We start from the raw sequence: 144,179 nt of genomic DNA, 5'->3' as shown, positions 1-144,179 counted from the left end.
TGTGGCCTATCTGCACCAGCTATTGCTCACTTCTGACGCCCTGCTTACAAGCTGAACAGGGCTGCAAATTATTGGCTTTTGGATTTTTTTTTATTGGAGTGCACCGAACTCCCTTGAGACACGTCTGAATATGACATTATGAACAAGATCTGGCTGCCTATGGCCCAGGGGAAGATGAAGACTATTATTATGATGAAAGGATGGAGTCCATGATTGACAAGACAGTGGGAAGGAAGTTGGACAAGGCTTTGTCCTCAGCCCTGCGCCCATTTCCCAGGGGTGCGACAAGCTGGTAGGACGTGCCCCTGCGCCCACCCCTTCCCTTCCCGCACAGCCCCACTAACTTTCCCTTCTGCCCCGACTTGGCCACTTGTTAAAATAATTACAAGAGTTACTGAAGGAGACGAGGACCATGATTACAGTGTGGACCCTCTGGCCCCTCCGCCACGCTCTTATCCCCTGGCAACAATTACTATTACGGATACAGACACAGATACCTCCTCTTCTCAAGAGTCGCAACCCTAAACGTTAAAAAACATCGCAAACACTCCTTTTCTCCATCACTTACATATCCCTTCTCTTTCGAACCTGCAAGCATTATTCACCCCAGGTAATCAGAATGGTCCCCTGCACAAGCAGTCGCAGTTTCGACAAAGAAGTCCGTTTACGACTTCGCCTTGAATGTCCCCGCCCTGACCTCCCTCACAAGACTGCCCTCACACCGGATATTGACAAATTTTTTGGAAGAAGTACAGCAAAGACCCAAAAAAGGTATAGATTACGCCCTGAGAACCTGCCAGGACAAACTCCTTGACGTGTCCGGGCCCGTAGCTAAGATTCTAGAATTGGCCCTTCAGGCACAGGAAGCAAAATCGGCAATCCACCCAGACGTTCTAGTAGGCTGGACTCTAAGGACGATCTGCTTCCTTGGCAACGCTAATTGCGCCCTTTTGTCAAAAAGACGCAAATCTGTCCTTTTACGCATAGATCCACAGCTAGCTGAATTGGCCTCAGCGGAACCCGGCCCACTGGCAGAAGGTCAGTTGTTTAGACATCGCTTTGTGATGGACATAGCGAAATTTGAGAATACCTTCGCTTCATTAGATAAATCTCATACCTCACTCAAGTGAGTGTTCAACCCCCTTTCTGGCAGGGCCGTCGTGGCAGAGGACTCTCGACCGGCCGCTTCAACCAGCAAGGTCCTCACCGTGGATACAACCCCAGACGCAGGGGTTATTCCCAAGACCGAGCCCAAGCAGGTTTCTATCCTACATGATCCAGGGGCTTCAAAGGGCGTTTCAACTGAGGTATCAACAGGGGCTTCCGAAACAACAACACACAGTCCACAGGTAATGTCTTACCCTATTCTTCCGACGCTTCCTTTGGGGGACAGGTTGAAATATTTTGTGATGAACTGGGCAACAATTACCTCAGATGCATGGGTTCTAAATTCTGTTCAAGGCTATCAGATAGAATTTGCCCAAGTCCCCGTCCAAGACTCCTCCCCCTCTCCATTTTTCCCAACAAGAAGTGTTTTTTAACAACTCCGATTTGCAAGAACTTTTGACAAAACAGGCTATGGCTGCAGTGGCTTCTCACCCCGAGGGTTTCTGCAGCAATGTCTTTTTGGTTAAAAAGAAAGGGGGAGGTCAGAGATTAGTCCTGAACCTCAGAATGTTCAACCCCTTATGATTTACCGTCATTTTAGGATGGAGGGCATCCATCTTTTGAGAGATCTGCTTCAAGAACGGGACTGGATGGTCCGACTAGATCTCAAAGACGCCTATTTGACTGACCCCATTTTTCACCCTCATCAATGGTATCTGCACTTTGAATGGAGAGGCCAGTGGTATCAATATCAATCCCTGCCATTCGGCCTATCGTCAGCCCCGTGGGTATTCACCAAACTCTTAAAACCTCTAGTCACTCGTCTAAGAGAGATGGGAGTTCGTATGATCATCTACCTAGACGACATGCTTCTGTTTGTGCAAGATCGCTCATTATTATTATTACATCTGAGTTAGACAGTGTCACTCCTTCAGAATCTGGGTTTTGTCATAAACTCCAAGAAATCCATGATGACACCTTTCCAACTGGTAGAATTCTTGGGATTTCACATAAACTCCGTAACAGCACAACTTATTTTCTTTGTCAAAACAGATAGTATTTCTGAGATCTCTGGCCAGTATTGTAGGATTCTTGGCATCCTCGATTCAAGCGATTTTCCCAGGCCCTCTGCATGACAGAGCTCTACAACGCCTAAAGGTTCAGGGCCTCATTTATGAGGTTTTTCCGTAGGACAGCGCAGCAGGCCTTCCTGCTGCACTTCCCTACAGCAACAGAAAAGGGCAGGAATGTGGGGTATCTATAAGATACAGCGCATTCCTGTCCTTTTCCCTGTGCCGGCGCACAATGGGCTGCCGTGCGCCAAAGCAGGCACCTTTGCACCATAGTGCAAGGGGGCCTGCGTTGAGGGGATGATTACTTTTGTACAGGAAGGGAAACCTTTCTCTACAAAAATAATCACAAGAGGCTTTTCCTCTTTCTATGTGTGCTGCAGAATGCAGCACACCGAGAAAAGGAAAAACGAGGAGAAATAAAGATATTTCTCCTCATTGTGCCTCCCTTACGCCTCCCCTGTAAGCTTTTGGCACTGCCTCAGATTTACGATTTCTCATAAATCAGGGGCAGTGTCAAAAGGCCATGGATGTTGCTGTGAACGCCCCCAGCAACACCCATTGTACGCCCCTTTAAGGCAGAACACTGCCTTAAAGGGGCTGATATTTATCAGGCAGCATTAAGCCACAAAAAGTGGCTCAGGGCTGCCTGATAAATATCACGCAGGCTTCTGCGCCACGGAACGTCACAAAAAGTGAGGTTCCGGAGGCGCAAGGAGTCTCATCTATGAGGCCCCCGTTACTTACAAAGGAATTTTAGCTACAATCACTTGATCCCTCTGACAGGCGAGGCACAGGAGGCGCTTCTATGATGGCTCAGACATAGGGAAGCATGGAATGGCAAGGCCATTTTCAGAGTCTCTCCAGATGTGGTCATCGAGTCAGATGCCAGCCGCTGGGGTTGGGGCGCAACAGGCGATCGGTGGTCAACCGAAGAATTAAAGCTACATATCTATTGCCTGGAGCTTCTGGTGGGCTCTTTTGCTATCGAGTCAATCTCACCCATAAAGAGCACTTGTTGCATCCTCCTTCGGAAGAACAATGTGTCAGCGGTCGAGTATATCAACCGCACGGGAGGTACGGGATCCCGTCTTCTATCCAACATTGCCCGGGACTTTTGCCACTTTTGCTTCTCGCAGAGGATCACTGTCATGGCAGAATATATTCCGGGCAAAGACAACCGGGTAGCGGATTAGAATTCCAGGTTTCTGAGGGATTTCAGTAACTGAAAGCTCCATCTCTTCCTCTTCCAAGAGATCATGAATATGCGAGGCCCATGCCAGATGGATCTGTTGATAATTATCGCTGGTCGTTATGTGCGTGAGAATTGCTATCGCAGGCTATCGCAGATAATTATCGCCATGCTAGCGCTATATTAACTACGCATAGCGCAATGGTGATAATTTTTCCTGCGATAGCGTTGTTTTCCATGGAACATCCCTGGAAAACCAGGGATGTTCCATGGAAAACGGCGATAACCTTGCTGATACAATCCTATGGTCGTATCAGTATAATCCTCCCCCTATTTTAGGGATGGGTAAGTCAGCATTTTTGCAGACGTTAGTTTTTGGCGAAAACCGCGGTTTTCGCCAAAAACTAACATCTTCAAAGATGCCTGGGCCGCCTTCTAAATATCACGATGTCCACATCAGCAGTATTTACAAGGTTGTTCTGCCCAGTGCTGCCCACTTTGCATCTCATTAGAGATGCAAAGGAAGGCGTCGGGTAAAAGGGTGCTAACATGCACTAATGCATGTTATCACCCTCTTGTTAATAGGGTGAAAACATTATCTCTGCTTTTTTGGCTTTTAAAGCCAAAAAAGCGGAGATAAGGCACTTGATAATATGCCCGTGTATGGTGAGACTAGTGAATGCATCGTGTGTATGCAGATATAGAGCCAAGGATTGTGGGAATGATGCTTTTCAGAATACTAACAAAAGGCCTGTGTGTATGACGAAAGATACAGGACGTGGCTGAGCGTAGTGCGCATGCTCCATAGAGGCTGTTTGAACTCAGCTGGTAACATGACATAGGCTCAAGTACGGTTTCTGTTCCCGCTCTAGAGTAGAACGGATCCTGCTCTTTCTTAGGGGTGAGATGGAAGCTTCAAGCCGGGATTTAGAGGAGATGAGAAATCCTCATTTATTTTCCAGAGAGAGTAGGGCCGAGCACGGATAGTTAGGTGGCTCAAAGGAGTGCTGGGAGGGGGGGGCGGGGGTTTTGGGGTGCAGGAGTAAAAGGTGGGGATAGATGGTGATTGAGAGGGGTTGCTGGTGAATCTGAGGTGGAAAGAGAGTTATCATTGCTGATGTTAAACAGAGATGAAGATTTGAGATCATATTTAGGCGGAGACAGGTGAGGAGGGAGGGTGGATGCGGAGAGAGGAAAGAGGGTAGTCAAAGGGGCAGATTTACTATAACTGGCGCATCCCTGCATATCAGCAGGGATGCGCCAGTTATTGTGCGCCACAGCTCCGCCACCATGGATGCGCCGCATTGTATGCGCACCATGGGGCAAAAACGGCACAGATGCGTGACGCATCTGTGCCGTAAAAGTGGCGCATTGCTGGAGTTGCGTCGCAAGCGCGACGCAACTCCAGCAATGGTCTGGGAGCCCTATCTTGTTAATACTGCGTTAATCCTTACGCCTGCTTAAAAGTGACTGAGTCAAATCTTGTAGATTTCACTCAGCCACTTTTAGGAGGCGTTCCTGTGCCGGAACGCACCACCCCCCCCCCTGCACAGGAACGCCTACTTCTGGCACAGGGCTTTACAACGTGACACATCTCCCAGATGCGTCAGGTTGTAAGTGCCTGTGTCTTCCGGAAGAGTGGCCTTTTGGAAGTATAGGGGGATCATCAGAGACCCTACACTTGATCTTAGCCACAAGGCACCTAAATATATACAGCAGGGGTGCTGTGCCAGAGCCCCTAGGAGACAGTAGATTCCAACAGGGAGGACTCTAATCGCTACGCCCCATAAACATCTGTTTGTAATGATTTCACATGCCATGCAGCAGTGTTTGGAGGAGCATAGGATTCTGGGTATGCAGATTGCCGGTGACGCGATGTCTGTTTGCTTTGGAGGAGCCTGACCTCTGGCGGCAAGAAGGAGCATTGCACCTCCTGCTCCTTCACCGAGGCCCTCTCAGTCCTCACCTATAGCGCCTCGAGCTGCATTGCGCCTCTCGCTCCTTCAACGAGGCGCATCTAGGTTTCCTCAGCTTCACAAGTTCATCCTCCTGTCTAATCTTATCCAAAACTGATGCTGGCAGCTTCCGGAACAAAGTTGATTTAAACCAACCGCATCAAAGCTCCCATCACTTCTGCTTCCCAAGAAATTAGAGATGGGATCAAGCTGTTCATAGCGCCAAACTTCATAGCGCCAAGATTCGGACCATATTTGTTTAAAATTCATGCAACACAGTGCCACCTTGCAGCGCCGGAACGCACCAGGAATTATTATACCTTTAAATAGCGCATTATAGTTTTTACCGAACACCGCCATAGCATAGAAGTGATTGTTCCAACATTTTAGCAGATAAATAGCAATTTACTGTTTAAAGTTGATTGATAGACTAACGAAACGTCTTCCATAACACTCTTGTATTCATGTGGGATCTTAAGTAATATCAAGACCCCTCAAAAATTAGAGCATATTGACGCTATCATCATTACTCGAAGTCTAATGAACTGCTTCATATGTCAAGTCAACAATGACAGACCAGGAACCTCTGCCTCATAGTATTATAAATATCTCTGATGAAAAGTAGAGTGACTTTACAGATGTTAGTCAGAGTGTCAAATGTAATGCTATCTTACCAAAATGTATATACACATAAGAAGGTTTCTGTTTCTCAGTGCCAAATACGACTACTTTACCAGTCACAATGAAACGGAAAGGATTGTGGCTTCGCAGAGGCTTCTGGGTATGCAAATTACCAAAGAGAGCTTGTTGCTTTCAGGCAGACTTCCCTCTAGTAACAGAGGATGGTACTGCACCTAAAGCTTACTGAACAGGTACTCCCCCCTCCCTCCGGCTCAATCTCTTACTCTCTCTCTCTCTCTCTCTCTCTCTCTCTCTCTCTCTCTCTCTCTCGCACGCACCCACATAAAACAAGCATTGGCATAGCCATTAGGTCTCGCCTTAAGAAACTTTTAAGTGTTTTGCTAGAGCTATTGGCTGTCTTTCCCCATTGTCACTTTGATGTGCACAGCACATGCTTTACGCTTTCAAGGTATATGTCAAGTACTACTTATGATTCATTTCCCATGCCAACTAGGGGCATGTGTAAGACAGCAGGCTTTCCGTTCTTATCTATATTTTTGAATCTGTAAGCGCCATGTTCAAATTAAGGGGCACAACTTGGAAAATCAGCAGGAAAGAAATACACATATTGGAAATGCAATATGTTTTACATTTGCTTGAGTTAGCGCTATTGTAATTGTATTGTAATTGCATTTATATAGCGCTTACTATCCCTGACGAGGCGTCAAAACCCTTTTTCGGCGAGCAGCACGCTACTCCGGGACCCATAGAGGATTAGTGTTGAATTAGTATAGTGAAATATGAAAGTAATTTTAAGTGATGGATAGGTTAGTCAGCTATTTGGATTCGGAAGGATAGCAGAAGGATAGAAGAGGAAAAAAGGTTTGTATTTCTATAGCGCTTCTAACCCCTGATGGGGTGTTGAAGCGTTTTTTTTGGCATGTAGCACGCTTCTCTGAAAACCCATAAAGGATTAGTGATGAATTAGTATGGTGAAATATGAAAGTAATTTGAGTGGTGGATATTAGTCAGTTATTTGGAGTGAGAAGGATAGCGGAGGGATAGAAGGGGAAAGAAAGTTTTACATTCATATAGCTCCTGTTACCCCTGATGGGTGTTCAAGCGCTTCTCTGCCGAGTAGCACGCTACTCCGGAACCCATAAAGGATTAGTGTTGAAAATTAGTTTAGCGAAATAAGAAATATTTTGGGTGGTGGATATGTTATTCAGATAGAGAAGGGTAGGCGTTGGGATAGAAGAGGGAACGAGGTTTGTATTTATATAGCGCTTGCCACCCCTGATGGGGTGTTAAAACGCTTTTTTGGCAAGTAGCACGCTACTCTGGAACCCATAAAGGATAAGTGTTGAATTAGTATGGTGAAACATGAAAGTAATTTGAGTGGTGGTGTTAGTCAGTTATTTGGATTGAGAAGGGTTGGTGAGGGGTAGAAACGGAAAAAAGGTTTGCATTTATATAGCTCTTGTAACCCTGATGGAGTGTTGAAACGCTTCATTGGCGAGTATCACGCTACTCTGGAATCCATAAAGGATTAGTGGTGAATTAGTATAGTGGAATATGGGATTTGGGAAGTGAAAATGTTAGTCTGTTATTTTGATTGAAAATGATAGCGCAGTGATAGAAGAGTGAAGGATTTTGAAAAAAAAATCTCTTTTTTTTTAGGTCATAGCAGTAGGAAGAGGCTTTTGGATGAGTAAAAAGGGGTTTGGAGGGGAAGAGTCAGAGGGAAGAGTTTAGAAGGGTTTGTTTTGGGGCGATCAGTATAGTAAAAGAGGCAAGGAGGAGTAGAGTAGGGGAGAGTCTGGAAAGGGTATTTTAGGGATCTTGGTAGTGGTATGGGGTTTGGGATACATGAGAGAGTGGATGTAGAGGATATGTTGATAGATGTATAGGGTGAGAAATAAGGGAGTGGATTGGAAAGAGTAGTAGAAAGAAGTTTGAGATGAGTCAGAAAGTTGAGCTAGAAGATATATTGAGGGAGGTATAGGCTGAGAAATAGGGTAGTGCATTGGAAATGCTAAATTTGAAGAAAGTGATAGATATATAGACCCATAAGTACATTAAAAGTATATAGATGCATAAAAGAGGTAAATTTATGTAGATTAAAGCTATTACTAGAGGTACAGGATGAGAAATAGGGTAGTGCATTGGCTATGCTTTTTCAGGAGAAAAGTAGCAAATACACAGATCCAAGTACATGGAAGGTACATAGATGCACAATGGTAGCAAGTACATGTAGACCAAGGAGGCATCAGATAAGCTCCGGTTTTCAAGTGTTATTGAACTTTAATCAATTGTTTAACAACATAATTATTCTACATGTTTATATAAAGCAATACACAAAGATAGGTAGATATCTACAGTGAAAATAAATGCTTATATATCGAGGGGTATCCAGTAAATTTCTGTTTGCGTATGGTGCTTATGTGGGGAAGGGCCAATCCGTGAGTAGTTTTCTGACGATAAGGTGGTTGTCGGTGGATCTTATGTTGGGGGTAAAGAGTTCCATATTTTGGCTGCTTGAACAGAGAAGGATGTGCCACCCATGTTTTTTTTCCTGTATCTTGGGATCTTGAGGCGAGGTGCCCCTTTAGAGCGGAGGTTCCTTTGTTGAATGTGTTTGGTGATTTTACTCCTGATGAAGAGCAGTCCCATTCCATGTATTGCTTTGTGATAACTTTTTATTAACATTTTCTATTGTAATACAATGATGCATCATTTCTCATTTTCACTTAAGCATACAATATAGTGTAAGATCATAGTTTCATAGCAGCAGTTTGTTAGGTTCGACAGTACATTTTCAGGGTTTTTCTTTTGCACCCTCTACTTTATGTATGTCTAGATCCATCGTATCATGTAACATTTTAATCTGAATAGCTAGTTAGTCACTTCCCTCGGACTGCGATTCCTCTTAAGGGCTTTTGCAGTCTTATCCGAGATCTGGACATGGTCGGAGGGATCTGTTTGATGTTGGGGGTACTCAGACTTCAGATCCCACTGCAGAGCCTGCATGTGCCACCTGGTGTGCTTCACCAGCAGGATGCAGGAGGCCATCATTCCCAGCAGCCTCAGGGTTGACCTCACTGAAATCCTGGACAGAGGCTGAAAGATTGGAATTTTAGTCTGAATGTCCTGGTCTCTCCTCTCCGGGACAACGGCACAAAATTGGACCTCATCCAGAACGGCTCTGATGGAAGGAAGCATTGGAGAAGCAGTCAGGTGTGACTTTGGTGTGTTGATAGTAAACCCCACTGGCGTCAAGAGGTGAGTGACAACTGCCTGGGGTGAGCCAGCCTTCAGCAGCCAGTCATCGAGGTAGGGGAAGTCTGTGGCCCCTGGCATCTGAAGATGTGCTGCCACTACCGCCATCAAGAGCACTGGTTGGACCAAAGGGGAGCACAGTGACCTCAGTATGCTCATGTCCACCATGAACTGCAGATAGCACCTGGGGGCCCGCAGGACGGAGATGTGAAAATAAGCGTCCTGCATGTCCAACGATACTATCCAGTCTCTGGAGTCAAGGGCAGACAGTTCCTAGGCCAGAATAAGCATCTTGAATTTGTCCTTCAGAAGGAAGACATGAGAAGGCACTGATCTAAAATGGGAAGAAGCCTCCATCATGTGATTGTCCCTCGTGTGGTCTGGTGTAGGGTGGAATCAAGATCTGTCCGTCCCGGTCTCTTGTTTTCTGTCTCAGTCTTGTTGTACTTTTGAGTCTTTTACTTTTATAGGGGCAGATTTACAAGTCTCATGCCCACTTTTGCGCCGCCGTTGCGTCATTTTTGTGACGCAGCAGTGGCGCCCACCCCTTCCCTGCTGCGCTTCCCTACGGCAAAAGAAAAGGGCAGGAATGTGCATATCTATAAGATACAGTGCATTCCTGTCCTTTTCCCTGTGCCGGCGCACAATGGGCTGCTGGGTGCCGACGCAGGCACCTTTGCACCATGATGCAAGGGGGCCTGCGTTGAGGGGATGATTACTTTTTTACAGGAAGGGAAACCTTTCTGTACAAAAATAATCACAAGAGGCTTTTCCTCTTTCTATGTGTGCTGCAGAATGCAGCACATATAGAACAAGCATTTTTAATGCAATAGGTCTCGCATTATTAAAGTTTGAGCTGTTGGCATTGCTAATAATAATGCAACACCAATAGCAGCTCAACGATTCAGTAATGTGAGACCTATTGCATTGCAATTGGTTTTTTTTAATATAGCACGAACCTAAGTGAAAGGTGTGTATTTATGTTGCATTGAGTACAGTGTAATTATGTGTTGTGTTATTATGTGGCACAGAGTGGTATTGTGTGGAGTGTATTTATCTTGCATTAAGTAGAGAGTAATTATGTGACATGAAATTATGTAGTACTGAGTGGTATGTGGAGTGTATTTATGTTGTATTGAATACAGTGTAATTATGTGATGTGTAATCACACACCCAACCACACAACCACACACACACAACCACACCCACAACCACACACACAACCACAACCACACACACAACCACACACACACACACACAACCACACACACAACCACACACACAACCACACACAACCACAAACACAACACACACACACAACCACACACACAACCACACACACAACCACAACCACACACACAACCACAACCACACACAACCACACACAACCACCACAACAACACACACAACCACCACAACCGCACACATAACCACCACAACCACACACACAACCACAACCACACACACAACCACACACACAACCACACATACAACCACACCCACACTGAACCACACACACAACCACACACACAACCACACACAACCACACACACACAATCACACACACACACACAACCACACACACACAACCACACACAACCACACATACAACCACACACACTGAACCACACACACAACCACACACACAACCACACACAACCACACACACACAATCACACACACTCACACAACCACACACACACACAACCACACACACAACCACACACACAACCACAAACACAACACACACACAACCACACACACACACAACCACACACACACAACCATACACAAGCACACACACAACCACACACACACCACACACACACAACCACACACACAACCACACACAACCACACACACACAACCACACACCCACACACAACCACACACACACACACACAACCACACACACAACCACACTCACACACAACCACACACACAACCACACACAACCACACACACAACCACACACACACGGCCACCCACACAACCACACACACACACACACACACACACACAGAACCACACACAACTTAAGGGAATCGGGTAATGGAAAGAGAAAGAACTCTATCCAAAATCACACGTTTTCAGTCCAGTCAGAAAGTATGACTTAGCCCCAACGAGTCCTTGTTTTGTAGCTAAGCAGATACAGTCAATTATTTCAGTAAGCCTGACCCGACATTAGAAAAATAGAAGTATAGTGCAATTATTAGGCACGCATTGTTTACCTTGTAACAGCGTAAATATTTGCCGCGCATTTTCATTTTTTTTACCTTGTAACCACCTTCATTTATTTGACCTTGTAACAAAGTAAATATTTGCGGCGCATTTTCATTTACTTTGCCTTGTAACCGCGTAAAGATTAGCCACGCATTCCTCCCAATTAAGCAACAAACTGTATTGCAGCCGCAAAGCCACAAGTAAAGTGATCGCAAAACTGAAAGCAAAGCCACAAGATGTATTTGTTTTACTTTCAGTTTCTTCTCTGATAGTGTATTCATCTTTCTCTTAGTTTGTGCGTTTCTATCTCTCTCTCAGTCTATCTGTGTGTCTCTGTCTTTGTATGTGCTCCTCTGTGCCCGTCATGCTCCGCTATATGTGTCTACCTATGTGTACACTGTATTTGCGTGTATGTATCAAACTCTATATGTGCCTTTTAATGTTTATAAGTTTCTGTCTTTATCTCTGCCTCTGTTCCTCTTTGTCTATCTGTCTCAGTTTCTAGCTTTGTGTATGTGCCTCTGTTTCTGTAGATCTCTTTGGTTGTTAATCTCCTTTTCTATATGTGTGTACGTCTGTTTTCCTGTACCTAGGTCTAGCTCTGTGTATTTCTGTCTATATGTCTATAACTCTATTTGTAAGCAAGCGCCATTTTAGATTAAGGGAATCGGCTAACGGAAAGAGAAAGAACTCTATCCAAAATCACACGTTTTCAGCCCAGTCAGAAAGTATGACTTAGCCCCAACGAGTCCTTGTTTTGTAGCTAAGCAGATATAGTCAATTATTTCAGTAAGCCTGATGCGACATTAGAATAAGAGAAGTATAGTGCAATTATTAGGCACGCATTGTTTACCTTGTAACCGCGTAAATATTTGCCGTGCATTTTTCATTTTTTTTACCTTGTACCGAAGTAAATATTTGCAGCGCATTTTCATTTACTTTGCCTTGTAACCGCCTTCATTTATTTTACCTTGTATCCGCATAAAGATTAGCCACGCATTCCTCCCAATTACGCAACAAACTGTATTGCAGCCGCAAAGCCACAAGTAAAGTGATCGCAAAACTGAAAGGAAAGCCACAAGTAAAGCGATCGCGAAACCGAAAGCAGTCGCTTTTGGAAGCAGAGACAGCCGCCAATGGTGCGCGCGCGTGCACCACAGACAGCCATATGCTTTCAATTATCGCGCCCGCGTCTGGGTACGATAATTTAAACCAGATAGGCTTTAGTGCACGTAACAGACACCAATAGGCCGTGGGCGGAGCGATGCGCCTGCCTTTGGCCTATTGCGTGCTCTGTCTAAAAAATACAGCCACTAAAAGCCCAATAATAGAAGACAAAACAAAAAACACAAGCACGAGCTTGTACGATTCCAGGGTCCATTTCTGAACCCCGGACAAAAGGACTCTTGCTGCGCGAGCACCGTTGTGCAGTGCAACGCTAGGCGCGAGACCTAAAAAGGGAAAAAGAGGAGAAATAAAGATATTTCTCCTCATTGTGCCTCCCTTACGCCGCCCATGTAAGCTTTTGGCACTGCCTCAGATTTACATTTTTCTCATAAATCTGGGGCAGTTTCAAAAGGCCATGGATGTTGCTGGGAACGCCTCCAGCAACACCCATTGTACGTCCCTTTAATGCAGAACACTGCCTTAAAGGGGCTGATATTTATCAGGCAGCATTAAGCCAAAAAAAGTGGCTTAGTGCTGCCTGATAAATATCACGCAGGCTTCTGCGCCACGGAACGTCACAAAAAGTGAGGTTCCGGAGGCGCAAGGAGTCTCATCTATGAGGCCCCCGTTACTTACAAAGGAATTTTAGCTACAATCACTCGATCCCTCTGACAGGCGAGGCACAGGAGGAGCTTCTATGACGGCTCAGACAAATGGAAGCATGGAATGGCAAGGCCATTTTCTGAGTCTCTCCAGATGTGGTCATCGAGTCAGATGCCAGCGCCGGGGTTGGAGCGCAACAGGCAGTCGGTGGTCAACCGAAGAATTGAAGCTACATATCAATTGCCTGGAGCTTCTGGTGGGCTCTTTTGCTATCGAGTCAATCTCACCCATAAAGAGCACTTGTTGCATCCTCCTTCGGAAGAACAATGTGTCAGCGGTCCAGTATATCAACCGCCTGGGAGGTACGGGATCTCGTCTTCTATCCAACACTGCCCGAGACTTTTGCCACTTTTGCTTCTCGCAGAGCATCACTGTCATGGCAGAAAATATTCCGGGCAAAGACAAGCTGGTAGCGGATTAGGATTCCAGGTTTCTGAGGGATTTCAGTAACTGAAAGCTCCATCCCTTCCTCTTCCAAGAGATCATGAATATGCGAGGCCCATGCCAGATGGATCTGTTGATAATTATCGCTGGTCGTTATGTGCGTGAGAATTGCTATCGCCGGCTATCACAGATAATTATCGCCATGCTAGCGCTATATTAACTATGCATATCGCGATGGCAATAATTTTTCCTGCAATAGCGTTGGTTTCCATGGAACATCACTGGAAAACCAGCAATGTTCCATGGAAAACAGCGATAACCTTGCTGATACGACCCTGTGGTCATATCAGCATAATCCACCCCCTATGTTAGGGATGGGTAAGTCAGCATTTTTGCAGACGTTAGTTTTTGGCGAAAACTGGGCCTCCTTGTAAATATCACGATGTGCACATCAACGATATTTACAAGGTTGTTCTGCCCAGTGACGCCCACTTTGCATCTCATTAGAGATGCAAATGGAGGCGTCGGATAAAAGGGTGCTAACATGCACTAATGCATGTTATCACCCTCTTGTTAATAGGGTGAAAACATTATCTCTGCTTTTTTGGCTTCTAAAGCCAAAAAAGCGGAGATAAGGCCCTTGATAATATGCCCCTGTATGGTGAAACTCTAGTGAATGCATCGTGTGTATGCAGATATAGAGCCAAGGATTGTGGGAATGATGCTTTTCAGAATACTAACAAAAGGCCTGTGTGTATGACAAAAGATACAGGACGTGGCTGAGCGTAATGCGCATGCTCCATAGAGGCTGTTTGAACTCAGCTGGTAACATGACATAGGCTCAAGTACGGTTTCTGTTCCCGCTCTAGAGTAGAACGGATCCTGCTCTTTCTTAGGGGTGAGATGGAAGCTTCAAGCCGGGATTTAGAGGAGATGAGAAATCCTCATTTATTTTCCAGAGAGAGTAGGGCTGAGCACGGAAAGTTAGGTGGCTCAAAGGAGTGCTGGGAGAGGGGGGGTGTGCGGGGGTTTGGGGTGCAGGAGTAAAAGGTGGGGATAGATTGCGATTGAGAGGGGTTGTTGGTGCATCTGAGGTGGAAAGAGAGTTATCATTGCTGATGTTAAACAGAGATGAAGATTTGAGATCATATTTAGGTGGAGACAAGTGAGGAGGGAGGGTGGATGCGGAGAGGGGAAAGAGGGGAGTCATAGAATGGAGGAGGTTTGGGAAGAAGAGAGGAGAGGGGCTGGAAAGGTCCCGTAAGCTAGGTGGGTCCGAGGGAGGGAAAAGGAAGGGATTACCAAGTGGGGATAAAGGGTTGAGCAGCATTACAGGAAGAACGGGGGTAAAGAGAGAATCAAGGAGTTTGTGAAGAGTTTAGGGTACAAGGAGAGGGGGGTGTAGCACGGCAGGGCCTGTGTCGCAGTTACCGGTGACAAGCGCAGTAAAGGACACACAGACACCGGTTAATCGCTCTTGGCCGGAAGACCCCGTGCGTTCCCGCCCACGTTTATTTATCCCCTCGGGACAAGCCCGTCCGAGGGGTGTATGGATGCATGTGAGATCGCAACATTGTTGGAGAGAGTCCGGGTGGCTCTCTACATCCCTCCTTTCTTTTAGTTCAGAGTCATCGAGTTCGTCCCATCATGGGGAAGTATATACAAAGTCCTTTAGTCTCTGACTTGGGACTGGGTTCGCTCGGAGGCCATACCTCTGGCTTCGGGTGCAAGATTCCGGGGAACTGCCCAGCGGGGTACTCCGTGATGTCTCAGCGGCAGGGTCCTGGCAGGTTGGCCTTCCGTGGTCATCGCCGTCCTGATTGATCTGCGGACCGGACACCGGGGAGGAGATTCTTTCACAGAGAGACGCAGGGGAACCACAACCCGGAGGTGAGCCTTGGGGCCTGGACTCCTCCCAATCCGTGCCCACTTCCGAGACCGACTTGAAACTCGATACATTCCTTGTAATGGCCTGTTGGCCTCTTTTTGCCGTGACCATGGTCCCTTGAACCTCGATCACAGTCCATACCTCAGGCTCATAGGGGGTTCGGAACTTCCATCCAGGGTGCCGATCCTTGATGACCACCTGATCTCCGACTTGTATCTGTGGATCTCGGGCCCTTCGGGCCTCACTGGCCTTCCGATTCGTTGCTTCTCTTCTCGCTTGAACGGCCGCTCCGTCTCTCTCGGTAGGTACCCACCCTGGATCTGACGGGATACTGTCCCGTGGGGCTCTCTTAAACATGATGTGGGCCGGAGCACATTTGGTGGTGCTGTGTGGAGTTTGGCGATACGCAGCGAGGAACTGATCCAGAGCTGCTTCCGGATCCTCTCCATTCTCCACGGCAATGCGCAGCGCTCGATTGAGTGTTCTCATTAGTCGTTCCACCTCCCCATTTGCTTGAGGCCATAGAGGGGTGATCTTCCGGTGTCGGACCACTAGGTTTGCAAGGTATTCCTGAAATTCCCGCCTTTTGAAGGGGGGCCCATTGTCCGACTTGACCTTTTCGGGCAGCCCCATCGTTGCAAACACTCGGTCGAGAACCCTCTTGACATGAGGAAAAGCAGTTGACGCTATCACTTCAACGACAGGGAATTTCGAGAATGAATCGACCATGACCAGCATGTGCCGACCATCAGGAAAACTCCTAAAGTCCATGCTAAGATGCGACAACGGCGTCTCACTTGCCTCTTCGGTGATTACTGGGGCTGGTGCAGGGTCCCCTCCGGTGATGGTGCAGGCGTGGCATTGTCGAACCATCTCCTCTACTTTGGAGTCCATCGCCGGGAACCAGACCTTGTCGCGCAGCCTGGCTTTAGTCTTGGCCATCCCCTGGTGACCTACGTGTGCCAGCGCAAGGATTCTTTTCTGTAGGCTTTCAGGGACCACGATGAGGTGTCCCCTCAGAATGACTCCATCTTCCCCCACGCTGAGCTCGCTCCGGACATGCCACAGTTGTTGGTGACTTCTTGTCGCAGGGCGCGGGCCCCATCCATGAAATGGGCCCACCCATTGCTGTCCAGTGCCCTGCGAACGCGAGAGAGTGTGGGGTCTTCCCGCGTGGCTTGACCGATTTCCTCCACCGTCATGGCCTTGGGACACGCCCCTTGCGACACCATGCTGACAAACGCTTCCATGCTGCAGGTATCCTCTGAAGAGGCGGATGGCCGGGCTGACTCCGGGTGATGGGACAGATAGTCCGCAGGGTTGTGGGCCCCAGGACGGTAGATTACCTTGAAATTGTATGCCTGTAGCTGCACTGCCCAGCGTTCGATCCTCGGCGGCGCCAGCCTCGACAGCCCAGCAAACAGCGGGAGCAGCGGCTTGTGGTCCGTTACGACGGTGAAGTCCTGCCCGGGCAGGTACAGATGGACGTGCTGGCATGCCCATTTGATGGCCAGCGCTTCTCTTTCGATCTGGGCATACCTCGTCTCGGTGTCAGTGAGAGCCTTACTGGCATATGCGCCGGGCTTCCACACTTCGTGGCCATGCTCCTGCAGGAGGACAGCACCGAGGTCCACCGGGCTGGCATCCACGACCAGTTCCGTTCTCCTCCGGGGGTGGAAATACGTCATGATCGTCTTGTCTAGGAGCCCTGCTTTGATATCTTGGAACGCCTTGTTGGCCGCGGGTGTCCACTCCCACTTGTGATCGTGGCACGCGAGGGCACTTAACGGCTCTGACATAGCTGCGAGATTGGGGATAAATCGTCCGCAGTAAGTGGCCATCCCAAGAAAACTCCTCACTTCGGTGGGACTTTGAGGCGTGTTGGCGGCCCGGATGGCTTCAGCCTTCTTCGGGTCTACCAGGAGTCCTTCGCGAGTGAACGTGTACCCAAAGAAGTCCACGCTGTCTTGATAGAAGGAGCACTTGGCTTTGTGTAGCGTCAGTCCACATTCCGCCAGCCTCTTGAGCGTGGCCCGGAGGTGGGAGTGATGTTCCTCCAGCGTGTTGGAGAATACCAGGATGTCATCGCTGAGGTTAATTACTCCTTGCAGCCCTGACAGGGTTTCGCGGATCGCGTTTTGGAAGACCTCCACGGCTGAAGAGACTCCGAAACTGAGCCTTTTGTACCTCCTGAGGCCAACATGAGTCGAAAAGGTGGTGATGTATCGGCTCCCCGGGTCTAGCTCCAACTGGTGGTAGCCGGTATTCAGGTCCAACTTCGAGAGCCATTTCGCCCCGTTAAGGTCCGCCACGATGTCGTCTATCGTGGGGGTGATGTGCCGCTCCCTCTTCACCGCTGTATTGGGCAGCCTCATGTCCACACAGAGTCTGATGGCCCCCGGTTGTGTGGGCTTGGGTGCCACGACCAGCGGGGACACCCAGTGGGTGGGGCCAGATACTTTTTCGATGACGTCAAGGTCTTCGAGCTGTCGCAGCTCCTCTTCCACTTGAGGGCGTAGGTTGAACGGCATCTCCGATGCCTGAGGGCCACCAGTCGTACCGACTGATCTATATGCAACTTGAATTTCTTGCCCTTGAGTTTCCCCAGGCCGGTGAAGAGTGTTGGGAACTCCTTCAGTATGTCATCTACATGTTAGTCATGAACCTGGTTTGCAAAGAACATAAGGCCTTGGTCCTCCGCCGTGTGACAGCTGAGCAGGGTCCCTTTCTTGCCTTCCGTGACACGGAACTGCGTCTCGGTCGAGTAGCCCCCGCTTGCGATGGTAGCGCTGATGACGCCCCGGAGGGGAAGAGGGTCCGTTCCTCCATACGTGTATATTCGCGCCTTGGATGGCATCAAGGGGGGTCGCGGCGACAGGCGGTCATACTGATCAGAGTCCATCACATTGACTGACGCCCCAGTGTCAATGAGGGCTTGTACTTCCGTGCCTCCGACTGAGACTGAGCACATGGGCGGCGGCCGTCGCCTGTAGCCTGTCCGGCTGACGTAGGATACCACGAACACATCGTTATCTTCGTCCTCGTATATCGGGGGTCGCACCTGGGGATGGTGTTCTAGGCTTGACGGCGGGTCAGCATGCGAGACCTGGCGAACTTGCTGTGGCCCGAACCTGGGTCTCGACGACAGCTGTCTGAATCGCCCGCCACGGCACACCCTGGCATAATGATTCATCCTTCCGCAGCGGGAGCACGTTTTCCCTTTCGCCCCGCAGACGGCCGTTGCCGGGTGATCTTCGCCGCAGTACCCACACAACCCTCCCGGTGCGGGTTTGGACGCCTGGCGAGGTGTAGCGGGACACCTTTGAATAGCTTCCACCTTTTCTTCCTTGTTGGGCGGGGTCTTGAACACCGATCCCGTGGCCACGGGTGTGTGTAGGGCTGCTTCCATCGCTTCCGCCCGGGCGTCCGACAACCCATGAGAGCGAGCAAGAACCAGGATCTCGTCCAGCGAGATCCCTGGCTGTCGGAGGATCAACTTCCGTAGGAGCTTGGAACGACAGCCTAAGATGATCTGATAACTTATTTCCTCTCTTTGGTATGTGAAGAGGCACGTGCTGGCCAGCCGGCGCAGCCGCGCGTAGAACATGTCAACCGATTCTGTGTCGGTCTGTCACGCCCTCCGGAACTTAAATTTCTCGAAGTCGGGGTTGAGCTGTGGGCCGAAATGTCTGTTTAGCGCAGCGACCCCCGTGTCGTAGTCGTCATCGTTTCCTGTGTTGGGAAGCGTGTCGAACAGGTCATAAATCTCAGCTCCTCCATAATAGATGAGTAGGGATCGCTTTACTGTCCCATCGGTTTCACGAGTCCCTTTGAAATAATGATTTAATCGCCCTACCCATGCTTTCCACCTTGGCGCAGCAGTGGCGGGATCCGAGGTCTCACTGAATGGTGGTAGCGGTGCGACCGCGGTATGGGTGACCACAGGTGGTGGTGGGTTGTTGCCGGCGCCTGGATTGTGCCCACCTGCTTGCGGTGCGCCTGCGCCTGCGGCGGGTACGGTGCTCATTGTGTGGCTTCTTCGTGTATTTTTTTTTCTAGGGTTTTGCCAATGCTTGTTTGTCCAGGCTAACTTCTTCCCTCACTTGGGGGCAGATTTATGACTTGTGGCGCATCTCTGCTAATCAGCAGAGATGCGCCAGACGAGTTGCGACGCATCTGCCCACCCGTGCGCCACCACTGATGTGCCGCATTTACAATGCGCGCACCATGGCACTCGGATGGGCAGATGCGTGACGCATCTCCAGTCGGAAATGCGGCGCATTGCTGGAGTTGCGTCGCAAGCGCGATGCAGCTCCAGCAAGGCTCGGGGGTGCCCCCTCCCTAACATGCTGCGTCAATCCCTACGCCTGCTTCAAGCAGGCGCAGGGATTTGACGTAGCATGGCCGAAAAAGTGACTGAGTGAAATCTTGTAGATTTCACTCAGCCACTTTTCGGAGGCGTTCCTGCGCCGGAACGCCCCCCCCTGTGAAGGTACACCCACATGTGGCGCAAGCTTTACAGCGTGACGCATCTCCCTAGATGCGTCATGTTGTAAATCTGCCGCAGCATGGTGCTGGCTTTGCGCCGCCGCTGCGTCACAAAAGTGACACAACGGCGGCGCAAAAGTGACGCACAGGGCTTATAAATCTGCCCCTTGGTTTCTTCCACAGGGTCACCCTTCCCTTTTGTTTTCTTCTTTCCCTTGGAATTTAGCCAAAAGTCCTGCTTCTCCCTTTTACTTTCACTTTACAGGCAGGCAGGCAGAAGGACAGCCCTGCAGAGGCCCCCTCCAGGAGATTGGCCGAGTCAGACGGGAGCCAGCGTGAGGCAGAGCAACCACGTGGACCCCAGAGCAGGGGGAACCGCTACCAAAGCAGGAAACTGATGCAGCGCTCCAGGCCAGCCACTCACCCTTCTCACAGCGCGCTGGGGCGCCACAGGCTGAACACACTCCCGATGTCAAGGGATGCGCGTGGGCGGGCGCAGCGCTGGCAGGCAAACCGATCAGCGGAGGGCAGCACGCGGGTGGGCTCCGCGATCCTCCGTCATTAATCAGGTACGCAGCGGGAGCGTCAGCATCGCGGGTGGGCTCTGCACACTCCGGATGACCAACAGGGCAGGCAGATACACACGCGAGGGTGCGACTAGCCTCGTCGCCAGTGTAGCGCGGCGGGGCCTGTGTCGCAGTTACCGGTGACAAGCGCAGTAAAGGACACACGGACACCGGTTAATCGCTCTGGGCCGGAAGACCCCGTGCGGTCCCGCCTACGTTTATTTATCCCCTCGGGACGAGCCCGCCCCGAGGGGTGTATGGATGCATGTGAGATCGCAACATTGTTGGAGAGAGTCCGGGTGGCTCTCTACAGGGGGGAGCAGGTAAGGAAGAAGAGAAGGGGGAAACAAGGGAAAGGTATGGAAAGTTAACTGGAAAATCAGGTTGTAGAAAGGTGGACTAAATAAGGGGGTGGAGGGCATGGTTACGTGGGAAGAGGTAATATTAGAGTACCGGGAAGGTGCAGAGTGGAAAAGGAGAGTGCTAGCTAGAGGTATGGTTGGCGTGTTGAGGAGAAGTTCTCAATGGGAGGGGGAGGAAGAATGGGAGAAGAGGGAGTAGGGGAATGGGGGGGACAGAGGGTCGGCCTGTGCCTTCCGGAAGAGCGGCCTATTGGAGTATAGGGGGGGGGGTTCATGAGAGGAGGTAGGGAGTAAATACTACACTTGATCTTAGCCAAAAGGCACCTAAATATATACAGCAGGGGTGCTGTGCCAGAGGCCCTAGGAGACAGTAGATTCCAACAGGGAGTACTCTAATCGCTACGCCCCATAAACATCTGTTTGTAATGATTTCAAATGCCATGCAGCAGTGTTTGGAGGAGCATTGGAATCTGGGTATGCAGATTGCCGGTGACGCGATGTGTGTTTGCTTTGGAGGAGCCTGACCTCTGGCGGCAAGAAGGAGCATTGCACCTCCTGCTCCTTCACCGAAGCGCTCTCAGTCCTCACCTATAGCGCCTCGAGCTGCATTGCACCTCTCGCTCCTTCAACGAGGCGCATCTAGCGTTTCCTCAGCTTCACAAGTTCATCCTCCTGTCTAATCTTATCCAAAACTGATGCTGGCAGCTTCCGGAACAAAGTTGATTTAAACCAACCGCATCAAAGCTCCCATCACTTCTGCTTCCCCAGAAATTAGAGATGGGATCAAACTGTTCATAGCGCCAAGATTCGGACCATATTTGTTTAAAATTCATGCAACACAATGCCACCTTGCAGCGCCAAAACGCACCAGGAATTGTTATACCTTTATAGAGCGCATTGTAGTCTTTACTTAACACTGCCATAGCATAGAAATAATTGTTCTTGCATTTTGGCAGATACATAGCAACTTACCGATGGAAGATCATTGATAGAGTAACGTATAGTCTTCAATAGACGTTATCCAAAATCTTTATTTATCAATGTGAGATCTAGAATAACATCAAGAGCCTTCAAAACTCTTTTTTTAAATTTTTCGCGGATCTACCCGTCTAGCCCTCAGTCGGCCGGTCGAGCCAGTCTGCCACACCGGCCAGCCTAGCCTCACGTCCCGGCCAACTCGCTCGGCGTACTAGCCCAGGGGGTACTAGGCATGGCTTATCTTTTCAGCCTCCCCGCTCTGTCCAGCTCTGCCCTCCCTCCAGCAGCCAACCAGCCCAGCCGAACTGCGGGGAACCAATCCGCAGTCAGCCATTAGCCGGTCAGCCTTGCGCTGGTCGGACCTAGGAGGGGTTTGCCAGACAGGGGGTCGACTTAGCCTTCCAGCCATGCCGTTCGGGCCCGCCATTCCATCGAGGTCGTCAGCCTGGCCGTGAGTCCCGGCTGACCTGCACAGCAATCCAGCCAAACCCACCGACCTACGTAAAAAATGCACAGCAGTCCAGCCAAACCCACCGACCTACGTAAAAAATCACCATCCAGCCAGTCTGCCAGTCTGCCAGTCAGCACACTTCACAGTGAGCCGCCCAGCAGTCCAACAGTACAGCTACTAAAAAACGTTGACGTTACCGTGATCTTTCCTTTACGCTCAGGAGTTTCATTGCCACACAAAGTGCCATGATTACATCCCGACTGACCGAACTCCCCCTAGTGACCACCAAGTGTACTACACTTGATCTTAGCCAAAAGGCTGCCTGATAGTATTATAAATATCTCTGATGAAAAGTAGAGTGACTTTACAGATATTATTCAGAGTGTTAAATGTAATGCTTTCTTACCAAAATGTATATATACATAAGAAGGTTTCTGATTCTCAGTGCCAAATACGACTATTTTACATGTCACAATGAAACGGAAATGATTGTTGCTTCGTAGAGGTTTCTGGGTATGCAAATTACCAAAGAGAGCTTGTTGCTTTCAGGCAGACTTCCCTCTAGTAACAGAGGATGGTACTGCCCTAAAGCTTACTTGACAGGTACTCCCCTTCCCTCCCGCTCGCTCTCTTACTCTCTCTCTCTCTCTCTCTAGCTCTCGCACGCACCCACATAAAACAAGCATTGGCATAGCCAATAGGTCTCGCCTTTGGAAACTTTTAAGTGTTTTGCTAGAGCTATTGGCTATCTTTCCCCATTATCACTTTGATGTGCACAGCACATGCTTTAGGCTTTCAAGGTATATGTCAAGTACTACTTATGATTCATTTCCTATGCCAACTAGGGGCATGTGAAAGACAGCAGGCTTTCTGTTCTTATCTATATTTTTTAATCTGTAAGCGCCATGTTCAAATTAAGGGGCACAACTTGGAAAAACAGCAGGAAAGAAATACACAGATTGGAAATGTAATAGGTTGTACATTTGCTTGAGTTAGCGCTATTGTAATTGTATTGTAATTACATTTATATAGCGCTTACTATCCCTGACGAGGCGTCAAAACCCTTTTTCGGCGAGCAGCACGCTACTCCGGGACCCATAGAGGATTAGTGTTGAATTAGTATAGTGAAATATGAAAGTAATTTTAAGTGATGGATAGGTTAGTCAGCTATTTGGATTCGGAAGGATAGCAGAAGGATAGAAGAGGAAAAAAGGTTTGTATATATATAGCGCTTGTTGGGGTGTTGAAGCGTTTTTTTTTTTTGGCGTGTAGTACGCTTCTCTGGAAACCCATAAAGGATTAGTGGTGAATTAGTATGGTGAAATATGAAAGTAATTTGAGTGGTGGATATTAGTCAGTTATTTGGAGTGAGAAGGATAGCGGAAGGATAGAAGGGGAAAGAAAGTTTTGCATTCGTATAGCACCTGTTACCCCTGAAGGGTGTTGAAGCGCTTTTCTGGCGAGTAGCACGCTACTCCGGAACCCATAAAGGATTAGTGTTGAAAATTAGTTTAGTGAAATATGAAATAATTTGGGTGGTGGATATGTTATTCAGATATTTGGATAGAGAAGGGTAGGCGTTGGGATAGAAGAGGGAACGAGGTTTGTATTTATATAGCGCTTGCCACCCCTGATGGGGTTTTGAAGCGCTTTTTTGGCAAGTAGCACGCTCCTCTGGAACCCATAAGGATTAGTGTTGAATTAGTATGGTGAAACATGAAAGTAATTTGAGTAGTGGATATGTTAGTCAGTTATTTGGATTGAGAAGGGTTGGTGAGGGGTAGAAAGGGAAAAAAGGCTTGCATTTATATAGCTCTTGTAACCCTGATGGAGTGTTGAAACGCTTTATTGGCGAGTAGCACTCTACTCTGGAACCCATAAAGGATTAGTGGTGAATTAGTATAGTGGAATATGGGATTTGGGAAGTGAAAATGTTAGTCTGTTATTTTGATTGAAAAGGATAGTGGAGTGATAGAAGAGTGAAGGATCTTGAAAAAAAAATCATTTTTTTAGGTCATAGCAGTAGGAGGAGTACTGACAATGCACAACCGTCCCTTTCATAAACATACAAGGTAAAGGGCTTACTATAGTCGGGGGTACCCAACACAGGAGCTGAACACAATGCCTTACGTAATTCCACAAAACTTTTCTGACACTCCTCAGACCATGGGACAGGATTTGGTGTATCTTTATATGTTAATGCTAGCAATGGTTTTGCCAATAAAGAAAAACTCGGGATCCAGTGCCTACAGTATGAAGTAATGCCCAAGAAAGCACGCACTTCTCTCTTTGTCCTCGGCACACTTAATTGTGCAATGGCTTGGATTCATTCTGGGGTCAGCTTCCTTCCCTCCTTCGAGAAGAGATGACCTAAATAGGTCACTTCTTGTCGACAATATTGCTGCTTAGAGAGAGACACTTTGTGATGGAAGGTAGACAGATGATGCAACAATGATGATGCAGCTCCTTTACAAATCTCCTCAGTATCTGCGGCGATTAGCAAATCGTCAACATACTGTATAAGGGTAGCTCCTTTAGGTAAAACAAGGGCATCAAGCTGTGCTTTTAAAGCCTGACTGTATATTGATGGGCTTTCACAGTAGCCCTGTGGAGCGCGTTTAAAACGGAAGCTTCGACCTCCTAAACAAAAGCCAAAAATATCCCTGCTCTCCTCTGCAATCGGGATACTAAAGAAAGCATTCTTTAAATCAATCACTGAGAACCAAGCAGCGGAAGCTGGGATCATAGTTAACAAGGCAGTTATATCAGGGACGACTGGAAACTGTGGCACAACTACCTTATTGACCTCTCTAAGATCGATCACAAATCTGTGTCAAAACAGGTGGCTGAGAAGGGTCAGTACGTTTTAAAACAGGCAGAACCGGACTATTGCAAACGTTGCCTCTTGTTTCTTCAATTACATCCTTCTCAATTAAATCATAGATAATTGCTAACAACGCTTTTTCACCTTCCTTAGAGATCTTGTACTGGGGAATGCGGGGCAATTTAACATTGGCTTTTAAAGTAACAACGTAAGGCGGTATTTCCAAAAGGCCCACATCATTAGGGCCAGTGGCCCAAAGGGCATCAGGAAGAGACGACAATTCAGCTGGCAGTTAATTCTTTGACAAATACATGGGAGAAATCACTTCCCTACCCAGTGTAAGTTGTACTCATGTAATCTCTTCAACAGGTCCAATCCTAACAAGTTTTCATTACATCCTGTCGTTAGGATGAGGGGTGCTTTCAGCTCACTAGGTCCAACAGAAAGGGCCATAGGACTTGAGATCGGGTTCCTAACCGGGGCGCCAGAAAAACCTACGGAAACATTCATTTCGCCAGACAAAGGCGCGCCAGGGAGTTTTGAGCGCATAATAGAACTCTTTGCAGCACCAGTATCCAGCAGAAAGGGCTCTGTTATACCCGCTGTAGTCACCTTAACATACGGTCCGCTCTGATCCACTGGCACTGAAACAACTCCCTCTCTCTGTCTATGGCTGTCCTAGTAATCATTCCCTTCCGTATTCTCATCTTCTGCATAGTAGTCATTATTATAGTACTGCGCTGTCTTGCCAGTCGCAGTGGCTTGCTGATCAAAACTATTCATTGTATTTCGAGGCGAAAGAGGACGCGCGTTCTGGGGAACATTTCCACGCCCTCTACCTCTTGGGGCTTGCTGGCCACCTCTACCTCTTGCGCCATAAGCATTATTTGTGCGCTGCAACAATCTAAGACAATTATTTTTAAAGTGACCCTCCTCCTTGCAATATGAACATTGATTGGGACCGATAGGGACACGTGGTTGATAATACCCATACATTTGCTGATTATTCTGGAACTGTTGGGGTTGCTGATAGATACCCTGGGTTTGCCTATAATTATTCTGACCTGCACGTGGCGGATAAGCCTGCTGTAAAAGAACCTTTGTTTTCAACTCTTTTGTTTTCTTCTCTGCTCTATCCTTCTCATCTTTATCCCTATCTTCATAATACTGCGCAGTAGCCAGTATTTGCGCTGAAGAGGAAACGGCCCAAGAACTCTCCGAATCTTTTAATTTCTTACACAACTCTGGAAGCAAATTATGCACAAATTTATCAACAAATAACCGTTGGCCCCTTCTGTACTCATGTCCTGACCACTGTGGTCGATAAATGTTTCTTCAAACCTGGTGAAGAAATCGGACACTGTTTCATCTTTCTTCTGTTTGCATGCGGATCATTTATCCCAATTCACACGTATTGCGGGCATTAAAGTTTTCATATAATTAATTATTCTACCAGGAAGTTCTGCTACCACGGGCTCAGGCTTGGCACCACCGACCTGTCCATTGTCCACATTAATGATATTAGCCCATGTGTCACCTAGTTCTGCAGCATGATCTGCATTACGAATCAATCCCCTCAAAGGCTGTGGAACAACATTTCCGAACAACATATCTATGTCAGCCAGGTTCATGACACACGATTCTGCAGTCTGTGATAACTCCTTATAATATCCTGCAGGGTTCTTACGGGGGTCAGGCAATGTCTGTTTAAGGGCTAATACTTCAGATCATTTCCAGGGAACATGTACCCAAACACGCTGAAAATGTGGCAGAACAGGTGGATTAGCATTCGCATCACCAGGACTCCAAACTGGAGGAACCTCACGCATCGGATATTGTCGCGCTTTTACCTGTTTCCCTTTAGGGAATTCCTGTCCAAACAACGATTGCTGACAATCCCCATTCCTGAAAGACAGCAGTGTCGCAACTGCTTTCTCAACATCAGAACCCACAATCGTACCTTTTCCAAATTCAAATCGCACTTGACACAACTCTTGCGGACTGGAGTCTAAATCATTATCTTCCAATTCCTCACATAGGATTTCACACATTTTCTCAAAAACGTACCGCTGTTGTGGCGCTTCCCACTGATGAAAAACATTAACAACAGATTCTACATCATATCTAGAAGGATAAACAATCCATCTACGTGCCGTGCGGTCCAGTTCTTCTTTCTCTCTAGAACCAGGTATTTGACTACGTAACGCTTACGTTGTGGACCAGGGGTCGTAGTAGATGACCCAAAGAGGGGTGATATAAGACTAGTGACTGCACTAGCTATTCGTTGTCTTGCAGAAGGAGAAGTTGAGGCAAGAACCGGGGGAAAAACAGAGGGAAGGAAAACGGGTGCAGATACAGATACAGGGGTAGCAGCAGGTAGGGCACCAAGAGAGGCAGCTGATGTGCTAGGTAAAGTTGCAGGGGGCGCAGAAGTGGTAGGTAGCAAAATCGGCGGCCCTTGGGAAGGCTGTGCTACCAGGACAGGAGCCGGCTGAGGAGGAGCTGGCGGCTGCGGGAAAGCTTGCTGCGCATTAGCTGGAGGCTGCATATTTACGGGCTGTGGAGGCGCTGTAGCATTTTGCGCATAAGGGGGTGGCGAACTTAGCAAATGCGACATCAGGGAATCTTTCTCTTTCTCTTTTGACTCATCTTGGTGAAGGGGTGGCAAAACTGGGTAGCATTTATCAATGACTAGTTTGCGTTGCCTTTGCGACTGCTCATTCATTTGGTCCTCTTCATTATCTTTAAACTGCACAGCTGCTTGCATTATCGACATACCTCTCTCTCTTTTATTTTTCTTTGCTAATTTAATATCCTTTTGTTTGGCTTCCTTTCGCCATAGGTGGAAAGAATCAAACATCGCCGGCCGGGCTTTCTTCTTGAACAATTTAACTTCTAAATTATCTAGGATTTCTGTGTCGAAACTACCATTTTGGGGCCATTTTAAAACACCATCCTTCCTGGTGTATCGGACCCATACTTCATTATACGTAATGGGGCCCACGCCATGTTTCACATACAGCTCATAAGTTGGAGTTCCAATTGGAGGAACCGGACACGAATCCTCTAATCGGGAATCCCTTTTACAACCAAAACAAAACAAATTTCCAAATATACTAGAACCAGGCATCTTTGCACATTAGTCTAGTTTGAAACTTCAAAGGATTATCGAATACGATAGTCTCGTGAATACACAAGTCCTCTGGCTTTGGCACTTGCAAGACCCAAATCAAAGCGATCCCGAAGGATACCAAAATCCCGAAGGATACCAAACAAACTGGGAGACGCTCCACTTATACTTAACTGAGGTATCGATGACTTCACCAGAAGACTCTCTCAATTGTTTCGCTCTACCAAATCGTCAAGGGTCCAAAACAGGGCGATTAATCAGGGCAGCAGTCCTTCGTAGCCGTCGGGACGCGGAGAACCTCGCAGAAAAGACTTTCGGACCACGTCGACATGCAGGGGTCGATGAAGTGGTGGCCTTCCTCCAGAATTTCCACACGAAGCTCCTCACGAACTTCTGGCTTGGACCGGTACCACTGAAATCGCCCCGAGTTGGGTGCCAACTGAAGTACCGGGTTTTAGAACCCAGCGGTGCAGGGGAACACACCCTAAGACTTCGGATTCTTCCTGTTTCAGACCCACAGAAACACAGAGTCTTCTAGGTGAAATCAAGGATCGTATTTTATTGGCTGCAGACCAATCACAGGTATCCGAGAAGTACACCACGATGTATGTTCTCAGGAGACTGCTCCTGAACCAAAAACCAGTCTTTACTTATATACACAAAATTACGCTTTGGGGGTAACACCGCCCCTGTTTTACAAGTGGTCATTCACATATTTTAGTTTCAAAGAAACAGCAGAGTCATAATGACAATCCCACATTTTAGTTCATCAAGCATACAGTCATTGTACCCAGCAAGGCTCAGAATCCTCATCAGATAACAGCAGACCCCAATAAAACGGGCACCTCCTGCTCGTAAAACAAGCCATAAAGTAGGAAACAGAGTCAGGTGTGAAAACAGTTTAGTCAGGGATCGTCTGCGAACAGGGGCTTTATGATGGGTCGAGCCCTGATGCTAATCACATTAGGCCGCGAGAAAGGAACCGGCCAGACAGGCTCGACCTCGGGCAGCGGAGTCGGCTTGCACAGGTCAGAGAAAAGTCACAGAAGGTGTACGTGTCCTTTAGGCCTAAACATGGCCTTAGAGCGCATCCTATGTGAGGGCAACCACAAAATGGCTACTGTACTAAAATGGAACCCAAAGAGTTCAGTATGTGGTATCGTATGCACAGTGAATTCATTAGAGAAACATGACGAAAACACTCATACATACCGCGTTACTCATTTGCGGTTCGCTGATACCAAAATTGGCATGGTGGGACATGCCACCGACATGGTTCCGAATTTTACAGTACCACAGGTGTACCGCACTGTCGCAGGCAAAGTGGGGTATCCGTCTTGCCCAATTTGTGCAGTAGTGTTCTTGTATAGTAGGTGCGGTGTAGCACCTTCAATTGTATTAGTTTTAGTCTAGAAGGGATCGCCACCTCTTTAGGGGATGCTATTGCTTCCTGCCAATCCGCTTCGTCTAATTCTCCTATGTCATCCTCCCATCTTGTTTTAAGGGCTGCTGTGGGATCTGGCTGGCTGTTTATTATTTTCTTATATGTTAGGAAGATGGCTTTTTTTGTCATGTGGTCTGTGAGTAACCGGTCTTCCAGGGGCGAAGACTCCGGTAGTTGTGTGCCTGGCAGGATCAGTGCCGTGAGTGCATGCTTGATGTGCAGATATGTAAAGGCGTCCGTCGTCGCCAGGCCATAAGTGTTTTGCAGTTTTGTGAATGGGATAACCTCGCCCTTTTTCCACAGGTCACCCACCTTTGAAATGCCTATTAGGTCCCATTGCCTGAATCCTTTGGTATTACGCAACTTACCCAACTTTCGCGTGTCGTATAGTGGTGTTGCCTGTGTCGTGACCCCTTCCCACCCTAGTGCTCGTTGCGCCTCATGCCATATCTTAACCGTATGTGATGTTGGTCCTGTCACGGCCATTGTTCTGGTATTATTGTAGAGCGCCCTCATCATCCTGCCTACTCCCAGGAGATGTCTATCCATGCGATAGGCCTGTTCATCTTGCGTTGCGTGTAGTCATTGATTCAGCACCGCAAGCTGGGATGCCCAGTGGTATGTTTTTACATTAGAAAGGGCGATACCTCCGTCGTACCAGCTCTTTACCAGTTTATGCATGGCTATACGGGTTGATCTGCCATCCCACAGCAACTTATTTACTTCGGTATTGATCGCTATGAAATAGGCCGGGGGGACCGGGAATTTTGCAAGGCATAGAGGAATCTGGGGAGCGCCATCATCTTAAAGAGGGCTGCCCTACCCAGCAATGTGAGTGGTAGGGATCGACAGTGGCTAACATCTCGGCAAAAGCGTGCCAGGGGTTGCATGAGATTTTCTTCTGTAAAAAGCGTGTCCTGATATGTTATAAAGATACCAAGATATTTAAACCCCTTGTCATCTATTTGTACGTCACAGTTTGATGGGAGTCATGGGGGGGGGACCATGCAGTATAAAAAGAAGTGACTTCACCCAGTTTATTGTGTAGCCCGACACTAGTCCGCATGCCGCACAAATGTCTAAGAGGCAGTTGAGTGTGCTTGCGGGTGAAGCCATATATAACAACGCATCATCTGCATAGAGCGATCTTCCCATCCCATAGCCCATTTGAGTCCACGGATTACTGTGTCTTGTCGTATCCATGCCCATGTATTGCTTTGTGGGTGATACAAAGCAGCTTGAAAGTGGATCTTCTGGCAACCGGTAACCAATGCAGGGCTTTCAAGGCAGGTGAGATGTGATCTCGAGGTTTGATATGCAAGAGTAGTCTGGCAGCCGAGTTCTGAATCCGCTGTAGTATTTTCATTGTTGTTAAAGGTGATCCGTGGTAGAGGCTGCTGGCGTAATCGAGTTTGGACAGAACGAGGGAGATGGACCTTGTGTGAAAATCCCAAATGAGGGAAAATTCCTCACAGCGTTTTTATAGCGACAAAGCTTGATCTTGCTAGTTTGTCCACTTGGCCATTCAATGATAGCTTGGAGTCCATGGTAATTCCGAGGTTTCTTACTTCCTTACATACTTTAGGCGGTGATCCCAGTTCATCAGGCCAGGCGACAAGCGGGTCATAATGTTTCCAATCGCCACACATGAGTATTTCCATTGTGGAAGCTTTCAATTTGAGATGGCTCCAAGTCATCCACTAATCCACGGCTCTGAGACAACTGAAAATTAGGGATTTTCCAATGTCTTTGGGGCATTCCAGCTGAAGGAGTATTTGCGTGTCATCTGCATAGTTATAGTATGTGAGGTGAAATTGATTGATCAGTACCGGTAATGACTTCATGTAGTTGTTGAAAAGCATGGGCGAGATGATCGAGCCTTGACGGACCCCTGCTTTTGTGGAGTATGGTTTGGATGAGAAAGGTGGGATATGGATGACATTAGTTCTGTTTCGAAGGTAGGACGCAATTCAGTCTAGAGCAGTTCCATCTATGCCGGCTTTATAGAGTCTTTGTTTCAGAGTGTCATGGTCAACCGTGTCGAAGGCAGCTGAGAAGTCCAAAAGGAGTAGCGCAGCAACCCCGTTGCGGTCTACTGTATTCTTCAGGTCATCGCAGATGGCAAGGAGGGCAGATTCAGGGCCTCTTTCCGGACGGAATCCTGTTTGGAAGTCTGAAAGTTTGTCATTCTCTTCAATGAATTGTGACATCTGGGCGGACGCTGCTCTTTCTATCAGTTAGCCAAGGAAAGGTCCATTTGAAAATGGTCTGCAGTTGTCAGGGTTCAGCGGGTCCAAATTTGTTTTCTTCAGTAAAAGGCATATGTGTGACTTTTTGAGTTCTTCTGGAAATATTCTGGTAGTTAAGGAATCGTTGATGATTCTTCTTACTGGAGTGGCAGCAGAGGTTGTTAAAAGAATTGTCTTGAAAGTTTGTGGTGGACACGGGTCAGAAGGGCTGCCGACAGGCCTGCTTGCTTTGAGCAGGTCCATAAATTCATCGTGTGAGATGTGTTGGAAGGAACGGAGAAGCTGGGTTACAGTATTCTTGGATTGTTGTTTTGTACACGAGTTAGTGCTGGCGCTTTGTTTCTGTTTTAAGTATGAGTCCGATGTGTCTTCTATGTCCTTGTAATGATTTGCCAGTTTGTCTGGGAAATCTTGAGTAACAGGGTGAGTTCCTTCTAGGCAATTTGGTTTGCAAAATTCATTGAGTATTTTATAGAATTCTTTATATGCACATTTAGGGGCAGATTTATGTGGGACTTGCTCCCCTTTTACGCCGCCGTTGCGTCACTTTTGTGACGCAGCGGTGGCGTAAACCCTGCGCCATGTTGCGCCCTATTTACATCGTGACGCATCTATGGAGATGCGTCACGGTGTAAAGCCCTGCGCCACATGAAACCTGCGTCAGGTTTCATGTGTGCGTTTCTACGCAGGGGGGGCGTTCCGTCGCAGGAACGCCCCTGAAAAGTGACTCAGTGAAATCCATAAGATTTCACTGTCACTTTTCCAACGCTAATGCGTCAAAACCCTGCGCCTGCTTGAAGCAGGCGTATGGCTTGACGCACCACGTTACAGATAGGGCAAGTTGGAGGAGTGCTGGAGTTGCGTGTCACACGCAACACTACTCCAGCACTGCGCCACGTTTACGCCCCAGATGCGACACGCATCTGTTTATTCCTGCGCCATGATGCGCCGCATTGTAAATGCGGCGCATCATGGGTGGCGCAAGGGTAAACTTGCGTGCCGCATCTTTCCTGGCGCATCCATGCTGATTTGCAGAGATGCGCCAGGCAACATAAATCTCCCCCTTTGCATTCTGAATTCTGTCTTAATAGTACTTTTATTAGCTTTTTTGATAGCTGACTTGTATAAACTGTTAATTTTCCGTAGGTCTGTCTTGTTAGGCGTTTGTTTTGAGCCAGGTACGTTGCCGCTTTCTAATTTGTTGTTTCATGTCTTTTATCTCTATGTTTCTCCAAGGTGCTTTTTTCTTTTGTTCTTTTGTGTGGATTTGAGTGGTATCAGGATGTCAAAAGCTTCCTGAGCCACTCATCGTTTTTTAACAGAATTTATTGTTCCCAGATTTTTACTGGATGTTAGTTGTGTTTCTAAGTGTTCCAAATTGAGTTTGTTCCACGGTCGATAGGTGGATGTATGTAAGGTACTTTTAGGTGAGTCTCTTAGTGTTGTTTTATGTTGGAAAGCAAGCAAGTGGTGGTCTCCCCATGTAACGGAGTTATAGTTTGAAAGGTAACTAGTTCAGTATTAGCCAAAATGACTGCTAGGATATGTCCAGTGATGTGTGTGGCTTTGTGGACAATCTGATGCAGGTTCAGTGTGTCTAGGCCAGTGATGGGAGTATTGTTTTAGGGTTTAGGGTTTAGGGTAGTGCAGTGGTGTTTGTGTAGTGTAGGGGGTCATGTTGGGAGAAGTGTTTTAGGGTTTAGGGTAGTCTAGTGGTGTTTGGGTTGTGTAGGGGGTCATGCTGGGGATAGTGTTTTAGGATTTAGGGTACTGCAGTGGTGTTTGCGTAGTGTAGGGGGTCCTGCTAGGGGCAGTGTTTTAGGGTTTACGACAATGCAGTGGTGTTTCAGTAGTGTAGGGGGTTGTGCTGGGAGTAGTATTTTAGGGTTTAGGGTAGTGCAGTTGTGTTTGGGTAGGGGGTCGTGCTGGGGGTAGATTTACGGTTTAGGGTAGTGCAGTGGTGTTTGGGTAGTGTAGGGGATCGTGCTGCGGGTAGTGTTTTAGAGTTTACAACAGTGCAGTGGTGTTTGGGTAGTCTTTGGGTAGTGTTGGGGACCGTACCGACAGACTGACTCACAGAGCTCCGAGCCGACGGACGGACTTCTAAAGGCATAGCAGCGACCTGGTGATATGAAGAGAGGCAGCTTGAAAGGCATATCTCACACAGACACAGATGCCAGTGTTGCCTCGCAGTGGTAAAACTACGAACCCAATGGCTTCTACATGGAGAGATGCGAGCTGACGGAGTAAATCACAAAATGGCTGCCAACACTTCCTGGTTTCAACCATTCACAGCCAATAAACCGCAAGCTGGTGCTTGTAACCCCTCAGCCAATCACATGTCAGAATTCTCAAATATCGATATCTGTAAAATTTGATATTTCTCAAAAACGACTGAACGGATTTACACCATTTAAACAAAAGCGTGCTTTCTGGACCATCACCTTTCTCCCTGCCAAATTTGGCGTAATTCCGTTCAGCAGTTTCACCTGTAGTCTTCTGTAAAGTTTCGTATGGAAATTGCATGGAGAAAACACGTTTTAGGACCCTCTTTTTTCTCAGCCCCTCCTACACCATTCACCCCCAAACTTTTAATATAAGAGCTAATCAAAAAAAGAGAAACTTTTTGGATAATTTCATGAAGATTCGTCAAATGACGCCAAAGTTACAAGCACATAGAAGGCTCCAGAAGGGGGGCCGCACAACCCCCCTCCCAACATGAGTCGAGCCCCGGGGCTGCGCGGACCCCAGCACACCCCCGCAACCCCTGCTAGTATTTTTTAAGAAATACCCCCGGAATCTAGCCCACACAAGGGCCTCATTAAAATTAAACGCGAGAACCCACGATCCCAGCGTGAATTTTTGCTGATTTTTTTTTTTAAAGGATTTTTTGGGCCCTGGGGGTCCTTCTGGGACCCGCTGAGCAGTCCTAGGGGGTCAGGGTTTTTATACCCTGCCCCCTTCTCTTGTTTTATACCTTTGTTTCTCCATTTTCAGGTGACTCGCTTCTACCGAGCCACAAGAAGGCTGCCAACACTTCCTGGTTTGGAGTACTAGCAGCCAATCACAGTGAAGCTCGCGCACGCGACTTATGCTCAGCCCAGAAATCGAAACTTTTATTTTTCTAACTTCTCAGCAACTACTGAACGGATTTACACCATTTTTAAAAAGGTCGCTGTGGAGGACTCTGTGAGGGAGGTGCGGAGACCAGTGGGTTCAGGTCGGAACAGCCTCATATTAGTGACAGTGAAGGCATCTGTAGGACACTGTGGGGGTGCAGCGAGCCAGAATACAACTGCGCCACGTCTGGCTAATGGCGACATCTCATGTGCAATGGCGGCGGTACCCTACGGCCGTAACTAGCAAGAGCCAAAGGAATGCAATTGGAGGCATAATATCATCTTTTAAATATCAGTGTGACGCCCAGGACATACGCCATAAGCCAAGTACGGCGGTTTGTTACGCCGTTCCCGCTTACCAGGGATCCAGCCGCAGAGAACGTCGCTTCCTGGAATCTCTCATCCAATCTTCGGTCACGCCCCTTTCACTTCCCTGAAGGTTGTGTTGTCCCATCAATGCTCGTGAATTCAGCGTCGCCTCCGTAATTCATGCTTTGACTCCGGAAGTCTTTCAAAGAAATCCCTGTAAGGAAGAAAAAACAGAATTAAGGTATGTTCCGACACTCGTGTCCTGCAGAGGCCGATTCTACAATTAAAAAGGTACTCTTATATTTCGATAACCACGTCTTGCAGAGCCTGATTGTGCAATATACAGAACTTTTAAGGTACACTAAACAAACTAGAACTTGAGCTCTGACCTTGGACTTTATAACTTTGCGAACTTTGACAAATCTTGTTGCGGATCAACAATCTAAGTTAAAGAAAGTAATATTTATATTCAGTGAGTTACTTATTAATTAAAAGGGATCATTTGAGTAATTTGAGTAGTACGCGGCACTGTCACCACGCCAACACAGGCTCTAAGCTGCTGCCGGGTGAGGACTTGCGTCATGGGTCCCTCTCTCTCAGCGAGCAGCCCCGGGGTCCCTCGCTTTGCTTCCTGCTAACTCTGCGCAGAGACAAGCAGCAGCGGAGGCTGGACTCCGGGATACAACTGAGTAACTCACCTGGGGAAAACGCTGCTCCTTTGCCGTCCACTGCCAGTAGAGTCAGCTGGGTAGCCCTGTAGTCCTGGCTTCGGCTGGGAGTGGAGATCGCCGACCGGGACCACATATCCCAGCACCCTTAGCGGCAGGAAACGCCGCCCATGCCACGATCACTCCAGCAAAGCGCCAGGAGGCACCTAAAATCAATGCAGGGCTCGTCTGAGACTGGATTGGGCTACCCCCCTAACGTCTGAACATTGACATCTGTGGGGTAAGCCCAATTAGTTGTGTTAAACCCAGTTTAGATGGCGTGGGCTTCAGCAGCTGTTAAATAGACTGTTTGCTTGTATATAATTCTTCCTGGCCTTTAATTACTGTGTTTCTCTGCTTTTGTAAGTTGAGAGCTACAGATAAAATTATGAGTAATGGCAAGGGCCCTGCTGCCACATTAGACGCCTTTCTTATAAGAGCAGAATCACTATTGGATCACGAAATTCAACTAGTAGAAAGGCGCTTATCTCTTGACCCTACTAATCCCTCTGTACATAGGTTACTGCTTTCGCCTAAACCTACAGACAACACGCAAACAATCCAGCTGAGCCCTGTGATAACGGTCCATAATGACTCACGACTGTCAATTACTCCTATAATTTCCCCACAAGTATCGTTAGAAGCGAAGAGTAGCTCATCTAGTCCTGGTATAACATCGAGGCTACGGAAGCAAAGTCTGATTGTGGGGAAAGAGGGGCAAGAACAGCGGGCGCAGAAGAAAGATAAACCTTTTGTGAAGAATCCTAAGGGTAAGAAAGGTGGGGGGCCAACTAAAGCGACAAAACTAGATTGTTATGTGGAAGCACGAATATTACCAAAAAATTCTGTTAGCACACAGACCGAACTAGATTACGCTCCACATACCTTACAGATAGAGGAAATAGTGGGAAGGTTAGAGCACACAATAAAAATGTCCTTAGAATCTGAGCTTAAGGCAAGGCTAAGCCAGTTGGAGGAGCGTATGAGTGTGAATTTATGTCTTTTAGAGAATAAAATGGAGAAACTGAATACTATATTAGGGCATTCGAGGTTGACTGACGGCCTTACTTGCATGGATACTCAGGATGGAGGCCCCCAAGTACAAACGTATTTGTAAATGCAACCACAAATGGAGGGTTGGGTCACCAATCATAAGGATGGAACACGCAGGAGGGGTGATGTGCCCAGAGATGCACCTCTCCTTAAATCTAATAATTTGGAACATCGTAAAGAGGGGCAGGTTGCGGGCTATAGCTGGAACAGGAACGAGCCTGATAAATAGACCGCAGGTCCAAATAGCCCCTGATAGACCAAGCAGTCACTCTGTTAATACAGTAATATACAGTCCAAAAGGTACAGATTTAATACCTAATGAGGAGGTTATACAGTTACCCCCAGCATCATGTCCATATGTATTGGTGTTAGCTGGAGTGCCTGCCTTAAGAAGAGAGCAGAAGGAAACCTGGGCTAACCTACGGAACAAAGTAGTGGACTCGTTATCAAAATGTAAACGCTTCCGTCCACTAAACACTGAAGATATTCTTATGGTTCGCAGAGTTGGGTGGCTGTGGGAATCACCGAAGTATATAAAAGGAGATTGCGTGGTGATTAACTTTAGACGCCCCCACCTGGTTAGGAACATATTAAATGTACATGAAGAGAGCTCGCTCAAAAACACTTGTATTTGTTGCCTCCCATTAGGCTATTTTTATAGACCATCGATAGGGAGCAGTACTAATAATGTGAGCACTCCTCTACTCGTAAATAGATTTGAAGGACTGTTGTCTCTAGATGATCAAGACTGCCTACATAAAGCGAATACGTATGCAGTGCCCCGGTTAAATTCCCTTGGAGTACCTGGACAGTGCATAGATGTACAGAGTGTTCCAATGGTTGGGACAAATGAGTCACCAAGGCAGAGTGAAACGGAGCCTGAATTGATGCCACAGGTTTCTAACTTAAAGTCATATCTGGACTATCATATGGATAATAAAAATGTAATACAATCTAATGAAAATATAGGAGTTAGGCGATATTCAGCTATAGAACTGAGTAAGAATTTGCAAGTGCAGCTCATCTCGTGTGCCCAAAGCAAAGCTTTTCCGGGTGGTGAAAGAGCAAAAAACAAAATATCAGATAAGTTGGCCTCAGGGAGTTATTCTAGCAAGTGGTGCACGAGACCACAAATTTGTCCCAACCACAGGCCAGCTCAGGTTACGTTAAGGGACGCCTGCTTTTTACATCTGGCATGGAATAGCCCAATGGTTAGACAGTTCTGGGTGGAGGTGGTGAGCAGGGTTGTCACGGCCACGGGCATTCGAGTGCAGCTGGAACCCTTGTATTGCTTATTGGCAGCTGTCCGGAAGCCCAGGAAAAAGAAGCTCCCGTATAAACTACTACAATTAATGCTCGCTAGGCGCAGGGTAGCTATAACTTGGATGGGCCAGCGAGGCCCGGAAGTGTGCACCTGGATTAAAGATGTCCGCGAGTGGTCCCTAGCCGAAGAAGCCCATATGAAACTCGCCCGAAGGGATGAGTGGCTACAGGATGACCTTACAGCCTGGCGCAAACTGTGCACTACTGGGTTGGTGGAGGGGGAGTCCTCCTCGCAGCATACGGGTTCCAGCGGGGGGAGCAGCTCAGATGAGGATGAGGAACCTCTCCCTCAGCAAGGGAGTGAGGACTAATAACGTTAGGATATCTTGTGTGTGTTGGGCACATGTCTCAGGCTCCTTATTCATTGAATTACGTCTAGAAGTGCATTTGTTTCCCGTTAAGCATTTCTTCCCGGATGCTGCTGCCTGTTCTATGTACCACTGTTGATCCGATGGTATGCCTTAGACACTGTACCAATGCCAATTTGTTTTTGCTTTTGTTCTTTTCATATGTAAAATGAAAAATAAAGTTCTTAAAAAAAAAGGGACGCCTGACACCCAAGATGACATCAAACAACTCAGGAGAAAGGCTCAAAGGTGTTCAGCTGCCGCGGCTCAATCTCTAAAGCATGAAAGTGGAGATCGTGGAGGGCCGAGTGCAAGACTCTGCCCCTCTGTTGCAACAGTAGATCTTCCCGGAGGGGCAGCCTGATCGGAGGACAGATTCTCATGCCCAGGAGCTCTGGATACTGTACTGTCTGTGCCCCATCCGAGGCCACTAGGATGACTTGGGCCTGGTCATTCCTGATCTTTTTCAGAACTCGTGGCAGGAGAGGCATTGACAGGAAGGCATACTTGAGTCCTGAGTTCAATGTAGGTGGAACACTTCTCAGAGAGAGAAACACCTCAGAATCTCTAAAGATCAGAACCTCTGAGATTATGCATTCTTGGCAGTGGTGAAGAGATCGAGCCAAGGTTCACCCCATGCCTGGAAGAGACCTTGCGCCACAAAGAGGTATAACAGCCACTCGTAGTCCGCTAGGTGTCGGCAGGTGAGTTTGTCCGCCCTGACATTCAAAGATCCTACCAGGTGGTTTACCATGATGAAGATACATTGATAGTCCAGCCATTTCCAAAGCTGCAAGACTTCCTGACACAGGGTCTGTGACCTTACCCCGCCCTGTTTATTGCACATGGCTGTGGTATTGTCCATGATCATCTACACCAGTCCCCCTTTGGTGGACGGCAGGAAGGCTTTCAGCGCAAAGCGGATGGCCCTCAGCTCCAGAAGGTTGATGTGGAGCCTGGCCACTGCCAGAGACCAGACACCTCAGATCTCCAGCTCTTCAAGGTGGCTGCCCCAGCCAAGAAGCGGTGCATCGGTCAACATTGTCAGCTCTGGGTGGCATAAGGAGAGGGGTACTGCAGGGCTTTTGCAGTCTTATCCGAGATCCTGACATGGTCGGAGGGATCTGTTTGGTGTTGGGGGTACTCAGACTTCAGATCCCACTGCAGAGCCTGCATGTGCCACCTGGTGTGCTTCACCAGCAGGATGCAGGAGGCCATCATTCCCAGCAGCCTCAGGGTTGACCTCACTCAAATCCTGGACAGAGGCTGAAAGATTGGAATCATAGTCTGAATGTCCCGGTCTCTCCTCTCCGGGACAACGGCACAAAATTGGACCTCATCCAGAACGGTGTGAGAAGTTGGCCTGATGTATGATGTCACTAGTTCTATTGTACACCTTATATCAGTCCAAACAACCCTTATGGTGATTGGTTGTAAAGTCAACCTTATAGACCAGCTATCCTAGTGGTAGCATGGACAAGAGCAGTCTTAGGCTAAACTCTGTATGGCATGTGAAGCCAGCTGTTATACCATTTGTAACCCCTTGAATACCAAATGAAAGGACACCACAACAGATATATATATATATAATAAAGTGTATTTATTCTAGTCAAACCCTCAGCACTCTTTATGAGATTCGAGGTAAGTACAACACAGTCTTATTTAAGGATACATTAAGTCACACAGGTAAGTAATACAGTTAGGCCCTAGGGGCCACGCAAACCATATACTAAAGAAGTGGTATAAGGACCACTGTTGCGGGAATAGGATAGGCCTAGGCCTAGGGAATCGCTGGGGCTACACTGTACTACCAAAGGTTAGGAAGTGGGAGGCCCACGGGATTCAGGTGCAGAGTGGAAACACTCATGAGTAATGCGTATAGTCGATAGAAATACAAATTATTAGAAATTAGCAGTTTTAGGACACTTCTGGGATAGCTAGGAAGTCGAGACTCGGAAACTAGACCCTTGGATAGTCAATACCCTAGTGAGCACCGAAATGCCCAAGTTACCTAGCCCACGGGCTGCGGGTGCATAGGTGTGAACTCGCGTCGGGTTTCGTCGTCAACTCCTATGGATGCCTGAAGGAAAGTTGCTGACAGGCAGTCAGTGAAGAGTGTCCGGTGGATCCCAAGGCTGGGATCAAGAAGGAAGGATACCTGCAAGCAGAAGGGACACTAGCCGGTGACCACGTGGAACCAGGAAGGAACCAGGCGATGTCGTGAAGCTTGCAGTGAAGAGGTGAAGCTTGTCGCAGCAGCCACGGGTACCAGGAGACGTCGAGGATGACCAGGACCAGGAGGCGAGCTGTCCCACAAAGGCTCTTGCTGTCGGCGGTGTCGAAGTCGAAGTAGGACTCACCAACCCTTGGCAAGCGGAACCCACGCAGAATGTAGGACTTGCTTCTGGTGCAGACCAGGAAGGTCTGGGGTGCTTCTCTGTTGCAGAGGAGCAGGGGCCAGTCTGGAGGAACCAAACCAGTGGTGGAAAGTTAAAGGTGTGTCGTCACAAAGGTTACTGGCCAACGGGCAAGTAACCGGACAGACGCGGCAAGCAGGAAAATGCAGAAGGGCCTCACGCAGGACTCGTGGAGTGTGGGGGGCTGATCTTCGGTGCAGATGGTGCTTGGGGTTGGGGCTTCTCAATCCCCAGTGCACAACTTCGAGGGTGCCTCAGAAGCTGCGCTGGAAGATACTCGCCACTTTTCCCAGGTAGCCGGTCCCACGTCTCTCGTCGCCTCCACGAATCTCAGCTCTGCTGTGGATGTGGATCAGGGTCGGAGAAGTCTGGAAGTCACGGCTCTGGTCAGGTTCTGCAGTCAGTCCCTCGTAGAACTTCAGCAAAGCAAAGGGTAAGTCTCTTGATGGTGCCTGTTTGCACAGGGTAGCCACTCCTTGGCCATAAGGGAGATTCTTCAATCTTCTTCTTTCGGCGAATGTCGAAGGTCCTTAACAGCTGGCTTCACATGCCATACAGAGTTTAGCCTAAGACTGCTCTTGTCCATGCTACCACTAGGATAGCTGGTCTATAAGGTTGACTTTACAACCAATCACCATAAGGGTTGTTTGGACTGATATAAGGTGTACACTAGAACTAGTGACATCATACATCAGGCCAACTTCTCACAGAAGGAACCATTGGAGAAGCAGTCAGGTGTGACTTTGGTGTGTTGAGAGTAAACCCCACTGGCGTCAAGAGGTGGGTGACAACTGCCTGGGGTGAGCCAGCCTTCCGCATCCAGTCGAGGGCAGACAGTTCCTAGGCCAGAATAAGCATCTTGAATTTGTCCTTCAGAAGGAAGACATGAGAAGGCACTCATGTGATTGTCCCTCGTGTGGTCTGGTGTAGGGAGGAATCAAGTTCTGTCCGTCCCGGTCTCTTGTTTTCTGTCTCAGTCTTGTTGGACTTTTGAGTCTTTTACTTCTATAGTTGTTATGTAATTAGGATGTTACTAATCTGATAAAAGCAAAGAAAGACTTTCAGGATAGTCCATGCCATGTTCCTCTTAGGCAGGAGGGTGGCACGTTTTCTGCTAGAGCCTTCTAACCGGAGATTCCTCACATTTCAACTATTTCATCAAGTGTCAGGCTGGATCCGGGTGTCGTTAACAAACCAGACAGGTGCTCTGTCTGGTAGGCTTTGACCTAAAAAGGGGACCCTCAATGACAAAGTCAACAGATCTCGCATAGGCTAACCTATTGGCTTTGCCAGTGCTTGTTCTTTTTGGAAAGTAGGAACAGTATTGTAAAATATAAATAGGAACAGATTGCAATTCTAGACACAAGTATGGGAACGCCGATCAGAATAGTTGCACCCCTTCTACCTCTGTATGTAACTGAGATACAACCCTGATTTAATTTCTGATCCCATTCCTTCCCAACAACAAGGAGGAAGCGGGCATTGAGAAGCAGTGTGTAATTGTAAGGAGCAATACTACGGCAAGTGTTTGGAAGCGAGTAGGCTCCAAAAATATTTTGTTTCCAAAAAGAGTATAAGAATTTGATACATTATCCCTTCAATGAGTAACTCTTCCTGCCCCTTTGATTCAAGTATCCCTTTTGCTTTCGCCAGCGCCCCTGCTCCTACGTCCTGGCATGGGCTCGGCGATTCTATGGCAGGATCGGAGGCTCCGAATATGCTTCTCAATCTTAACTACTCAAATACAGCAGCCAATGAATAAACAGTTAAACATTTAAAAAAACTACATTTTCCATGAGGCTTTGAACCACGCCTCCATAAAACACCAATCAACAATGTCCAGCATATACAAAATAGAGAGGCACCAGCTTAACTGCCTTTTCCTTTGCTGCTTCGCAGTCAAGATAAGTGCATTTCTATTTTACATATCAGACTCTGCTCTTATGCTAATACTAGTGCTTGTTGAAGTCACTAAGTTGTGATTATTTCACCTTATTTTGATTGTTTTAGATTGTTTGCTCCCTTGCGATATTTATAGCGCACTCATGATCGGCATCTGTGCTCGGTCGACGCCCGGATCGCAATGCGGTACCCTTGAAGTTTTGTCTAACCTGTAATCAATTTGTTCTTCCCTTTGGTTTTCCCCTCGATAACGGCACGTGTTGCATCTTTCCCACCAACTTTTTCCCTTTTTGATTTGCCCCTTTTTGTGTAATATTGTGAGCCGCGCTGCCGCTGCGGTAAGTGCACTCCTCGCGCTACTGCTTGGGAGTGGCCCGTCCAGGGAGAGAGGATGCGTATATAGCCTAATTGGGCTACATACGCGCTGCCTCTACGGAAGCCTGCACGCGTTCCAGTGTACGCGAGGCAGCTTCCCACAGGCATGCTGGAGCCGCCTTTTCCCAGGGCTGCAAGAATAAGGGGATCTGCAGACTTGTGCCGGTAGAAGGCCTCCGGCTTACTTAATTTGACATTTATCGTATTTTGGCAAATCCTTTTAGGGATAATTTTTGGAAACTCTTATACTGACAGCATTTAATATTGGAGATACTGAAGCTTGTCCTTCAGGCTGTCAGGGGTCTTCTTTCCCCTCGTAAGTCCTTTAGTGACAGCATTTATTTTTGGTACCATTTGAGGTCTATCTGCACCAGCTATTGCTCCCTTCTGACGCCCTGCTTACAAGCTGAACAGGGCTGCAAATTATTGGCTTTTGGATTTTGGATTTTTTTTTATTGGAGTGCACCGAACTCCCTTGAGACTTGTCTGAATATGACATTATGAACAAGATCTGGCTGCCTATGGCCCAGGGGAAGAGGAAGACTATTATTATGATGAAAGGATGGAGTCCATGATTGACAGAACAGTGGAAAAGAAGTTGGACAAGGCTTTGTCCTCAGCCCTGCGCCCATTTCCCAGGGGTGCGACAAGCTGGTAGGACGTGCCCCTGCGCCCACCCCTTCCCGTACCGCCCAGCCCCCCCTAACTTTCCCTTCTGCCTCGACTTGGCCACTTGTTAAAATGATTACAAGAGTTACTGAAGGAGGCACAGACCATGATTACAATGTGGACACTCTGGCCCCTCCGCCACGCTCTCATCCCCCGGCGACAATTACCATTACGGATACAGACACAGATACCTCCTCTTCTCAAGAGTCTTAACCCTAAACATTCTAAAAAATCGCAAACACTCCTTTTCTCCATCACTTACATCTCCCTTCTCTTTCGACCTTGCAAGCATTATTCACCCCTGGTAATTAGACTGCTTCCCTGTCCCTGCAGTTGCAGATAACATGCAAGTCAATCTCCGTAAGAGTTTTGACAAAGAAGCCCGTTCACGACTTCGCCTTGAATATCCTCGCCCTGTCCTCCCTCACAAGACTGCCCTCACACCGGATATTGACACCTCTATGCGCGTTCCTGTCCTTTTCCCTGTGCCAGTGCCCCCAGCAACACCCATTGTACGCCCCTTTAAGGCAGAACACTGCCTTAAAGGGGCTGGTATTTATCAGGCAGCATTAAGCCAAAAAAAGTGGCTCAGGGCTGCCTGATAAATATCACGCAGGCTTCTGCGCCACGGAACGTCACAAAAAGTGACGCCCCGGAGGCGCAAGGAGTCTCATCTATGAGGCCCCCGTTACTTACAAAGGAATTTTAGCTACAATCACTTGATCCGTCTGACAGGCGAGGCACAGGAGGCGCTTCTATGATGGCTCAGACATAGGGAAGCATGGAAAGGCAAGGCCATTTTCTGAGTCTCTCCAGATGTGGTCATCGAGTCAGATGCCAGCCGCTGGGGTTGGGTCGCAACAGGCGGTCGGTGGTCAACCGAAGAATTGAAGCTACATATCAAATGCCTGGAGCTTCTGGTGGGCTCGTTTGCTATCAAGTCAATCTCACCCATAAAGAGCAATTGTTGCATCCTCCTTCGGATGAACAATGTGTCAGCGGAAAACCAGCAATGTTCCATGGAAAACTGCAATAACCTTGCTGATACGAGTATCAACATAATCCACCCCCTATGTTTGGGATGGGTAAATCAGCATTTTGCAGATGTACGTTTTTGGCGAAAACCAACTAACATCTGCAAAAATGCCTGGGCCTCCTTGTAAATATCACGATGTGCACATCAGCAGTATTTCCAAGGTTGTTCTGCCCAGTGACGCCCACTTTGCATCTCATTAGAGATGCAAAAGGAAGCGTCGGATAAAAGGGTGCTAACATGCACTAATGCATGTTATCACCCTCTTGTTAATAGGGTGAAAACATCTGCTTTTTTGGCTTCTAAAGCCAAAAAAGCAGAGATAAGGCCCTTGATAATATGCCCCTGTATGGTGAAACTCTAGTGAATGCATCGTGTGTATGCAGATATAGAGCCAAGGATTGTGGGAATGATGCTTTTCAGAATACTAACAAAAGGCCTGTGTGTATGACGAAAGATACATGACGTGGCTGAGCGTAGTGCGCATGCTCCATAGAGGCTGTTTGAACTCAGCTGATATCATGACATAGGCTCAAGTACGGTTTCTGTTCCCGCTCTAGAGTAGAACGGATCCTGCTCTTTCTTAGGGGTGAGATGGAAGCTTCAAGCTGGGATTTAGAGGAGATGAGAAATCCTCATTTATTTTCAAGAGAGAGTAGGGCCGAGCACGGATAGTTAGGTGGCTCAAAGGAGTGCAGGGAGAGATGGGGTGTGCGGGGGTTTTGGGGTGCAGGAGTAAAAGGTGGGGATAGATGGTGATTGAGAGGGGTTGTTGGTGCATCTGAGGTGGAAAGAGAGTTATCATTGCTGATGTTAAACAGAGAAGAAGATTTGAGATCATATTTAGGCGGAGACAGGTGAGGAGGGAGGGTGGATGCGGAGAGGGGAAAGAGGGGAGTCAAAGGGGCAGATTTACAATAACTGGCGCATCCCTGCATATCAGCAGGGATGCGCCATTTATTGTGTGCTACAGCTCCGCCACCATGGATGCGCCGCATTTACAATGCGGCACACCATGGTGCAAAAACTGCACAGATGCGTGACACATCTGTGCCGTAAAAGTGGCGCATTGCTGGAGTTGCGTCGCAAGCGCGACGCAGCTCCAGCAATGGTCTGGGGGGCCCTATCTTGTTAATGCTGCGTTAATCCTTACGCCTGCTTCAGGCAGGCGCAGGGTTTTAACGCAGCATGGGCCTAAAAGTGACTGAGTCAAATCTTGTAGATTTCACTCAGCCACTTTTAGGAGGCGTTCCTGTGCCGGAACGCCCCCCCCTGCGCAGGAACGCCTACTTCTGGCGCAGGGCTTTACAACGTGACACATCTCTCAGATGCGTCACGTTGTAAGTACCCCGCACCATGGCGCAGGATTTGCGCCGCCGCTGCGTCACAAAAGTGACGCAACGGCGGCGTAAATGAGGCGCAAGGGGCTTATAAATCTGCCCCATAGAATGGAGATGGTTTGGGAAGAAGAGAGGAGAGGGGCTGGAAAGGTCCCGTAAGCTAGGTGGGTCAGAGGGAAGGAAAAGGAAGGGATTACCAAGGGGGGATAAAGGTTTGAGCAGCATTACAGGAGGAACGGGGGTAAAGAGAGAATCAAGGGGTTTTGGAAGAGTTTAGGGTAGAAGGAGAGGGGGGTAGCAGGTAGGGAAGAAGAGAAGGGGAAAACAAGGGGAAGGTATGGAAAGTTAACTGGGAGATCAGGTTGTAGAAAGGTGGACTAAATACGGGGGTGGGGGGGCATGGTTACTTGGTAAGAGGTAATATTGGGGTACCAGGAAGGTGCAGAGTGGAAAAGGAGAGTGCTAGCTAGAGGTATGGCTGGCGTGTTGAGGAGAAGTTCTCAATGGGAGGGGGAGGAAGAATGGGAGAAGAGGGGGTAGGGGAATGGGGGGACAGAGGGTCGGCCTGTGCCTCCGGGAGAGCGGCTTATTGGAGTATAGGGGGAGGATCATGGGAGAAGATAGGGAGTAAATACTGCACTTGATCTTAGCCAAAAGGCACCTAAATATATATACAGCAGGGGTGCTGTGCCAGAGGCCCTGGGAGACAGTAGATTCCAACAGGGAGGACTCTAATCGCTTCGCCCCATAAACATCTGTTTGTAATGATTTCAAATGCCATGCAGCAGTGTTTGGATGAGCATAGGATTCTGGGTATGCAGATTGCCGGTGACGCGACGTGTGTTTGCTTTGGAGGAGCCTGACCTCTGGCGGCAAGAAGGAGCATTGCACCTCCTGCTCCTTCACCGAGGCGCTCTCAGTCCACACCTATAGCGCCTCGAGCTGCATTGCAACTCTCGCTCCTTCAACGAGGCGCATCTAGCGTTTCCTCAGCTTCACAAGTTCATCCTCCTGTCTAATCTTATCCAAAACTGATGCTGGCAGCTTCCGGAACAAAGTTGATTTAAACCAACCGCATCAAAGCTCCCATCACTTCTGCTTCACCAGAAATTAGAGATAGGATCAAACTGTTCATAGCGCCAAACTTCATAGCGCCAAGATTCGGACCATATTTGTTTAAAATTCATGCAACACAGTGCCACCTTGCAGCGCCGGAACGCACCAGGAATTGTTATACCTTTAAATAGCGCATTATAGTTTTTACCGAACACCGCCTTAGCATAGAAATTATTGTTCCAGCATTTTAGCAGATAAATAGCAAATTACTGTTAAAGTTCATTGATAGAATACCGACTCCTCTTTCATAATACTCGTACTTATGTGGGATCTTGAGTAATAACAAGACCCTCCAAAAATTGAAATATGATAACGCTGTCATCATTACTCGAAGTTTAATGAACTGCGTCACACAAGTACCAAAGATAGGAATCCTCTGCCTGATAGTACTATAAATATCTCTGAGGAAAAGTAGAGCGACTTTACAGATGTTATTCAGAGTGTCAAATGTAATCCTATCTTACCAAACTATATATATACATAAGAAGGTTTCTGATTCCGAGTGCCAAATACGACTACTTTACCTGTCACAATGAAACGGAAATGATTGTGGCTTCGTAGAGGCTTCTGGGTATGCAAATTACCAACGAGAGCCTGTTGCTTTCAGGCAGACTTCCCTCTAGTAACAGAGGATGGTACTGCGCCTAAAGCTTACTGGACAGGTACTCTCTCTCTCTCTCTCTCTCTCTCTCTCTCTCTCTCTCTCTCTCTCGCACGCACCCACATAAAACAAGCATTGGCATAGCCAATAGGTCTCGTCTTTAGAAACTTTTCAGTGTTTTGCTAGAGCTATTGGCTGTCTTTCCCCATTGTCTCTTTGATGGGCACAGCACATGCTTTAGGATTTCAAGGTATATGTCAAGTACTACTTATGATTCATTTCCTATGCCAACTAGGGGCATGTGAAAGACAGCAGGCTTTCTGTTCTTATCTATATTTTTTAATCTGTAAGCGCCATGTTCAAATTAAGGGGCACAACTTAGAAAAACAGCAGGAAAGAAATACACACATTGGAAATGCAATAGGTTTTACATTTGCTTGAGTTAGCGCTATTGTAATGGTATTGTAATTGCATTTATATAGCGCTTACTATCCCTGACGAGGCGTCAAAACCCTTTTTCGGCAAGCAGCACGCTACTCCGGGACCCATAGAGGATTAGTGTTGAATTAGTATAGTGAAATATGAAAGTAATTTTAAGTGATGGATAGGTTAGTCAGATATTTGGATTCGGAAGGATAGCAGAAGGATAGAAGAGGAAAAAAGGTTTGTATTTATATAGCGCTTGTTGACCCTGATGGGGTGTTGAAGCGGGTTTTTTTTGGCGTGTAGCACGCTTCTCTGGAAACCCATAAAGGATTAGTGGTGAATTAGTATGGTGAAATATGAAAGTAATTTGAGTGGTGGATATTAGTCAGTTATTTGGAGTGAGAAGGATAGCGGAGGGATAGAAGAGGAAAGAAAGTTTTGCATTCGTATAGCACCTGTTACCCCTGATGGGTGTTGAAGCGCTTTTCTGGCGAGTAGCACGCTACTCCGGAACCCATAAAGGATTAGTGTTGAAAATTAGTTTAGTGAAATATGAAATAATTTGGGTGGTGGATTTGTGATTCAGATATTTGGATAGAGAAGGGTAGGCGTTGGGATAGAAGAGGGAACGAGGTTTGTATTTATATAGCGCTTGCTACCCCTGATGGGGTTTTGAAGCGCTTTTTTGGCAAGTAGCACGCTACTCTGGAACCCATAAGGATTAGTGTTGAATTAGTATGGTGAAACATGAAAGTAATTTGAGTGGTGGATATGTTAGTCAGTTATTTGGATTGAGAAGGGTTGGTGAGGGGTAGAAAGGGAAAAAAGGCTTGCATTTATATAGCTCTTGTAACCCTGATGGAGTGTTGAAACACTTTATTGGCGAATATCATGCTACTCTGGAATCCATAAAGGATTAGTGGTGAATTAGTATAGTGGAATATGGGATTTGGGAAGTGAAAATGTTAGTCTGTTATTTTGATTGAAAAGGATAGTGGAGTGATAGAGGAGTGAAGGATCTTGAAAAAAATATCTTTTTTTTAGGTCATAGCAGTAGGAGGAGGCTTTTGGATGAGTAAAAAGGGGTTTGGAGGGTAAGAGTCAGAGGGAAGAGTTTAGAAGGGTTTGTTTTGGGGGGATCAGTATAGTAAAAGAGGCAAGGAGGAGTAGAGTAGGGGAGAGTCTGGAAAGGGTATTTTAGGGTTCTCAGTAGTGGTATGGGGTTTGGGATACATGAGAGAGTGGATGTAGAGGATATATTGATAGATGTATAGGGTGAGAAATAAGGGAGTGGATTGGAAAGAGTAGTAGAAAGAAGTTTGAGATGAGTCAGAAAGTTGAGCTGGAAGATATATTGAGAGAGGTATAGGCTGAGAAATAGGGTAGTGCATTGGAAATGCTAAATTTGAAGAAAGTGATAGATATATAGACCCATAAGTACATTGAAAGTATATAGATGCATAAAAGAGGTCAGTTTATGTAGATTAAAGATATTGATAGTGGTACAGGATGAGAAATAGGGTAGTGCATTGGCTATGCTTTTTCAGGAGAAAAGTAGCAAACACACAGATCCAAGTACATGGAAGGTACATAGATGCACAATGGTAGCAAGTACATGTAGACCAAGGAGGCATCAGATAAGCTCCGGTTTTCAAGTGTTATTGTACTTTAATTAATTTTTTAACAACATCATTATTCTACATGTTTATACAAAGCAATCCAGAAAGATAGGTAGATATCTAGAGTGAAAATAAATGCTTATATATCGAGGGGTATCCAGTAAATGTCTGTTTGCGTATGGTGCTTATGTGGGGAAGAGCCAATCCTTGAGTAGTTTTCTGAAGATAAGGTGGTTGTCGGTGGATCTTATGTTGGGGGTAAAGAGTTCCATATTTTGGCTGCTTGAACAGAGAAGGATGTGTCACATGTTTTTTTTCCTGTATCTTGGGACCTTGAGTCGAGGTGCCCCTTTAGAGTGGAGGTTCTTTTGTTGAATGTGTTTGGTGATTTTATTCCTGATGAAGAGCTGTCCCATTCCATGTATTGCTTTGTGATAACTTTTTATTAACATTTTCTATTGTAATACAATGATGCATCATTTCTCATTTTCACTTAAGCATACAATATAGTGTAAGACCATAGTTTCATAGCAGCAGTTTGTTAGGTTCGACAGTACATTTTCAGGGTTTTTCTTTTGCACCCTCTACTTTATGTATGTCTAGATCCATCGTATCATGTAACATTTTAATCTGAATAGCTAGTTAGTCACTTCCCTCGGACTGCGATTCCTCTTGTGGGGGTTCGCAGATATTGCCCCGGTATCTATTCCATCCTCCCCATACCCGGGTCCACTTTTTAGGGCATCTCCTATGCATATATACAGATTTTTCTGTTATCATTACAACATCCATGTCCTGGCACCATCGTCTAAGGGTCGGGGTCAATCTGGAGCCCCAGAGCTGCGTTATATTTCTTTTCGCTATTACCATGCCCAATGTTACCCAATCCTGCGCCGCTTGATTAAGATCTGTGGACTCCCAAATATTAAGCAGACACCTTTTAGGTTCTGGTTGAACCGTCACCCCCGTCACCTGTGATACCGTATGCATGATCACTTCCCAGTATGCTGTAATTTCTGTGCAGTGCCAGATTGTATGCCAAAACGTGCCCGGTGCACCGCACTGTCGCAGGCAAAGTGGGGTATCCGTCTTGCCCAATTTGTGCAGTAGTGTTCTTGTATAGTAGGTGCGGTGTAGCACCTTCAATTGTATTAGTTTTAGTCTAGAAGGGATCGCCACCTCTTTAGGAGATGCTATTGCTTCTTGCCAATCCGCTTCGTCTAATTCTCCTATGTCATCCTCCCATCTTGTTTTAAGGGCTGCTGTGGGATCTGGCTGGCTGTTTATTATTTTCTTATATGTTAGGGAGATGGCTTTTTTTGTCATGTGGTCTGTGAGTAACCGGTCTTCCAGGGGCGAAGACTCCGGTAGTTGTGTGCCTGGCAGGATCAGTGCCGTGAGTGCATGCTTGATCTGCAGATATGTAAAGGCGTCCGTCGTCGCCAGGCCATAAGTGTTTTGCAGTTTTGTGAATGGGATAACCTCGCCCTTTTTCCACAGGTCACCCACCTTTGAAATGCCTATTAGGTCCCAATGCCTGAATCCTTTGGTATTACGCAACTTACCGAACTTTTGCGTGTCGTATAGTGGTGTTGCCTGTGTCGTGACCCCTTCCCACCCTAGTGCTCGTTGCGCCTCATGCCATATCTTAACTGTATGTGCTGTTGGTCCTGTCACGGCCATTGTTCTGGTATTATTGTAGAGCGCCCTCATCATCCCGTCTACTCCCAAGAGATGTCTATCCATGCGATAGGCCGGTTCATCTTGCGTTGCGTGTAGCCATTGATTCAGCACCGCAAGCTGGGATGCCCAGTGGTATGTTTTTATATTAGGAAGGGCGATACCTCCATCGTACCAGCTCTTTACCAGTTTATGCATGGCTATACGAGTTAATCTGCCATCCCACAGCAACGTATTTACTTCGGTGTTGATCGCTATGAAATAGGCCGGGGGGACCGGGAATGGTGTGTTTTGTAAGGCATAGAGGAATCTGGAGACCGCCATCATCTTAAAGAGGGCTGCCCTTCCCAGCAATGTGAGTGGTAGGGATCGACAGTGGCTAACATCTCGGCGAAAGCGTGCCAGGGGTTGCATGAGATTTTCTTCTGTAAAAAGCGTGTCCCGATATGTTATATAGATACCAAGATATTTAAACCCCTTGTCAGCTATTTGTGCGTCACAGTTTCGTGGGAGTTGTGGGGGGGACCATGCAGTATGAAAAGAAGTGACTTCGCCCAGTTTACTGTGTAGCCCGACACTAGTCCGCATGCCACACAAATGTCTAAGAGGCAGTTGAGTGAGCTTGCGGGTGAAGCCAAATATAACAACACATCATTCGCATAGAGCGATCTTCCCATCCCATAGCCCATTTGAGTCCACGGATTACTGGGTCCTGTCGTATCCATGCCCATGTATTGCTTTGTGGGTGATACAAAGCAGCTTGAAAGTGGATCTTCTGGCAACCGGTAACCAATGCAGGGCTTTCAAGGCAGGTGAGATGTGATCTCGAGGTTTGATATGCAAGAGTTGTCTGGCAGCCGAGCTCTGAATCCGTTGTAGTATTTTCATGGTTGTTAAAGGTGATCCGTGGTAGAGGCTGCTGGCGTAATTGAGTTTGGACAGAACGAGGGAGATGGACCTTGTGTGAAAATCCCAAATGAGGGAAAATTCCTCACAGCGTTTTTATAGCGACAAAGCTTGATCTTGCTAGTTTGTCCACTTGGCCATTCAATGATAGCTTGGAGTCCATGGTAATTCCGAGGTTTCTTACTTCCTTACATACTTTAGGCGGTGATCCCAGTTCATCAGGCCAGGCGACAAGCGGGTCATAATGTTTCCAATCGCCACACATGAGTATTTCCATTTTGGAAGCTTTCAGTTTGAGATGGCTTCAAGTCATCCACTAATCCACGGCTCTGAGACAACTGAAAATTGGGGATTTTCCAATGTCTTTGGGGCATTCCAGCTGAAGGAGTATTTGCGTGTCATCTGCATAGTTATAGCATGTGAGGTGAAATTGATTGATCAGTACCGGTAATGACTTCATGTAGTTGTTGAAAAGCATGGGCGAGATGATCGAGCCTTGACGGACCCCTGCTTTTGTTGAGCATGGTTTAGATGAGAAAGGTGGGATATGGAAGACATTAGTTCTCTTTCGAAGGTAGGACGCGATCCAGTCTAGAGCAGTTCCCTCTATGCCGGCTTCATAGAGTCTTTGTTTCAGATTGTCATGGTCAACCGTGTCGAAGGCAGCTGAGAAGTCCAAAAGGAGTAGCGCAGCAACCCCGTTGCGGTCTACTGTGTTCTTCAGGTCATCCCAGATGGCAAGGAGGGCAGATTCAGGGCCTCTTCCCGGACGGAATCCTGTTTGGAAGTCTGAAAGTTTGTCATTCTCTTCAATGAATTGTGACATCTGGGCGGACGCTGCTCTTTCTATCAGTTTGCCGAGGAAAGGTCCATTTGAAAATGGTCTGCAGTTGTCAGGGTTCAGCGGGTCCAAATTTGTTTTCTTCAGTAAAAGGCATATGTGTGACTTTTTGAGTTCTTCTGGAAATATTCCGGTAGTTAAGGAATCGTTGATGATTCTTCTTACTGGAGTGGCAGCAGAGGTTGTTAAAAGAATTGTCTTGAAAGTTTGTTGTGGACATGGGTCAGAAGGGCTGCCGGCAGGCCTGCTTGCTTCGAGCAGGTCCATAAATTCATCGTGTGAGATGTGTTGGAAGGAACGGAGAAGCTGGGTTACAGTATTCTTGGATTGTTGTTTTGTACACGAGTTAGTGCTGGCGCTTTGTTTCTGTTTTAAGTATGAGTCCAATGTGTCTTCTATGTCCGTGTAATGATTTGCCAGTTTGTCTGGGAAATCTTGAGTAACAGGGTGAGTTCCTTCTAGGCAATTTGGTTTGCAAAATTCATTGAGTATTTTATAGAATTCTTTATTTGCACATTTAGCATTCTAAATTCTGTCTGAATAGTACTTTTATTAGCTTTTTTGATAGCTGACTTGTATAAACTGTTAATTTTCCGTAGGTCTGTCTTGTTAGGCGTTTGTTTTGAGCCAGGTACGTTGTCGCTTTCTAATTTGTTGTTTTATGTCTTTTATCTCTATGTTTCTCCAAGGTGCTTTTTTCTTTTGTTCTTTTGTGTGGTTTTGAGTGGTATCAGGATGTCAAAAGCTTCCTGAGCCACTCATCGTTTTTTAACAGAATTTATTGTTCCCAGATTTGTACTGGATGTTAGTTGTGTTTCAAAGTGTTCCAAATTGAGTTTGTTCCACGGCCCATAGGTGGATGTATGTAAGGTAGTTTTAGGAGAGTCTCTTAGTGTTGTTTTATGTTGGAAAGCAAGCAAGTGGTGGTTTGACCATGTGACGGAGTTATAGTTTGAAAGGTAACTAGTTCAGTATTAGCCAAAATGACGTCTAGGATATGTCCAGTGATGTGTGTGGGTTTTTGGACAATCTGATGCAGGTTCAGTCTGTCTAGGCCAGTGATTATGGTTTTTGGATGGGTCATATTGGGTTTGTCAAACCAAATGTTGAGGTCACCCAGAACGCAGAGGTTGGACTGTATTGTTATCAGGTTTGAAACTGTGTCTAGAAGTGCGTCTGGGAATGTCGCCTTGCTAGGTGGAGGTCTGTAAAGGAGCAGGAAGTGACAGGAGGAAGATGGTGTAAGATTGCATCTAGTGAGAAGAGCCTCACAATTCTTTAAGGTGACATCATCAACTTTAGTAAAATGTAATGTTTGACTGAAAACAACAGCTAGACCACCACCTCCTTTTTTGCCTATATGATTTTGGGTGATCGTTTGATAGCTTAGAGGATGTTTGGGTAGTGTAAGAATTGTGCTGGAGGTAGTGTTTTAGAGTTTACGAAAATGCAGTGGTGTTTGGGTAGTGTAAGGGGTCATGCTGGGAGCCGTGTTTTAGTGTTTACGGTACTACAGTGGTATTTGTGTACTGTAGGGGGTCGAGCTGGGGATAGTGTTTTAGGATTTAGGGTACTGCAGTGGTGTTTGCGTAGTGTAGGGGGTCCTGCCAGGGGCAGTGTTTTAGGGTTTACGACACTGCAGTGGTGTTTCGGTAGTGTAGGGGGTTGTGCTGGGGTTAGTATTTTAGGGTTTAGGGTAGTGCAGTTGTGTTTGGGTAGGGGTTCGTGCTGGGGGTAGATTTACGGTTTAGGGTAGTGCAGTGGTGTTTGGGTAGGGTAGGGGATCGGGCTGGGGGTAGTGTTTTAGAGTTTACGACAGTGCAGTGGTGTTTGGGTAGTCTTTGGGTAGTGTTGGGCACCGTACCGACAGATTGACTCACAGAGCTCCGAGCCGATGGACGGACTTCTAAAGGCATAGCCGCGACCTGGTGATATGAAGAGAGGCAGCTTGAAAGGCATATCTCACACAGACACAGATGCCAGTGTTGCCTCGCAGTGGTAAAACTACGAACCCAATGGCTACCACACGGAGAGATGCAAGCTGACGGAGTAAATCACAAAATGGCTGCCAACACTTCCTGGTTTCAACCATTCACAGCTGGTGCTTGTACCCCTCAGCCAATCACATGTCAGAATTCTCAAATATCGATATCTGTAAAATTTGATATTTCTCAAAAACGACTGAACGGATTTACACCATTTAAACAAAAGCGTGCTTTCTGGACCATCATCTTTCTCCCTGCCAAATTCCGTTCAGCAGTTTCACCTGTAGTCTTCTATAAAGTTTCGTATGGAAATTGCATAGAGAAAACACGTTTTAGGACCCTCTTTTTTCTTAGCCCCTCCTACACCATTCACCCCCAAACTTTCAATATAAGAGCTAATCAAAAAAAGAGAAACTTTTTGGATAATTTCATAAAGATTCCTCATGACGCCAAAGTTACAAGCACATAGAAGGCTCCAGAAGGGGGGCCGCACAACCCCCCTCCCAACATGAGTCGAGCCCCGGGGCTGCGCGGACCCCAGCGCACCCCCGGAACCCCTGCTAGTATTTTTTAAGAAATACCCCCGGAATCTAGCCCACACAAGGGCCTCATTAAAATTAAACGCGAGAACCCACGATCCCAGCATGAAGTTTTGCTGATTTTTTTTTTAAAGGATTTTTTGGGCCTGGGGGTCCTTCTGGGACCCGCTGAGCAGTCCTAGGGGGTCAGGGTTTTTATACCCTGCCCCCTTCTCTTGTTTTATACCTTTGTTTCTCCATTTTCAGGTGACTCGCTTCTACCGAGCCACAAGATGGCTGCCAACACTTCCTGGTTTGCAGTACTAGCAGCCAATCATAGTGAATCTCGTGCACGCGACTTATGCTCAGCCCAGATATCGAAACTTTTATTTTTTGAATTTCTCAGCAATTACTGAACGGATTTACACCATTTTTAAAAAGTTTGCTGTGGGGGACTCTGTGAGGGAGGTGCGGAGACCAGTGGGTCCAGGTCAAAAGAGCCTTATATTAGTGATAGTGAAGGCATCTGTTGGACACTGTGGGGGTGCAGCGAGCCAGAATACAACTGCGCCACGTCTGGGTAATGGCGACATCTCATGTGCAATGGCGGCGGTACCCTACGGCCGTAACTAGCAAGAGCCAAAGGAATGCAATTGGAGGCATAATATCCTCTTTTAAATATCAGTGTGACGCCCAGGACATACGCCATAAGCCAAGTACGGCGGTTTGTTACGCCGTTCCCGCTTACCAGGGATCCAGCCGCAGAGAACGTCGCTTCCTGGAATCTCTCATCCAATCTTCGGTCACGCCCCTTTCACTTCCCTGAAGGTTGTGTTGTCCCATCGATGCTCGTGAATTCAGCGTCGCCTCCATAATTCCCGCTTTGAGTCCGGAAGTCTTTCAAAGAAATCCCTGTAAGGAAGAAAAAACAGAATTAAGGTATTTTCTGACACTCATGTCCTGCAGATGCCGATTCTACAATTAAAAAGGTACTCTTATATTTCAATAACCACGTCTTGCAGAGCCTGATTGTGCAATATACAGAACTTTTAAGCTACACTAAACAAACTAGAACTTGAGCTCTGACCTTGGACTTTATAACTTTGCGAACTTTGACAAATCTTGTTGCGGATCAACAATCTAAGTTAAAGACAGTAATATTTATATTCAGTGAGTTACTTATTAATTAAAAGGGATCATTTGAGTAATTTGAGTAGTACGCGGCACTGTCACCACGCCAACACAGGCTCTCAGCTGCTGCCGGGTGATGACTTGCGTCATGGGTCCCTCTCTCTCAGCGAGCAGCCCCGGGCTCCCTCGCTTTGCTTCCTGGTAACTCTGCGCAGAGACAAGCAGCAGCGGCGGCTGGACTCTGGGATACAACTGAGTAACTCACCTGGGGAAAACGCTGCTCCTTTGCTGTCCACTGCCAGTAGAGTCAGCTGGGCAGCCCTGTAGTCCTGGCTTCGGCTGGGAGTGGAGATCGCCGACCGGGACCACATATCCCAGCACCCTTAGCGGCAGGAAACGCCACCCACGCCACGATCACTCCAGCAAAGCGCCAGGAGGTGCCTAAAAACAATGCAGGGCTCCCGCAGCGCGGGACGCGCGCGGGCGTACCCGGGTCCGTCTGGGCCCGTCTGAGACTGGATTGGGCTACCCCCCTAACGTCTGAACATTGACATCTGTGGGGTAAGCCCAATTAGTTGTGTTAAACCCAGTTTAGAGGGCGTGGGCTTCATTAGCTGTTAAATAGACTGTTCGCTTGTATATAATTCTTCCTGGCGTTTAATTACTGTGTTTCTCTGCTTTTGTAAGTTGAGAGCTACAGATAAAATTATGAGTAATGGCAAGGGCCCTGCTGCCACATTAGACGCCTTTATTATAAGAGCAGAATCACTATTGAATCACGAAATTCAACTAGTAGAAAGGCGCTTATCTCTTGACCCTACTAATCCCTCTGTACATAGGTTACTGCTTTCGCCTAAACCTACAGACAACACGCAAACAATCCAGCTGAGCCCTGTGATAACGGTCCCTAATGACTCACGACTGTCAATTGCTCCTATAATTTCCCCACGAGTATCGTTAGAAGCGAAGAGTAGCTCATCTAGTCCTGGTATAACATCAAGGCTACGGAAGCAAAGTCTGATTGTGGGGAAAGAGGGGCAAGAACAGCGGGCGCAGAAGAAAGATAAACCTGCCACAGACAGAACTAGATTACGCTCCACATACCTTACAGATAGAGGAAATAGTGGGAAGGTTAGAGCACACAATAAAAATGTCCTTAGAATCTGAGCTTAAGGCAAGGCTAAGCCAGTTGGAGGAGCGTGTGAGTGTGAATTTAAGTCTTTTAGAGAATAAAATGGAGCAACTGAATACTATATTAGGGCACTCGAGGTTGACTGACGGCCTTACCTGCATGGATACTCAGGATGGAGGCCCCCAAGTACAAACGTATTTGCAAATGCAACCACAAATGGAGGGTTGGGTCACCAATGATAAGGATGGGACGGATCTCTGACAAAATTTCGAAGGTCAGAAATTCGACCTACACAAATATTGCAACACAAATATCGATGTCAAGAATATCGACATCCTATCTACAACATGGTAAGTACAAAAATATCGAAAATAAAATATAGATGTTAAAAATATCGTTTTTAAAAATATCGGGTTTTTTTTGGTTACAAAAAATATGTTAAATAAACACAATAATACTTATAAATAAAATAAACATAATTAAATATATTTCATAATGTTAAAAATTAATAATTAATCAATATAATTTAATAAAAAATGAATTAAACATATACATATAATATATAATATATATACTTACTTAATAATGTTTTTATAATTATTTTAACAAATTATAAATTATTTAAAATTATGAAAAATTGCAAACACATTACACACATAAAACAATAACATAAATAAAAATTAAATAATTATGTATAACTAATTAAAAAAATTACATTTAATTTAAATATTGTTAAAATTAATTATATACTACATTAGCTAAAATAATAAAAACATATTAAATAGCTGAGACAATAGAACTACTACTCCAGCTCCCAAAAAAACAACATAAAAAATTTTTTGGATAGCGGAGGGCTAAAAATCACTATATCCACTCCAGATAGTGTAAAAGTTGGGAAAGTGTTGGATAACGTAGAGGTATAAATTACTATTCCGACTCCAGGGAGTGCAACAGTAAGGAAAGTGTTGGATAGCGTAGGTGTAAAAATAACTATTCCAAATCCAGAGAGTGCAACAGTAGGGAAAGTGTTGGATAGCGTAGGGGTAAAAATTACTATGCCGACTCCAGAGAGTGCAACAGTAGGGAAAGTGTTGGATAGCGTAGGGGTAAAAATTACTATTCCAACTCCAGAGAGTGCAACAGTAGGAAAAGTGTTGGATAGCGTAGGGGTAAAAATTACTATTCCAACTCCACAGAGTGCAACAGTAGGGAAAGTGTTGGATAGCGTAGGTGTAAAAATTAGTACTCCAACTCCAGAGAGTGCAACAGTAGGGAAAGTGTTGGATAGCGTAGGGGTAAAAAATAAGATTCCCACTCCAGACAGTGCAACAGTAGGGAAAGTGTTGGATAGTGTAGGGGTAAAAATTACTATTCCAACTCCAGAGAGTGCAACAGTAGGGAAAGTGTTGGCTAGTGTAGGGGTAACAATTACTATTCCAACTACAGAGAGTGCAACAGTAGGGAAAGTGTTGGATAGCGTAGGGGTAAAAATTACTATTCCAACTCCAGAGAGTGCAACAGTAGGGAAAGTGTTGGATAGCGTAGGGGTAAAAATTACTTTTCCAACTCCAGAGAGTGCAACAGTAGGGAAAGTGTTGGATAGCGTAGGGGTAAAAATTACTATTCCAACTCCAGAGAGTGCTACAGTAGGGAAAGTGTTGGATAGCGCAGGGGTAAAAAATACTATTCCAACTCCAGAGAGTGCAACAGTAGGGATAGTGTTGGATAGCGTAGGGTTAAAAATTAATACTCCAACTCCAGAGAGTGCAACAGTAGAGGAAAGTGTTGGATAGCGTAGGGTAAAAATTAAGATTCCCACTCCAGACAGTGCAACAGTAGGGAAACTGTTGGATAGCGTAGGGGTAAAAATTACTATTCCAACTCCAGAGAGTGCAACAGTAGGGAAAGTGTTGGTTAGCGTAGGGGTAAAAATTACTATTCCAACTCCAGAGAGTGCAACAGTAGGGAAAGTGTTGGATAGCATAGGGGTAAAAATTACTATTCCAACTCCAGAGAATGCAACGGTAGTAAAAGTGTTGGATAGCGTAGGGGTAAAAATTACTATTCCAACTCCAGAGAGTGCAACAGTAGGGAAAGTGTTGGATAGCGTAGGGGTAAAAATTACTATTCCAACTCCAGAGAGTGCAACAGTAGGGAAATTGTTGGATAGCGTAGGGGTAAAAATTACTACTCCAACTCCAGAGAGTGCAACAGTAGGGAAAGTGTTGGATAGCTTAGAAATTAAAAATAACATACTTATAAATAAAATATTTCTTTAAAATAATTAATAATTTAATTATTAAATAACTCAAAATTACTTACAAATACCAATAGATATTTATTAAAAACATAACTACCAATAAATAATTAATTAGCAATAAATTATTAATAAATACCAATAAATAATAATTAATGAAGATTAATTACCAAATTAAAAAGATTGAACAATTACATTTTTTATACCAATAATTAATTATCAAACATTAATTACCAATTAAAAAATATTAAACAATTACATATTTTTCATACCCAAAATATTAATTATTAATAATTGCTTATTAATATATTAATTAGAAATATCAATAAATAATATTTAAACATATTTAATTACCAATTGATTATTAATCAACAATACATTATTTTTCATAACCAAAATATTATTATTTAAAATATTTACCAATTAATAATTATTCTCTAATTAATTAATTATCAATACCCAACAACAAATTTAATAATTACTTAATTTGATTTCAATAACTTCCAACACTATTCCCCTAGAAAGGCAAAAAAATAATAAAATAATACAGTTAACATAATTATCAATTAATCAATTAATAAAAACTAATTACCAATTAATAAAAATTAATTACCAATTAATACCTAATTAACAATAATATAATTATCAATACCAATAAATAAATATAAATATTACTTAATTACAATTAAATTACTTCCCACCCTATTCCCCTATAAACCCACAACCCGCTACAGAATTTAAACGCAAAAATTATTTAAAATTAATTTATAATTACCAAAAATTTATAATTAAATTAATATAATTAAATTACTTCCCACCCTATTCCCCTATAAACCCACAACCCGCTACGGTACTAAAACACAAAATTAACTTAAAAAAACCATTATTAACATATAAAAATTATATACATATATTTTAAAACCAGTAGAACACTTAACAAAAAATAATTAACACATACATATTAAATACATAATAAAATACATAGCAATATTATAAATATCGATATTAGTGACATGGATATTAGTAACATTGATATATTTCATATAGATATTACTCACTTCGATATTACTAACATCGATATAAAAAAAATCGATATTACTTACCTTAGGGTCGATATTCTGTCCATCGATATTCCTGACATCGATATTCTGTCCCTACGATATTCTAGACTCGATATTATAGTAGGTCGAAATTAAAGTTTTGATATTTAGATTGCTCACCGGATGGGACACGCAGGAGGGGTAATGTGCCCAGAGATGCACATCTACTTAAATCTAATAATTTGGAACATCATAAAGAGGGGCATATTTAGGGCAGGTTGCGGGCTATAGCTGGAACAGGATCGAGCCTGATAAATAGACCGCAGGTCCAAAGAGCCCCTGATAGACAAAGCAGTCACTCTGTTAATACAGTAATATACAGTCCAAAAGGTACAGATTTAATACCTAATGAGGAGGTTATACAGTTACCCCCAGCATCATGTCCATATGTGTTGGTGTTAGCTGGAGCGCCTGCCTTAAGAAGAGAGCAGAAGGAAACCTGGGCAAACCTACGGAACAAAGTAGTGGACTGGTTATCAAAATTTAAATGCTTCTGTCCACTAAATACTGAAGATATTCTTATGGTTCGCAGAGTTGGGTGGCTGGGGGAATCACCGAAGTATATAAAAGGAGATTGCGTGGTGGTTAACTTTAGACGCCCCCACCTGGTTAGGAACATATTAAATGTCCATGAAGAAAGCTCGCTCAAAAACACTTGTATTTGTTCCCTCCCATTAGGCTATTTTTATAGACCATCGATAGGGAGCAGTACTAATAATGTGAGCACTCCTCTACTCGTAAATAGATTTGAAGGACTGTTGTCTCTAGATGATGAAGACTGACTACATAAAGCGAATACCTATGCAGTGCCCCGGTTAAATTCCCTTGGAGTACCTGGACAGTGCATAGATGTACAGAGTGTTCCAATGGTTGGGACAAATGAGTCATCAAGGCAGAGGGAAACGGAGCCTGAATTGATGCCACAGGTTTCTAACTTAAAGTCATATCTGGACTATCACATGGATAATAAAAATGTAATACAATCTAATGAAAATATAGGAGTTAGGCGATATTCAGCTATAGAACTGAGTAAGAATTTGGAAGTGCAGCTCCCCTCGTGTACCCAAAGCAAACCTTTTCCGGGTGGAGAAAGAGCAAAAAACAAAATATCAGATAACTTGGCCTCGGGGAGTTATTCTAGCAAGTGGTGCACGAGACCACAAATTTGTCCCAACCACAGGCCAGCTCAGGTTACGTTAAGGGACGCCTGCTTTTTACATCTGGCATGGTATTGCCCAATGGTTAGACAGTTCTGGGTGGAGGTGGTGAGCAGGGTTGTCATGGCCACGGGCATTCGAGTGCAGCTGGAACCCTTGTATTGCTTATTGGCAGCTGTCCGGAAGCCCAGGAAAAAGAAGCTCCCGTATAAACTACTACAATTAATGCTCGCTAGGAGCAGGGTAGCTATAACTTGGATGGGCCAGCGAGGCCCGGAAGTGTGCACCTGGATTAAAGATGTCCGCGAGTGGTCCCTAGCCGAAGAAGCCCATATGAAACTCGCCTGAAGGGATGAGTGGCTACAGGATGACCTCACAGCCTGGCGCAAACTGTGCACTACTGGGTTGGTGGAGGGGGAGTCCTCCTCGCAGCATACGGGTTCCAGCGGGGGGAGCAGCTCAGATGAGGATGAGGAACCTCTCCCTCAGCAAGGGAGTGAGGACTAATAACGTTAGGATATCTTGTGTGTGTTGGGCACATGTCTCAGGCTCCTTATTCATTGAATTACGTCTAGAAGTGCATTTGTTTTCCGTTATGCATTTCTTCCCGGATGCTGCTGCCTGTTCTATGTACCACTGTTGATCCGATGGTATGCCTTAGACACTGTACCAATGCCAATTTGTTTTTGCTTTTGTTCTTTTCATATGTAAAATGAAAAATAAAGTTCTTAAAAAAAAAGAGATGCCTGACACCCAAGATGACATCAAACAACTCAGGAGAAAGGCTCAAAGGTATTCAGCTGCCGCGGCTCAATCCCTAAAGCATGAAAGTGGAGATCGTGGAGGGCCGAGTGCAAGACTCTGCCCCTTTGTTGCAACAGTAGATCTTCCCGGAGGGGCAACCTGATCGGAGGACAGATTCTCATGCCCAGAAGCTGTGGATACTGTACTGTCTGTGCCCCACCTAAGGCCACTAGGATGACTTGGGCCTGGTCATTCCTGATCTTTTTCAGAACTCGTGGCAGGAGAGGCATTGACAGGAAGGCATACTTGAGTCCTGAGTCTCTATGCAGGTGGAACACTTCTCAGAGAGAGAAACACCTCAGAATCTCGAAAGATCAGAACCTCTGAGATTATGCATTCTTGGCAGTGGTGAAGAGATCGAGCCAAGGTTCACCACATGCCTGAAAGAGACCTTGCGCCACAAAGAGGTATAACAGCCACTCGTAGTCCGCTAGGTGTCGACAGGAGAGTTTGTCCGCCCTGACATTCAAAGATCCTACCAGGTGGTTTACCGTGATGAAGATACATTGATAGTCCAGCCATTTCCAAAGCTGCAAGGCTTTCTGACACAGGGGTGCCGATTAGGATCCTGGAAAAAATTTCCCCAACCCAATTGAATCTGGACTTTTTTCCGTACAAATGGTAAAAGCGCCGTACAAACTGCCAAGTACGATTCGTATGGGGAAAAGTCCATACGAATCGCATTGGGAAAATTCCCCCACACGTCCTCGGGTCGGGAAAAGTCTCCGACACGTCCCCGGACATTTTTACGTACAAATGGGAAAACTGAAGTCCCAATGCGCAAGTACGATCCGTCCCATCCGTCCGATTGTACAACTGCATGGAAAAAAGACCGTCCGGAGCGAACCCCCATAGCAACCATGGAGATGTCCAAACAAGTGCCCGGTACGCGCCGTACCCCACCCCCCAGCCCCCCGTATGTACAGAGCGTACCCCCCAGCCCCCCGTATGTACGGGGCGTACCCCTGTACCCCCCAGCCCCCGTATGTATGGAGCGCTGGGGTCCGCACAGTACATATGGGGGTAGGGGTACGCTCCGTACATACGGGGGGCTGGGGGGTACAGGGGTACGCCCGTACATATGGGGGGCTGGGGGTACGCTCCGTACATACGGGGGGCTGGGGGGTACAGGGGTACGCTCTGTACATACGGGGGGCTGGGGGGTACAGGGGTATGCCCCGTACATACAGGGGGCTGGGGGGTACGCTCCGTACATACGGGGGGCTGGGGGGTACAGGGGTATGCTCCGTACATACGGGGGGCTGGGGGGTACAGGGGTACGCTCCGTACATACGGGGGGCTGGGGGGTGGGGTACGGCGCGCACCGGGCCCCCTAATCAGATCGCATCGCCGCATACTTAGCTTTTCCGGCACTTTTTGGGTGCCGTAAAAATATTCCCATCCGGACTGCAGTCGGTGCGAATCGTAATTGCTGGTACGTAAAAACATGCCTAACTCCGTCCGGACGTCACGTCCGCGGTGTCCCGGATCACATTTGTATGTATTTTTCTGTCGGTTGGTCTTTTTTCCGATTCGTACGGAAACGGTGTTTCCGTACGAATCGTAATTGCATGTTTGTAAAGTTTTGCAACCCGGTACGAGTCGGACGGAGAAAACGCTCCGACCCACGGTTTGTACCGGGTTTTTCCAGGATCGTAATCGGCCCCAGGGTCTGTGGCCTTACCCCGCCCTGTTCATTGCGCATGGCTGTGGTGTTGTCCATGATCATCTACACCAGCCCCCCTTGGTGGACGGCAGGAAGGCTTTCAGTGCAAAGCGGATGGCCCTCAGCTCCCGAAGGTTAATGTGGAGCTTGGCCACTGCCAGAGACCAGGCACCTCAGATCTCCAGCTCTTCAAGGTGGCTGCCCCAGCCAAGAAGCGGTGCATCGGTCAACATTGTCAGCTCTGGGTGGCATAAGGAGAGGGGTACTGCAGGGCTTTTGCAGTCTTATCCGAGATCTGGACATGGTCGGAGGGATCTGTTTGGTGTTGGGGGTACTCAGACTTCAGATCCCACTGCAGAGCCTGCATGTGCCACCTGGTGTGCTTCACCAGCAGGATGCAGGAGGCCATCATTCTCAGCAGCCTCAGGGTTGCCCTCACTCAAATCCTGGACAGAGGCTGAAAGATTGGAATCATAGTCTGAATGTCCCGGTCTCTCCTCTCTGGGACAACGGCACAAAATTGGACCTCATCCAGAACGGCTCTGATGGAAGGAAGCATTGGAGAAGCAGTCAGGTGTGACTTTGGTGTGTTGATAGTAAACCCCACTGGCGTCAAGAGGTGGGGGACAACTGCCTGGGGGGAGCCAGCCTTCCGCAGCCAGTCATCGAGGTAGAGGAAGACTGTGGCCCCTGGCATCTGAAGATGTGCTGCCACCACCGCCATCATGAGCACTGGTAGGACCAAAGGAGAGCACAGGGACCTCAGTATGCTCATGTCCACCATGAACTGCAGATAGCACCTGGGGGCCCGCAGGACGGAGATGTGAAAATAAGCGTCCTGCATGTCCAACGATACTATCCAGTCTCTAGAGTCGAGGGCAGACAGTTCCTAGGCCAGAATAAGCATCTTGAATTTGTCCTTCAGAAGGAAGACGTTGAGAAGACACTGATCTAAAATGGGAAGAAGCCTCCATCATGTGATTGTCCCTCGTGTGGTCTGGTGTAGGAGGAATCAAGATCTGTCCGTCCTGGTCTCTTGTTTTCTGTCCCAGTCTTGTCGGACTTTTGAGCCTTTTACTTTTATAGTTGTTATGTAATTAGGATGTTACTAATCTGATAAAAGCAAAGAAAGACTTTCAGGATAGTCTATGCCATGTTCCTCTTAGGCAGGATGGAGGCACATTTTCTGCTAGAGCCTTCTAACCGGAGATTCCTCACATTTCGACTATTTCATCAAGTGTCAGGCTGGATCTGGATGTCATTAACAAACCAGACAGGTGCTCTATCTGATAGCCTTTGACCTAAAAAGGGGACCCTCGGAGACCCTCAATGACAAAGTCAACAGATCTCGCATAGGCTAACTTATTGGCTTTGCCAGTGCTTATTATTTTTGGAAAGTAGGAACAGTATTGTATAAGATAAATAGGAACAGATTGCAATTCTTGACACAGTATGGGCACGTCGATCAGAGTAGTTGCTACCCCTTCTACCTCTGTATGTAACTGAGATACAACCCTGATTTAATTTCTGATCCCATTCCTTCCCAACAACAAGGAGGAAGCAGGCATTGAGAAGCAGTGTGTAATTGTAAGGAGCAATACTACGGCAAGTGTTTGGAAGCGAGTAGGCTCCACAAATATTTTGTTTCTAAAAAGAGTATAAGAATTTGATACATTATCCCTTCAATGAGTAACTCTTCCTGCCACTTTGATTCAAGCATCTCTTTTGCTTTCGCCAGCGCCCCTGCTCCTCCGTCCTGGCCTGGGCTCGGCGATTCTATGGCAGGACCAGAGGCTCCGAATATGCTTCTCAATCTTAACTACTCAAATACAGCAGCCAATGAAAAAACTGTTAAACATTCAAAACACTACATTTCCCATGAGGCTTTGAACCACGCCTCCATAAAACACCAATCAACAATGTCCAGCATATACAAAATAGAGAGGCACCAACTTAACTGCCTTTTCCTTTGCTGCTTCGCAGTCAAGATAAGTGCATTTCTATTTTACATCTCTGCTCTTATGCTAATGCTAGCGCTTGTTGAAGTCACTAAGTTGTGATTATTTCACCTTATTTTGATTGTTTTAGATCATGGGTACTCACAAACGTTCTCTCGGGGGCCAAATTTACAGTGTGGTTTGTGGCTGAGGGCCGCACCGGTGGGGGCGGGGGCAGTGGGGGAGGAGGCGGGGCTAGAGCATAAAAAACCTATGACCATGAGTTTGAACACAGGCCCCTGCAGCGGACGCCTTCGTCCACTGAGCCACCAGACCCGGCATTCACACATCTCTATCTATCTATCTATCTATCTATCTATCTATCTATCTATCTATCTATCTATCTATCTATCTATCTATCTATCTATCTATCTATCTATCTATCTATCTATCTATCTATCTATCTATCTATCTATCTATCTATCTATCTATCTATCTATCTCTCGCTCCGTCTTCCTCCCTCTCTCTCTCTCTCCCTCTGTCTCCCTCACTGTGTCTCCCTCCCTCTCCCTCCCTCTGTCTGTCTCCCTCCCTCTGTCTCCCTACATCTCCCTCCCTCCCTCTCTCCCTCCCTCCCTCCCTCTATCTCTCTCTCTCTCTCCCTCTGTCTCCCTCTCTGTGTTTGTCTCCCTTTCTCTGACTCCCTCCCTCCCTCTCTCTCTCTCTGTCTGTCTCCCTCCCTCCCTCTCTCTCTATCTCCCTCCCTCTCTCTCTCTCTCTCTCTCCCTCTCTCTCTCCCCCCCTCTCTCTCTGCCTCCCTCCCTCCCTATCCCTCCCTGTCTCCCTCTGTCTCCGTCTCCCTATGTCTCCCTCCCTATGTGTCCCTGTCTCCTTCTCTATCTCTCTCACCATCTGTCTCCCTCCCTCTCTCCATCTCCCTCCCTCTGTCTCCCTCTGTCTCACTCCCTCCCTCTGTCTAACTCTCTCCGTCTCCCTCCATCTGTCTCACTCTGTCTCATTCACTCTGTCTCCCTTTCTCTCTGTCTCCCTCTCTCTCTCCATCTCCCTCCCTCTCTATCTCTGTCTCCCTCCCACTCTCTCTCCGTCTCCCTCCCTCTCTCTATCACTCTCTCTCTCCCCCTCTGTCTCACTCACTCTGTTTGTCTCCCTTTCTCTGTCTCCCTCTCTGTCTCCCTGTCTCCTTCTCTCTCTCTCTCTCTCCGTCTGTCTCCCTCCCTCTCTCCATCTTTCTCCCTCCATCTGTCTCCCTCCCTCTGTCTCCCTCCCTCTCCCTCTCTGTCTCCCTCCCTCTCTCTGTCTCCCTCCCTCTGTCTCCCTCTCTCTCTCCGTCTCCCTCCCTCTCTCTCTCTCTCTGAATCACTGTTAGTCTCCCTTTCGCTCTCCCTCCCTCCCCCTCTGTCTCCCTGTCTGTCTCCCTATCTATCTCCCTCTTTCTTCCCCCTCTCCCTCTGTCTTCCTCCCTCTGCGCACTCTGTCTTCCTCCCCCTGTCACCTCACCTGCTGCTCTCACTTCCTGCTGCCCTCCGTCACCTCACCCTGCTGTCCTCCTCACCCTTTGACACCTCACCCGCGCTGAGACAGCTTCCAAGAACACACACAGCCGCCGCCGCACCCAAGTACTTAACAGGTGTTTTAAAAACCATTCACTTGTCAATGAGGCTTTATTGTATTTCACCTCTTCTTAGCCCCCCTGCATCAGGGGCGCTAAGAAGAGGTGAAATTCAACAAAGCCTCATTTACAAGTTAATGGTCTTTAAAAGAAATCGCCCGGGCCCCAGAAGCTCCACGCTGCTGCAACCGGCGATGTAAAAAACACACAGGTATGATGTCTGTAAGGTCCGCGGGCTGCCACGGAAGGCTTGCCGGGCCGCTGGCGGCCCGCGGGCCATACTATGAGTACCCGTGTTTTAGATTGTTTGCTCCCTTGCGATATTTATAGCGCACTCATGATAGGCATCTGTGCTCGATCGACGCCCGGATCGCGATGCGGTACCCTTGAAGTTTTGTCTAACCTGTAATCAATTTGTTCTTCCCTTTGGTTTTCCTCTCGATAATGGCACGTGTTGCATCTTTCCCACCAACTTTTTCCCTTTTTGATTTGCCCCTTTTTGTGTAATATTGGGAGCCGCGCTGCCGCTGCGGTAAGTGCGCTCCTCGCGCTACTGCTTGGGAGTGGCCCGTCCAGGGAGCGAGGATGCGTATATAGCCCAATACGCGCTGCCTCTACGGAAGCATGCACGCGTTCCAGTGTACGCGGGGCAGCCTTCCACAGGCATGCTGGAGCCGCCTTTTCCCAGGGCTGCAAGAATAAGGGGATCTGCAGATTTGTGCCGGTAGCAGGCCTCCGGCTTACTTAATTTGACATTTATCGTATTTTGGCAAATCCTCTTGGGGATAATTTTTGGAAACTCTTATACTGACAGCATTTAATATTGGAGATACTGAAGCTTGTCCTTCAGGCTGTCAGGGGTCTTCTTCCCCCTCGTAAGTCCTTTAGTGACAGCATTTATTTTTGGTACCATTTGAGGTCTATCTGCACCAGCTATTGCTCCCTTCTGACGCCCTGCTTACAAGCTGAACAGGGCTGCAAATTATTGGCTTTTGGATTTTGGATTTTTTTTTTATTGGAGTGCACCGAACTCCCTTGAGACACGTCTGAATATGACATTATGAACAAGATCTGGCTGCCTACGGCCCAGGGGAAGATGAAGACTATTATTATGATGAAAGGATGGAGTCCATGATTGACAAGACAGTGGAAAAGAAGTTGGACAAGGCTTTGTCCTCAGCCCTGCGCCCGTTTCCCAGGGGTGCGACAAGCTGGTAGGACGTGCCCCTGCGCCCACCCCTTCCCTTACTGCCCCGCCCCCCCTAACTTTCCCTTCTGCCCCGACTTGGCCACTTTTTAAAATTATTCCAAGAGTTACTGAAGGAGGCGCGGACCATGATTACAATGTGGACACTCTGGCCCCTCCGCCACGCTCTTATCCCCCGGCGACAATTACCATTACGGATACAGACACAGATACCTCCCCTTCTAAGGAGTCGCAACCCTAAACATTCTAAAAAATCGCAAACACTCCTTTTCTCCATCACTTACATCTCCCTTCTCTTTCGACCTTGCAAGCATTATTCACCCCAGGTAATCAGACTGGTCCCCTGCCCCTGCAGTCGCAGATTACATGCAACTCAATCTCCGTAAGAGTTTTGACAAAGACGTCCGTTCACGACTTCGCCTCGAATGTCCCCGTCCTGACCTCCCTCACAAGACTGCCCTCACACTGGATATTGACACCTCTATGCAAATGTTTTTGAAGAAGTACAGCAAAGACCCAAAAAAGGTATAGATTACGCCCTGAGAACCTGCCAGGACAAACTCCTTGACGTGTCCGGGCCCCACCTAAGATTCTAGAATTGGCCCTTCAGGCACAGGAAGCAAAAGCGGCAATCCACCCAGACGTTCTAGCATGCTGGTCTCTAAGGGCGATCTGCTTCCTTGGCAACGCTAATTGCGCCCTTTTGTCAAAAAGACGCAAATCTGTCCTTTACGCATAGATCCACAGCTAGCTGAATTGGCCTCAGCGGAACCCGGCCCACTGGCAGAAGGTCAGTTGTTTAGAGATCGCTTTGTGAAGGACATAGCGAAATTTGAGAATACCTTCGCTTCATTAGATAAATCTCATACCTCACTCAAGTGAGTGTTCAACCCCCTTTCTGGCAGGGCCGTCGTGGCAGAGGGCTCTTGACCGGCCGCTTCAACCAGCAAGGTCCTCACCGTGGATACAACCCCAGACGCAGGGGTTATTCCCAAGACTCAGCACAAGCAGGTTTCTATCCTACATGATCCAGGGGCTTCAAAGGGCGTTTCAACTGAGGTATCAACTGGGGCTTCTGAAACAACAACACACAGTCCACAGGTAATGTCTTACCCTATTCTTCCGATGCTTCGTTTGGGGGACAGGTTGAAATATTTTGTGATGAACTGGGCAACAATTACCTCAGATGCATGGTTTCTAAATTCTGTTCAAGGCTATCAGATAGGATTTGCCCAAGTCCCCGTCCAAGACTCCTCCCCCTCTCCATTTTTCCCAACAAGAAGTGTTTTTTAACAACTCCGATTTACAAGAACTTTTGACAAAACACGCTATGGCTGCAGTGGCTTCTCACCCCGAGGGTTTCTGCAGCAATGTCTTTTTGGTTAAAAAGAAAGGGGGAGGCCAGAGATTAGTCCTGAACCTCAGAATATTCAACCCCTTTATGATTTACCGTCATTTTAGGATGGAGGGCATCCATCTTTTGAGAGATCTGCTTCAAGAACGGGACTGCATGGTCCGACTAGATCTCAAAGACGCCTATTTGACGGTCCCCATTTTTCACCCTCATCAATGGTATCTGCACTTTGAATGGAGAGGCCAGTGGTATCAATATCAATCCCTGCCATTCGGCCTATCGTCAGCCCCGTGGGTATTCACCAAACTCTTAAAACCTCTAGTCACTCGTCTAAGAGAGATGGGAGTTCGTATGATCATCTACCTAGACGACATGCTTCTGTTGGTACAAGATCGCTCATTATTATTATTACATCTGAGTTAGACAGTGTCACTCCTTCAGAATCTGGGTTTTGTCATAAACTCCAAGAAATCCATGATGACACCTTTCCAACAGGTAGAATTCTTGGGACTTCACATAAACTCCGTAACAGCACAACTTCTTTTTCGCCCTGTAAAGATAAAGGCTATCAAGAGAAAATTAAAAACGACTTTGTCAAAACAGATGGTATTTCTGAGATCTCTGGCCAGTATTGTAGGATTCTTGGCATCCTCGATTCAAGCGATTTTCCCAGGCCCTCTGCATTACAGAGCTCTACAGCGCCTAAAGATTCAGGGCCTCATTTATGAGGCCCTAAGGGCAGGAATGTGCGGTATCTATAAGATACAGCGTGTTCCTGTCCTTTTCCCTGTGCCGGCGCACAATGGGCTGCCGTGCGCCAACGCAGGCACCTTTGCACCATGGTGCATGGGGCCTGCGTTGAGGGGATGATTACTTTTTTACAGGAAGGGAAACCTTTCTCTACAAAAATAATCACAAGAGGCTTTTCCTCTTTCTATGTGTGCTGCAGAATGCAGCACACTGAGAAAAGGAGGAACGAGGAGAAATAAAGATATTTCTCCTCATTGTGCCTCCCTTAAACCTCCCCTGTAAGCTTTTGGCACTGCCTCAGATTTACGATTTCTCATAAATCTGGGGCAGTGTCAAAAGGCCATGGATGTTGCTGGGAACGCCCCCAGCAACACCCATTGTACGCCCCTTTAATGCAGAACACTGCCTTAAAGGGGCTGATATTTATCAGGCAGCATTAAGCCACAAAAAGTGGCTTAGGGCTGCCTGATAAATATCACGCAGGCTCCTGCGCCACGGAACGTCACAAAAAGTGACGTTCCGGAGGCGCAAGGAGTCTCATCTATGAGGCCCCCGTTACTTTGAGGAAATATGAATTTTGTGATCAGTTATGTCCCCTATCGTAGACCCCAACGGCTCCATGTGCATGCTATAAGTACATGTATGTTCCCTCCTGCCCCAGTTCTGAAGACGCAAACATATGTGCGTCCACCGTCAACATGTCCTCTTTCAGATCCGCCATGAATGGGTCAGATATTCCATTCCTAAGTATGAAAGGCCACCGACTTTGTGTGGTTCACTTTCCACATTTCACAGATTCAGGCGAGTAGGCCCGAATTCTGTCATCAAGCCTTTTCCTGCCTTCTGCCTCTGAAAGCTCCAGTCTGAGCCTGCATCTGTGACCATGAACTTTGTCTTACTCCTTGCGCGGCTAACGGTGCCTGATCCAGCCTGTCGCCTGCCAAAAACTGTATTTCACCTTCGAGATTATCTCCTTCGCTCCTCATCCGATGCATTCCTGTCTAGTAGTTTAGGTAAACATTCCTCCAACTACCGTGCAAAGGGGCCAGGCCTCGCTGTCCTCATGCAAGTAATTCATAGCCCCGTTACCATGGAATATTCCTACCCCCTCGCATCTAGTGTAGACACTTAGACGCTTGTATACGCACTAACAGTCAGTATAGTCAGTATAGAATAAGATTCTATCCTAAGAGACCTCTCCTTTTGGATAACACAGTTCTTTAAACATAGGATATTAGATATGATTTGGGATTAGGTTGACATAACCCCAGACTTCTGTCTCCACATGTAGAGCTAAATGTCAAGTCCCCTTCACCCTCTAGTTGCACGTCAATCACACGTCATGCGGCTGCGTGCGCATCTCTGCCACATATTTCTGCTGACATTGCAGGATTCTTTTATGGATCCACCCACTTGTGACATCATGTTTAATGACGTATTTTAGTTACATCCATGTTTAGTTACGTATGTACAGTTTATCTGAGTTATCAGCTGTCACGCCTCTTGCATCTGTATCACTGTAATGCATTTTCTATAAAACCGCTTAACTGTCAATAATATATGCTCCCTTCCTTCCTGAACTTTCGTGGTGATGGAATAGAAGGCCCACAATTCGAATTGTCTTCCTTTTTATAGGAATAAAGCATTTTAAACCCTCTAATACCACGGATTCTGCCTCTTATATTTACTGAGTTATTCTTAATAGATTTTACCGCATAAAAAATAGTACCGGTAACGAAATATTTACCACATAAATTGGCGCCCGAACAGGGACACTTTTTCATCTCACGCGCCGGCGGTGCGTTGCAGGCCCGGTCTCCTGCCACAGCTGAACGGACAAAAACGCGTACCCGCAGGATTTCCTGTATCTCCCTCCGGCCAAGCGGGGACGACTGAGGCTGCGATCAACACCCAGACGAGGCGGTGAGAAGTGCGAAGTATCCCGACCAGAGCCTAGCTGAGAGAGCAAGATCCGAGGTATACAGAGTCCCACCGAGTTCCGAAGTTCCGAGTCCAGTCGAGTCGAGTCCAGTCCGGTCCAGTTTCAGTTCAGTTCCGAGGCCTTCCGTTCCGAGCTACCCGGTGAGTACCATTATCGGGGAGGCATTTTACGTGCACATAGTCTGTGCCGGTCAAGACGGGTTTGGGTACACAAATCCGGTCTGCACTGTTTTAGCAGTGTATCTGTACTGTTTAGCAGTATATATAGTATGTTTCGCATATAAATAAGTATTATCTAGTGTCAGTATAATGTCAGTAACTAGTTTTCTATTAGTTATCATTGTTCGTAAAACTGTTAAGCGTTAAATGTTTTAAATACGTTCTATATATTGTGGTGTGAATGACTGTTCATTATTGTGTTTTCTTGTATAAAGTGTGTTCTAGAAACAAGATCTAAAAATGCCGCTCTTTTCGAAACTAAGACAGATCAAAACTAGAAAAGGTGTACTCGAAGAAGCCGTTCCCATTCCACCTAGGGATACTCCAGGATACTTCATGTATCATAAGCATGGCCTAGATGCCGTATTATTTCTTGATTTATGGGTGGATTACACCAAAGAATTACCAGAGAGTCAGAGATGGCCCGCAGCGGGGACCTGGGATGCAGATTGCATCATGAGAGTAGAAGAAGAATTATGGAAAAAGAAAGCCAGACAGTCACAGAAAGATGCCATTGAATTATGGCGTAAAGAATCATACAGACGTACAGAAAAAGCACACAGACAGGAAGAGAAAGGTAGAGAGAATTCAAATAAAACTCGAGAAAATCTATTACTTGAGGAAGGTACTCGAGTAAACTCAGAACAAGTAGATAGACAAAGAAACGCCCTTATGAATGGTATGTATCCACTTCTGGCCGAAGGGTTACCTAAGGCTACTCAGGAAAAACCAAAAGACTTGCCACCTCCATTGTTTCCGATAAAAGCGCATCCCAAATCACATCCCAAAACAGCAAAGGACGTTTTTCTTTCCTCCTATTTAGATGACGCAGCTCCCGAGTATGCTAATGCCATACCACCCACATCGCTTGCCGATGGTGTTCAACACCAAGAGCATACGTCTGTACCCCCGCAACTACAAACTCCTACACAAGTTCCAACAGGCCCGTCCGTCTCTACAGTTTTTCCTGCATCTACAATCTCTGTCTCACCTTCAACAAATCCTTTCACGTCCAGCACCCCAGACGGTGCTACAGGAGGTACGACAGACATTTTTTCTACGCCACCCAGAGGAAATAAATTTTCCCTTAGAGAATTAGCACACCAACGTACGCCCAAACTAGCAACTCCCGACATGCTTAAGGAACTTCTAGTAGATTGTAGATATGATCCTGTGCCCGGTAAACGGGACGAAATGCTGCTGTCATCATTACGTATTCGACGAGCTGTAATATATTTAACGAAGCTACCAGGAATGACTACACATTTAGAAAATATATATCACTTTGTCCAGTCAGGGCGAGGTCCTGAAAGTATTAGCAGAGCCATGGAGTACCAGAAAGCGGAGGTACAGGGACAACTGTTACGTTTCCTCATAAATTGTGTAATCAGAAATCAAGACCGGCCTGGGATAAATCCGGAAGAAATGCAAAAACTTGTCACTTGGGGCCGGAATGTATCAGAAGGGAGACATGATAAACAGTTATGTATAGTCGCCATGTACCGAAAGATCCGCAGAGAAGTAGAACGAATACACGAAGAAAGATTAGAGGTAGACGCCGCTAACCTAAACAGAGAAGAGGAGGAGCAAGAGTCAGAGCAAGTAGAAACGATAGCTTATGTAGGTAGAGGAAGACCCCATAATAATACCAGAGGTTTTAATGATCCGGTACGTCCAATACGTCCAGAATATAATAGACATTTTCCAAACCCTATGTTAAATACAAAATCCCCCGAACACTTATTCCAAGCCGCTGATAAATTACTCCGAGATCGAAGGGGGTACCACATGCTTGATTCCTTGGACGAACAAGAATTAGCCAGGTCAGCAGTACAATGGGCTGACAGTCCCGGAGAATACAACGATGATGTACTTGCACACACGTTTCTGAATCTTGACCCGTACGAACAGCGTTTAGCTAGTATATACATGATTCAACACCTCCTTATATTATATAAAAGCCAACACTCCGATCCAGGACCCTTACCTGACATATTGACAGAACTACTCACGAATATATGGAGAGGGTCAGGTACTGATTTGATTAAGGAAATTCTAGAATCCCGAAACCAATATTTAAATTTCGTATGCCCAGAACACGTTCCAGTTCCCATCATGGGAAGAAAAATGTATCACATAGATAGACAGAACCCGTTACGCGAGGTACACCCAATCAGAGGTGCTGGTGATAATTTTACACGCGTGTTTGTGTACACGCCTATAACTAAACTAGAATTATTAGAAATGAAGAAAGTAGTACCCAGCCATGACAAGGACCCAGCAGGTTTCCACCGTGAGATAAAAGACATGTTACTCATGGGAGAGTATACCTACCCCGACATTATGAAAATATTAAAAGTCCTATTACCCGCCGGTGTTTATGAAAAACTCAAAGAAAAAGAATGGGAGGTGGGAGACCAAAAGATAGATTGGACAGCGTTGGAAAACGAAGAAAAGGCCCGAGCTGCAGAAGCAGGGCTTGGGGAAAAGACTACAGCACTAGCAGGATTACTAATACAGGTACTGCCACGTTTATTAACTACGAAAAAGGATGACTGGGGTGCAATCTCAGCCTGTAAACAAAAGCCAGACGAAGACACTAGTGATTTCTATTCCCGATTTGAAAAATGTTTTGGTATAAATAGTGGCATAAAAGCAAGTAGTGAGTCATACCCACATCTGTTTGTGACAAAATTAGTTGAAAATTCTCTGCTACAAGTTAAGAATAGAGTATTGAAATTCGAAAGTACCTGGCAAGGTAATACCCCATCACAGATGCTACAGATGTTACAATATCATCACAATAGAATTAGAGAAGAACAAGAACACGAACAAAGACGTATGAAAGATACAAAAATGAAAATGCTTGTTGCACAGTCAGTTCCAGCCGATAGTCATCAAAAGGGTGATTCCGCAGGCCCTGCGAAAGGGACATGCAACTACTGTAAACAACCAGGTCATTATATACACGATTGTCCAGTCCTGAAACATAATATTGCTACAGGTAGAATACATGAGAGACCACGTCCACCTAGACAGGATCAGAATCAACAACAAATACCTCAGCATGCACAACCTAGGTTAGCTCCGCAACAACTAGCTCCGCAACAGGCAGCTCCACAACAGACCATAGCACCACCACAAGCGCAGCCTATTGCTGCAACACAAGCAACGACACAACAGATGTATCAGTATGCACAAGCAGATTATCCCGATTATCAGCGATACACATGAGATAGCCTAGAGAGGGAAGTTGGCTTACCCCTTATTGAGGTTCCTGTAGACCAAGAGGGACCTTATGTACATAGTGAACTATTAGGGGAAGACAGAAAGTTTTTACTTGATACAGGGGCAAGCAGAACAACTATAAGACGTAGTGAAGTTCCAGGGGCACCCCTCTCAGGCTCACAGAATATTTCCCTTGGATTCTCAGGAAAACCTATAATTAATGACGTAACACAACCTCTTCCACTTACAGTCGGTCCATTGACACGTACTACAGATTTATTACTTACTAAATCATGTCCAGAAAACTTGTTAGGCATAAAAACATTGAAAGCTCTAGGAGCTATAATCTGTTGTTCTCCGGAAGGAGTACGACTATTTCTACGTGACTTTAAAGGTCACTACGTATCCAGAGACATGGATCACCGACTGCAGAATTTACCTACACATTTATGGGCACAAGGCCCCACTGATGTTGGTTGCATGAACATTACACCATATCGTGTCACACTAAAAACAGGAGTAATACTACCACGAATACGACAATACAAGTTACCACCCGATGCTGTTGTGGCTTTGCTGCAAATAATTGACGAGCTCATTGCACAAGGAGTGGTTGTCGAAACCGACTCCAATGTATGTAATTCTCCGATAATTCCGATTCTTAAAAGAACGGATCCAAAAGCTCCACCAGTATATCGATTAGTTATTGATCTGCGCGAATTAAATAAATGTATTGTGCCACAATATCCCGTGGTCCCAGATATCTCTTCATTACTCACAGCTATTGACTCAGAAGCAACGTTCTTCACTGTAATTGATCTCAAGAATGCTTTCTTTAGTGTCCCAATTGATCCGGAAAGTCAATATTTATTCGGATTTAGTTTAAATGGACGAAGTTTTAAATTCACACGCGCACCTCAAGGATTTACAGAAAGCCCCAGCATCTATAGCCAAGCACTGAAACGAGAACTTGACAGTATCCACATGCCAGTTAACACTGCCTTGCTTCAATATGTCGATGATCTGCTGATCACCGCTCGAAGCGAACCTGAATGTGAAAATGCGTCACTGATGGTTTTGAATTTTCTGGCCGACAAGGGGCACAAGGTGTCCCCTTCTAAGCTGCAATTCTGTGTCCAGCGAGTTGTTTACCTTGGGCACTCGCTGTCCAAGGAGGGAAGGCAGCTTACACCCGACCGCATCCAGTTAATTGCTAATATGCCACCACCCAAGACACAAAAGGAGGTGCGGGCTTTTATAGGCCTCACTTCATACTGTAGGCAGTGGATCCCTCAATATGCATTTCTAGCAAAACCACTCATCCAGTTGACAACACAGGAGGCAGCCACATTGATTGTCCTCCCTTGGACTCAAGAACATACACACGCCTTTGAAAGTTTAAAGAAAGCTTTATGCCAAGCACCAGTCCTAGCAACACCATGTTACAGCAAACAGTTTACACTCTTTGTTACAGAACGCGAAGGTACTGCCTTGTCAGTACTCACTCAGGAACAAGCAGGATCACACAAACCATGTGCTTATTTCTCTAGTACATTAGATCCAGTAGCTCAGGCTCTTCCTGCGTGCCTGAAATCGGTGGAGCAACAGCTTTAGCAATCAGACAAAGCGATGCCATAGTGTTAGGACATCAATTGACAGTACAAGTACCACACGCAGTAGAGGTTCTTTTGAATCGCACACAAACACAACACTTGACTATAGCGAGACTCACCGGTTACGAACTGACATTGTTTCAGCCACACATAGAAATCAGACGTTGTAATACGTTAAATCCTGCCACACTGTTACCAGTGGGCGGAACAGATCCATTGGCACATGATTGTGTCGAAGTTATTACTATCACGACGAAACCCAGACAAGACTTGACAGATATCCCTTTGTCAGATCCAGACTTGACATTGTATGTAGATGGGTCATGTATGAGAGCAAGTACAGGAGAGCTAGTGGCCGCTTACGCAGTCACAACAGACACTGAAGTCATTGAAACAAATCGTATTAACACTTTGTCAGCTCAAGCAGCAGAGCTCATCGCTCTGACACAAGCCTGTATCCAAGCCAAAAATAAGAAAGTCAACATATACACAGATTCACGTTATGCATTCGGAGTCGTCCATGACTTCGGCGTACTGTGGCGAGAGAGAGGTTATTTAACTTCTCACGGTGCCCACATCCAGCACGGACCCCTCATTCAAGCCCTATTAGATGCGATTCATCTACCTACTGCAATATCGATTATGAAATGCAAAGCCCATACAAAAGTTACCGATATCATTTCTCAGGGTAATGACCTAGCTGACAGAACAGCTAAACAGACTGCTCAGAATCAGACTCACACAACTGACATGACAAAGACAATAGTTCCGACGTCAACACATTGCATGACGGTTAAGGATCCCGCCCTTGATGTAATTGACATACAGACACATGCTACACCAGAAGAAATAAAGAAATGGACTGAATTAGGAGGGATCCAAACAGATCAAGGATGGATGACGAAGGAAAAATCTATATGGTTTCTTCCCGACTCAATGGTCCAAGTCATCATTAACACTATACATAGTCCAGCGCACCTAGGAGAGAAAGCTATGCTAGACAGCATTCAACACATTTGGTTCAACAAACACTTGCGAGCCGCAGCTAAACAAAAGGTTCGTACCTGTATGATATGTTGTCAGTTTAATCCAGGTAAAAGCATCCCCGTGGAGCAGGGTGGATTTCAACCTCCTAATCATGCTTTTGAAGTCCTCCAGATGGATTATATCCAGATGGAACGATGTCGAGGATTCAAATATGTTCTCGTAGTTGTCTGTGCTCTTTCCCGTTGGACAGAAGCATACCCGGTTTCAGATTACACTGCCCCGACTACTGCCAAACAGTTAGTTCGAGAATTCTTCCCACGGTACGGTTTACCACGTGTTGTCTACTCAGATAACGGCCAGCCGTTCTCATCCGAACTAATGAAACACGTTTCCCTTCTATTAGGCTATCAATGGAAATTTCACTGTGTCCGACATCCCGAGGCAGCAGGTCTCGTAGAACGCCATAATCAAACTTTGAAAATTAGATTGTCCAAAATATGTAGAGAAAAAGGAGTCGATTGGATAGTAGCCTTACCAGTTGCGCTCTTTTACATGAGAATGGTAGCACATTCTCGAACAGGGCTATCCCCGTATGAGGTGATCTTCGGTAGACCACCAAATATGTGGGGGACGCCTATACCTCGTAAAATCACTGACGTTGACTGTAATATGCTGACAGATTACCTGGCTTCCTTGATGTCTGCACTACAATCTTGTCGTTCACAGGTATCCGCAGCTTTTCCCGATAATACTGGGGTGAAGCCCCATGACGTGGTTCCTGGTGACCTGGTGCTGGTCAGGAACTTTGACCGGAAGACCCAACTGGATCCTAGGTGGAGGTCACCGAAGTTGGTTTTACTCACCACAAGGACAGCCGTGAAAATCGAGGGAAGAAAAGGGTGGTTGCACTCGAGTCATATCAAAAAATGTTATGGACTACCATCCAATGTAGAGACTCAACCCTGTATTCCCTCACAAACAGACTCAAAGCTCCCCTTGGTTGAGCAATCGAACTCAGAAATTTATAAACTAAAATTGAGGTCTAATAAGTCAGACAATTTGATTGTTTAAGTCCTCTCCAAGGTGAATCGGTTGAATTTGTCTCTGACATGTATCCTCTAGACCGGAATAGAGAAAGAAATAAGCGAAAGCAGCTGAAAAAGCATGCGTATTGTAAATCACTTCGTAGTCACTGTACAGTAACATTATTAATTTTGTTTTTTCTAAGTCTTCTGATTATTATTTTTAGCATACTATTGCACATGTATTACCCTATTCTTAAACGTGCTTATAATATAACTGCAGAACATTCTTTTAGTGAATTTCCTCCGCATGAGTTGTCCTATAGATTTGCGCTGCGCAACAACACATTCATTAGTATGCTACATCATTCCCACCAAACCAGCAATGCCACAAATTGTTGGATATGTGGCCGACTCCCTCCCTATCAGAACTATAAGGGAGTTTTGCCCCTCTTTCCCTATCCGTTCACACACAATGGCTCCTGTGGAGCATGGTTTAGTTTGATTAATACCCTAGATTCAAATTCCGCAGTTTATCAAGACAACTGGGGAAACCTGAACCTAGTTTTGCTTAAAGTCTGCTACCCTAACAAGGAGGGACTTCCCAAAAGAACAGGAACTGATCTAGAAAATGAAGTATATGGATTAGGTAACATTACACTTAACCTCATGATCCTGAACGTTGAATCTGAAGCTACACCAATCTTGCCCGCTATGTCAGTATTCCCAGTAAAAGGGGAATTATGTATAAGAAAGAATGGTTCCATACACATGGGCCACAGTAAATGCACCACTGTAATAAAATTCAGTGATCAAGGCAAGTCTACATTTAGAGCTTCCCATCATTCCTACTTCATATGTGGCCAGACCGCATATATATGTCTACCTTTAGATTGGGATGGTACCTGTTACATAGCATTCCTTCTGCCACCTGTTTTCCTAGCTCCTCCTGATTATCACAGAAATACCCATTTAGTACACAATAGACAACAGAGAGATCTCCCAATTGTCGATTACACTGAAACAGCATGGGAGAAATACAGAGATTTCAATAAAGGTTTCTTTCCCTATATAGGTACAGTCACTAATAGTAAGCTGATACGTAGATTAACCAGAACCCTTGAAGCAGTAGTGAACGAAACTATTTCCGCCTTAGGCAATTTAACAGAAGAGCAGTCTGCTATGCGGATTGTTGTGCTTCAAAATCGTCTTGTCCTTGACGTCATCCTGGCCGATAGGGGCGGAGCTTGTAGGGTCATCGGATCAAGTTGTTGCATTTTCATACCAGAAAATTCACCGTCTGTATATAAAGCCATAACCCGCCTTCATAAGATTATAAGCCAGATACACCAGAGTCCAGGCACCTGGACTTGGTCCGGTTGGTTCTGGGGTGTGTTGTCAGCCTGGGGATGGAGAATCCTATCCTTCCTAGGTATTGGCTTTCTCATACTATTCAGTTGCTGTTTATGTCTACAATGTGGGCCAGCGATTTGTGGTCTGTGTGCCACCTCGTGTATCCCACCTCCAAGTTTTCATTCGAGATCCCGGAAGAAGAAAGAAGAACAAATGATGCTATATGAACAGATCGATGGATTGATGAAGATCGATATCTCCTAAGGGTCCGAAGGGGACAAGGAGGGAATGAGGAAATATGAATTTTGTGATCAGTTATGTCCCCTATCGTAGACCCCAACGGCTCCATGTGCATGCTATAAGTACATGTATGTTCCCTCCTGCCCCAGTTCTGAAGACGCAAACATATGTGCGTCCACCGTCAACATGTCCTCTTTCAGATCCGCCATGAATGGGTCAGATATTCCATTCCTAAGTATGAAAGGCCACCGACTTTGTGTGGTTCACTTTCCACATTTCACAGATTCAGGCGAGTAGGCCCGAATTCTGTCATCAAGCCTTTTCCTGCCTTCTGCCTCTGAAAGCTCCAGTCTGAGCCTGCATCTGTGACCATGAACTTTGTCTTACTCCTTGCGCGGCTAACGGTGCCTGATCCAGCCTGTCGCCTGCCAAAAACTGTATTTCACCTTCGAGATTATCTCCTTCGCTCCTCATCCGATGCATTCCTGTCTAGTAGTTTAGGTAAACATTCCTCCAACTACCGTGCAAAGGGGCCAGGCCTCGCTGTCCTCATGCAAGTAATTCATAGCCCCGTTACCATGGAATATTCCTACCCCCTCGCATCTAGTGTAGACACTTAGACGCTTGTATACGCACTAACAGTCAGTATAGTCAGTATAGAATAAGATTCTATCCTAAGAGACCTCTCCTTTTGGATAACACAGTTCTTTAAACATAGGATATTAGATATGATTTGGGATTAGGTTGACATAACCCCAGACTTCTGTCTCCACATGTAGAGCTAAATGTCAAGTCCCCTTCACCCTCTAGTTGCACGTCAATCACACGTCATGCGGCTGCGTGCGCATCTCTGCCACATATTTCTGCTGACATTGCAGGATTCTTTTATGGATCCACCCACTTGTGACATCATGTTTAATGACGTATTTTAGTTACACCCATGTTTAGTTACGTATGTACAGTTTATCTGAGTTATCAGCTGTCACGCCTCTTGCATCTGTATCACTGTAATGCATTTTCTATAAAACCGCTTAACTGTCAATAATATATGCTCCCTTCCTTCCTGAACTTTCGTGGTGATGGAATAGAAGGCCCACAATTCGAATTGTCTTCCTTTTTATAGGAATAAAGCATTTTAAACCCTCTAATACCACGGATTCTGCCTCTTATATTTACTGAGTTATTCTTAATAGATTTTACCGCATAAAAAATAGTACCGGTAACAAAATATTTACCACAACTTACAAAGGAATTTTAGCTACAATCACTTGATCCCTCTGACAGGCGAGGCACAGGAGGCGCTTCTATGATGGCTCAGACATAGGGAAGCATGGAATGGCAAGGCCATTTTCAGAGTCTCTCCAGATGTGGTCATCGAGTCAGATGCCAGCCGCTGGGGTTGGGTCGCAACAGGCGGTCGGTGGTCAACCGAAGAATTGAAGCTACATATCCATTGCCTGGAGCTTCTGGTGGGCTCGTTTGCTATCGACTCAATCTCACCCATAAAGAGCACTTGTTGCATCCTCCTTCGGATGAACAATGTGTCAGCGGTCGAGTACATCAACCGCCCGGGAGGTACGGGATCTCGTCTTCTATCCAACATTGCCCGAGACTTTTGCCAGTTTTGCTTCTCGCAGAGGATCACTGTCATGGCAGAATATATTCCGGGCAAAGACAACCGGGCAGCGGATTAGAATTCCAGGTTTCTGAGGGATTTCAGTAACTGAAAGCTCCATCCCTTCCTCTTCCAAGAGATCATGAATATGCGAGGCCCATGTCAGAAGGAACTGTTGATAATTATCGCTGGTCGTTATGTGCGTGAGAATTGCTATCGCAGATAATTATCGCCATGCTAGCGCTATATTAACTACGCATAGCGCAATGGTGATAATTTTTCCTGCGATAGCGTTGTTTTCCATGGAACATCACTGGAAAACCAGCAATGTTCCATGGAAAACGGCGATAACCTTGCTGATACAACCCTATGGTCGCATCAGTATAATCCTCCCCCTATGTTAAGGATGGGTAAGTCAGCATTTTTGCAGACGTTATGAACATCTTCAAAGATGCCTGGGCCTCCTTCTAAATATCACGATGTGCACATCAGCTGTATTTACAAGCAGTAGCGGCTGGTGACATTTGAAAGTGGTGAGGTGTAAATACTGCACTGTGGCGAGCGAGCGTAGCCAGCGAGCCAGAACAACCTACCGGGGGTTCACTAAGCCTGCATTCACCCATCCACATAGCTCAAACTCACCCTGGACTCACACAGGCACACTGTTCAAACTGCACGCACGCAGACATCACTCACCCTTCGCTGCACTGTACTCAAAGATGCACACTGTTTCATCAGAGAACTATATACCGAAAAACAAATGAGTGTGAAAGCTAATGAACACTTTACAAGTAGCTGTTGGTTGCTTTCTGGACATATGTGAATTCATTCATAGCATCGAAAACAACCTCCTCACAGAAATGAAAATCTAGTTAACATAGAGTCTGAAGGCCTGTACGTGGCCCAATGGCATCCCCAGGCATCACCACGACGAGAGAGAGTCCGACAACGCACATGCTCATAGCCAATGTATATTAAAAGGGGCCAATGTTACCAGACTAGCTCCACCACAGTTCCCTTTCTGGCAGTGATGTCCAATGTTGGTCCATGAAGGTTGGGTTCATATCAGATTTTATTAAATACACATATGACAATCATGCATAAAGTTATCTAAATTGTATCATTTATATATTCTTTGCTTATCCTGAAATTATGGCTAAATTCAAGCTCTTGTGAAGAGAAACTCGGGACATCCCTGCTTCATACGATCCAAAATGACATTATATGACATGGCCACAAAACCGCAAATATTTCCAAAAATTCCACATTTCAAGCTGTGCGAGAATGCAATAATAAATTCTTCTCATAAGCAGTATTCTCAATGATTTTTTACACCATTCCGGAAGGTATTAATCGAGTTTCCTCACATCCAGAATTAAAATATAAACAGCACAAACCTACCCTCAGAGTCGGGGTGCCGGGACTGAGCCGAGGTGTGAGAAGTTGGCCTGGTATATGATGTTCACTAGTTAAAGTGACCACCTTGTACCATGCCAAGCAACCCTTATGGTGTAAGTCAACCTTTTCGGACTAGCTGCCCTAGTGGTAGCGTAGGCTAAGCAGTCTTTGAGGCTAAACTCGTGAAGCGTGTTAAGCCAGCTGTTTCACCAAATGTAACCCCTTTTATACCAATAAAAGGACACCACACAGATATATATTGAAAATATATATGTATTTATTTCTCAAAGTATCCCCTAGACTCTTTATGAGCACAGGAGCACAAATCGCTAAACAAGAATACGTTAGAATACACAGAAGTTGCACTTTATATGGATAGGCCCTGGTGGCCGCTCAAACCATATACTAAAATAGTGGTATAAGTACCACGAACAGAAAAGGGAAAAGGCCTAGGGCCTCTAGAATCGCTGGGCCTACAAGGAGCTAACTTCAGTTAGTGACCAGGAGGTCCACGGGTTGCGTGTGCAGAGCAAATAGTCACACGCGGGCTCCCATAGGTTTTCAATGGGTGCGTAAAAGTTACAAAGTTACTGCAAAAAGGATCTTCCGGATGGACTATGAACTCAAGATTGGAAACACAGACACTAGAGATGATACTCTACACTTGGGCACTGGAGTGCCAGCTTTACCTCACCCACAGGAAGCGGGTGCATAGGTCTCGAAGTGCGTCGGGTTTCTTCTATCTGTTCAGTGGAGCCTGTGGACAAAGATGCTGCAGGCGGTCGGTCCGGAAGAGATGCGGTGGATCCAAGAGTGGATCGGAGTTGTAGAAGACCTGTAAGCAGAGGGGACAGTGTTCACAGTCACTAGCCAGTGACCAGCGTGGCACCAGGTGGGTACCAGGCGATGTCGGGTGCAAACAGGAAGAAAGGTGCAGCTTGTCTCTGCAGCCACGTGGTCCCTGAAGGTCGACGATGTCCAGGAGTCGGTTCACGAGCTGTCCCACGCAGGCACTCGCTGTCGGCGGTGTCGGCGACTTGATCGAAGCAAACAAGCCTTGGCAAAAGCAATTGTTGTGGAAAACGAAATAAGCTGATGGTTCTGACCAGCAAGGTCAGAGGGATTGCTCCTTTGGAGGGGAGCAAGGGCCAGTCTGGAGCAACCAGACCAGCAGTGTAGTTCTTGAAGTTCGTTGCCAAGATGGCCACTAGCCAGCGGGCCAGCAACCGGTTAGGCGCGTCGAGTGGCAAAATGCAGAAGGGCCCCACGCAGATCGTGGAGATGCTGGAGGGCTCACCTTTGGTGCAGATGCTGCTCGAGGGTTGGGCTTCTCAGATCCCAAAGCACAACTTGGAGGGAGCCTCGGTTGTTGCGCTTGCAGCTTGTCGTGGTCGTTTCAAGATGGCTGGCTCCACGTGTCTCGGTGCCTCCACGGGTCTCCTCTTTTCAGGGACTGTGGATCGGGCGGTGAGAGGTCTGGAGGTCCAGGTCTTGTCAGTCTCTGGGCTCGGGCTCCGGCGGGAGGCGGCGGCAAAGCAGACGTTGACTCGCTGGATGGTGCTTGCGTTAGCAAGGTGGTCACTCCCTGACCACAGGGGAGATTTCCTTCAGTCTTCTGTGCAGCAGAATGTCGAAGTTCCCGTCTTCTTCTTAGTTTCAAGTTGATTCCAGGATGTCTGAAGTCTTAGGACACAGCTCCTACCTTTAAGCGGATTCTAGGGGCCGGACTACCTGCTAGGTCCCTCCCTAAGGGTGGGACCAGGAAGGGGGGTGGTTACACCCCCAATCCTTTGTCCTGCTCGCCCCAGGCCCGGGACTGGTGTGCCCCACGACCGGTTTGAACTGGCATATGCACCGAGGCTCCTTGTGAGCCTCAGGCATGTCTGGTTTCTTTCAAGCCCTACCTGACCAATACACAAAATCCTGTCTGGGGTGGTGCACGCACCTCCCCTGGCAGGAAACCCTTTGTCCACACCTCCCAAGCTGGAAGGACTCCCAGCAGCAGGAGGGCAGACTTGTGTCTGTGGTGGCAGCATCCATTTTGTGGAGCTGAGGCTATGTCTGATTTAACCCGGGTTTCAGGTACTGTACATGTCGTGTCCCTCTAGAAGGGTGGAATGCTAACCCCGTCGCCAGAATTGGCGAGGGGTTAGTATTCCAATTCGTATGACACCTTACTCGACATGTTTTGATAAAGCCAAACCAAAGATAGCATTTAACCGCGAGGTTCATAATGCACTTAAGAGTATATGGTATGACGATATCTGGAAACAGTAGAAGGAAGTTGTTCCGACCACTGCAGACAGGCTCAGCTCATGCCAGAGCACCATCTCACATGGAACCACGCACTCGCCTTCAGGATTGTTAAGGCCTGCCATAGGAGTGACTTATAGGTTAACATGTGTCCCATTTAAGGTTAGGTATAGGTATACTACACCTAAGTAAGAGGTGGTTACACCAACTTACCCCAGCTGAGTGATCAGCCAGTTGTGTCAAATTTGTTAGGCCAAGCCTGGGGTGGCATAATACATGCTTCAGCCCCTGGCAGGCCTTGGAGACACCAATGCCCTGGGTACCTAGTGTACACTGGTACAGGGGCTCACAGGGTGATCCACTTCCGATTGGTTATGCACCTAGGGTGCATAGTGTAAATTTAGTAGAGAGAACAGCAGGCTGGGGGTCTGATTGGCAGGCCCACAGCCTCAATATGTCAAAAACCAGTGAAGCAAAAAGCAAAAATTTGGGGTGACCATAGGATAGCAGACCTTACTCTCCTACACGAGGGCAGCGGAAAACAAAGCCAGGGGGTGAAGAGGAGAGCCAGGGTCACTTATCTCATCAGCCACCCTCCGATGGGGGCAGGAAACAAAAATGATATAGTGTGATCTCGACCCGAAGGTATCGGAGGCGTTACATGAGCACCAGTCACATTGCACAAGGCCACATTCATTTTTTAGGCACAGGGATGAGGTTCTGTAGCAATCCGAACCCGTGAATTCGGTATCATAGTACTGACACGATTTTGGTACCAATGAACCGCAAATGATCCATTGTATACGTGACAGTGTTTTCGCTGCGCAACTAGCATGAATTCACTGGAAAATAGGGCATTCTCTCGTAAACGCCATGGCATCCATTTTAGTTATGGCATCCATCTTCTTTCTTGCCCTCACATAGTCAATGAACGGACGATGACCCCGGCAAGATCACCTTGTTAAGGACACGTAAGCTCGAGTCCGAGAAAGGCTGACGCTACATGACTCGGCAGAATCAAGCTGCCTCCCTTGCCTGAGGCCAGTCCTGCTATACTGGTTCTCGTGTCCGTTGTCCTGATTGAAAGACCGAAGACGATTGCCCTGCCCGTTTATGATCCATGAACACCTCTTATCCTACATTTCAATCCTTTGCACCTGGCACTGCTCCTTTCCTTCTGGGCTTTTACAATGGGGAGGTTACGATTTTTATGGTGGGGAGGATCGGGCGAAGAATGAAAAACTGTCGAGAGGACCTGATCGAATACCGAAAACCTACAACTAATCATTGTTTGATATTTATTTATTGTCTGTTTGGGATACTGGGTTGGGCATGAGAAATATTTGTGTAATGTTGCCCCGAGACATTTTTCTTGTATTTAAGATGCGACCCACTTAATGCAATTTGAACAGTTTCCTAGATTCTACCTCTGTGTGGTTCCTATGACTTCTGTGTCCCTGCAGTAATAAACCTTGGTCTTTGACGCCGCCATCGAGAAGCCCGTGTCTCTGTTTATTTGTGCACCGAGACAGGAGGAACTCAGGGGTCTTCGGGTGTTGTTTCCCTGACACCTCTGGACTCTTAAAAGTCCAGAACCTCAATTTGGCGCCCAACGTGGGGCGACGTCATCCGGTACCGGTCCAAAGCCTGAAAAGTTCGAGAAGTTTTGTGTGAAGATTCCGGAGGGAGGTACCCCGCTTCATCGATCCCTGCATGTCGTAAAAGTGGCCCGACGATCTCTTCCACGAGGGTTCCCGTTCCCAGACGGCTACAGAGGACCGCTGCCTTGACTGTCGCCCTGTCTTGGACCCGAGGTGCAGACCTTAGTACGGCGAGACGTAGACGGGTTCTCCTTGGTGACGTCTTCCACATTTCAGTTAAGTATTAAGTGGGTCGTGCTCAGTCTGGTTATTTGGATACGTTTGTTTTGGATTCGTAGATTATCATTGGTTGCTCTTGTTAGATAATCTTTGTTTTGGTATTGGTTCATTTTGGTAGGCCTAAGTTCTTTGCGCATATTTGTTGGAATTTGTTTTTGTTGTCATGACCACCAGTAGTAATTGTTTCTTGTCCTGGTTACGTTGCAACGGGGATTCCCGGTTGGAGGATTCGTGTTCGGTTCCTCCGATTGGAACTCCTACATATGAGCTCTATTGTAAACATGGTGTGGGTCCTATTACGTACAATGAAGTATGGGTCCGTTATACCAAGAAAGATGGTGTCCTTAGTTGGCCACCGCATGGTAGTTTCGAAACGGAAATTCTAGACAATTTAGAAATGAAGTTGTTCAAGAGAAAAGCCCGGCCGGCAATGTTTGATTCTTTTCGCGTATGGCGCAAAGAAGCCAAACAGAGAGAAATTAGGAAAACGAAGAAAGAACAGAAAGAGAAAGGGTTGACCTTAATGGAGTCTGCTAGGCAGCTGCATGTCAACGAGACCGAAAAAGCAATAGAAATAGCGAATAGAAAACATAATTTGGCGATCGATAAATGCTACCCTGTCTTGCCATCTTGTCCTGTTAAGCCGATAGAGGACCCTGAAAAGGATCCTCTGTTGTCTTACCTGTTAAGTTCACCTCCACCGTACGCACAGGGTATTACAGCACCACAGTTACTACCTGTTGTACAGCCAGCTGCTGGCCAGCCTGGAATAGGTGCTCTACTTCCTTTGAATCCAGCTCCTGTCTATCCCATGATCAATGATCCTACGGCACCCCCTCTCCCTGGGTCGCCTATTCCGCCTTTGCCTGTCGTTTCACAAACTGCTTTACCTGCTACACCCACCCTCACTATATCATCTGCTCCAGCTGCTCTGTTTCCGAACCCTGTAAACATTCTGACTCCGCTTTCCGTTCGTCGGAAGATAACCGACTCTGTAACTAATATCTTAACTCCTCTCTACAGGTCTTTAATTGGGACCCCCGTTTCTGACTCTATACAGAGACGTAGCCAGCTTCCTGGTCCCGAGGAACGAGACACGTTAGATTCGACAGCTCTTAGGTGGATGTCGAAAGCTGCGAAGTATGATGCACGAAGAGTGTTAGACACATTTATGCAGTGGAATGAACCAACTCAACGTTATGTTTTTGACGTGATGTGTACTCTTGTGCGTGAAGAATGGGAAGATGATGACTTAGATACAGTTCCCTCTGATTTAATAAATATTCAGCAGAAATTTGCCGCAGGAATGGTGATAGGTTCAGAAGTAGGGAGAGCGATAGAATTGGTTTTAGCTTATAGGGATGAGTCCCCTTTTCGAGCGACAAGAGACCCTGATGGTACACCGGTAACTAGGAAAAGACGAGGTCAGTATCCGATGAGGGAAGTTCCGCCCATATGGCGCGAAGCAGTTGCCGCTGATGGGAACTTGAATATTGCAGCTGCTCCAGCACAATTCCAGAGAGTGTGGATACACATCCCTTGGAAGCGAGCTGAAGTACTAGCAGTAAAACAAGCATTACCAGATCCTCGTAAAAATCCTGCTGGTTATTACAAAGAATTAACGCAGACAGTCCAAGCATGTATCATGAATTTGGCAGACATTGAAATGCTATTTGGTAATGTAGTGCCACAGCCTATATGGGCCAAGATTCGGCAAGAGAACCACCCAGTCGCCTTAGGAGGCGATTGGCCAGCTATCATAGCAGCAGACGCACAGCAGGTTGGCGGAGCTAAACCCGAACCCCTGATTGCTGCCTTACCTGGCAGAATAATTACTCTGATGAAAACGCTGATGCCAGCGTTACGAGTAAATTGGGATAAACTATCAGCATGTAAGCAAAAGAAAGACGAAAGCGTCTCTGACTTCTTCACTAGATTTGAAGAGACCTTCGTAGACCACAGTGGGCAAGATATGAGTACCGAGGGAGGTCAGAGGTTGTTTGTTGATAAGTTCGTGTTTAATTTATTGCCTGAGCTTAGTAACAAGTTAAAAGATTCAGAAAGTGCATGGGCAGTGTCGACGACAGCACAAATACTTGCAACTGCACAGTACTACGAGAATAGAGAGAAAGAAGAGAAGGAAAAATCAGAAAAGAAAACGAAAGATTTAAAAACCAAAGTTCTTTTGCAACAGGCATATCCGCCTCGTTCGAATCAGTCAGATTCACAGCAGCGACCCCAGTTTCAACCGCAGCCACAATTCCAGCAAGGGGCGACCCAAAGATTTAATTATAATTTTCCCCGACAACAGTTAGCATGGAATCAGTGTGCCTATTGTAAAAAGGAGGGTCATTATAAGAACGAGTGTCCAGTACTACACCCACAAACTAGTGGTATCCCAGCTCAGAGAGGAAATGTTGGGTTTATGCAAGCTTCTAGAGGTAGAGGGCGTGGTACGATGACACCACAGGCTGATCGCCAATCGAATTATTTCGATCAGCGCAATATACAACCTACGCAACTAGGTAGATCTCCACAGTATCATGTTGAAGATTACTATGATCATAATGAAGAGATTCAAAGAAGCGAGCAATAGGACAGCCGCAGGCAGAGAGAGGGAGTAGTATCAGTTCCAGTTGATCAGAGTGGACCTTATGTCGCAGTAGTTACCGCAGGCGTGGTCGAACCGTTTCTGTTGGATACTGGTGCGGCAAAAAGTTCAATTATGCATGCGAAACTCCCTGGCGCACCTTTGTCCGGCTTAACGAACACTTCAGTAGGTTTCTCAGGCGCCCCTGTTCACAATCCTGTGTCTAGTCCTTTATCTATCTCTGTTGGGCCATGTGAGCTAGAAGCACCCCTTATCCTAACAACCGGTTGTAATGAGAATCTGCTTGGTTTAGATCTGTTGAAACGCCTGCATGCGACACTGTACTGTTCTCCTTCGGGAGTACAGCTCACATTAGGCAAACGAGTCATCTCTCCAATGTATATGTCGATGGACAAGCTCCCACCGGAGCTGCGTTCTCTTCCTGATACTCTTTGGGCGACTGGTCCTAACGATGTAGCCTCTTGGAAATTCCCCCTTATGTGGTAAGTCTGAAAACGAATGTTAAATTTCCACGAATCCCACAGTATCGGATTTCGAATGAAGGTGAACGAGCACTCTTGCTGATTGTGAAAGACTTAATACAGAAAGATGTGATTGAGGAAACTAGAGGAAACGTCTGCAATAGTCCTGTCCTGCCGATTTTGAAACGCACTGATCCTTCCAAACCTCCAATCTACAGATTTGTAATTGACCTCAGAGAGGTTAACAAAATTGTGATTCTACAGTTTCCAGTGGTACCAGATATCACTGCATTACTGACGTTGATTCCTGCATCGGCATCGTGGTTTACGGTGATCGACTTAAAAAATGCATTTTTCAGCATTCCAATAGCAGAAGAAAGTAGAGACATTTTTGGTTTCTCCTTAGGAGGACGCAGTTTCAGATTCAAACGCGCTCCACAAGGTTATTGTGAAAGCCCTTCCATTTACAGCCAAGCATTAAAAAGTCAATTAGATACTCTTGTACTTCCTCATGGTGTTGCTCTGATCCAGTACGTAGACGATCTTTTACTGGCTGCTGATGACAAGGAAACTTGCAAAACAGCTACAATTTCTTTATTACGTCATTTGTCCGACCTACATCACAAGGTGTCACCTTCTAAACTGCAATATTGTTGCCAAGAAGTGACCTACTTAGGTCATCTTTTGTCAAAGGAGGGAAGAAGGTTGACCACAGAGAGAATCAAAGCAATTTCGCAGATGACTGTACCAAGCACACAGAGATAAGTGCGTGCGTTTTTGGGTATTACGTCATACTGTAGGCAATGGATTCCAAATTTTTCTCTCATAGCGAAACCATTGGTAGCCCTGACTGGAAAAGGTGTTCCGAGCCCTTTGCCATGGTCTGACGAATGTCAACAGAGTTTCTCTGACTTACGTGATGCGCTGTGTTCAGCTCCTGTGTTGGGTACTCCTGACTACAGTAAGCCGTTTACACTATATGTCCATGAAAGAGAAGGTTGTGCATTGAGCGTGTTAACGCAACAATTTGGCGACAAACAGCGGCCTTGTGCATATTTTTCATCCACGTTAGATCCGGTAGCCAGAGTATTGCCAAGTTGTTTGAGAGCCACAGCAGCAGCCGCAGTGTCTATTCGACAGTCTGCTGGATTAGTCATGAACAACATGCTAGTAGTCATGGTTCCACATGCTGTGGATACACTCATGAATCGAACGAAAACTCAGCACCTCACCAGTGCTAGATTATCAGGCTACGAGCTGACACTTTTGGCAAGTCACATTCAGATCAAGCGATGCAACATATTGAATCCAGCAACGCTGTTGCCGATTGCCCAGGAGTCGAGTGATTCAGAGCCCCATGATTGTTGTTTCAGAACTGAGGAAGAGACAAAAGGTAGAATCGATTTAAAAGATACTCCGTTATCAGACCCAGACGGCACGTTATATGTCGATGGGTCCTGCTTCAAACTCCAGAATGGTGATGTGACGGCCGCGTATGCAGTTACGACTTTGAGTACGATTGTTGAGGCTGCAAGAGTGAGTCAGAATTCTGCCCAAGCAGCAGAATTAATTGCATTGACAAGAGCGTGTGTTTTAGCTGAGGGAAAGAGAGTGAATGTGTTTACCGACAGCCAGTACGCCTTCGGCGTTGCACACAGTTTTGGACGTCTCTGGAAAGAAAGAGGTTTTCTCACGTCCCATGGAACTAAGATCCAACATGGACAGTTAGTCAGCGATCTATTGGAATCCCTGACCCTACCGAATGAAGTTGCGATTGTGAAGTGCAGTGCACATCGAAAGATTACGGATGATGTTGGCCGCGGGAATGCGTTTGCTGATGAGGTCGCTAAAGAAACGGCCAAGAACATGATGAGCCGAATGTACGTTGCAACTTCTGCAAGATGGATTGCTGAATCAGGAATGTGTGAGAATACGATTGACAGTGTGAAAGCAATCCAAAATGAGGCAACTGAAGATGAGAAGAATGAATGGAAGGAGAAAACGGGTAAAATAGATTCGAGTGGATGTTGGATTGATCTGTCTGAGCAACAACGTTGGATGTTACCCAATGCGTATGTACTTGCAGTAGTCACGATGGCGCATGGAGCGGCGCACATCAGTTCGAAAGGGATCTGTAAAATGTTAGCTTCAGTATGGAAGAACGATGGAATTACTAAGTGTGCGGAGAGAATGGTGAAAAATTGCATGATATGCCTGATGCATAATCCTGGCAAGGGAACCCCAACCCCAACTGGTCATTTTGCTCCCCCTTCTTGTCCTTTTGAAGTGATTCAGTTGGATTATATCCACATGGACAGGTGTAACAATCTTTTTTTTTTTTTTTTTTTTTTTGTTTTTTTTTTAAACCGTTTATTGCAATCTCAAGAATATACAAGTATGGGCCTACAACCTTCCGGCCGGCCGCTAGAATGACAGGAGCATATGGCATACGTACAAAAACACTTGGCGTTGCAGAGAAGCAAAATCAGGAGGTATCAGCGTCGTGGGCCACATCACTCTGACCCCACAATACGGTTTCATTTTATACAAACAACACAAAAACCACACCCGCAAGGCAACCCGCAATCGAAAGTAACAGCACGTGCTCCCCGAATGGGGGACCCCAGCCATCCACAGGAGTCTAAAGAGGGGAAGGTGAACAGATCGAGGACTGGGGGAACTCCGTGCTCGGGGCTAGGGAAAGGAGTCAACTAAGGGGACGGGGCTGGTGAGGCCGCAGGCAGCAGTGGTGGCGCGCAGATACCCCCGCGGTAGGTGTTCCAGGGGCCCCATACTTTCACCCATGCCCCGTGGCTTACCCCTCGCCACATACACCACCTTTTCTCGGAACATGCACCAATCCATGTGTTCTTTCCAGGCCGACACCGCCGGGGGCCTCTGGGATCCCCACAGTTGAGCAATGTCACGCTTAGCTATCATATATCCCAGAGTCACCCATCGCGTCTGCGGAACCGAGTAGTCAGTTGGTTCCCACACATTCAGCAGGCATCTCCTCGCTTCAGGCAGCAGCGCGACATGCGTAACCACTCGCAGGACCTCATGCACACCGCGCCGGAATCGCTCCACCTTCGGGCATTCCCACAAAATATGCAAAAAAGTCGCAAAAGCACCACACCCACGCTTACACAACCCATCCTCAGCATAGCCCATACGCAGAAGCCTTGGCCCCGTCATGTAAACCCGATGGAGTATCTTAAGCTGGACGAAGCGAAGGCGAGCCGGTATGGCCACCTCCTTCGGAGAGGCCACCGCGGAAATCCAGTCTTCGTCGTCCAACTCCAGCCCGTCGGCAACCCAAGCCTCGCGGAGGCCAGTCAGCAAGCCCGAGCGGTCATTAATCAATTTTTTGTAAATAAGGGAGATCGTGCTGTCCGGAACGTGGCCATCCAGCACTCTATCCTCCAGGGGGGAAGACTCAGGGATGGAGGCGACTTCTGGGAAGACTGAGCCCAGCGCGTGACGGACCTGCAAGTACCGAAAGTATTCACTGCCCTGCAGCTGAAACTCCGTCTGCAGCGTCTCGAATGTTTTAAATCCCCCCCTCGTCCAGAGGTCCCCCACTTTACTGATGCCGATCGTGTCCCACTTCTCGAAGCCCTTCGAGGTCCACAGGGAGCCCAATCTCTCAGACGCGTACAACGGTGATGCCCGGGTCAAACGGTCCTTCCACCCCATAGCTGCGTTAGCCGCGTGCCATACTCGTACCATGACACGCGTAGGTCCCGTCAGGCGGGGGCCGGGCGCGCCAGAGTAGAGCGCTCGATTATAGTCGCCACCAGGCAGGAGCATCTTGTCCATTTCAAATGCCGGGTTTAAGGCGGGCCCGTAAAGGCCATGATTAATTGCAGCTAGCTGGGAGGCCCAGTAATACCGTTTAATATCCGGGAGGGCAATCCCCCCGTCGTACCATGGGAGCGTCAACTTCGCCAGGGCAATACGCGGCCTCCCGTCCCAGAACAGGCGGCGCTGTAGACTCTCCACCTCACGGAAGTAGCGCGCCGGGACTAAATCCATAGTATTCTGGAGAGCGTACAGGAAGCGTGGCAACGACATCATCTTAAACAATGCCGCCCGGCCGAGCGGCGAAAGCGCCAGGCGCCGCCAGCGCGCGACGTCCTCCTTCAAGCGCTGGAGGGGGGGAAGCAAATTCCGCTCGTAGCGGGCCTCCGGGTCCAGAGTAATGTAAACCCCCAGGTACCGAAACCCCTGTGAGGCAATCTGGATCGGACAGCCCCGCGGGAGGACGGGAGCCTCCCCGGAAAGCACATACACACATGATTTAGCCCAGTTGATGACAAGGCCTGAGTTGCGGCCGAATGAGCGCAAAACATCAACCAGGACAATCAGTGATTTACGCGGGGAGGCTAGGTACAAAAGGATATCGTCAGCGTATAGGGACACGTGGTCCTCATACTCGGGGGTCCAACGGAGACCACGGATGGAAGGGTGCCACCGCAGCCACTCCGCCAGGGGTTCCAAGGCCAGCGCGAACAGGCGCGGCGACAAGGGACAGCCCTGTCGCGTGCCCCGTCCCAGCTCGAATGGGACCGATACTCTTCCATTCACCACCACCTGCGCCAATGGGCCCGAATACAACAATTTGACCCAGCTGATGAACCCCGGGCCAAATCCAAACTTCGCCAGCATAGCCCAGATGTATGGCCACTCGAGCGTGTCAAACGCCATGGTGGCGTCTAAGGACGCCAATATGGCCGGCTCCCGCACAAACGGGACACGCGCGAGCACCCCATGCAAGCGCCGCAGATTAAGAGCCGTGTTGCGATGGGGAATAAAGCCGGACTGGTCTTGGTGGACCAGATCGCCCACCACGCCGACCAGCCGGTTGGCCAGCACCTTGGCGAGGATTTTGGGCTCCGCATTCAAGAGCGAGATAGGCCGGTAGGATGTAACCCGGTCTCGAGGTCTCCCTTCCTTGTGGATCACCACGATTGTAGCCAGACGTTGGTCCGGCGGGAGGGAGCCCAGCGAGTGGGCCGCCAGGAACATCGCACGGAGGTGGGGTGCCAGTACATCCGGTCGCAGCTTATACAACTCGATAGGGATGCCGTTCGGGCCCATGGCCTTGCCGGATGCGACCGAGCGTATGGCGAGGGCAATTTCGTCGGAGGTAGGAGCGGCATCTAACGACACCCTGTCCTCCACCGAAAGGGAAGGCAGCGCGATATCCCTAAGCAGGGCATGGGAATCCTCCTCCGAGCAGGGAGAAACCGGGGAATACACCTCGCGGAAATAATCCGCGAAACAAGAGACAATGTCTTCTGGCTCGGTGACACGCACACCATCCATCCTCTCAATCAGCGGGACCACACGACTCGCTCTCTCCTTTTTATCCAACCATGCAAGCAGTTTACCAGCCTTATCACCCACATCATACAGTCGCCCCTGTTGCTCTCTATAGAGGCCCCTGGCCGCTTCCGTGACGAGGGCCCTGTAGGCCGCCTGCTTAAGTTGTAGGACATGTAGTGCAGCATCCGTCACCCCACCCTCTAGATCACCCTCCAATTCAGCGATTTCAGCCTCCACCCGGGTCACCTCCTCCTGCTCGCGCCTCCGGGCATGGGAAATAAAGGAGAGGGCCTCCCCTCTAAGAACTGTTTTGAAGGCTTCCCACAGGGAGATAGCCGAAGGGACGGACCCCACATTCTCATCGAAGTACCGCTGCAAGGATTTAATCAAATCAGCGCGAATGGTGGGGTCGCGCAGGTACCAGGCATTGATTGGAGCTACCCTGCCCTCCCCCCTCGGGAAGACATCAACGTGCAACAGGAGCGGGGAGTGATCTGAAATACCCCGCGCCAAATGGCGCACCTCTCCTACCCTCCCAACATAGGCCGCAGGGACAAGGACATAATCAAGCCGTGAGAGGCTACCATGGGCACCCGAGTGGAAAGTGTACTGCAGCTGCGTGGGATGTTTTAAGCGCCAGCAGTCCACCAATCCCAGTGTATCTAAGAAGCCGGACAGCCACGCCTGCGCCCGGGGGAGGTCCCTAGGGGGGTGACGATCCACGGTCCCAGAAACCACCGCATTGAAGTCCCCCCCAACCACCAGAAGCCCCCCCGGAAGGTCAAGGAGGAGGCGCCCTAGGTCTGCAAAAGTCGTAGACTGTAACCCCGGTGGGACGTACACTGATACAAAGACAACTACTTTACCCTCCATTCTCCCCACTAAGACAGTGTAGCGTCCCCTCTCATCATGGCGCACCTCGTCTATTTCCAACGGGAGCGAGTTCTTCACCATGATGCCCACCCCCCGTGAGCCCGACGTGAAGCCCGAGTGGGCCACCAAGCGATAGCCACGCCGATTCATGGCACAAAAGGAATTACCAATAAGGTGTGTCTCCTGCAGAAAGACCACATCTGGCGAAAGTCGTTTCAAATACTGCAGGACCACACCTCGCTTAATCCTATCCCCCAGTCCGTTAACGTTCCAGGACAATAAAGTCAGGTCCCTACCCCCCATCACATACAGAAGCCATCATTCGTCCCCCCGAGAGCACCTTAAAAACACCAATACAATAAAGGGTTTGCCTTGCGGTAAAAACGAACAACACCCCACCCCAACCCACCCATCCCAACAGAACTCCCCCCTCCCTGCACCCCTGCATGAGCCCAAACAGCCCCCCCAAAGTGCAGTGTGCCTGTCGCCCCATGAATGATTAAACTAACTAGTCCCCCAGAGGAGGAGGGAGAGCCCCCAAGAGACCCCGTACCACCTCCACAGGAGGGAGACTTAACGAACAGTCAAAAATGACGACAATGTTGTCCAGAGCGAGGCCTACTATTAGTCCCTCAGTCCTGATCCGGCGAGCCCTCCCCTCCAACCGCGCCCCCCCCACCCCCCCGGCCCCGATCCCCGGGCAAGGAGTCCAACCAGTCCCCGGCCGCCTCGGGACGATCAAAAAAGTGCGTGCGGCCATCCACCTCCACCCGCAACTTAGCTGGAAAAAGCATCGCATACTTGAGGTTCAGGTCCCGTAGACGACGTTTGACTCCGAGAAAGCTCAGCCTCTGCTTCTGGACCGCTGGGGTGAAATCAGGATAGAAGTTTACGTCCATATTGTCGAGTCTGACCGGTCCTTGTTGCCTAGAAGTCTGAAGGATAGCGTCTCTGTCCCGAAAGTTGAAAATCCGGGCAATGAGAGGCCTCGGAGGGGCTCCGGCCTTAGGTCTTCCTCCGGGAACCCTGTGGGCACGTTCCACCGCAAAGAATTTACTCAGCCCCCGGGGCTGGAGATGGGTGAGAATCAGGTCCTCCACAAACAGGTCCGCCGCCGCCTCCTCACGTCCCTCCGGCACCCCGACAATGCGGACATTGTTCCTCCGGGCCCGACCCTCGAAATCCTCCAGTCGACGATCCATCAGGGCGCTCGCCTGGCCAAGCCGGCGCACCTTCTTTTGGAGGGCCGCCACGTCCGCTGTAAGGCCCGAGGTGGTGTGGGCCAAAGAATCGGCCCGGTCATTGGTCTTGGATAAATCGGCCCTCACCAGGCCAACATCCACGTGGACCGAGTCAATCTTTTGCGCCAGTGTGTCAAAGCGCTGGTCCACCGAGGCCTTCATCTCGGCGATAGCGCCCATGACATCTCGCAGGGTCAGATCCGCGGGCAGCGCAGGAGCATCAGTCGGGCCCTCAGGGGACCCACGCGGCACCTCGGGAGATCCCTTCTGGAGGGTGTAGCGGTCCATGCTGTTGGACTGATGGGCTGCGCCACGGCGGGTCGATTTCACCTTTGCCCGGTCGCCATCTTGCTTTGTGGACATGGTTTCAGTCCCCAAATCGTGCCAAGCACCTCGAAAAAGGCCGACGAACCAGTTCACGGGCTCCGGGGGGGGGCAACCACAGGTCCGCAGGACGGATCACAGCCGGCGGGCCAGCAGGGCACCCCAACGAGGCCACACCACCGCACACCGCCCCGCAACCCAACCTCGCCTACGCAGCAAGGAGGGTGCAAAAGCGAAAGTGAAAGTGCGGGGTACGCGAGTCGCCCAGCCCTGCCCGCCGCTGTTGATCACTTTGTCTCCGGATCGCCCCGCAACTCCAATCCGGGGGGCCGGCGTGGAGAAGGCCGCAAACCTCAATCGGTGCTCCCGCCGGTGTCCGAGGTCCAATTTGGAAGCGGAAAACAGGTGACACCTCAGCTCGGGCTCACCAACACAGTCCCCTCATCTAGGACAGGATATTTTCAGGATTTATGTAGGAGGTCACGGAGGTCCTCGGGAGCCTCGCACCTACGCGGCCATCTTGGTTGCGCGCTAGGCTCCTCCAGGTGTAACAATCTTAAGTATGTCCTAGTGGTGGTATGTGCCTTTTCGAGATGGATTGAGGCATACCCATTAAAGGATAACACTGCCATGTCCACTGCCAAAATCCTCCTCAAAGAATACTTCCCTAGGTATGGTATGCCACGGATTGTTTGGTCAGACAACGGAAGTGAGTTTGTAGGGAAAGTTATGAAGAATGTGTGTGCAGGCCTAGGAATTGTACAGAAATTCCACAGTGCGAATCACCCACAGTCAGCAGGTTTGGTGGAAGGGTACAATGGCACCCTGAAATTGAAACTTGCGAAAATTCAAGCTTCCACTGGTCTCTCTTGGCCAGACGCACTGCCTCTAGCTTTACTGTCCACCAGAGCGACTGTACACTCTCGAGTAGGGCTTAGCCCATATGAGATTGTGGTTGGCCGCCCTGCTAATGTTTGGGGAGTCCCTAGGCCAAAGGAATTTAGACAAATAGAATACCCAATGTTGATTGATTACCTTTATGATCTGACTGCTAAACTGAGCCTTATTCATCAACAGGTATTCGAATCTCTGCCTAAACTGCCGGAGAATCCAGGCCATACGTTGAAACCCGGGGACCAGGTGGTGGTGCGGAACTTTGAACGCACCCGAAACCTTCAGCCAAGATTCGTAGGCCCGTTCCAGGTCCTCCTTGTAACCAGAACTGCAGTACGCCTGGCCGGCAGGAAAAATTGGGTGCACGCCAGCCACACAAAGCGTGTCCCTCTTCCACTTCCCTATGACAACTGGGTTAGACGAGGAATTGGTGTATCCGAGACAGAACCTGTTCCTAGACACATCCCTTTCAGTGATGCAGAGTACCTAACGGACCCTCCACGAACTGAAACGCAGAACTTTGACACCTCAGCAGAAACCGTTCCTTTGAATCCTGAACCAAGTATTGCACAAAGTGAACATTTGTCACCTGTGGAGTCGAACATTTCTGCACCTGTGGACCAGCTATTTCAAGACCAAACAAGACCTGGAAAGTACAGATACAATCTACGTTCTCATGTGATAAACTGATGACATTGCATGTTTACATTTTTGTTTGAAAACTGTAAAACTGTCTTGATCGCATTGCATCCCGTACAATCAGGAAGTTTGCTCTTATTCTTTGCTATCCTCTTACCTCGCCGTCTGGGTTACCGTAGGGTCGTAACGTGTGCCTTGTTTTAATTTACAGGGAATCAGACATTAGGTCGGTTTCTTCTGTTTGTCTTGGGAACTCCCAGGATAGACAGAGGTAAGTTTTTAACAGGTACAAACCATCCGTTGCGAACGGTTGTAGAAGATGGAGCTTCCTGAATTACGACGGGTTAAAGTCATAAATGTGCACAAGACAAAATTATATGACATATTGTATAGTAAATGTTTCCTAATGCAATGTGCCCTGACACTTCTGATTGTTTTTATAACTCTGGTAGGCGGAATTATTTTTGGTATTCAATTGATCTTTGCACCTGTTACATCCACAGTATCTCCCCATATTTCTGTTTCCCCGACTATTGGTACTATTCATTCTTTCCACCCTTTTCCTGCTCACGAGCAAGCTCGACGCTCTGAGTTTATAAATAACACTTTCATTCATCTCTTGCACCAACATCAACTAGTGGTTAACACAACAAACTGCTGGGTATGTGGCCTGATACCACATACCATGGACAAGGGCATCCCTTATTTGGTTCTGCCTTTCAGTTATAATGGATCATTCTGGGCATTTCAGACCATGTTCGCCTATGCTCTAGAGACCTACCCTCCACGACCTCCGCGTTCCACCCGGTATAACTCTGCTAATAGAGCCTTGGTAAAAGGAATCACTGACATGGTGAGAGATGTCAATAATACTCCGTACATTCCCAAGGATGAGTTGCGAGTTTACATGGGGTGGAACATTACAGAATATGGCATTACTCTGGGCGAGAACAAACGTAAGAGCTCAACTCCGATCTGGGTCGTACCCCACCAAGGTCAGGTCTGTTTGCAAGGGAATGGGAGGAATCCGAAAGCTCGACTGGGGAAGAGTGACTGTATTGAAACCTACGTGTTCCCGTCACAATCTTCCCCTGCATTCTTAGCCGCTAAGGGTACCTATTTTGTTTGTCAAGACAGAGCATATACATGGCTGCCCGCTGACTTCTCAGGCTCATGTTATATCGCTCGACTGTTACCTCCGACATACACTGCTGCACCGGACTATCACAAAACGAGAGTTGTGAGAGGTGTATTCAGTAAAGAAGATACTGCTGGCCAAGAAGCAGGAGACTTTTTCAAAGGTTACCTTCCGTTCTGGGGGCCTATGGTCAACAGTAGAAACCTGCGTCAACTAACACGAGTAGTTGAATCCACCATTACCGAAACTGCGGGTGCCCTTAGTAACCTAACGGCTGAGCTTCAAGCGGATCGCCTCATGACGTTACAGAACCGTATGGTTCTTGATGTGTTACTTGCAGATCGAGGTGGGGTATGCAAAATGATCCAATCAAGTTGCTGCGTTTTTATCCCAGATAATGCGCCAACAGTATACAAGGCCATCTCTAAGTTACACACAATTTCCGACTCCATTCATGTAGAAGAAGGTGACTGGTCACTTATGGGATGGTTCTGGAATCTGTTATCTGCATGGGGGTGGAAGGTTCTAATGGTCATTGGTGTTGCGTTGGTATTTCTATTCTCGTGCTGTCTTATTATTCAGTGTGGCCCTGCCTTATGTAGCGTTTGTGTTTCATCATGCGTAAGAAGACCACCTGTTTTCAGAGATACGCCACGGGATAGAGTAATGCTACAACAACATATCAGTGACCTGATGAACATAGAACTGGACTCTGACATAGAGTGAGTAATTGCCTATGTAAGGGCAAAAGGACGGTCTGAGGTTCTGTAGCAATCCGAACCCGTGAATTCGGTATCATAGTACTGACACGATTTTGGTACCAATGAACCGCAAATGATCCATTGTATACGTGACAGTGTTTTCGCTGCGCAACTAGCATGAATTCACTGGAAAATAGGGCATTCTCTCGTAAACGCCATGGCATCCATTTTAGTTATGGCATCCATCTTGTTTCTTGCCCTCACATAGTCAATGAACGGACGATGACCCCGGCAAGATCACCTTGTTAAGGACACGTAAGCTCGAGTCCGAGAAAGGCTGACGCTACATGACTCGGCAGAATCAAGCTGCCTCCCTTGCCTGAGGCCAGTCCTGCTATACTGGTTCTCGTGTCCGTTGTCCTGATTGAAAGACCGAAGACGATTGCCCTGCCCGTTTATGATCCATGAACACCTCTTATCCTACATTTAAATCCTTTGCACCTGGCACTGCTCCTTTCCTTCTGGGCTTTTACAATGGGGAGGTTACGATTTTTATGGTGGGGAGGATCGGGCGAAGAATGAAAAACTGTCGAGAGGACCTGATCGAATACCGAAAACCTACAACTAATCATTGTTTGATATTTATTTATTGTCTGTTTGGGATACCGGGTTGGGCATGAGAAATATTTGTGTAATGTTGCCCCGAGACATTTTTCTTGTATTTAAGATGCGACCCACTTAATGCAATTTGAACAGTTTCCTAGATTCTACCTCTGTGTGGTTCCTATGACTTCTGTGTCCCTGCAGTAATAAACCTTGGTCTTTGACGCCGCCATCGAGAAGCCCGTGTCTCTGTTTATTTATGCACCGAGACAGGAGGAACTCAGGGGTCTTCGGGTGTTGTTTCCCTGACACCTCTGGACTCTTAAAAGTCCAGAACCTCAGGGAGATTAAGTGATTTGCCCAGAATCACAGGATGTTGAGTCGAGGCCGAGACTGGAACCTGCTTCTCCGGTAATACAGTAGGGAGCTCTAGCAGTTAAAGGACATGCTGAAATTTGTAATGCAGAGGTGATTGGGGGACAGTCTATGTGTACGTTTTACATCTATAGAATGCGCACCGATCAGCCCTGCAATACAAATTAAATGTATCTATATGTACGTTTTACATCTATAGAATGCGCACCGATCAACCCTGCAATACAAATTAAATGTATCACTATTAGTGATACATTTAATTTGTATTGCAGGGTTGATCGGTGCACATTCTACAGATGTAAAACGTACATATAGACTGTCCCCCGATCACCTCTGCATTACAAATTTCAGCATGTCCTTCACTATATCGGGACTATTGGCAACCCACACACAATAACAGAAGCCAGAACTAGAACCAGCACAGCACTGAGGGTTCAATCAAGTACTCACTGTTTTCAGCTTGATCACGGGGTTTCTCTCGGACCGGGTTGAAGCTGGTTCAAGGAAGGAGGGAAACGCGAACTCAGCGCAGGAAGCAGTACTTGAAATCCCGCCTCTTGTCATAGGGTGACTCTGTATCAATGTCATCCAGTCAAGGGAGGAGGCGGGATCCTAGAACTAGAAGAATGTTCTGAGCTACGTGACTACGTCAGAGATCCGGGCGTGTTTGTGCACGGCCGTGCTGCACTGCTACCAGAGTGACGCAGCCTCAGACCACCAGTCTCCTTTCAGTTTCAAGGTGTCTCTCTTGTCTTCTTCCGACCCCGATCCTCGCCTGGAGGCTGGTGGGGCAATGCCCCATTTAACCCTATGCACCAGCCGCCCCTGTTTACAAGGTTGTTCTGACCAGTGACGACCACTTTGCATCTCATTAGAGATGCAAAGGGAGGCGTCGGGTAAAAGGGTGCTAACATGCGCTAATGCATGTTATCACCCTCTTGTTAATAGGGTGAAAACATTATCTCTGCTCTTTTGGCTTTTAAAGCCAAAAAAGCGGAGATACGGCCCTTGATAATATGCCCTTGTATGGTGAAACTCTAGTGAATGCATCGTGTGTATGCAGATATAGAGCCAAGGATTGTGGGAATGGTGCTTTTCAGAATACTAACAAAAGGCCTGTGTGTATGACGAAAGATACAGGACGTGGCTGAGCGTAGTGCGCATGCTCCATAGAGGCTGTTTGAACTCAGCTGGTAACATGACATAGGCGCAAGTATGGTTTCTGTTCCCGCTCTAGAGTAGAACGGATTCTGCTCTTTCTTAGGGGTGAGATGGAAGCTTCAAGCCGGGATTTAGAGGAGATGAGAAATCCTCATTTATTTTCCAGAGAGAGTAGGGCTGAGCACGGAAAGTTAGGTGGCTCAAAGGAGTGCAGGGAGCCGTGGGGTGTGCGGGGGTTTTGGGGTGCAGGAGTAAAAGGTGGGGATAGATGGTGATTGAGAGGGCTTGCTGGTGCATCTGAGGTGGAAAGAGAGTTATCATTGCTGATGTTAAACAGAGAAGAAGATTTGAGATCATATTTAGGCGGAGACAGGTGAGGAGGGAGGGTGGATGCGGGGAGGGGAAAGAGGGGAGTCAAAGGGGCAGATTTACAATAACTGGCGCATCCCTGCATATCAGCAGGGATGCGCCAGTTATTGTGCGCCACAGCTCCGCCACCATGGATGCGCCGCATTTACAATGCTGCGCACCATAGGGCAAAAACGGCACAGATGCGTGACGTATCTGTGCCGTAAAAGTGGCGCATTGCTGGAGTTGCGTCGCAAGCGCGACGCAGCTCCAGCAATGGTCTGGGGGGCCTATCTTGTTAATGCCGCCTTAATCCTTACGCCTGCTTCAGGCAGGCGCAGGGTTTTAACGCAGCATGGGCCTAAAAGTGACTGAGTCAAATCTTGTAGATTTCACTCAGCCACTTTTAGGAGGCGTTCCTGCGCCGGAACGCCCCCCACCCCCCTGCGCAGGAACACCTACTTCTGGCGCAGGGCTTTACAACGTGACACATCTCCCACATGCATCACGTTGTAAGTACCCCGCACCATGGCGTAGGATTCGCGCCGCTGCTGCGTCTTAAAAGTGACGCAACGGCGGCGTAAATGAGGCGCAAGGGGCTCATAAATCTGCCCCATAGAATGGAGGAGGTTTGGGAAGAAGAGAGGAGAGGGGCTGGAAAGGTCCCGTAAGCTACGTGGGTCCGAGGGAGGGAAAAGGAAGGGACTACCAAGGGGGGATAAAGGGTTGAGCAGCATTACTGGAGGAACGAGGGCAAAGAGAGAATCAAGGGGTTTGTGAAGAGTTTAGGGTACAAGGAGAGGGGGGAGCAGGTAGGGAAGAACAGAAGGGGGAAACAAGGGGAAGGTATGGAAAGTTAACTGGGAGATCAGGTTGTAGAAAGGTGGACTAAATAAGGGGGTGGGGGGCATGGTTACGTGGTAAGACGTAATATTGGGGTACCGGGAAGGTGCAGAGTGGAAAAGGAGAGTGCTAGCTAGAGGTATGGCTGGCGTGTTGAGGAGAAGTTCTCAATGGGAGGGGGAGGAAGAATGGGAGAAGAGGGAGTCGGGGAATGGGGGGGACAGAGGGTTGGCCAGTGCCTTCCGGAAGAGCGGCCTATTGGAGTATAGGGGGGGATCATGGGAGAAGATAGGGAGTAAATACTACACTTGATCTTAGCCAAAAGGCACCTAAATATATACAGCAGGGGTGCTGTGCCAGAGGCCCTAGGAGACAGTAGATTCCAACAGGGAGGACTCTAATCCCTACGCCCCATAAACATCTGTTTGTAATGATTTCAAATGCCATGCAGCAGTGTTTGGAGGAGCATGGGATTCTGGGTATGCAGATTGCGGGTGACGCGATGTGTGTTTGCTTTGGAGGAGCCTGACCTCTGGAGGCAGGAAGAAGCATTGCACCTCCTGCTCCTTCACCGAGGCGCTCTCAGTCCACACCTATAGCGCCTCGAGCTGCATTGCGCCTCGAGCTGCATTGCGCCTCGAGCTGCATTGCGCCTCTCGCTCCTTCAACGAGGCGCCTCTAGCGTTTCCTCAGCTTCACACGTTCATCCTCCTGTCTAATCTTATCCAAAACTGATGCTGGAAGCTTCCGGAACAAAGTTTATTTAAACCAACCGCATCAAAGCTCCCATCACTTCTGCTTCCCCAGAAATTAGAGATGGGATCAAACTGTTCATAGCGCCAAACTTCATAGCGCCAAGATTCGGACCATATTTGTTTAAAATTCATGCAACACAGTGCCACCTTGCAGCGCCGGAACGCACCCGGAATTGTTACACCTTCATATAGCAAATTGTAGTCTGTACCTAACACCGCCATAGCGTTGTAGTAATAACTCCTGCATTGTAACAAGTATATAACAGCAAGTTACTGTTGGAAGTTCATTACAAGAATAAATGAACGACTTCCATAGAAGTTTTCTAAAATCTTTATTCACTCATGGGGATCTAGAACAACATCAAGACCCTTCAAAAATTGGGGCATACTAACGCTATCATTACTACTCGAAGTTCAATGAACTGCGTCAAATGTGATGTAGACTTGATAATGGGGTACGGATCCCCTGCCTGATAGTACTATAATCATCTCTGATGAAAAATAGAGTGACTTTGCAGATATTATTCAGAGTGTCAAATGTAATGCTAGCTTACCAAAATGTATATATACCTAAGAAGGTTTCTGTTTCTCAGTGCTAGAAACGCCTATTTTACCTGTCACAATGAAACGGAAATGATAGTGGCTTCGTAGAGGCTTCTGGGTATGCAAATTCCCAAAGAGAGCTTGTTGTTTTCAGGCAGACTTCCCTCTAGTAACAGAGGATGGTACTGCGCCTAAAGCTTACTGGGCAGGTACTCCCCCCTACCTCTCTCTCTCTCTCTCTCTCTCTCTCTCTCTCTCTCGCACACACCCACATAAAACATGCATTGGCATAGCCAATAGGTCTCGCCTTTAGAAACTTTTAAGGGGCAGATTTATGACGTCTGGCTAATCAGCAGAGATGCGCCAGAAGAGTTGCGACGCATCTGCCCACCCGTGCGCCACCATTGATGCGCCGCATTTACAATGCGGCGCACCGTGGCAGATGCGTGACGCATCTCCTGTCGGAAAGGCGTCGCATTGCTAAAGTTGCGTCGCAAGCGCGACGCAGCTCCAGCAAGGCTCGGGGGGGCCCTATCCCTTACATGCTGCTTCAATCCTTACGCCTGCTTCAAGCAGGCGCAGGGTTTTGACGCAGCATGGCCTTAAAAGTGACTGAGTGAAATCTTGTAGATTTCACTCAGCCACTTTTAGGAGGCGTTCCTGCGCCGGAACGCCCCCCCCTGCTCCAGAACGCCTACATGTGGGGCAAGGCTTTAAAACGTGATGCATCTGCCAGATGCGTCACGTTGTAAATACCCCGCAGCATGGTGCAGGATTTGCGCTACCGCTGCGTCACAAAAGTGATGCAACGGCGGCGTAAATGAGGCGCAAGGGGCTCATAAATCTGCCCCTAAGTGTTTTGCTAGAGCTATTGGCTATCTTTTCCCATTGTCACTTTGATGTGCACAGCACATGCTTTAGGCTTTCAAGGTATATGTCAAGTAATACTTATGATTCATTTCTTATGCCAACTAGGGGCATGTGAAAGACAGCAGGCTTTCTGTTCTTATCTATATTTTTTAATCTGTAAGCGCCATGTTCAAATTAAGGGGCACAACTTGGAAAAACAGCAGGAAAGAAGTACACACATTGGAAATGCAATAGGTTTTACATTTGCTTGAGTTAGCGCTATTGTAATGGTATTGTAATTGCATTTATATAGCGCTCACTATCCCTGACGAGGCGTCAAAACCCTTTTTCGGCGAGCAGCATGCTACTCCGGGACCCATAGAGGATTAGTGTTGAATTAGTATAGTGAAATATGAAAGTAATTTTAAGTGATGGATGGGTTAGTCAGTCATTTGGATTCGGAAGGATAGCAGAAGGATAGAAGAGGAAAAAAGGTTTGTATTTATATAGCGCTTGTTGACCCTGATGGGGTGTTGAAGCGTTTTTTTTTGGCGTGTAGCACGATTCTCTGGAAACCCATAAAGGATTAGTGGTGAATTAGTATGGTGAAATATGAAAGAAATTTTAAGTGATGGATAGGTTAGTCAGTTATTTGGATTCGGAAGGATAGCAGAAGGATAGAAGAGGAAAAAAGGTTTGTATTTATATAGCGCTTGTTGAACATGATGGGTGTTGAAGCGTTTTTTTTGGCATGTAGCACGCTTCTCTGGAAACCCATAAAGGATTAGTGGTGAATTAGTATGGTGAAACATGAAAGTAATTTGAGTGGGGGATATTAGTCAGCTATTTTGAGTGAGAAGGATAGTGAAGGGATAGAAGGGGAAAGAAAGTTTTGCATTCGTATAGCTCCTGTTACCCCTGATGGGTGTTGAAGCACATTTCTGGCGAGTAGCACGCTACTCCGGAACCCATAAAGGATTAGTGTTGAAAATGAGTTTAGTGAAATATGAAATATTTTGGGTGGTGGATTTGTTATTCAGATATTTGGATAGAGAAGGGTAGGCGTTGGGATAGAAGAGGGAACGAGGTTTGTATTTATATAGCGCTTGCCACCCCTGATGGGGTTTTGAAGCGCTTTTTTGGCAAGTAGCACGCTACTCTGGAACCCATAAGGATAAGTGTTGAATTAGTATGGTGAAACATGAAAGTAATTTGAGTGGTGGATATGTTAGTCAGTTATTTGGATTGAGAAGGGTTGGTGAGGGGTAGAAAGGGAAAAAAGGCTTGCATTTATATAGCTCTTGTAACCCTGATGGAGTGTTGAAACACGTTATTGGCGACTATCACGCTACTCTGGAATCCATAAAGGATTAGTGGTGAATTAGTATAGTGGAATATGGGATTTGGGAAGTGAAAATGTTAGTCTGTTATTGTGATTGAAAAGGATAGTGGAGGGATAGAAGAGTGAAGGATTTTGAAAAAAAAATATCTTTTTCTTAGGTCATAGCAGTAGGAGGAGGCTTTTGGATGAGTAAAAAGGGGTTTGGAGGGTAAGAGTCAAAGGGAAGAGTTTAGAAGGGTTTGTTTTGGGGCGATCAGTATAGTAAAAGAGGAAAGGAGGAGTAGAGTAGGGGAGAGTCTGGAAAGGGTATTTTAGGGATCTTAGTAGTGGTATGGGGTTTGGGATACATGAGAGAGTGGATGTAGAGGATATATTGATAGATGTATAGGGTGAGAAATAAGGGAGTAGATTGGAAAGAGTAGTAGAAAGAAGTTTGAGATGAGTCAGAAAGTTGAGCTAGAAGATATATTGAGAGAAGTTTAGGCTGAGAAATAGGGTAGTGCATTGGAAATGCTAAATTTGAAGAAAGTGATAGATATATAGACCCATAAGTACATTGAAAGTATATAGATGCATAAAAGAGGGAAGTTTATGTAGATTAAAGATATTGATAGTGGTACAGGATGAGAAATAGGGTAGTGCATCGGCTATGCTTTTTCAGGAGAAAAGTAGCAAACACACAGATCCAAGTACATGGAAGGTACATAGATGCACAATGGTAGCAAGTACATGTAGACCAAGGAGGCATCAGATAAGCTTCGGTTTTCAAGTGTTATTGTAATTTAATACATTTTTTAACAACATAATTATTCTACATGTTTATGCAAAGCAATACACAAAGATAGGTACAGATCTACAGTGAAAAAAAATGCTTATATATCGAGGGGTATCCAGTAAATGTCTGTTTGCGTATGGTGCTTATGTGGGGAACGGCCAATCCGTGTGTAGTTTTCTGAAGATAAGGTGGTTGTCGGTGGATCTTATTTTGGGGGTAAAGAGTTCCATATTTTGGCTGCTTGAACAGAGAAGGATGTGTCACACGTTTTTTTCCTGTAGCTTGGGATCTTGAGGCGAGGTGCCCCATTAGAGCGGAGGTTCCTTTGTTGAATGTGTTTGTTGATTTTACTCCTGATGAAGAGCAGTCCCATTCCATGTATTGCTTTGTGATAACTTTTATTAAATTTTCTATTGTAATACAATGATGCATCATTTCTCATTTTCACTTAAGCATACAATATAGTGTAAGATCATAGTTTCATAGCAGCAGTTTGTTAGGTTCGACGGTACATTTTCAGGGTTTTTCTTTTGCACCCTCTAATTTATGTATGTCTAGATCCATGTAACATTTTAATCTGAATAGCTAGTTAGTCACTTCCCTCAGACTGCGATTCCTCTTGTGGGGGTTCGCAGATATTGCCCCGGTATCTATTCCATCCTCCCCATACCCGGGTCCACTTTTTAGGGCATCTCCTATGCATATATACAGATTTTTCTGTTATCATTACAACATCCATGTCCTGGCACCATCGTCTAAGGGTCGGGGTCAATCTGGGGCCCCAGAGCTGCGCCATATTTCTTTTCACTATTACCATGCCCAATGTTACCCAATCCTGCGCCGCTTGATTAAGATCTGTGGGCTCCCAAATATTAAGCAGACACCTTTTAGGTTCTGGTTGAACCGTCACCCCCGTCACCTGTGATACCGTATGCATGATCACTTCCCAGTATGCCGTAATTTCTGTGCAGGGCCAGATTGTATGCCAAAACGTGCCTGGTGCACCGCACTGTCGCAGGCAAAGTGGGGTATCCGTCTTGCCCAATTTCTGCAGTAGTGTTCTTGTATAGTAGGTGCGGTGTAGCACCTTCAATTGTATTAGTTTTAGTCTAGAAGGGATCGCCACCTCTTTAGGGGATGCTATTGCTTCTTGCCAATCCGCTTCGTCTAATTCTCTTATGTCATCCTCCCATCTTGTTTTAAGGGCTGCTGTGGGATCTGGCAGGCTGTTTATTATTTTCTTATATGTTATGGAGATGGCTTTTTTTGTCATGTGGTCTGTGAGTAACCGGTCTTCCAGGGGCGAAGACTCGGGTAGTTGTGTGCCTGGCAGGATCAGTGCCGTGAGTGCATGCTTGATCTGCAGATATGTAAAGGCGTCCGTCGTCGCCAGGCCATAAGTGTTTTGCAGTTTTGTGAATGGGATAACCTCGCCCTTTTTCCACAGGTCACCCACCTTTGAAATGCCTATTAGGTCCCATTGCCTGAATCCTTTGGTATTACACAACTTACCCAACTTTTGTGTGTCCTATAGTGGTGTTGCCTGTGTCGTGACCCCTTCCCACCCTAGTGCTCGTTGCGCCTCATGCCATATCTTAACTGTATGTGCTGTTGGTCCTGTCACGGCCATTGTTCTGGTATTATTGTAGAGCGCCCTCATCATCCCGTCTACTCCCAAGAGATGTCTATCCATGCGATAGGCCGGTTCATCTTGCGTTGCGTGTAGCCATTGATTCAGCACCGCGAGCTGGGATGCCCAGTGGAATATTTTTATATTAGGAAGGGCGATACCTCCATCGTACCAGCTCTTTACCAGTTTATGCATGGATATACGGGTTAATATGCCATCCCACAGCAACTTATTTACTTCTGTGTTGATCGCTATGAAATAGGCCGGGGGGACCGGGAATGGTGTGTTTTGCAAGGCATAGAGGAATCTGCGGAGCGCCATCATCTTAAAGAGGGCTGCCCTACCCAGCAATGTGAGTGGTAGGGATCGACAGTGGCTAACATCTCGGCGAAAGCGTGCCAGGGGTTGCATGAGATTTTCTTCAGTAAAAAGCGTGTCCTGATATGTTATAAAGATACCAAGATATTTAAACCCCTTGTCAGCTATTTGTGCATCACAGTTTGATGGGAGTCGTGGGGGGGACCATGCAGTATGAAAAGAAGTGACTTCGCCCAGTTTACTGTGTAGCCCGACACTAGTCTGAATGCCGCACAAATGTCTAAGAGGCAGTTGAGTGAGCTTGCGGGTGAAGCCAAATATAACAACACATGATCCGCATAGAGCGATCTTCCCATCCCATAGCCCATTTGAGTCCACGGATTACTGGGTCCTGTCGTATCCATGCCCATGTATTGCTTTGTGGGTGATACAAAGCAGCTTGAAAGTGGATCTTCTGGCAACCGGTAACCAATGCAGGGCTTTCAAGGCAGGTGAGATGTGATCTCGAGGTTTGATATGCAAGAGTTGTCTGGCAGCCGAGTTCTGAATCCGTTGTAGTATTTTCATGGTTGTTAAAGGTGATCCGTGGTAGAGGCTGCTGGCGTAATCGAGTTTGGACAGAACGAGCGAGATGGACCTTGTGTGAAAATCCCAAATGAGGGAAAATTCATCACAGCGTTTTTATAGTGACAAAGCTTGATCTTGCTAGTTTGTCCACTTGGCCATTCAATGATAGCTTGGAGTCCATGGTAAATCCGAGGTTTCTTACTTCCTTACATACTTTAGGCGGTTATCCCAGTTCATCAGGCCAGGCGACAAGCGGGTCATAATGTTTCCAATCGCCACACATGAGTATTTCCATTGTGGAAGCTTTCAATTTGAGATGGCTCCAAGTCATCCACTAATCCACGGATCTGAGACAACTGAAAATTGGGGATTTTCCAATGTCTTTGGGGCATTACAGCTGAAGGAGTATTTGTGTGTCATCTGCATAGCTATAGTATGTGAGGTGAAATTGATTGATCAGTACCGGTAATGACTTCATGTAGCTGTTGAAAAGCATGGGCGAGGCGATCGAGCCGTGACGGACCCCTGCTTTTGTGGAGTATGGTTTGGATGAGAAAGGTGGGATATGGATGACATTAGTTCTGTTTCGAAGGTAGGACGCGATCCAGTCTAGAGCAGTTCCCTCTATGCCGGCTTCATAGAGTCTTTGTTTCAGATTGTCATGGTAAACCGTGTCGAAGGCAGCTGAGAAGTCCAAAAGGAGCAGCGCAGCAACCCCGTTGCGGTGTACTGTATTCTTCAGGTCATCCCAGATGGCAAGGAGGGCAGATTCAGTGCCTCTTCCCGGACGGAATCCTGTTTGGAAGTCTGAAAGTTTGTCATTCTCTTCAATGAATTGTGACATCTGGGCGGACGCTGCTCTTTCTATCAGTTTGCCGAGGAAAGGTCCATTTGAAAATGGTCTGCAGTTGTCAGGGTTCAGCGGGTCCAAATTTGTTTTCTTCAGTAAAAGGCATATGTGTGACTTTTTGAGTTCTTCTGGAAATATTCCGGTAGTTAAGGAATCGTTGATGATTCTTCTTACTGGAGTGGCAGCAGATGTGTTTAAAAGAATTGTCTTGAAAGTTTGTGGTGGACACGGATCAGAAGGGCTGCTGGCAGGCCTGCTTGCTTTGAGCAGGTCCATAAATTCATCGTGTGAGATGTGTTGGAAGGAATGGAGAAGCTGGGTTACAGTATTCTTGGATTGTTGTTTTGTACACAAGTTAGTGCTGGCGCTTTGTTTCTGTTTTAAGTATGAGTCCGATGTGTCTTCTATGTCCGTGTAATGATTTGCCAGTTTGTCTGGGAAATCATGAGTAACAGGGTGAGTTCCTTCTAGGCAATTTGGTTTGCAAAATTCATTGAGTATTTTATAGAATTCTTTATTTGCACATTTAGCATTCTGAATTCTGTCTGAATAGTACTTTTATTAGCTTTTTTGATAGCTGACTTGTATAATCTGTTAGTTTTCCGTAGGTCTGTCTTGTTAGGCGTTTGTTTTGAGCCAGGTATGTTGCCGCTTTCTAATTTGTTGTTTTATGTCTTTTATCTCTATGTTTCTCCAAGGTGCTTTTTTCTTTTGTTCTTTTGTGTGGTTTTGAGTGGTATCAGGATGTCAAAAGCTTCCTGAGCCACTCAACGTTTTTTAACAGAATTTATTGTTCCCAGATTTGTACGGGATGTTAGTTGTGTTTCAAAGTGTTCCAAATTGAGTTTGTTCCACGGTCGATAGGTGGATGTATGTAAGGTTGTTTTAGGAGAGTCTCTTAGTGTTGTTTTATGTTGGAAAGCAAGCAAGTGGTGGTCCCACCATGTAACGGAGTTATAGTTTGAAAGGTAACTAGTTCAGTATTAGCCAAAATAACGTCTAGGATATGTCCAGTGATGTGTGTGGGTTTGTGCACAATCTGATGCAGGTTCAGTGTGTCTAGGCCAGTGATTATTGTTTTTGGATGGGTCATATTGGGTTTGTCAAACCAAATGTTGAGGTCACCCAGAACGCAGAGGTTGGACTGTATTGCTATCAGGTTTGAAACTGTGTCTAGAAGTGCGTCTGGGAATGTCGCCTTGCTAGGTGGAGGTCTGTAAAGGAGCAGGAAGTGACAGGAGGAAGATGGTGTAAGATTGCATCTAGTGAGAAGAGCCTCACAATTCTTTAAGGTGACATCATCAACTTTAGTAAAATGTAATGTTTGACTGAAAACAACAGCTAGACCACCACCTCCTTTATTGCCTATATGATTTTGGGTGATCGTTTGATAGCCTAGAGGATGTTTGGGTAGTGTAAGAATCGTGCTGGAGGTAGTGTTTTAGAGTTTACGAAAATGCAGTGGTGTTTGGGTAGTGTAAGGGGTCATGCTGGGAGCAGTGTTTTAGGGTTTAGGGTAGTGCAGTGGTGTTTGTGTACTGTAGGGGTTCGTCTTCAGAGTAGTGTTTTAATGTTTACGGTACTGCAGTGGTGTTTGTGTACTGTAGGGGGTCGTGCTGGGGATAGTGTTTTAGGATTTAGGGTACTGCAGTGGTGTTTGCGTAGTGTAGGGGGTCCTGCTAGGGGCAGTGTTTTAGGGTTTACGACAATGCAATGGTGTTTCAGTAGTGTAGGGGGTTGTGCTGGGAGTAGTATTTTAGGGTTTAGGGTAGTGCAGTTGTGTTTGGGTAGGTGGTCGTGCTGGGGGTAGATTTACGGTTTAGGGTAGTGCAGTGGTGTTTGGGTAGTGTAGGGGATCGTGCTGGGGGTAGTGTTTTATAGTTTACGACAGTGCAGTGGTGTTTGGGTAGTCTTTGGGTAGTGTTGGGCACCGTACCGACAGATTGACTCACAGAGCTCCGAGCCGATGGACGGACTTCTAAAGGCATAGCCGCGACCTGGTGATATGAAGAGAGGCAGCTTGAAAGGCATATCTCACACAGACACAGATGCCAGTGTTGCCTCGCAGTGGTAAAACTACAAACCCAATGGCTTCTACATGGAGAGATGCGAGCTGACGGAGTAAATCACAAAATGGCTGCCAACACTTCCTGGTTTCAACCATTCACAGCCAATAAGCCGCAAGCTGGTGCTTGTAACCCCTCAGCCAATCACATGTCAGAATTCTCAAATATCGATATCTGTAAAATGTGATATTTCTCACAAACGACTGAACAGATTTACACCATTTAAACAAAAGCGTGCTTTCTGGACCATCACCTTTCTCCCTGCCAAATTTGGCGTAATTCCGTTCAGCAGTTTCACCTGTAATCTTCTATAAAGTTTTGTATGGAAATTGCATGGAGAAAACACGTTTTAGGACCCTCTTTTTTCTCAGCCCCTCCTACACCATTCACCCCCAAACTTTCAATATAAGAGCTAATCAAAAAAAGAGAAACTTTTTGGATAATTTCATAAAGATTCGTCAAATGACGCCAAAGTTACAAGCACATAGAAGGCTCCAGAAGGGGGGCCGCACACACCCCCTCCCAACATGAGTCGAGCCCCAGGGCTGCGCGGACCCCAGCGCACCATCGCAACCCCTGCTAGTATTTTTTAAGAAATACCCCTGGAATCTAGCCCACACAAGGGCCTCATTAAAATTAAATGCAAGAACCCACGATCCCAGCGTGAATTTTTGCTGATTTGTTTTTTAAGGATTTATTGGGCCCTGGGGGTCATTCTGGGACCCTCTGAGCAGTCCTAGGGGGTCAGGGTTTTTATACCCTGCCCCCTTCTCTTGTTTTATACCTTTGTTTCTCTATTTTCAGGTGACTCGCTTCTACCGAGCCACAAGATGGCTGCCAACACTTCCTGGTTTGGAGTACTAGCAGCCAATCACACTGAAGCTCGCGCACGCGACTTATGCTCAGCCCAGATATCGAAACTTTTATTTTTCTAATTTCTGAGCAACTACTGAACGGATTTACACCATTTTTAAAAAGGTCGCTGTGGGGGACTCTGTGAGGGAGGTGCGGAGACCAGTGGGTCCAGGTCGGAACAGCCTCATATTAGTGATAGTGAAGGCATCTGTTGGACACTGTGGGGGTGCAGCGAGCCAGAATACAACTGCGCCACGTCTGGCTAATGGCGACATCTCATGTGCAATGGCGGCGGTACCCTACGGCCGTAACTAGCAAGAGCTAAAGGAATGCAATTGGAGGCATAATATCCTCTTTTTAAATATCAGTGTGACGCCCAGGACATACGCCATATGCCAAGAACGGCGGTTTGTTACGCCGTTCCCGCTTATCAGGGATCCAGCCGCAGAGAACGTCGCTTCCTGGAATCTCTCTTCAAATCTTCGGTCACGCCCCTTTCACTTCCCTGAAGGTTATGTTGTCCCATTGATGCTCGTGAATTCAGCGTCGCCTCCATAATTCCCGCTTTGACTCCGGAAGTCTTTCAAAGAAATCCCTGTAAGGAAGAAAAAACAGAATTAAGGTATTTTCCGACACTCGTGTCCTGCAGAGGCCGATTCTACAATTAAAAAGGCACTCTTATATTTTGATAACCACGTCTTGCAGAGCCTGATTGTGCAATATACAGAATGTAGGAGAGTAGGGTCTGCTATCCTATTTTTGCTTTTTGCTTCACTGGTTTTTGACATACAGAGGCTGTGGGCCTGCTAATCAGACCCCCAGCCTGCTGTTCTCTCTACTAAATTGACACTATGCACTATAGGTGCATAACCAATTGGAATTGGATCACCCTGTGAGCCCCTGTACCAGTGTACACTAGGTACCCAGGGCATTGGTGTATCTAAGGCCTACCAGGGGCTGAAGCATGTATTGTGCCACCCCTGGCCTGGCCTAACAATTTGACACAACTGGCCGATCACTCAGCTGGGGTAAGTTGGTGTATCCACCTCTTACTTAGGTGTAGTATACCTATACCTAACCTTAAATGGGACACATGTTAACCTATAAGTCACTCCTATGGCAGGCCTTAACAATCCTGAAGGGAGAGTGCTTGGTTCCATGTGAGATGGTGCTCTGGCATGAGCTTAGCCTGTCTGCAGTGGTCGGAACAACTTCCTTCTACCGTTTCCAGATATAGCCATACCATATACTCTTAAGTGCATTATGAACCTCGCGGTTAAATGCTATCTTTGGTTTGGCTTTATCAAAACATGTCGAGTAAGGTGTCATACGAATTGGAATACTAACCCCTCGCCAATTCTGGCGACGGGGTTAGCATTCCACCCTTCTAGAGGGACACGACATGTACAGTACCTGAAACCCGGGTAAAATCGTACATAGCCTCAGCTCCACAAAATGGATGCTGCCACCACAGACACAAGTCTGCCCTCCTGCTGCTGGGAGTCCTTCCAGCTTGGGAGACGTGGACAAAGGGTTTCCTGCCAGGGGAGGTGCGTGCTCAGGAATCAGACATGCCTGAGGCTCACAAGGAGCCTCGGTGCATATGCCAGTTCAAACCGGTCCTGGGGCACACCAGCCCCGGACCTGGGGCGAGCTGGACAAAGGATTGGGGGTGTAACCACCCCCCTTCCTGATCCCACCCTTAGGGAGGGACCTAGCAGGTAGTCCGGCCCCTAGAATCCGCTTAAAGGTAGGAGCTGTGTCCTAAGACTTCAGACATCCTGGAATCAACTTACTTCAAAGAAGAAGACGGGAACTTCGAAGCTCTGCTGCACAGAGGACAGAAGGAAATCTCCCCTATGGTCAGGGAGTGACCATCTTGCTAACGCAAGCACCAATCAGCTACTCGACGTCTGCTTTGCCGCCGCCTCCTTCCGGAGCCCGAGCCCAGAGCCCAACAAGAACTGGACCTCCAGACCTCTCACAGCCCGATCCACAGTCCCTGCAAAGAAGGAACCCGTGGAGGCACCGAGACACGTGGAGCCAGCCATCTTGAAAGACCCACAACAAGCTGCAAGCGCAACAACAGAGGCTCCCTCCAAGTTGTGCTTTGGGTCCTGAGAAGCCCAATATCCGAGCAGCATCTGCACCAAAGGTGAGCCCTCCAGCATCTCCACGATCTGCGTGGGGCCCCTCTGCACTTTGCATCTCGACGCGCCTGCCCGGTCCCTGGCCCGTTGGCTAGTGGCCATTTTGGCGATGAACCTTGAAATCTACGATGCTGGTCTGGTTGCTCCAGACTGGCCCCTGCTGCCCTCCAAAGGAGCAGCCCCTCTGACCTTGCTGGTCAGAGTAATCAGCTTTCTTCATTCTTCATGACTTCTGCTTTTGCCAAGGCTTGTTTGCTTCCTTTGAGTCGCCGACAGAGCCTGCGTGGGACAGCTCGTGAACCAACTCCTGGACGTCGTCGACCTTCAGGGACCACGTGGCTGCGGAGACAAGCTACCCCTCATCACCTGTTTGCACCCGACATCGCCTGGTACCTACCTGGTGCCACGCTGGTCACTGGCTAGTGACTGTGAACACTGTCCCCTCTGCTTTCAGGTCTTCTACAACTCCGATCCACTCTTGGATCCACCGCATCTCTTCTGGACCGGTCGCCTGCAGCATCTTTGTCATCAGGCTCCATTGAACAGATAGACGAAACCTGACGCACTTCGAGACCTATGCACCCGCTTCCTGTGGGTGAGGTAAAGCTGGCACTCCGGTGCCCAAGTGTAGAGAAACATCTCTAGTGTCTGTGTTTTAAGTCTTAAGTTCGTAGTCCATCCAGAAGACCCTTCTAGCAGTAACTTTTGAACTTTTACGCACCCATTGAAAACCTATGGGAGCCCGCGTGTAACTTTCCTCACTGCACACGCGACCCGTGGACCTCCTGGTCACTAATTGAAGTTAGCTCCTTGTAGGCCCAGTGATTCTAGAGGCCCTAGGCCTTCTCCCTTTCCTGTTCGTGGTACTTATACCACTATTTTAGTATATGGTTTGAGTGGCCACCAGGGCCCATCCATATAAAGTGCAACTTCTGTATATTGTAATACTTTCTTGTTTAACGATTTGTGCTCCTGTGCTCATAAAGAGTCTAGGGGATACTTTGAGTAATAAATACATATATATTTTGAATATATATCTGTGTGGTGTCCTTTCATTGGTATAAAGGGGGGTTACATATGGTAAAACAGCCTGCTTAACACGCTTTAACGAGTTTAGCCTCAAAGACTGCTTAGCCTACGCTACCACTAGGGCAGCTAGTCCGAAAAGGTTGACTTACAACCACACCATAAAGGTTGCTTGGCATGGTACAAGGTGGTCACTTTAACTAGTGAACATCATATACCAGGCCAACTTCTCACATTGGTGAGCAGCGGTTGGATTTGAGCTTGCTGTGTTTTACCATTGTAATCTCTTTGTTACCAATTGAAAGATCACATAGGTACCTGTAGGTACATATAAAACAAGATTAGATATACTTAAGTTCTACTGAACTTAGTTGTTGTAGAGCAAAGGGAGTAGCACACCCTGACTACAACTACTAGATAGGTTTAGTGGGAAAACCCAAGTGTAGGTAGTTGCAACACACCCACCCACACTTAAGAGCAATGGCTGGGGCAGAGGGGTCCAATGTACCCATCTCTGTCGAGAGTGACCCCCAGAGGGCACCAACCATCTTTGCTACCCTAAACCAAAATGAGCTCAGGCAGTTGGCAAATATCAGGGGCCTTAAACAGCCCAGGAACCCTACCTCTGCTGAACTCAGAGAACTCTTACAAGCTGATGAAGATAAGAGAGCTCTCAAGAAAGCCTCCCAGTTAGACCCCTTAGGGACAGGAACAGGAGGCCCTCCTTCTGAAGATGCCACTGAAGTACCCCTTTCCCACAGTCGGCCCTTAGTTGAGAATCTGACTACAGATGATGAGAATCAGCATAGGGACAGGGATGACAAAGGGGGTGAATCTGACAGTAGTAGTAGCTCAGATGGGAGAGATAGCCCAGTGCCAGGTGCCAGACCTGGCTCAGCTAACTTAAGGCTACTTGGGACTGACAATGGGTTCACCCCATTGGATCTCCCTAGTGGACTTAACCAGGGGCTTGGGAAGCAGAGGAATCGCTCAGGTGACTCTAATGCTTCTCAGGCCTCTAGAGGCTCTCAAGGTCACTCCAGAAGAAGGATGACCAGCCCTCAGAGGAGGGAGCATGAGGCCAGAATGAAGGAAGCTCAGCTGAGGATCAGGAGACAGGAGCTAGAAGTAGCCCTGATGGAAGAAAATCTGAACAAGGCTAGGCAACCTAGAGAGAGTGGGTCTATACCCACTGGTGGCAGCATTGTCCCTAAGGACAAAGATAGGGTCTTTGACAATAGGAACCTGTCCAAGGTTGTGCCCCCCTACAAAAGTGGGGATGATATCCACAAGCGGATGACTGCTCTTGAGAGAGCCTGCAAAGTGCAGCAGGTTCCTGAAGACCAATGGGCAGCAATCTTATGGCTCTCCTTTGAAGGTAGAGGCAGAGATAGACTCCTCACTGTTAGAGAGGAGGATTTCAGAAACTACAGAGCCCTGAAGAGTGTCCTGGTTGATGGGTTAGACTTAACCACTGAACAGTACAGGTTAATGTTCAGAGATACCCAGAAGACACAGACTCAGGACTGGTCTGAATACATTGAATGTGCCACTAAGGCTTTGGAGGGTTGGTTGCTGGGAAGTAAGGTATCTGATTATACAGGATTGTACAATTTGATGATGAGAGAACAGATTTTAAATAACTGTCAAAACCAGCAACTGCATCAACACTTGGTTGACTCAGATCTGACCTCTCCCCAAGAATTGGGAAAGAAGGCAGACAAATGGGTCAGAACCAGGGTTAAGCAAAAGAACCAGAACCAGGGCCAAGGGGGTGATCAGAAGAAAACAGACCAAAAGGGTGGAGATCAGAAATCCAAAGACCAGAAGTCTTCAACAGGGCCCCAAACTAATACTAATGAGGGTGGGTCCCATCAACCTAAAGGGAAGAAGAAAGAAGGTCCAAAGAAACCCTGGTGCAAATCTTGCAAGAATACAACTCACTGGACTAGTGATTGTAAGAAGGGTGGAGCCCCCAACACTGTTGCCCCTAAGGCACCTGCTCCCAGTACTACTGTTAGCAGTGTTGGTCCCCAGACAAAGGGTGTAGTGGGAATCACTATGGGAACTGAAGGAGATTCTGACTTAGACAGAACCCTTACACAGGCAGTCTTGATCTGTGATGGGGACATGGATTTGTCCCTGACTGTGAGCCCCAGTAACCTGGGCAAGTACAGACAGACTCCTTTAATAAATGCAAAAGTGGCTCAAGCCTACAGGGGCACATGTGCCAGTGTCACTATGGTGACACCAGGCTTTGTGGACCCTGGACAGTACATACCAGGTGAGAATTACCTGGTGACCAATGCCAGCAATGCCACTACTTCTCATAGTGTGGCTATTGTTAACTTCTCATGGGGAGGGGTAACTGGCCTCAAAAGGGTTGTGGTTAGTGCAGACCTCCCAGTAGAATGTTTGTTGGGCAATGACCTAGAGAGTTCTCTATGGTCAGAAGTGGAGTACAGGACACATGCAGAGATGTTAGGTATATCACCACATGTCCTTGCTGTGACCAGGTCACAGGCCAAAAAGTGCCTTACTGAACCTCAGGTCTTGGATCTTGGAACAATGGACCAAGCACCTACCAAGAAGAAGAACAGGAGGGTTAAGGCTGTGCCTTCCCCCCTGCCTCCAAGTAATGATCAGTCTTCCCAGGAGGATGATCTAGAGAACCCTGAAGGAACTGGCCCTGAAGAGCTTGAACCTGATCAAGTTGAGTTTCTGGGGACAGGGGGACCTTCCAGGGCTGACTTGGGGCAGGCTCAGTTATCCTGTCCATCTCTTGAACCCCTCAGACAGCTGGCTGCTGCTGAGGCTGCTGGGAATGCTCAAGGTACCCATAAAGTGTATTGGGATGATGGGCTCCTTTATTCAGAGGCTAGAGACCCAAAACCTGGTGCAACCAGGAGGTTGGTTATACCTCTGCAATTTAGGGGCTTCCTTCTTACCTTGGCCCATGACATTCCTCTAGCAGGACCCTTAGGCCAGAACAAGACTTGGGACAGGCTTGTCCCTCACTTTCACTGGCCTCACATGAATGAAGATACCAAGGAGTTTTGTCGCTCCTGTGTGACCTGCCAAGCCAGTGGCAAATCAGGTGGCACAACAAAGGCCCCCCTAATACCACTACCTGTGGTGGGGGTCCCCTTTGAAAGAGTGGGTATAGATATAGTGGGTCCCATGGATCCCCCACTGCATCTGGGCACAAATTTATACTGGTGGTAGTGGATCATGCCACCAGGTATCCAGAGGCAATTCCCCTTAGGACCACTACAGCTCCTGTTGTGGCCAGGTCCCTGCTGGGAGTATTCTCCAGAGTGGGGTTTCCTAAGGAGGTGGTTTCTGACAGAGGTGCCAACTTCATGTCAGGATACTTGACAGCTATGTGGAAGGAATGTGGTGTCAACTACAAGTTCACCACCCCTTATCACCCACAATGCAATGGGCTTGTTGAGAGATTCAACAAGACCCTAAAGGGTATGATCAAAGGATTACCTGAAAAGCTCAGGCGAAGATGGGACATCCTTCTACCCTGCCTTCTGTTTGCTTACAGAGAGGTCCCACAAAAAGGAGTTGGCTACAGCCCCTTTGAATTGTTGTTTGGGCACCCTGTAAGAGGCCCCCTATGTCTGGTGAGGGAAGGATGGGAGTTACCTCTCAAAAAGCCTAAACAAGACATAGCGGACTATGTACTTGGTCTCCGCTCCAGGATGGCTGAGTATATGGAGAAGGCATCCAAAAACCTTGAGGCAAGCCAGGCCTTACAGAAAGCTTGGCATGACCAAAAGGCTGTCTTGGTTGAGTTTCAGCCAGGACAGAAGGTATGGGTGTTGGAGCCAGTGGCCCCGACAGCACTCCAAGACAAATGGTCTGGACCCCATACAATCCTGGAAAAGAAGGGAGAGGTTACCTACTTGGTGGACCTAGGAACTCCCAGGAGTCCCCACAGGGTACTCCATGTTAACAGGTTAAAAGCATATGTTGACAGGGCAGACATGGGCTTGCTCATGGCTACAGATGAGGGACAGGAGGAAGAGAGTGACCCTCTCCCAGACCTGTTGTCTCAGAACCCTGAAGATGGTTCAGTTGAAGGAGTGACCCTTGGAGGCAACCTCACTGATCATCAGCAGATTGAATGTAGACAGGTTCTACAATCATTTCAGCATATGTTTTCACTGATACCTAGCCAAACTGACTGGTGTACCCATGTGGTGGACACTGGTGACAGTCTGCCTGTAAAGAACAAGCTTTACAGACAACCTGACCATGTCAGGGACTGTATAAAGGCTGAGGTACACAAAATGCTGGAACTGGGTGTCATTGAACCCTCAGAGAGCCCCTGGGCTAGCCCAGTGGTTCTGGTCCCCAAACCTCACACCAAAGATGGCAAGAGAGAGATGAGGTTCTGTGTGGATTACAGAGGACTCAATGCTGTCACTAGGACAGATGCACATCCTATTCCAAGGGCAGATGAGCTCATAGATAAACTGGCTTCTGCTAAGTTTTTGAGCACCTTTGAGTTGACAGCTGGCTATTGGCAAATCAGGTTAGCTGAGGAGTCTAAGGCCAAAACAGCATTCTCAACCCCAGGTGGGCATTATCAATTTTTGGTGATGCCCTTTGGTCTGAAGAATGCACCTGCCACCTTCCAAAGGTTGGTGTATCAAGTCCTTACTGGGTTGGATGACTTTTGTGCAGCATATCTTGATGACATTGCTGTCTTTAGCTCGATCCACCTGAAGAAGATACTTGAGGCTCTGCAAAAGGCAGGCCTCACTATCAAAGCTACTAAGTTGCAGATAGGGCAGAGTAAGGTTGTGTATTTGGGCCACCTTGTAGGTGGAGGCCAAGTTCAACCACTGGAGAGTAAGATACAATCCATCAAGGACTGGTCTCCTCCAACCACCCAGAATCAAGTTCGAGCTTTCTTGGGCTTGACTGGGTACTACAGGAAGTTTGTTAAGAACTATGGGTCCATTGTGACTCCTCTTAATGATCTGACATCCAAGAAGATGCCCAAAAAGGTTCAGTGGACAGTAAGCTGTCAAAAGGCATTTGATGACCTGAAGAAGGCCATGTGCTCTGCACGTATCCTGAAAAGTCCTGACTACTCCAAAGAGTTTATTGTCCAAACAGATGCTTCTGAGTTGGGTGTGGGAGCTGTGCTGTCACAACTTAATGTAGATGGTCAAGACCAACCCATTGCTTTTATAAGCAGAAGGTTGACCCCCAGAGAGAAGAATTGGTCAGCTATTGAGATGGAGGCCTTTGCTGTGGTGTGGGCCCTGAAGAAGCTGAGGCCATACTTGTTTGGCACTCACTTCAAGATTCAGACCGACCATAAGCCCCTCTTGTGGCTATATCAGATAAAGGGTGAAAACCCCAAACTGCTTAGGTGGTCCATTTCCCTACAGGGGCTGGACTTTACAGTGGAGCACCGGCCAGGTACAGACCATGGGAATGCAGATGGTCTCTCCAGGTACTTCCACTTAGGACATGAAGACGAGACTGGTCAAGGCTAGTTTAATGTCCCTGCGTTGGGGGGGGGGGTTGTGTAGGAGAGTAGGGTCTGCTATCCTATGGTCACCCCAAATTTTTGCTTTTTGCTTCACTGGTTTTTGACATACTGAGGCTGTCGGCCTGCTAATCAGATCCCCAGCCTGCTGTTCTCTCTACTAAATTGACACTATGCACTATAGGTGCATAACCAATTGGAATTGGATCACCCTGTGAGCCCCTGTACCAGTGTACACTAGGTACCCAGGGCATTGGTGTATCTAAGGCCTAGAAGGGGCTGAAGCATGTATTGTGCCACCCCTGGCCTGGCCTAACAATTTGACACAACTGGCTGATCACTCAGCTGGGGTAAGTTGGTGTATCCACCTCTTACTTAGGTGTAGTATACCTATACCTAACCTTAAATGGGACACATGTTAACCTATAAGTCACTCCTATGGCAGGCCTTAACAATCCTGAAGGCAGAGTGCTTGGTTCCATGTGAGATGGTGCTCTGGCATGAGCTGAGCCTGTCTGCAGTGGTCGGAACAACTTCCTTCTACCGTTTCCAGATATAGCCATACCATATACTCTTAAGTGCATTATGAACCTCGCGGTTAAATGCTATCTTTGGTTTGGCTTTATCAAAACATGTCGAGTAAGGTGTCATACAAATTGGAATACTAACCCCTCGCCAATTCTGGCGACGGGGTTAGCATTCCACCCTTCTAGAGGGACACGACATGTACAGTACCTGAAACCCGGGTAAAATCGGACATAGCCTCAGCTCCACAAAATGGATGCTGCCACCACAGACACAAGTCTGCCCTCCTGCTGCTGGGAGTCCTTCCAGCTTGGGAGACGTGGACAAAGGGTTTCCTGCCAGGGGAGGTGCGTGCACCACCCCAGACAGGATTTTGTGTATTGGTCAGGTAGGGCTTGAATGGAATCAGACATGCCTGAGGCTCACAAGAAGCCTCGGTGCATATGCCAGTTCAAACCGGTCCTGGGGCACACCAGCCCCGGACCTGGGGCGAGCTGGACAAAGGATTGGGGGTGTAACCACCCCCCTTCCTGGTCCCACCCTTAGGGAGGGACCTAGCAGGTAGTCCGGCCCCTAGAATCCGCTTAAAGGTAGGAGCTGTGTCCTAAGACTTCAGACATCCTGGAATCAACTTACTACAAAGAAGAAGACGGGAACTTTGACGCTCTGCTGCACAGAGGACAGAAGGAAATCTCCCCTATGGTCAGGGAGTGACCATCTTGCTAATGCAAGCACCAACCAGCTACTCGACGTCTGCTTTGCCGCCGCCTCCTGCCAGAGCCCGAGCCCAGAGCCTGACAAGAACTAGATCTCCAGACCTCTCATAGCCCGATCCACAATCCCTGCAAAGAAGGAACCCGTGGAGGCACCGAGACACGTGGAGCCAGCCATCTTGAAAGACCCACGACAAGCTGCAAGCGCGACAACAGAGGCTCCCTCCAAGTTGTGCTTTGGGTCCTGAGAAGCCCAACATCCGAGCAGCATCTGCACCAAAGGTGAGCCCTCCAGCATCTCCACGATCTGCGTGGGGCCCCTCTGCACTTTGCATCTCGATGCGCCTGCCCGGTCCCTGGCCCGTTGGCTAGTGGCCATTTTGGCAACGAACCTTGAAATCTACAATACTGGTCTGGTTGCTCCAGACTGGCCCCTGCTGGCCTCCAAAGGAGCAGCCCCTCTGACCTTGCTGGTCAGAGTAATTAGCTTTCTTCATTCTTCATGACTTCTACTTTTGCCAAGGCTTGTTTGCTTCCTTCGAGTCGCCGACACCGCCAACAGCGAGAGCCTGCGTAGGGCAGTCCGTGAACCGACTCCTGGATGTCGTCATACTTCAGGGACCACGTGGCTGTGGAGACAAGCTACCCCTCATCACCTGTTTGCACCCAACATCGCCTGGTACCTACCTGGTGCCACGCTGGTCACTGGCTAGTGACTGTGAACACTGTCACCTCTGCTTTCAGGTCTTCTACAACTCCGATCCACTCTTGGATCCACCGCATCTCTTCTGGACCGGTCGCCTGCAGCATCTTTGTCATCAGGCTCCATTGAACAGATAGACGAAACCCGACGCACTTCGAGACCTATGCACCTGCTTCCTGTGGGTGAGGTAAAGCTGGCACTCCGGTGCCCAAGTGTAGAGAAACATCTCTAGTGTCTGTGTTTTAAGTCTTAAGTTCGTAGTCCATCCAGAAGACCCTTCTAGCAGTAATTTTTGAACTTTTACGCACCCATTGAAAACCTATGGGAGACCGCGTGTAACTTTCCTCACTGCACACGCGACCCGTGGACCTCCTAGTGACTAACTGAAGTTAGCTCCTTGTAGGCCCAGCGATTCTAGAGGCCCTAGGCCTTTTCCCTTTCCTGTTCGTGGTACTTATACCACTATTTTAGTATATGGTTTGATTGGCCACCAGGGCCCATCCATATAAAGTGCAACTTCTGTATATTGTAATACTTTCTTGTTTAACGATTTGTGCTCCTGTGCTCATAAAGAGTCTAGGGGATACTTTGAGTAATAAATACATATATATTTTGAATATATATCTGTGTGGTGTCCTTTCATTGGTATAAAGGGGGGTTACATATGGTAAAACAGCCTGCTTAACACGCTTTAACGAGTTTAGCCTCAAAGACTGTTTAGCCTACGCTACCACTAGGGCAGCTAGTCCGAAAAGGTTGACTTACAACCACACCATAAGGGTTGCTTGGCATGGTACAAGGTGGTCACTTTAACTAGTGAACATCATATACCAGGCCAACTTCTCACACAGAACTTTTAAGTTACGCTAAACAAACTAGAACTTGAGCTCTGACCTTGGACTTTATAACTATGCGAACTTTGACAAATCTTGTTTCGGATCAACAATCTAAGTTAAAGAAAGTAATATTTATATTCAGTGAGTTACTTATTAATTAAAAGGGATCATTTGAGTAATTTGAGTAGTACGCGGCACTGTCACCACGCCAACACAGGCTCTCAGCTGCTGCCGGGTGATGACTTGCGTCAGTCATGGGTCCCTCTCTCTCAGGGAGCAGCCCCGGGGTCCCTCGCTTTGCTTCCTGGTAACTCTGCGCAGAGACAAGCAGCAGCGGCGGCTGGACTTCGGGATACAACTGAGTAACTCACCTGGGGAAAACGCTGCTCCTTTGCCGTCCACTGCCAGTAGAGTCAGCTGGGCAGCCCTGTAGTCCTGGCTTCGGCTGAGAGTGGAGATCGCCGACCGGGACCACATATCCCAGCACCCTTAGTGGCAGGAAACGCCGCCCACGCCACGATCACTCCAGCAAAGCGCCAGGAGGAGCCTAAAAACAATGCAGGGCTCCCGCAGCGTGGGACGCGCGCGGGCGTGCCCGGTTCCGTCTGGGCCTGTCTGAGACTGGACTGGGCTACCCCCCTAACGTCTGAACATTGACATCTGTGGGGTAAGCCCAATTAGTTGTGTTAAACCCAGTTTAGAGGGCGTGGGCTTCAGTAGCTGTTAAATAGACTGTTCTCTTGTATATACTTCTTCCTGGCCTTTAATTACTGTGTTTCTCTGCTTTTGTAAGTTGAGAGCTACAGATAAAATTATGAGCAATGGCAAGGGCCCTGCTGCCACATTAGACGCCTTTATTATAAGAGCAGAATCACTATTGGATCACGAAATTCAACTAGTAGAAAGGCGCTTATCTCTTGACCCTACTAATCCCTCTGTCCATAGGTTACTGCTTTCGCCTAAACCTACAGACAACACGCAAACAATCCAGCTGAGCCCTGTGATAACGGTCCATAATGACTCACGACTGTCAATTACTCCTATAATTTCCCCACAAGTATCGTTAGACGCGAAGAGTAGCTCATCTAGTCCTGGTATAACATCAAGGCTACGGAAGCAAAGTCTGATTGTGGGGAAAGAGGGGCAAGAACAGCGGGCGCAGAAGAAAGATAAACCTGTTTTTGAGGAATCCTAAGGGTAAGATAGGTGGGGGGCCAACTAAAGCGACAAAACTAGATTGTTATGTGGAAGCACGAATGTTATCAAAAAATTCTGTTAGCACACAGACAGAACTAGATTATGCTCCACATAACTTACAGATAGAGGAAATAGTGGGAAGGTTAGAGCACACAATAAAAATGTCCTTAGAATCTGAGCTTAAAGCAAGGCTAAGCCAGTTGGAGGAGCGTGTGAGTGTGAACTTAAGTCTTTTAGAGAATAAAATGGAGCAACTGAATACTATATTAGGGCACTCGAGGGTGACTGACGGCCTTACCTGCATGGATACTCAGGATGGAGGCCCCCAAGTACAAACGTATTTGCAAATGCAACCACAAATGGAGGGTTGGGTCACCAATGATAAGGATGGAACACGCAGGAGGGGTAATGTGCCCAGAGATGCACCCCTAATTAAATCTAATAATTTGGAACATCGTAAAGAGGGGCATATTGAGGGCAGGTTGTGGGCTATAGCTGGAACAGGAACGAGCCTAATAAAGAGACCGCAGGTCCAAATAGCCCCTGATAGACCAAGCAGTCACTCTGTTAATACAGTAATATACAGTCCAAAAGGTACAGATTTAATACCTAATGAGGAGGTTATACAGTTACCCCCAGCATCATGTCCATATGTATTGGTGTTAGCTGGAGTGCCTGCCTTAAGAAGAGAGCAGAAGGAAACCTGGGCTAACCTACGGAACATAGTAGTGGACTGGTTATCAAAATGTAAACGCTTCCGTCCACTAAATACTGAAGATATTCTTATGGTTCGCAGAGTTGGGTGGCTGGGGGAATCACCGAAGTATATAAAAGGAGATTGCGTGGTGATTAACTTTAGACGCCCCCACCTGGTTAGGAGCATATTAAATGTCCATGAAGAGAGCTCGCTCAAAAACACTTGTATTTGTTGCCTCCCATTAGGCTATTTTTATAGACCATCGATGGGGAGCCGTACTAATAATGTGAGCACTCCTCTACTGGTAAATAGATTTGAAGGACTGTTGTCTCTAGATGATCAAGACTGACTACATAAAGCGAATACGTATGCAGTGCCCCGGTTAAATTCCCTTGGAGTACCTGGACAGTGCATAGATGTACAGAGTGTTCCAATGGTTGGGACAAATGAGTCATCAAGGCAGAGTGAAACGGAGCCTGAATTGAGGCCACAGGTTTCTAACTTTTAGTCATATCTGGACTATCATATGGATAATAAAAATGTAATACAATCTAATGCAAATATAGGAGTTAGGCGATATTCAGCTATAGAACTGAGCAAGAATTTGGAAGTGCAGCTCACCTCGTGTGCCCAAAGCACAGCTTTTCCGGGTGGAGAAAGAGCAAAAAATAAAATATCAGATAACTTGGCTTCAGGGAGTTATTCTAGCAAGTGGTGCACGAGACCTCAAATTTGTCCCAACCACAGGTCAGCTCAGGTTACGTTAAGGGACGCCTGCTTTTTACAACTGGCATGGAATTGCCCAATGGTTAGACAGTTCTGGGTGGAGGTGGTGAGCAGGGTTGTCACGGCCACGGGCATTCGAGTGCAGCTGGAACCCTTGTATTGCTTATTGGCAGCTGTCCGGAAGCCCAGGAAAAAGAAGCTCCCGTATAAACTACTACAATTAATCCTCGCTAGGTGCAGGGTAGCTATAACTTGGATGGGCCAGCGAGGCCTGGAAGTGTGCACCTGGATTAAAGATGTCCGCGAGTGGTCCCTAGCCGAAGAAGCCCATATGAAACTCGCCCGAAGGGATGAGTGGCTACAGGATGACCTTACAGCCTGGCGCAAACTGTGCACTACTGGGTTGGTGGAGGGGGAGTCCTCCTCGCAGCATACGGGTTCCAGCGGGGGGAGCAGCTCAGATGAGGATGAGGAACCTCCCCCTCAGCAAAGGAGTGAGGACTAATAACGTTAGGATATCTTGTGTGCGTTGGGCACATGTCTCAGGCTCCTTATTCATTGAATTACGTCTAGAAGGGCATTTGTTTCCCGTTATGCATTTCTTCCCGGATCCTGCTGCCTGTTCTATGTACCACTGTTGATCCGATGGTATGCCTTAGACACTGTACCAATGCCAATTTGTTTTTGCTTTTGTTCTTTTCATATGTAAAATGAAAAATAAAGTTCTAAAAAAAAGGGACACCTGACACCCAAGATGACATCAAACAACTCAGGAGAAAGGCTCAAAGGTATTCAGCTGCCATGGCTCAATCCCTAAAGCATGAAATGGGAGATCGTGGAGGGCCGAGTGCAAGACTCTGCCCCTCTGTTGCAACAGTCGATCTTCCCGGAGAGGCAGCCTTTTCGGAGGACAGATTCTCATGCCCAGGAGCTCTGGATACTGTACTGTCTGTGCCCCACCCGGGGCCACTAGGATGACTTGGGCCTGGTCATTCCTGATCTTTTTCAGAACTCGTGGCAGGAGAGGCATTGACAGGAAGGCATACTTGAGTCCTGAGTTCAATGTAGGTGGAACACTTCTCAGTGAGAGAAACGCCTCAGAATCTCGAACGATCAGAACCTCTGAGATTATGCATTCTTGGCAGTGGTGAAGAGATCGAGCCAAGGTTCACCCCATGCCTGGAAGAGACCTTGCGCCACAAAGAGGTATAACAGCCACTCATAGTCCGCTAGGTGTCGACAGGTGAGTTTGTCCACCCTGACATTCAAAGATCCTACCAGGTGGTTTACCATGATGAAGATACATTGATAGTCCAGCCATTTCCAAAGCTGCAAGACTTCCTGACACAGGGTCTGTGACCTTACCCCGCCCTGTTTATTGCACATGGCTGTGGTGTTGTCCATGATCATCTACACCAGTCCCCCTTTGGTGGACGGCAGGAAGGCTTTCAGCGCCAAGCGGAAAGCCCTCATCTCCTTCTCTTCGCTGATAGAATTATACTAGCCAAATCCAAACCCAAAGAAATTTTTCAAATACTGAAAAAACTTACAAAACGTCCATCTTCTAGCCTGCACGAGGTAAAAACAACAGCCCACTGCAATGACTTGGCAGAATTTTTCCACCAAAAAGTCAATAAAATCTACTCATCCTTCCCCTCTATAGCCACTGCCCCCTTAGCTCAGGCCAAACAAATCTGGTAGACACTCCATCAGAGCCTCCACCTATACTGGATCACTTCCCCCTTTTAGATCTGGAAACCTTGGAATCCATGGCTCGTAAGGTAAAATCTGGTTCCCCAAGCGATCCGGCACCTCCAGAGGTCATGATGTCAGCATCCCAGGTCACCTTACCAACCATTAAGGACCTCCTGAACGCATCCATTACCTCTGGCACTGTCCCCCCCGCTTGGAAATGGGCCATGGTCCGAGCCCTGCTAAAAAAAACCAATCTGGATCCCTCGGATTTTAGCAACTACCGGCCTATTTCCCTGCTCCCCTGGGTGAGTAAAATCCTGGAGAGATATATTAACCTCCAACTGATGAATTTCCTGGAAAACAACCAGCTGTTAGATACCACCCAGACGGGTTTTAGACCCAAACATGGAACTGAGTCCGCCCTCCTAGTAGTCACCGAGGAATCCAGAATAATCCTAGATCAGGGAGGATCAGTGGCAGTGATCCTCCTTGACCTTAGCGCGGCATTCGACACGGTCAGCCATGACACCCTGCTGAGCCGTCTTTCGAGTGTCAGAATAATGGATAAAGCCTGGCTTTGGTTCAAGTCCTTCTTGAGGGATAGATCTTTTCAAGTATTTGATGGAGAGACAGTGTCCATGAGTAGACCATTGAGGTGTGGAGTCCCACAAGGCTCCTCCTTAAGCCCTGCGCTTTTCAACATCTATATGAGACCACTGGCTGAGGTTGTTCGTCCATTTGGGGTTAAGATTATTTCTTACGCGGACGACACCCAGCTGGTGGTCTCATTGGCGCAGGAGGCCGACATGCCATGGTCAGGTGGGCTAAGAAAGTGCTTAGAGGAGGTAAAGGGCTGGATGTCTTCATCATCCCTTAAGCTCAATGGGGATAAAACGGAGATGATGCTCCTGGGCCCCTCAAACCCCATCTTTTTCAACTCCTTGTGGCCCCCCTGTCTAGGCACCCCTCCAGCACCCAAGGACAATATTAAGAGCCTCGGGGTGTGGCTGGACAAGACCCTTTCTTTTAACATCCAGGCTACAAAACTCTCGGCTACCTGCTTTGGCCTTCTTAGGATGCTAAAGAAAATCCTCCCTCTTCTACCTATGGAGGCAAAGCAGGTGGCCATCCAGGGTTTGATACAGTCCCGCTTAGACTTCAACAATGTCCTCTACCTTGGTGCTCCGGAGTACACCTTGTGAAGACTTCAGACAGTGCAGAACTCTGCGGCCCGCACACTGTTACAGCTCCCACGCAGACTATCAGCCAAAGCTGGACTGATTAGCCTGCATTGGCTACCAGTGCGTCAGAGAATCCTCTTCAAAGCCATGTGTATTGCCCACCAGGCTTTCTGGGACACAGGTCCTATGATCACCCGTGACCTAGTAAAACAGTATCAACCCAGCAGAAGCCTCCGATCTAGCCAAGCCTTCATGGCTATAGCTCCGAGAATAAAAAAGGCAAGGTCTGGCGGCAGGACGTTCACCCATAATGCCGCCAAGTCCTGGAATTCACTCCCTCTTCATCTTAGATCTAACCCCAACCTTTCTTTATTCCGAAAACAGCTAAAAACATTTCTGTTTAACCTCCCTCAGTACATTTAGCTAGCTACTCTGTCACGCCTTCTCTGTTGGTTCCTAGCGCTTGGACGCCCCCGGGCAGCAATCGCGCTTTTATAAATTTACTTTTCATTTCATTTCATTTCATTTCCAGAAGGTTGATGTGGAGCCTGGCCACTGCCAGAGACCAGACACCTCAGATCTCCAGCTCCTCAAGGTGGCTGTCCCAGCCAAGAAGCGGTGCATCGGTCACCATTGTCAGCTCTGGGTGGCATAAGGAGAGGGGTACTGAAGGGCTTTTGCAGTCTTATCCGAGATCTGGACATGGTCAGAGGGATCTGTTTGATGTTGGGGGTACCCAGACTTCAGATCCCACTGCAGAGCCTGCATGTGCCACCTGCTGTGCTTCACCAGCAGGATGCAGGAGGCCATCATTCCCAGCAGCCTCAGGGTTGACCTCACTGAAATCCTGGACAGAGGCTGAAAGATTGGAATCATAGTCTGAATGTCCCGGTCTCTCCTCTCTGGGACAACGGCACAAAATTGGACCTCATCCAGAACGGCTCTGATGGAAGGAAGCATTGGAGAAGCAGTCAGGTGTGACTTTGGTGTGTTGATAGTAAACCCCACTGGCGTCAAGAGGTGAGTGACAACTGCCTGGGGTGAGCCAGCCTTCAGCAGCCAGTCATCGAGGTAGGGGAAGACTGTGGCCCCTGGCATCTGAAGATGTGCTGCCACCACCACCATCATGAGCACTGGTTGGACCAAAGGGGAGCACAGTGACCTCAGTATGCTCATGTCCACCATGAACTGCAGATAGCACCTGGGGGCCCGCAGGACGGAGATGTGAAAATAAGCGTCTTGCATGTCCAACGATACTATCCAGTCTCTAGAGTCAAGGGCAGACAGTTCCTAGGCCAGAATAAGCATCTTGAATTTGTCCTTCAGAAGGAAGACGTTGAGAAGGCACTGATCTAAAATGGGAAGAAGCCTCCATCATGTGATTGCCCTCGTGTGGTCTGGTGTAGGAGGAATCAAGATCTGTCCGTCCCGGTCTCTTGTTTTCTGTCTCAGTCTTGTTGTTCTTTTGAGTCTTTTACTTTTATAGGGGCAGATTTACAAGTCCCATGCCCACTTTTGCGCAGCCGCTGTGTCATTTTTGTGACGCAGCGGCGGCGCAAAGCTAGTGCCATACTGCGACAGATTTTCAACGTGACGCATCTAGGGAGATGCGTCACATTGTAAAGCCCTGCGAAACATTAAACCCCTGTCCGGTTTAATGTATGCAGGGTGGGCGTTACATCGGAAAAAGCCTCGGAAAAGTGACGCAGTAAAATCTACAAGATTTCACGCAGTCACTTTTCTGACGCTGGTGCGTCAAATCCTTACGCCTGCTTCAAGCAGGCGTAAGGCGTGACGCACCATGTTAGGGTTAGGGCAGGTTGGACTAGTGCTGGAGTTGCGTCGCGCTTGCGACACAACTTCAGCACTGCGCCAACCTTACGCCAGCAGATGCGTCACGCATCTGCTTGTCCTTGTGTCACGATGCACCGCATTGTAAATGCGGTGCATCTGCGGTGGCGCAAGGGCAAACTTGCGTGACGCATCTTCCCTGGCTCATCTGTGCTGATTTGCAGAGATGCGCCAGGGAACGTAAATCTGCCCCATACTTGTTATGTAATTAGGATGTTACTAATCTGATAAAAGCAAAGAAAGACTTTCAGGATAGTCTACGCCATGTTCCTCTTAGGCAGGATGGCGGCACATTTTCTGCTAGAGCCTTCTAACCGGAGATTCCTCACATTTCGACTATTTCATCAAGTGTCAGGCTGGATCTGGATATCATTAACAAACCAGACAGGTGCTCTATCTGGTAGGCTTTGACCTAAAAAAGGGGACCCTCGGACCCTCAATGACAAAGTCAACAGATCTCGCATAGGATAACCTATTGGCTTTGCCAGTGCTTGTTCTTTTTGGAAAGTAGGAACAGTATTGTATAAGTTAAATAGGAACAGATTGCAATTCTAGACACAAGTATGGGCACGTCGATCAGAGTAGTTGCTACCCCTTCTACCTCTGTATGTAACTGAGATACAACCCTGATTTAATTTCTGATCCCATTCCTTCCCAACAACAAGGAGGAAGCGGGCATTGAGAAGCAGTGTGTAATTGTAAGGAGCAATACTATGGCAAGTGTTTGGAAGCGAGTAGGCTCCAAAAATATTTTGTTTCCAAAAAGAGTATAATAATTTGACACATTATCCCTTCAATGAGTAACTCTTCCTGCCCCTTTGATTCAAGCATCCCTTTTGCTTTCGCCAGCGCCCCTGCTCCTACGTCCTGGCATGGGCTCCGCGATTCTATGGTAGGACCGGAGGCTCCAATTATGCTTCTCAATCTTAACTACTCAAATACAGCAGCCAATGAATAAACAGTTAAACATTCAAAACACTACATTTCCCATGAGGCTTTGAACCACGCCTCCATAACACACCAATCAACAATGTCCAGCATATACAAAATAGAGAGGCACCAACTTAACTGCCTTTTCCTTTGCTGCTTCGCAGTCAAGATAAGTGCATTTCTATTTTGCATATCAGACTCTGCTCTTATGCTAATACTAGTGCTTGTTGAAGTCACTAAGTTGTGATTATTTCACCTTATTTTGATTGTTTTAGATTGTTTGCTCCCTTGCGATATTTATAGCGCACTCACGATCGGCGCCCGGATCGCGATGCGGTACACTTGAAGTTTTGTCCAACCTGTCATCAATTTGTTCTTCCCTTTGGTTTTCCCCTCGATAACGGCACGTGTTGCATCTTTCCCACCAACTTTTTCCCTTTTTGATTTGCCCCTTTTTGTGTAATATTGGGAGCCGCGCTGCCGCTGCGGTAAGTGCGCTCCTCGTGCTACTGCTTGGGAGTGGCCCGTCCAGGGAGCGAGGATGCGTATATAGCCCAATTGGGCTACATACGCGCTGCCTCTACGGAAGCCATTAGCGTTCCAGTGTACGCGAGGCAGCTTCCCACAGGCATGCTGGAGCCGCCTTTTCCCAGGGCTGCAAGAATAAGGGGATCTGCAGATTTGTGCCGGTAGCAGGCCTCCGGCTTACTTAATTTGACATTTATCGTATTTTGGCAAATCCTCTTAGGGATAATTTTTGGAAACTCTGATAGCATTTAATATTGGAGATACTGAAGCTTGTCCTTCAAGCTGTCAGGGGTCTTCTTCCCCCTCGTAAGTCCTGTAGTGACAGCATTTATTTTTGGTACCATTTGAGGTTCAAGGCTATCAGATCGAATTTGCCCAAGTCCCCGTCCAAGACTCCTCCCCCCTCTCCATTTTTCCCAACAAGAAGTGTTTTTTAAAAACTCCGATTTGCAAGAACTTTTGACAAAACAGGCTATGGCTGCAGTGGCTCCTCACCCCGAGGGTTTCTGCAGCAATGTCTTTTTGGTTAAAAAGAAAGGGGGAGGTCAGAGATTAGTCCTGAACCTCAGAATATTCAACCCCTTCATGATTTACCGTCATTTTAAGATGGAGGGCATCCATCTTTTCAGAGATCTGCGTCAAGAACGGGACTGGATGGTCCGACTAGATCTCAAAAACGCCTACTTGACGGTCCCTAGTTTTCACCCTCATCAATGGTATTTGCACTTTGAATGGAGAGGCCAGTGGTATCAATATCAATCCCTGCCATTCGGCCTATCGTCAGCCCCGTGGGTATTCACCAAACTCTTAAAACCTTCAGTCACTCGTCTAAGAGAGATGGGAGTTCGCATGATCATCTACCTAGACGACATGCTTCTGTTGGTACAAGATCGCTCATTATTGTTATTACATCTGAGTTAGACAGGGTCACTCCTTCAGAATCTGGGTTTTGTCATAAACTCCAAGAAATCCATGATGACACCTTTCCAACAGGTAGAATTCTTGGGATTTCACATAAACTCCGTAACAGCACAACTTATTTTTCCCCCTGTGAAGATAAAGGCCATCAAGAGAAAATTAAAAACGACTTTGTCAAAACAGATGGTATTTCTGAGATCTCTGGCCAGTATTGTAGGATTCTTGGCATCCTCGATTCAAGCGATTTTCCCAGGCCCTCTGCATTACAGAGCTCTACAACGCCTAAAGATTCACGGCCTCATTTATGAGGTTTTTCCGTAGGACAGCGCAGCAGGCCTTCCTGCTGCGCTTCCCTACGGCAACAGAAAAGGGCAGGAATGTGCAGTATCTATAAGATACAGCGCATTGCTGTCCTTTTCCCTGTGCCGGCGCACAATGGGCTGCCGTGCACCAACGCAGGCACCTTTGCACCATGGTGCAAGGAGGCCTGCATTGAGGGGATGATTATTTTTTTACCGGAAGGGAAACCTTTCTGTACAAAAATAATCACAAGAGGCTTTTACTCTTTCTATGTGTGTTGCAGAATGCAGCACATACAGAACAAGGGAAAAAGAGGAGAAATAAAAATATTTCTCCTCAATGTGCCTCCCTTACGCCTCCCTGTAAGCTTTTGGCGTTGCCTCAGATTTACGATTTCACATAAATCTGGGGCAGGGTCAAAAGGCCATGGATGTTGCTGGGAACACCCCCAGTAACACCCATTGTACGTCCCTTTAATGCAGAACGCTGCCTTAAAGGGGCTGATATTTATCAGGCAGCATTAAACCAAAAACAGTGGCTTAGTGCTGCCTGATAAATATCACGCAGGCTTCTGCGCCACGGAACGTCACAAAAAGTGACGTTCCGGAGGTGCACGGAGTCTCATCTATGAGGCCCCCATTACTTACAAAGGAATTTCAGCTACAATCACTTGATCCCTCTGACAGGCGAGGCACAGGAGGAGATTCTATGATGGCTCAGACAAATGGAAGCATGGAATGGCCAGGCCATTTTCTGAGTCTCTCCAGATGTGGTCATCGAGTCAGATGCCAGCGCTGGGGTTGGAGCGCAACAGGCGGTTGGTGGTCAACCGAAGAATTGAAGCTACATATCCATTGCCTGGAGCTTCTGGTGGGCTCGTTTGCTATCGAGTCAATCTCACCCATAAAGAGCACTTGTTGCATCCTCCTTCGGATGAACAATGTGTCAGCGGTCCAGTATATCAACCGCCCGGGAGGTACGGGATCTCGTCTTCTATCCAACATTGCCCGAGACTTTTGCCACTTTTGCTTCTCGCAGAGGATCACTGTCATGGCAGAATATATTCCGGGCAAAGACAACCTGGTAACGGATTAGAAATTCAGATTTCTGAGGGATTTCAGTAACTGAAAGTCCCATCCCTTCCTCTTCCAAGAGATCATGAATATGCGAGGCCCATGCCAGATGGATCTGTTGATAATTATCGCTGGCCGTGATGTGCGTGAGAATTGCTATCGCAGGCTATCGCAGATAATTATCACCATGCTAGGGCTATATTAACTACGCATAGCGCAATGGTGATAATTTTTCCTGCGATAGCGTTGTTTTCCATGGAACATCACTGGAAAATCAGCAATGTTCCATGGAAAACGGCGATAACCTTGCTCCCTGCGGTCGTATCAGTATAATCCTCCCCCTATGTTAGGGATGGATAAGTCAGCATTTTTGCAGACGTTAGTTTTTGGTGAAAACCGCAGTTTTTGCCAAAAACTAACATCTTCAAAGATGCCTGGGCCTCCTTCTAAATATCATGATGTGCACATCAGCAGTATTTACAAGGTTGTTTTGCCCAGTGACGACCACTTTGCATCTCATTAGAGATGCAAAGGGAGGCGTCGGATAAAAGGGTGCTAACATGCGCTAATGCATGTTATCACCCTCTTGTTAATAGGGTGAAAACATTATCTCTGCTTTTTTGGCTTCTAAAGCCAAAAAAGCGGAGATAAGGCCCTTGATAATATGCCCCTGTATGGTGAAACTCTAGTGAATGCATCGTGTGTATGCAGATATAGAGCCAAGGATTGTGGGAATGATGCTTTTCAGAATACTAACAAAAGGCCTGTGTTTATGACGAAAGATACATGACGTGGCTGAGCGTAGTGCACATGCTCCATAGAGGCTGTTTGAACTCAGCTGGTAAGATGACATCGGCTCAAGTACGGTTTCTGTTTCCATTCTAGAGTAGAACGGATCCTGCTCTTTCTTAGGGGGAGATGGAAGCTTCAAGCCGGGATTTAGAGGAGATGAGAAATCCTCATTTATTTGCCAGAGAAAGTAGGGCTGAGCACGGAAAGTTAGGTGGCTCAAAGGAGTGCTGGGAGAGGGGGGTGTGCGGGGGTTTTGGGGTGCAGGAGTAAAAGGTGGGGATAGATGGTGATTGAGAGGGGTTGTTGGTGCATCTGAGGTGGAAAGAGAGTTATCATTGCTGATGTCAAACAGAGAAGACGATTTGAGATCATATTTAGGCAGAGACAGGTGAGGAGGGAGGGTGGATGCGGAGAGGAGAAAGAGGGGAGTCAAAGGGGCAGATTTACAATAACTGGCGCATCCCTGCATATCAGCAGGGATGCGCCAGTTATTGTGCGCCACAGCTCCGCCACCATGGATGCGCCGCATTTACAATGCTGCGCACCATGGGGCAAAAACGGCACAGATGCTTGACGCATCTGTGCCGTAAAAGTGGCGCATTGCTGGAGTTGCGTTGCAAGTACTTCTTTTGGGGGATTTTGTACGTCTATGCCCCATTTACACCATCCCAAGACGCAGATTTTTAAAAGAGATTCTGAAAAAGGCAAGATTCACTCGAGCCAAGGAGGCACTGACCTTTTTACAAAGGGCTAGCGACCCGTTAACATTATGTGCGGTGATAAGTTTCCTGAAATTTGCACTCAGACTCAGAGTATCTAGAGGCTAGCATTAATTATGAATTATGAAAATTGCAGATTCGCCAAACTGTCAGTCTCAGGAAGCTATCCATGAGGATTGTATGTGAATAATGAATTATTTGTATGCATATAGACTCATTCAATGTTCTGTATATGGATTTAATACTGTTGTAATTGTATATATGTGTACTCTTTTGTGATGATTTTTAACCATTGAATAAAGAACTATTGAATTGAATTGAACTGGCGCATCCCTGCATATCAGCAGGGATGCGCCAGTTATTGTGCGCCACAGCTCCGCCACCATGGATGCGCCGCATTTACAATGCTGCGCACCATGGGGCAAAAACGGCACAGATGCGTGACGCATCTGTGCCGTAAAAGTGGCGACGCATCTCCAGCAATGGTCTGGGGGGCCCTATCTTGTTAATGCTGCGTTAATCCTTAAGCCTGCTTCAGGCAGGCGCAGGGTTTTAACGCAGCATGGGCCTAAAAGTGACTGAGTCAAATCTTGTAGATTTCACTCAGCCACTTTTAGGAGGCGTTCCTGCGCCGGAACGCCTTCCCCTGCGCAGGATCGCCTACTTCTGGCACAGGGCTTTACAACGTGACGCATCTCCCAGATGCGTCACGTTGTAAGTACCCCGCACCATGGCGCAGGATTTGCGCCGCCGCTGCGTCACAAAAGTGACGCAACGGCGGCGTAAATGCGGTGCAAGGGGCTTATAAATCTGCCCCATAGAATGGAGCAGGTTTGGGAAGAAGAGAGCAGAACGGGGGCAAAGATAGAATCAAGCAGTTTGTGAAAAGTTTAGGGTACAAGGAGAGGGGGGAGCAGGTAGGGAAGAAGAGAAGGGGGAAACAAGGGGAAGGTATGGAAAGTTAACTGGGAGATCAGGTTGTAGAAAGGTGGACTATATAAGGGGGTGGAGGGCATGGTTACGTGGTAAGAGGTAATATTGGATAACCAGGAAGGTGCAGAGTGGAAAAGGAGAGTGCTAGCTAGAGGTATGGCTGGCGTGTTGAGGAGAAGTTCTCAATGGGAGGGGGAGGAAGAATGGGAGAAGAGGGAGTAGGGGAATGGGGGGGACAGAGGGTCGGCCTGTGCCTCCGGGAGAGCGTATTGGAGTATAGGGGGGGATCATGGGAGAAGATAGGGAGTAAATACTACACTTGATCTTAGCCAAAAGGCACCTAAATTTATACACCATGGGTGCTGTGCCAGAGGCCCTAGGAGACAGTAGATTCCAACAGGGAGTACTCTAATCCCTACGCCCCATAAACATATGTTTGTAATGATTTCAAATACCATGCAGCAGTGTTTGGAGGAGCATGGGATTCTGGGTATGCAGATTGCCGGTGACGCACCCACATAAGACAAGCATTGGCATAGCCACTAGGTCTCGCCTTTAGAAACTTTTAAGTGTTTTGCTAGAGCTATTGGCTATCTTACCCCATTATCACTTTGATGTGCACAGCACATGCTTTAGGCTTTCAAGGTATATGTCAAGTACTACTTATGATTCATTTCCTATGCCAACTAGGGGCATGTGAAAGACAGCAGGCTTTCTGTTCTTATCTATATTTTTTAATCTGTAAGCGCCATGTTCAAATTAAGGGGCACAACTTGGAAAAACAGCAGGAAAGAAATACACACATTGGAAATGCAATCGGTTTTACATTTGCTTGAGTTAGCGCTATTGTAATTGTATTGTAATTACATTTATATAGCGC

The sequence above is a fragment of the Triturus cristatus genome, chromosome 4_2, assembly GCF_964204655.1.
Source record: "Triturus cristatus chromosome 4_2, aTriCri1.1, whole genome shotgun sequence".
Taxonomy (NCBI): domain Eukaryota; kingdom Metazoa; phylum Chordata; class Amphibia; order Caudata; family Salamandridae; genus Triturus; species Triturus cristatus.
The sequence above is the reverse complement of the archived record's forward strand: the minus strand, read 5'-3'. Positions refer to the sequence as shown.